Raw genomic sequence first — 108,093 nt, 5'->3', positions numbered from 1 at the left:
CTCTGTACATACCTCTGACTATCCTAGAACTCACTTTGTAGGCCAGGTTGGCCTCAAACACTCAGAGATCTCCCTACCTCTGTCTCCCAAGTACTGGGATTAAAGATGTATACCACAACACCTGGCCCAAACCCATTTTTTAAAGAAATTTCTATATTATTCTGAGTATATGGATATGCAAAATAGGCATACAAAATCAGGTATTAACTGATAATAAGCCACAAATAAATTTATTTTAAAAACTCATTGATATAAATTTAATTTCACCAGCAATTAAAGATGATGATGTATACACATAATTTTTACATAAGGAGTTAAATCTTAGTTGAATATTTAAAACTGCAGGACACAGCACCACAACATTTCTCCAAATTGATGGACTTTTTGATTTTATAGTTTTCAGTGCTGAGAATGTGGCTTTGCCTAAATAGGACAAAATGATAGATGTACATGCAACATGTAGGGCCATTTCAGAAATTGTTGGAAATTTTATCTAATCTCAAGCCAAAACCAAAACCATTCAGTAATTGTTTTACGTGTGTGTGTGTGTGTGTGTGTGTGTGTGTGTGTGTGTGTGTGTGTGTGATGTCTCTTTCCTTGATGGCCTTCGTAGTGCCTAGTCTGTGTTGTTTGTTCAGACTCAAGGCTTCAGTGAAGTCCCTCGATGCAGCACAACTAAGTGCTGCCCCCAAGCCTCAGGCTCATCACACATTACATTTTGCGTTAAGTTTTGGTTGTTGTCTGTTCAGAAACCATTTACCACTGACAAATTATTTTATTCCCACCTTCAATTCTGTGATTCCATATAGAACCATGACTCACAGTCTAAGAAGCAGTAGTCTAGACAGCCATGCTGGCTGGATTGTTAAACTCTGGGAGTGTGTTGATTTATCTAATGAAATGCCAACGACACTGGAAGAGCTGAGGTTGTTCTGAGAGTGCATTGGTGGTGGTGGCAGGGGAGCCCTCTCCATCCCCACCCTGAACTGCTTGGTAACCACAAGAAAGTCAGCGGCTCTCCCAAAGCACTGATTTCTTCATCAGTGAAATGATAATGACAATCATAGACTTATAAAATCATGGGCTGGACAGATGACAGCTCGACAGTTAAGTGACTGCTGCAGAGTCACAAGGACCCGAATTTGGATCCCAGTGTGTATGTAAAATTCACATGTCCCTGAAGATGCCTGTGACACAAGCTCTGAGAAAGATAAAGACAAGAGATCACTGAGAACCACTGCCTTCCATCCTAGTCAAGACTCCAGCCCTAGGCTCAGGAAGAAACCCTGGTTCTGAGGATGGGTAGAGAGTGATGGGAAAGGACATCCATCACCCTCTTTGGCTTCTGTATGCACCTAGGTACATGCATACGTGTGCTCATGTGGACATGCATATACACACATAAAATAAGAATACATTTTCAAAGGTCAAAAATCATATCTACGTGCCTGTCTCCATGAGTTTATATACATCATGTGCATGCAGTGACCACAGAGGCCAGAAGAGGGACTCAGAAACCCCCTGGATCTGGAATTACAAGCAACTGTAAGCCATCTGATTTGGGGCTGAGGAACCTAACCCATGTCCTCGGAAAGGACAGTAATCACTCTTAACTATGTCTTCAGCATAAAGAATTAAAAACAAAAAGAAAAAGCAATAAAACAAATCAAAACCAAAACAATCTTATAAAAATCAATAATGGAATAAAATGTTACTAACACAAGTGGGAGTGCTTCAAAACAGTGATGACAAAGCACCCTGCACATTTAGTATTTGCTAAGCAATTGTCACAAACGATCCCATTCTATCAGTGTAAAGATTCCATGGCATACTGCTACTGTAATTGTCATTACTGCTGTTTCCACTTTAGAAACAATACCCAGGCTCAGAGACAGCAGCAGACTCCCAATCTCCTCCAACCAGAAGGTGGCGGTGCTTTCCCAAGGGTATGGTGCGAACTGATCTCAGTAGCCAGACCTTGGATGTCAGCAATGACTAATCCTAGCAATCATGTTCAGTTGCCATTGTATTTTTTTGATCTTGGGGAAAGTGGGACCCAAATCTTCTGGTGGGACCTTGTTGGGGGAAAGGATTCTGGAAGTAACCAGCATGGGAAACAGAAACTCTACCTGGACCTCCTTGCCTGCCCCAGCTGGCCTTCTATTTTGGAAGACGCTCCTTGCTTTCAGCTTCTAGGCTTCTTTCAAAGGGTCTGGCTATCTTGTGACAGTCACACTTATGTGAAACCATTGTCTTCCATTGGATCATGGTCTGTATCTCTTCATTGCATCTAGAGGTCTGGAACTCTTTTTACTGGCAACTGAAGGGCCTTTGGTAAATTGTGTCATTCCATGAGAGTCATCATTGTTTTTCTTTCTTCCTTACTTTTTGTTTGTTTTTTGAGACAGTGTTTTTCTGTGGCTTTGGAGGCTGTCCTGGAACTAGCTCTGTAGACCAGGCTGGTCTCAGACTCACAGAGATCTGCCTGCCTCTGCCTCTGGAGTGCTGGGATTAAAGGCGTGCACTGCCACCTCCAGCTCAGAGTTCTCATTTTTCACACTAAGGAATTAACAGGCCATAGGCACTGCGCGGGGCAGTCAAGTCCTACTTACCTCCCACCATCTGCCGCTGCAGTGCCTATGGCTTGTCCTGGTAACTCTTTATAGTGGTAGAAAAGTAACTAAGACCTAATGACGATCTAAGCATTTAGGAAACAATTTCATTCAGCAGATTCTTGGGTTTCAATGAGTGACTGCATTTTAATTTTAAATGAAGTTACCCAGAACTGATGCAGGCCATGATGTAGGTGACCCAGAATCTGGCTATTCAGAAATGCTTTGCACAGTAGAGAAAAGACTGAAGATACAGATGCAAGTTCTGTAAGACTAGTGATACAGGCCTGTAAAATAAGCTACTTGGGAAGCTGAGGCAGGAGAATGGAGAAGTCAAGGCCAGCCTGGGCTACAGTGTAAGTTCAAGAGCACAGTAGGCAATTTAGTGAGACCTCGTTTCAAAAAGAAGGCTAAGATGTAGCTCAGTGGTAAGTGCTTTGCCTAGGGTGCTTAGAGACCTAAGTAGGTTTATTACAGTAACTCACACACACACAGAGCGGGGGGGGGGGGGAGTGAGGAGCAGTGGGAGCACTTCTGATTAAACAACATAGCTGGGGTTCTGGTGTAGGTTTCCCACCTCCACCCTATGACGTGCAGAAATCACTAAAAATGAATTCTTGACTTCATCCGTCCTTCTGCTGTTGGATACCTAGGTTAAGTGACAACATAGCTGTTACCATAGTGCTGCAATAGGCATTGATGTGTCAAAATTTTTGTAATATGCTGAGATAGAGTCCTTAGGGTAAAGGCCCAGGGCTGGTACAAATAGGTCATAAGGTAGATCTGTTTTTAAATTTTAAAAAGTATTGTTTATTTATTTGTACGTGTGTATGTTCTATAGTGAGTGTTTGTGCCTGGGGAGGACAGAAGAGGGTGCTGGGTCCCCTGGAGCTACAGTTACAAATGGTTGTAAGCCACTAACATGGGTGTTGGGAACTGAACCCTGGTTCTCTGAAAGAGCATAAGTGCTCTTAACCACTGAGCTACCGCACCAGCTCCCGGGCTTTAGTCTTTGAAGAACCCCATACCAATTCCCACAGTGGAAGGACTGCCCGACCAGCAGGGTGAGGCTCACACACAATGGAATTTTTTTCAGCCACAAAGAATGAAGTTATGTTGTTTGCAGGAAAATGGATGCAACCAGAGTTATGCCAGTCGCAGAAAGACAAATGCTGCATGTTTTCTCTTATGCCATAAAACCATATAGATATGGATAACAAGAAGGTAGGAGTGAAACTATCTGGGAACAAAGGACTAACAGGAAGGGAAGAGGGAGAAGGAGAAGGGGGGCATGTTAAGAAGAAGGTGGGGGGTGGGAACAATGACACAAGGAAGTAATATGTTTGCATGAAAACAGTCTTCTGCAACCAGTAATGATGATGGTGGTAATTTTTTTTATTTTTATTATTTTATGAGAACAAGTTTTCTCTGTATAACTCTAGCTCCTCTGGAACTCACTTTGTAGACCTGGCCTCGAACTCACAGAGATCCACCTGCTTCTGCCTCCCAAGTGCTGGGATCAAAGGCGTGTGCCACCACACCTGGCTCCTGCTACTGATTGCAGGAAGTGAAATCTTTTGCCCCTTCTTGGAGGATAGCAAAGAGAATCACCCAGTGACAAACACTGGTGGCCCTAGAGGTATAGCACACAACTGTGATTCTGTTGCCTGTATGAAAAGTTCCAGAGCAGTTGTGGTTTGTGCTGCATTTAATTATTTGTAATTCAGTGTTTTCACAGCCCCAGTGAAAGCTGGAGGGATGATGGTGTGTAATGATGTAAGAACTCCATCTTCTCCCTGGTGGAGGTGGAGTTCCTGAAGGAAACCATCTCTGTGTCTTTGCCAACCCCCCCCCCCCATAATTAGGTCACATTAAGGATGCAATGTCCGTAAAATTGGATTGTTTAAAAATAATGAAAATTTAAACAGGAAAAAAAAAAGGGAATTTTAACAATTAAAGATTTTCTCAGGGTGATTAGGGGAAGATTTCCTCCCAGTTCAAACTGATTAAAATGTCACCGAGGAAACTGTTCCTTTGCCCCTTCAAGATATGTGGGACTGCAGTGAGCTTTGGCTCCAGAAGTGAGGACCATGTGTCTTGCTGTCTTGGAATCTCCAGCTTGGGGGCACTAAGCATCGCCAAGTTTAGCAGGGCACAGGCTGAATATGGCTCCCCTACTTTGAAATCCACCCAGGACCCCCACCTTTCCCCACAGCTTTCCTTCTGACCATTTCTCACCGTCACTGGAAGTACACTGTGGGTCAGTGAGACAGCTCAGTGGGTAAACTTATGTGCCACTGAGACTGTTGACCTGAATTTGGTCCCTGGGACCCACATGGTAGAGAGAAAGAACCAACCCCTGCTAGTTGTTGTCCTCTGATCTCCACATAGCACTATGGTACACACACACACACACACACACACACACACACACACACACACACACAGAGAGAGAGAGAGAGAGAGAGAGAGAGAGAGAGAGAGAGAGAGAGAGAGAGAGAGAGGAGAACAAATAGAACATAATAAAAAAAATTTGATCTCAGCTTGCCTTACTCCTTGCTACAGGCTTCAGGCCTAAGATCAGTAGGCACCCCCCACTCCTCTGACCTCCCTCAGACCCTCCACAAAGGGTTCAGATCCTTCTAGAGAGTTGTAGAAAGCATCTAACAAATGACAAATCTATAAGGCAGGGCATCTCTGCAGCCTCCACCTCCACCCCCAGGAAAGGCCCTACCTTTCACTTTTCCCACTGCTTCTGATGCTCCATCATCTGGGGGAGGTCCTTCTCTGTCTCAGCTTTTTCTTATTCATCTGCCTGTTCATTCTTTGAGTGGTTTCTCTCAGGCAGACACTGGGCACGGTGGGTCGAGTCAGGAAAAGCATTGAGCAAGGACAGTGTGGCGGCTGGGGGGGGGGGTGATCTGGAAGTGATGCTGAACTGCGAGAGGATCTCAACAGAGAGCACTACGAGGTGGTAGCAGAGGTTACAGCCCCTCTATCTTTTCTGGCTAGAAGTGAGTGACATGAGCAGCTGGCTCCCTTCCCATGTAATGACTTGAAGGCCCCTTTTCTATTGGGTTCCCATCTCCTGGTAAACTCACCAGAGGCACCTTCCCAACTCTCCTATTTCCTTTTTCCTGCCTGGGCTGTCAGTGGACACTTGACTACAGAGGTCAGTATTATCTGAGATTCGACCCCTCCACCAAGGAGGGTTTACAGGCTGGCTGGGGCTCTTGTTGCTGGGGTTCAGGCATTTGAGGGGAATAGGTCTTTTGGATAAAATGCTTTTATCTTTGGCTACGTGTCCCAGTTGTCAGGCTTTCTCAGGTCAGCGTTCCTGGGCCCTCCATATTCATCACCAAATAGAATGCAATGAATGGGAGTGTCTAGGTGAGTTTAGAAATCTGTGCTCCTTAGGCTCTTGGCAACAGGTCAACTCAAGACCATGACCTTTTGCTAACTATGAGACAGATGCTGAATTTCCAGGGTTGCTTAAATGCCGAGAATGCCCACTACCTTAATGTTTAAACTGTACTTATATGCTCCTTACTGAGCTCTGAGGAAAAGTAGCAGTTTGGGCAAGATGGAGAGAGAGAGAGAGAGACAGAGACAGAGAGAAGAGGAAAGAAGGGAGGGGAGAGGAGAAGAGGAGGAAAGGAGAGGCTCTATCTTTACAACCCTCACCCCTATTTGTAGCAAGATCTCTCCCTGACTTGCAGGTGGCCATCTGCTCCCATAACTTTTCCTTTTCATTGTCTGTGTCCATCTTCTTATGGGACTACCATTCAGACTGAACGGAGGCCACCTTAGAGACATGATGTTAAATTTATTACCTCTTTGAAAAGCCTGTTTCCAAGTCAAGAAAGATGCTGTATGCCTGTTTTTCCAGAACTCTGGAAGTGGAGGCAGGAGGATAAGATCTTCAAGGCCATTCTTAGCTATATAGCAAGTTTAGGCTGTCCTCAGCTACACAAAACCCAGTATTGTTAATGGTACAATAGTGGTGCTATTGTCTTGTATGCAACCAATAACTGACTAATTGTACTAAAGGCTCACTCAGTTAGGAAGAAATTAATGACTGGCAGTTATCCTTGCCTGGAGAGGTCATAGACCCTAAAGGATAGCACACTAAGGTCATTTTAAAAAACAACATAATTTCTTACTATATTTTAAATATTAATCCTTACACCCACAGATAAGTGTATCTCTCATCCCATACCAAAGAAGTTTATTTTTGCAGCAGATAGAGGCTAATACAGAGGTATACAAGTCAACAAAATACAAGTAAGAAACCTTTGGTTGCCTATCCCTAATTGGTACATCTATAATGCACCTTCTACCCCCAAGACTCTGAGAAAATCATGAAAGATGGGGTAAAAAGATTATAAGAACCAGAGTACCAGGCCATCTGCTGCTAAGTAGTGTAGCATGAATTCTAATTGGAATTAATAATAAAATATCAGAGACAGCTATCAGGGTGTGAAAGCTGAAAGATCAGAGAAGCAGAGCAGCCAGCCACTAGAGGTCTTACCTCTACTAATGCTCGACCAGCGGGGTGATCCTGTCCTCAGACTACCTCCTCAGACTGCTGCCTCAGACTGCACTGCTCCTCAGACTGCATCTTTCTCCTGTCTCCTCCCGCCTTACATTCCTCTCTTCACCCATCCATATCCTTTCCTGTCTCCACCTCCTTAGTGCTGGGATTAAAGGCATGCCACTCCAAGTGCTGAGATCACCTTTGTGTGAGCTGTTTCTCTTTTAGACTGGATCAATTTCACATAGCCCAGGGTGACCTTGAACTAACAGAGATCTGTCTGCCTCTGTCTCCTGAGTGCTAGGATTAAAGGTGTGTGCCACCACTGCTTGGCAACTATGGCTAACTAGAGTGGCTGCTCAGAATAATGGTGTGTGCCACCACTTCCTAGCCTTTATGGCTAGGTGGTGTGGCTAGCTTTGCACTCTGATCATCAGGCAAGCTTTATTTGTTAGATCATAAACAAAATATCACCACAACATAGTGTCTTCTAGACATGTCAGGAAAACTGCATCCATGAGCTCTCAACAGTATAGTTGTCTACATAAGACCTGCATATTGACAGTATCAGTGGACATATCAACATGGATGGAGAGATTTTACAAGGCCCCATCCCTAGATGAAGTGCTTCCAATGGCTGCTGAGACAGAGAGGATCAGTTTTTTCCAAGGAAAATTTCCTGCTAGGTTATGCAGTTTCAAGGGGTCAGCCCTAAATACGTGTACATAAGAACAACACTACACGGACTCCATAGGTTATATGTGTGTGTCTGTCTGTGCATCTTCATATAACAACAATAATTATTGAAGAGTAAATCATGAACTTGAGAGGACGTTTGGGATATAGGAGGAGTTGGGGTATGAATGGAAGTATAGAAACACAATGCTCTTGTATGAAATTCTCAACAGTTTTTTTTTTTTTTTTTTTTTTTTTTTTTTTTTAAGGCTTGTTTTTCGAGGCAGGGTTTCTCTGAATGTCCTTGCTGTTCTGGGACTCCCTTTGTAGGTAAACTCAGAGATCCGCCTGTGGTGGCACGTACCTTTAATCCCAGCATTCAGGAAGCAGAGACAGGCAGATCTTTCTGAATTTGGAGCCAGCTTGGCCTACAGTACAAATTCCAAGACAGCCAGACTATACAGAGGACCCTATCTCAAAAAAAAAAAAAAGACAGAAACAAAACAAAAACTAAAACCAGAAGCAGATTCTGCTATGTAGTATGATCGGGTCAACAATGTAAGAATTTTGAGGGAGACACAGTTGAGCCCTCTACCTACTCTGTGGTATATTCCCTCTTGTCTTTCAAAGCGTAGCATCATTGGAATATTTCCTCCAGGAGGCACTCCTGAAATTCCTTTTCTCCAGATAGATCTTCATGCAGTAGCATCTATACTATCTATAATGTGGTTTTCATCCTGTGTCTCACAATGAATCCTAGGACAGCCTGTGTCCCCTGCACCTTCTGCCTCCCTTCTGCCCAGTGCTTCTGATCCAAGGGCTAGTGTGGAAGGCAGTTCTCACAAGACCTTTGCTGAATGCCCTGATCTCCCACAGATCCCAGGTTCTTGCCTGTAATTCTTGTTGCGAGGCTTATTATGTTCCTGATGGGTCCACAAGCCCGAAACCCTTCAGATTGAGTTGGGGTCTACAGAGATTTGGGAACACAAGGGGAACAGACCACTCAGGTGAACCTACCAGCCTGACTACTGCCTGCTTCCTTTCTAGACCACTATGACTAATTGATATTCCATTTGAGAACTAATTACCATGGGGGCGCTGGGACAAAGCCTCAACAGGTATGGAGCTTGACACAGGACTTCAGTTCAGTCCCTAGGACTCACATAACAGATCAGGCATGAAGGCACATGTTGAAATCCCAGAGCTAGAGTAGTAGAGACCAGCAGATCCCTGGGGTTCACTGGCCGGCCAGCCTACCCTGTTTAGTGAGCTCCAGGTCAGTGAGAGAACCTGCTTCAAAGACAACAGGGTGGATGACATCAGAGGAATGACAGCTGAGGTTGACTTCTGATCTGTACACACATACATACAAGTGCACCTTCACACAACCCCTCCTCCCCCTACTCCCAGTGAAGCATAACTCCAACTGCTACAAGGCACTGCTTAGGATGAGCCATGTGATTTCGAGAGCAGCACTGGATAGTCTAGACACACATTCTCCGTGGGGCCCTCCTGCCCTCTGAGCCTGGGCACTTGCTTACAGCTTGTATACTTTTTCAGGCATCTGTCCTAAGACAACAAGGACCAGCCAGGCAAACCAGGCACAGCCGTGCACTCACAGGCTTGGGCCAGGCTCCTGGGAAAGTCCATCTGTGTGCAAGCCGGAGGACAGACAAGATATTTACATTTTACCAGCTCTCAGTTAAAGCACTGATATAGAGAAATGGCTGCAATTCTTTTTATCAGCTGGGAACAGATTTTAAATAAGGAAATATTGGCCAGTGCCCAGACGCCTTAAACCTACAAGGCAGGAAGTGGCTACTAAAATCTGAACTTGGGACAGGGGCCTCAGATAGAGAGGGCTGCGCTCCTACTTCTGGGCTGCTCTCTGAGGCCTTCCTTCACTCTTAGTGTTTCAGTCAATCACTTTATTCGCCAGTCTATTCACCAGTGTCAATCTATTTTTTAAAAATTTTTAATTCTTATTTATAGACTGACCTTAATAAACTCTCTTCAAGTACTGCAGGTTTGTCATTGTCACTGATGAAAACATTATTAATGACTGGTTGGCTGACCCGGACCATGGCTGCCCTTTACACCCCCCTGCAGCTGGCTTGACCGCAGAGGCGGCTGTGGAGAGGAGGGCGGTCGATGAGGCCGGGGTCAGCTGCGGGACCCATCATCAATGTCTTTTCCCATCGCAGCAGCCCACCATGCCTGAAGGTGGAGCCTTCTGCTTCCTTCTGGGAGACAGCCCGAGCTTGAAAATGTACCAGAATGCCCATGGCGATCGATGACTAAAAAGAAATAAGCAGGAGGAGGAGGCCCGGGAAGGAGGAAGGACTCCGTGTCCCATCTTGTCCAAGAAGAAGAGTGGCCTGAGGGAGGCTGGGAACCAGTTGGGACCAGGTGAGGACCTGAGACATCCTCACTGAAGTGTCTCAGAGATGTCTTGTGAGACCTTCTGAGCCTTAAAACAAAGAAACTCCTATCAGGGCCCAGTCAGCAGCAGGACACCTGCCTAGCATTGTGAAAGCTCAGAGTTCAATCCTCAGTAAACAAAAACAAAATAAGCAAACAGAAAACTGAATTCCTGGAGAACAATCAGAAGTTTGGGTTAAGCATAGGAGACAATGCCAAAGGGTTCAAAGAAATGCTGTAATTTTTGTTTTGATCCAGGCTCTCTTTATGTAGCCTGCCTGTCCTGGAACTCACTGTGTATACCAAGCTGGCCTCAAACTCAGAGATTCTCCTCTTCTGCTTCTTGAATACTGGGATGAAAGGCATGAACCACCATGTCCAGCTTTTCCCTCCCTTTTTTTTTTAATTAGAAAAAATAACTATAATAAATTATTATAAAATAAATCTATCATAGATCATGTTTGTTTTGGTAACAATTTAGTCATAAAAGATAATTTCACAGCTAGGTATGGTGGCACACACTTTAATCCCAGTACTCAGGAAGCAGAGGCAGGCAAATCTCAAAGCATTTGAAGCTAGCCTGGCCTCCTATAGTAAGTTTTCGGTTAACTACATGTGAAGCTCTCAAAAAAAAAAAAAACAGTATAATGATAATCACTTCAATCATGCAGTGTAGGGGTTGCTGTGTGCACATGCGTGTGCGTATGTATGTATGTGTGTTTGTGTGTGTATGCATAAAACAAGGTCCACAAGTACCAAATCACCCAGGACCAACAAACTCCTAATATGGTTATTGGTCCAGGCTCCCAGAAAGTTTTATTATTTTTCTTGATTAATAAATAAATTAATTAATGGGAGGGGTCATATAAATGCCACAGCACATTCGTGGAGACCAGAGAAAGTCAGTTCTTTCCTTTTAGCACATGAGTCCTAGGGATCAAACTCAGGTCTTAGGCGGAGCAGAAGGTGCCTTTACCCACTAAGCCACCTCACTAGCCCCAGACAGTTTAAAACAGCATCCCATCCTCTACCTAGATGGTAATCTATAACTTCATGAAAGGCACACCCTCCCTGCCTTTGCAGCCTTCTCTCACTACCCGAGATCATAAACTTTCCAAAGATGACAGGTAGAAAAATACTGCATCAAATTGTAAATCAAGGCTAGTCCCATTAGCCTTAAAATTAGACATTGCTACATTAAGTCCCAGGTACATTCTTAACAGACAGTGGCCACCAGCCTGTCTGGGAAATGATTATAAATCCTTGTGTGTTGGTGAAGAGCCGACCCTTTGGTAACAACCCCCCCCCCCCCATAGGGACTTAGCAGTTATTTGCCAGGCTATCTCAAGTAGCACTCATTTCTGATTACATAGTATGGACATTAAGAGTGTGAGGGGGTTGGGGGGGTAGGGAATGGGGGGGGGCTCAGAGCCATCCTGAGCATGTGATCACTTTAACACGGAAATCCTTCCTCACCACCTCATCTAGAGCCTGTGAGGTAAATCACACCACGTCCCTGTTAACGCCTCATGCTGTCGCAGGGTGGTAATTTTGATGGCAAAATAAGCCAGCCCGCTGCATATGCTATGGGGTGACATGTGATTTTAACTTCATTCAGGAGCCAGACTTTTGAGACATTGTTACCTGCTGGAGCAAGCAATAAAGCAAGGATGTACAAGAATGTGTCAAATAAAGGGCCTTCCTAAATTACGCCGTGAGGCCCAGATTAATACATTTAATATATTCTGGTCATGAGTGAGGTGCTCCGGGCAGAGCAACTGCTCCTTTGTGATATCATTCACACGAATGAGCTACGGTCGCACTGACAGCCTGGAAAAGTGCCTTCACTTTTCAAACTGTACAAATGGTGGTTGGACACAGTAACTCAAAACTGGACACTTCATTTCAAGTTTAAAGCTAGTGGCCCAGCCACAAACTATTACTCCATCTCCTTTATTTGTGGTCCATGGTTTTGTTCTCTTTAAGAATCAAATAAATACTGGTGTAATGTTTGCAACTGCCAGTTCAACGAAAAATACTGCCAAATTCACCAATAAGTCTTTTTTCTACACACACAAATTTATGCCCCCAAGAGCGAGCCCATTGCTGCCACAGGGGCTGGGTAGTTTTTTAATGTGGAGGGAGGCTCACTTTAGTGATAAGAGTTTAAAGCTGAACCCTTTTTTCCTCTTTTCTTGCTCATAGATCTGGTGCTGGGAACAGAGGGAGGTAAACGATCGATGTATGTAAGTGCAGAGGCATTAACAGCCTTTTGTGGCTTGGCCAGAAGCAGGCAGGGTTTTTCCCCGCCTCCTCAGCCTACTGAGTCCAGGTGGACCCTGCTTCTGAACTATGTACCCATGTTGGGACACTGCAAAGATGGCGGTAGCTGAGGGCTTCCCGGGGAGAAACACACTGAGCGGTGGCCTATGTCAGTGCACTGTTGATTTGTCTGTTCTAGATTAAAAAAACAAACAAACAAACAAACAAACAAAAAAAAAACAAAAAAGAAAACAAAAAAACAGCTCCGGGGGATGTAGCTCAATGGTGGAGTGTTTGCCTGAGTATGATCTTTGTTGCCTCTGTCTTAGATTTATTTTATTTGTGGGTGTGTTTTGCCTGCATGTTTGTAAGTGCACACTGTGCAGGCTTTGTGCCCAGAGTTCAGAAGAGGGGGTCATATTCCCTTGGAACTGCAGTTAAGAATGATTGTGGGCTCAGGACCTATGCAAAAGCAGGAAATGTTCTTAACCTCTCAGCCATTTTCCAGCCTTTCCCTGACTCCACATATTTTGAGACAGAGTCTCACTATGTAGCCTTGGCTGGCCTGGAACTTACTATGTAGACCAAGCTTACCTTGAACTCACAGACATCTGCCCATCTCTGCCTCCGGAGTGTTGGGTCTAAAGACGTGTGCCACCATACCCTTCTCTTTGGGCCTTAGTGCATTGGCAGATACGTACAACCATCCAACCCCACAGTCAATTTCACAATTATTTTTTACACTTCAGAAAGAAGCCCCAATACTCATTAGAAATCACTTCTCTCATTGTTGCATGCTTTCCAATTGGTCTTTATAACCTGGAGTCAGTTATAGGGGTAAATGCTGAAAGATCAGAGACAAAGGAGCAAGCTACAGCCACACCTTACCTCAGTAACTTCTTAGCAGAAAAGAGAGAGTTCCTGTCTCTTCCTGCCTTATATTCTTCTCTCTGCCCAGCCATATCACTTTCTGTCTCTCTGTATAGTCCTCCAGACCTCTATGGTTAACTAGTGACTAGTTCAGCCCTCTGATCTTCAGGTAAACTTTATTTGTTAGAGTACAAACAAGATATAACCTCTCTGCTTATTGTCTCTCACCCAGTCCTAGACAATTGCCAACACACTTTCTGTGCCTATAGATTTGCAATGGGAAAAATCTGTGTGAATCTTTGGAGTTGACTTCTTTGGCAGAGTTAGCAATCATGTCTTGTTGTAGCAAAAATCTGTGATATATATCTCAGTCACCTATGTATCTTCTCTCTCTCTCACACACACACCACATATACATGCAAATTAATGTACCACTGATTGCATGGGTGTACCACAGTTCATTTACCCCTCAGCCAGCTGATGAGTTGGAATATCTCTATCCCAAGCCTAGTTCTAGCTTTCAGGAGATCTTCATAGCAGGCTTGCTATGTGCCAAACACTCAGAGAACAATAACCTGTGTACCTATCTATGGCTTCAAAGTTCTGTGACATACACTGAACATTTGACCAACTCAAAAAATTCAGAAGGGCTTTTATTTTCCTTTAAGATACTTTGGTTACTTAATAGTGTGTGTGTGTGTGTGTGTGTGTGTGTGTGTGTGTGTGTGTGTGTGTGTGTATGTGCGCGCGCGCGCGCGCGCATACATTGTACAAAGTTTCACACACCTTGGCATGCATGCTTGTGGAGGTTAGGGACATTTTCCAGGAGATGGTTCTTTCTTACCCTGGATAGTTTTATAGCACAAGCTAACCTCAAACTTTTAAAAAATACAATATGTACTGACCATGCTTTTTCTCTCCTCAACTCTCCCAGATCCTCCCCACCTCCACACCCACATAACTCTACACCCTTCCTTTTTCTCTCTTTAGAAAGCAAACAGGTAAACAAACAAAACCCTAAAACAAAGGAGAAGGGCATACGAACCCCCCAACACAAATCAACAAAAACACAAAATCAAAAACCATAATATACAAGGAAAAGACCAAGGAGACAAAAATGTTCAACCAAACCAATGTGATACCATAAATAAATAAATAAAAATAAAACCTCTACAAAAATACCTTTGAATTTGGCCATGTCCTGCTGGGCACAGGGCCTACCAAGAAGCATGGTTACCTACTCAGAGACACTCCACTGGAGAAAACTAATTTCTCCTTTGTAAGCAAGTATCAATTGCAGATAGCATCTTGTCTAGGGGTGGGGGCTCATGTTCACTTCTCTATCTTAGTGCCAGACTTGAATCTGTTTAGGTCATGTGGGTTCTGTCTCAGTCTCCAAAGTTAATATGTGCATTAGCCTTGTGTCTGAAGCACACTGTTTACTTGGAATCATCCACCCCTCAAGCTTTTATAATACTTTTGCATCTTCTTCCCCATAGATCTGTGAGCCCTGAGGGGTTTGATGAAGCATTTCATTAAGGACTGAATGTTCTAAAATCTCTCACTCTTTGCACATTGTCCAGCTGAGGGTCTACAAAACCCTTCTCTGATGATGACTGGGACAGAAACTGAAATATGGGTATAGCAGAATGCTGTTAGGAGCTATCTTATTGCTATCTATGCTCTTTTAGGAGAATAATAGTATTTTATTTTCTCCTAGGCCCATGGCCTATTCAGTCTCAGGTTCTTGGCCACCCTAGCAGTGTCAGGTATAGGTCCCATCTCATGGAATGGGCCTTAAATTCAATCACAGAGTAGTTGGTTATTGCCACAACATTTGTGCCACTATTATATCAGCATATCTTGTAGGCAGGTCACTGTTGTAGTTGGAGGAGTTTTTAGTTGGGCTGATGGTCACCTTTATCCTCTGGTAGTGTATAGAGTACCTACCAATACCATAAACATTAGTTAGTAGGGATTACCTCTAGTTAGGCACCAGATTGACTTGTCTGTGTTCAAAAAGATTTGTAAGTGTTGTCTTCAGCAGTGGGACCTTACTATCTATCAGTTTGTGGAGAACAACCAATGACCGGGACAATAGCTTGAGGTGTTTGGAGATTTCCATGGGGCTCCTTGGGCCAATGTCTCAACTAATATAACCCATTACTGACACTGGATGTTTCACATGGTAGTGAAAGATGTCCAGTTGGGGCTTTGTCTCCCCAGCTACTTAGTGACTCCATTTAGATTTCTTTCACATATGTTTATATTTTAGAAAGCTTCTACAGTAGCAGGTTTCTGTATGCTCCCTCCAATGTCACTTGGTATGAGTTGTCCCCCCTCATATCCTCTCCATTATCCCTCTTTTCCATTCCCTTCCCCCATTTAATCTTCCCAGCCCACTCCCCCCACCCCCATGTCTTTCCAGAACTATATATTCTATTTCTCTTTTCTTGGGAGATCTTCCTTTTTCCCCTAGTCCCTTATTCAATACCTAAACTCTGTTAAGGTATTGTAGCATGCATATCAAATAGTTAAATGATAACATCCCTATTAAAGAGAAAACATACAACATTTTTCTTTTGGGGTTTGGGTTAGTTATTTCATTCGGTATGATTTTATTCTAGCTCCATCCATTTACCTGCAAATTTCACAATCTCATTTTTTTTTAACAGCTGAATAATATCTCATTGTGTAACTGTACCACATTTTCATTATATGTACATCAGTCAGTGGGCATCTAAGCTGTTTCTAATGTCTGGCTGTCATGAATAGCAATGAACATGGATGAGTATGTATTTCTGTAGGAGGTTATAGAATCCTTTGAGTATATGACCAAGAGTGGTATAGCTGGATCTTGAAGCAGATCTATTCCCAGCTTCCTGAGGAACTGCCACACTGCTTTCTAGAGTGGCTGTATGAGTCTGCACTGTCACCAGAAAGGAATAAGTATTCCTTAACCTCGACCTCTTGATCCTCTTGCCTCAGCCACCTGAGTGTGGGAATTATAGGTATGTGCCACCATGCCCAGCTGATACAGCTGCTGTGACTGTCTTCAGCTGCTGGGCATTTAAATTACACTCACTACCCACATTCCTTGGCCTCAAAATTGTAACTCCACACAATGAAGCAGGAAATCCCTTGAATTGGCACATTTTTTCCATCTACTGCAGTTTTGGAGTTTCTGGGAGATCAGGGTAACTACACTCTGATCCAGACATGCAGGTAACTAACAAACTGCTTTTCAGTTTGCATGCATCCAGCAAAGTGGTTGCTTATTGCTGTGACCAAAAGCCTGACAGAAAAAAAAAAAAAAAGCTTATTTTGGCTCACAGTTCGAGGTGATACCATATGTCATGGTGGGAAGACATGAGGGTCAGTAGCTCCCCCTAGTGGATACCTCACCCACTTATACCCAAGCAGACAGGAAGCTAGAAGCAAAACAGTGCTGTCTACAAACCACAAGTGTGCCCCTCCCCTTCAGTGATCCACTTCATTCAGCTAGGTCTTATCTCCCAAAGGTTCCACAGCCTCCCAGAACGTTCCACCATCTTGGGATGAAGTGTTCAGACATGGGCCCATGAAGGACATTTCACATTTAAACATTAGCTACATTTGAGAATTCTGCCCCTCCTGGCTCACCATATGCATCAGCAGTGGGGGTTATTATGATAAGTGTTATATATAACACCCCATAGTCAACTATTTAAGTCACCCTGGCAGTAGATAAATGGGTGCCAACCACATTCCTGCTCCAGATGTAAGCTCCAAACAGCTCAGTGTGAGCCTGCCCCAAACACTACTACCTTGCCTTGGGCTGTCGGGGGCCCATAAAAACGGCTCTGCTTCATCTTGGCATAAGGTCAGAGAATTCAAAACTATCCTTACTCTTCCAAAGTTAAAGTCATAAGACCTAAAGGTCTAAGGCGTGTCTTCTGTAGGATGTTTGGTCTTGGTCATGGATGTCTTATCCAAATAACAAGAGACTTGGTCTGGGGTGTGGTTACTCTTAACCCTCAAGGCCAGATAATGAGAGATTTAGTCTAAGGTATGGTTACCAAATGTTTGGAGAATTAAGGAAGAAGGTCTGTTTCTTCCTTGTATCTTGATAAGGAAGTCTTTTGCCATGTCTCCCTTTTGGTTGGGGTGTTTAAGAATGCTGAAGAATAAACTTGGGGTGTCCGGTATCCACTGGATTGCCCTCCTGACTCTATCCCATGTCTCTGTCTTTTCCTTAGTCTTTACCTGCCATTTCTCAAACCACACTCCTCCTCTCCGGTGAGAACCAGGCAAGTCAGCTGGATCAGACTGAAGCCCCACATAGATGGGATACAACATTGGGCTCCTGAAGTCAACTGATTTTAGAGGCATCCTTTGACAGATAGATGGTAGGGACATCCTGAGGCACCCTGCTTCTTCTCAGTCTGTGTCTTATTTCTTTGTCCTGGGAGTTTTGCCACCCACACCAGCCTGAAACTAAGGACAGCAATAGAACAAGAAGGAAGTCAGAGCCCATTGCTCTTGCAGAGCAGGGGTTGGGGCTGAGCAAGGAGAGTAAGGAGGGAGTAGTGGCTGGTCCTCTCTGCAAAGGAGGCAGAAGATGCTGGGGTTGGTAAAGGTTTCCTAGGAAGACAGACCTGGAGTTGGGGCTCAGAGGACATCCTGAGAGGGTGCTGGGTGATGCCTGATTTGCTAACAAGGCCGGAGAAGGCAGCATCAGGCCTGGGTGATCACAAGTAGCACTCAGAACCCACAGAGTCAAGAACTCAGACTCTCCTGGCTCCCCAACCTCAGGAAACTTCAACTCCCCTTAACCACAGATGGAGCTTGCTGGGCCTTCTCAGGGGCCCCAGAGTGTGCTTCTGTGGCCTCTCACAAGTCTATATCATCTCAGGGACATTTGGGGGCATTGCCCTTCATGGACTCAAAGGTTAGCTGTAGATTCCACCTTGCTACTGGCAATGAGGAGTATAGAAAACAGATGGAGTAGCTCCCACTAGCAGTATGCTAATCCCCTGTGCACCCAGTGGACCAGGAAATGGCTGGCCATTTGTGCTGCCATCAACACTCAGAGATGCTGCCTCCAAGTTCACATGTCTTTAATGCCTTCCCCTAATTAGGACTCCTTAGAGCAATTGGTCCAGGCAATTTCCAGGGTTGCAGGCAGTATGAGCAATGGGACAAGAGATGGATGTGTGGGGCTTTTTAGGGAGGGCTGTAAAGAGCCCTCCTGCATATTCATCCTGCCCTAGCTGCAGATACTGTTTCTATGACCTTGGGCCTGTCCTCACATTTCCAAACTCAGTTGCTCAAAAAGCTGCTGGCCAGTGAGCTGAAGGAAATGGGAACAAACTTGTTAGAGTGCAAACTGTCCTCTTCTGGGGTCCCTGCTGAGTCTCAGCCCCCACATGGCTTCCATCCATTAACTCATAGGGCTGCTGATGACAGGAGCCAAGAACAGTGATTGTAGCAATGGATCTTCTGATTCTGTGATATGAGGGAGGCTTTTCCCAGTCATCTCCCCAGCTTTCTCTCAGCCCATCTTATTACAGACCTTCAGCCCAGTGCTATGGGTATGACCTCAGTATTATAGCCTCTTCTCTTCTGTCCATGGGTCCTGGAGACCCAGGTGTTCAATACTATGAGGCAGTCTTCAAGATGAGTAAGCCTTCCCTATCGGGATAACAGAGATCTGACTGGTCCCACCTGCAACCTGGGAATGGATGTGTGTGTGTGTGTGTATGTGTGTGTGTTCTGTTCACACGCTCCACATTAATGAGGCTTTGTAGCCTCTTATATGAGAACATATGTATTGTATCACCCAGGGTAACCCAGGTAGTTGCCATCTTAGAAAGTTACTGCTGGGAATATTTCACTTTATGCAGATATGCGTAATCAGGGACTGTCTACTAGCAAGTGTGAGAACAGCAGAGGACTGATAAAGAATTTGCCTCAGAACTTATATTTGTCTTAAGTAGGAAAACATGTTTATTTCATTGTCCAGGCAAGGCTACAGTTGCATCTGTTATCATAGACCGAGCTAAGAATGAAGTGAGTGTGGCTTGGGTGTATAGGATTTTCAGCACCAAACTGCACGACAGCTTACTCCGATCTTTATGGCTGATTGTTACAGCATGATCTTAGGAGTGTCATTTTAGTAAAACTTCCCAGGCACCTCATGCGCTGTCACAAAGGCAGAACTTAGTTCACAGCACTCAAATCACTCCCACTTTGAACGAATTCTGTGTTGCACCCTTCCATTTCTTTTTTCCTTTAAACTGAAGAACGGCCATTTTCTCTTAGCCATCTGCTAAGAGCTTGTACACAATTCTTTCACCCTCCCATATCATGTTCATGACCGTATGAAATCCTGCAGGGAGAGCACAATTTGGAGAAGTGACAATTAGGGAGACAGAAAATAATGATGTGATATGAGATGCACTGAGCGAAGGCAACTGGTAAACTGGTAGAGTCTGGCAGGAGGGAAAGTCTGTGTAGATGGGACTTCCATAGGCAGCTATTTAGCTGGCACAGCATTGTGATGACCTTCACTGCCCCAAGGAAATGACACAGGTCCCACATCCCCAAATAACATCCTCAGCGACCTCCAACAGATCCCACATCCCAAATAGTATCCACCACTTGTCAGAGCATCCCAGTTACCGTTCAGTGACTGGATCATCACCTGGGGCAAGCCTTTGATATCAGCCTTCTGAGGAAGACCTTTCTTACCTAAGCCTGAGCAGACACTAACTCTGCTTTTCCTTCTGCTTTTGGGTGACACCAGGAAGCAGTATTGAGCTATTGCCCCATTCTCACAACTGATAAGGGTAGAAAAGAGACAGTCCGCCCCACTGTGTACCAAATGATACCACAAAGTGCAAGTTGAAACCCAGAGTCTCCCAAAACTTTACATATACTTTTAATTTAATCACCGATCTTTTATTTTCCTTCAAACTCTGCTCATGAGTAGAAGAGCTGTCTTCCATCAAAAGCCGACTGGCAAAAGCTGCCCTCGCTCAGTCTCACCAGGCACAGAGTATTTTTGTAAAGATGTTTCATTTCTTAAAACTAATAAAATAATTGGGTTGAATATGTTCCATGCAGACCTTCCCTACCAGTGAGCTCTTTCATGGCCACTGAAAAAGTCACTTTTGGTGGGGGGTGGGGGGGCTCATTATCCCTCAAGAGCTTTGCTGCTCATTTGCATATGAAAGAGGAAGTTCATAAAAGCCCTTTCTTATTTTCTAATGTGGGTTCAAATCTGGGGCCATTATCATCCTATAGAAAGACCCAAATGGCATATGGATCATTCTGGAGAGAGGGGGGTGAGCGCCTTTTAAGAGAATTGTTTTAGTTTTTGCAGGAAATTAATCAGAGGGATGGGCTTTGTGGAGCAGGGAGCAAATCTAATCTGTCCTTTGTTCAAATTCGCCTAGCTCCAATTCCTAGCAATTGTACACAACATGCTCTTTTGTTCAGGAGACACTTGTTACATGCATAATTAGAGACCGTGGTAGCTGTGTTTAAAGAAGAACTGTTTTCCAATGTAATGTGTGATCTTGATAATAGTATTTTCATCAAAGGTAGCAATTACATTCATTAAGCTAGGACTGGCGTGGAGGCGAGGAAATTAAGTGGGAAGTGAAGAAAGAACTCCCCTCCCCCCTTTTTTTATCTCCTTCCCTTTATAAGTTGAAATGCACCATGGTGAGCTGTAACTGGGAAATACATAGTGAATATAAAAAATAAAGTCCCTCCTTAACCTTTCTGAATAATGACCCTGCAGATATCCTAGGGACAGCCACTATGGATGCACTTTTCAAATTAAAGGGCTTTATTCTGCCTTAATTTCCAATGCAAGTTTTAAACGAGCCCAACATATGATTCAGATCTTTAAAGGCTGCTGGGATCCTCAGGATTAATTCAATGTCCTTTTCACACATAAATTAGTAGTTTTGTGTCCTTTTAAAAAAAATCACAACAAGGCATAAATCAACCAGTTTAGGAGAGAACCAAGGCCGGGCACCTATTTCTAATTACGCCTTTAACTATTCATTAGGCTTCCTTGTACATTCATTTTGAAGGTGTTGTAAATGAGGTGAGTGAATCTGAGATGGAGCAACAGTAACAGGAGAAAAAAAAAAAAAACAACAACAAAAAACCCTGAAGGTCTTTGAATATGTATTGCTGTGAGAAAAGACAAAGTGGGGTGTGTGTGTTTATGTGTGTGTGTGTGTGTGTGTGTGTGTGTGTGTGTGTGTGTGGGTGGTATGGGTGTGTGGTGTGTGTGTGTGTGTGTGTGTGTGTGTGTGTGTGTGGGTGGTATGGGTGTGTGGTGTGTGTGTGTGTGTGGTATGGGTGTGTGGTGTGTGTGTGTGTGTGTGGTGTGTGTGTGGTGTATGTGTGTATGGTGTATATGTGTGTGTGTGGTGTGTGTGTTTATGTGTGTGTGATGTGTTTATGTGTGGTGTGTGTGTGTGTGTGTGTGTGGTATGGGTGTGTGGTGTGTGTGTGTGTGTGTGGTGTGTGTGTGTGGTGTATGTGTGTATGGTGTATATGTGTGTGTATGGTGTGTGTGTTTATGTGTGTGTAATGTGTTTGTGTGGTGTGGGTGTGGGTGTGGGTGTGTTGTGTGTGGTGTATGTGTGTGTGAGTGTGGTATATGTGTGGTGTGTGTGTGTATGGTGTGTATGTCTGTGTGGTGTGTGTGTGTGTGTGGTGTATGTGTGTGTGGTGTATGTGTGTGTGGGGGGGTAAGTGTGTGTGTGTGTACACACACGCACATGTGTGACTGCCTATTTGTCTCCTCCATGTAGATGTTCTGTGTCCTCACACCCCTAACGACTTGATTAAAAGTCCTGCTTAAGAAATGACCTCTCAAGGTCTCGTGCTTATGGGGACCAGATTTTACTCAACAGGACAGGAAGATGGTAAGACCCTTCCAGGAAAGTAAATGAAAGCAGTCCACAGAAGTCAGCTGGGGACTCCTCTTCTTTCTGCTGGGTGTGCACAACTCTGTGGCAAGGCTTGTCCTCGATGGGCAGACCGACCCACCTGTCAACACTGTCTATTGGCTGCACAGAGGCCTTAGTGGTCCACCTAGACCCAAGTGGGAGGAGTCTTACTCCCTGAGGGAGTTCTATAGCTTGAGGGAGTGTGGGATTTCTGAAGTAACTCAGACTTACCTCTACCCCACTCACTAGCAGTTGGTTTGACTTTAGGGAACAATCATGCTGAATAAGTGTCAGGACACCCACCTAGTGGTCTGGTCCCAGCTGCTGTTTACTGATGGCTCTGCATGTGCATGGTAACTTCTTACAGTGATCCTCTGAGGTGGGCAGCAACATTGCCATCACCCCCTCCACACACACACACACACACACACACACACACACACACACACACACACACACTTTGCATTTCCGGAAATCAAGCTTTACATAGGTCAAGCAAGTAGCCACTGCTATGGCCAGAATATTTTCATCCTTCCAAATTCATAGGCTAAAAGCCTTGATCCCAAGTCATGATGAGACAAGGTCATTGGGAAGTAGTTAAATCTTGAGGGTTCTACCCTCAAGAACTGGATTATCCTCTTTAGGAAAGGAGCCCAAGGAAACTCTGGTGTAATGAACCCTCAACTTCTTAGCTATTTGGGATGCTGAGATGGGCAGGGACTGGAGAAAAGGAGAATTCTTTCTCTTACACTCCAAGCTCAAGATTCTGACTTTTTTCCCCCCTCCTCTTGTTCCTATTCTTTTTTTTTTTTTTAGGATTACATTGTGTAATCCTAATTTCAAGTCTCATAGTTCACCTGGCTTTTTTTCTCCCAAGTGCATTACATTGCATCTTCCTCCTCCTGAGTAACTCTGCCTTCCCAAAGTTCTCCACCGCTGGTGTGTTCTGCATTATGTAGCTGCCTCTCTAGTGAGGGAGCCTGGGGATCTTCCCTTTGAATGTCTGTCTTGCTTTCTGAAGGTGGTGTTGCTGGGTGTTTCCAAGCTCCAGCTTGTTCTTTAAGATTGTTCCTGTGTTCCTTAAGAGTTTGGGCCCCCTTTTGCCCACATTTGAAGCTCCTGGCCTTTCATCTTTCCTGTTAAGGAAAAAAAAAGTTAGACTATTTTCCTAGGTTCATCTTCATCCTACTCCAGAGGATATCTGATGTCCACATCCTTTCTGGTCTTGAATCTAAACACTAGGCTGGGACACAGGAGTGTACTTCTGCCATACAGTTATATGTCTTGTCCTTACACCAGAACTAATTTGGGTGGGTGGTACACAATTTGGCAGTTTTCTTTATGTCAGTAGCCTCCCACCCCACCCCCTTTCCCCTGAAACTCACCATGTAAATCTGGCTGGCCCAGAGCTTATTCACTAAATAGTCCAAGCTGGCCTCAAACTCAAGGAGATATGCCTGTCTCTGCCTCCCAAGGATGTACTATCTTACCAAACAGAAGCAAATTCATTTTTATTGTTATTAATTTTTTCATTTATTTTACATATCAACCACAATTTTTCTTCCTTCCTCTCTTCCTGTCCCCCCCTTTGTTCTCCCCCATCCAGTCTTTCTCTGTTCAGAAAGGGGCAGGCTTCCCATGGGAATCAACAAAGCATGTCATATCAGCACCAAACTCCTCCCACTGTGTCAAGGCTGGGTGAGGCATTCCTGCATGGGGAATAGGTTCCAAAAAGCCAGCTCATGTGCCAGGGACAGATCATGGTCCCACTTCTAGGGGCCTCACAAACAGACCAACTACACAACTGTCATCCACATGCAGAGGGTCTAGGTTTGTTCCATGCAGGTTCCCTAGCTGTTGGTCCAGAGTCCACTAGCTCCCATTAGCTCAAGGTCAGCATGATCTTGACTGCCCCTTTCTGGTACAATCCTTCCTTCCTCTCATCAACTGGACTCCCAGAGCTTGGCCCAGTGCTTGGCTATGGATCTTTTCATCTGCAGAAGCCAATTTTTAAGTCAGGAAGTAGCAACCTATATGAAGATTTGGCAACAAAGGCATTTAAGAAATATAGCTTTTAAATTAATTAACTAGAAGCTTCACCCATACCAACTAACATTTATAATACTAGAACATTCATGGTAGCATCATATGCTACCAGAGAGAAAGTAATCATCAATTTCACCAAGCTACAACAAATCCTGTAACCTACAGCAGAGACCTGCCTGGATATAATGGGTAATAGTGGCATAAATGTTATGGAAGTAACCAACCACTTTTTGATTGGATTCAAGCCCCACTCTGAGATGGAACCCATACCTCACCAAAACTAAATAGGCCAAGGGCTTAGGGACCTACTACTTTCATTCTGCTAAAGAAACATAGCAATGATCATCTGATATGTCCATATAGATCAGTGCCTTCAGGGCTCAGTCATTGTCAGAAAAATCTCTTCCAGTTCATCGGAGCTAACACAGAAACCCGCAACTGAACAGTGCAGAGAGAGTGAAAGGCTTCAAAACATTCATCTCTAAATGGGATGCTTCTATTAAACCACTTCCCTCAAGGCTCAGGGATCTATGGTGGAGAGGATTCAGAAAGACTATAAGAGTTAGAGATGGTGAACGATGCCAAGTAAACAGCATCTGTCAGACACAGCAGGGCTGATAAACATACGAACCTACAGAGACTATGACAACATGAACAAGACCTGAATGGGTTCAAGCCAGACAAAATCCCAGCACTGAGAAGGCAAAGCCATCCCACTCTTAACCAAGAAGCTGTTTGCAACTGATACCTGGTGAGAAGGGGAAAATCAGTTTCTCTCAATGGAGTGTCATTGGGTATATCAACCACATCTCAAGGCAGGCAGGCCCCATGCTCATGTCCAGGGGGTGGCTGTGTGTGTGTGTGTGTGTGTGTGTGTGTGTATGTGTGTGTGTGTGTGTGAAGTTTTTGCTTTGTTTTTATATTTTTGTCTTATTTTCTATTTTGTTTGCACACTGATTTTTTTCTTTTCTTTCTTTTTGATAGAGAAAGAATGTGCAGTCAGGTAGATAGGGAGGTGGGGAGGACCTGGGAGCAATTGAGTGAGAGGAAGGAATATGATCAAAATATGTCACATAAAAAAATCTTTTTAGGGACTAGAGAAATGGTTTAGTGGTTAAAAGCTCTTGCTGCTCTTCCAGAGGACACAGGTTTGATTCCTAGCACCTACATGGTGGCTCACAACCTTCTCTAACTGCAATCCCAGGGGTGACCTGATGCTCTCTTTGGCTTTTATGGGAACTGCATGCACACATTGCACAGACACACATTCAGGCATACGCTCATACACATAAAATAAAAATACACAAAATCTCAAAAAATGCTATGATCTAAGTATTCTACTACTAAGCATTTACCAAGGAGAAATAGCATACCAGACTCCTACTTGTGCCTAAACAGGCTTAAAAAAAACTTAAATAAATTTCTTTTAAAAAGATGTAGTAACAAAGACATTTAAGAAATATAGATTTTAAATTAACTATTTAATTTTTAGTAGATTTGTTTTATTTTATGAGTGTTTTGCTTGCATACATGGCTATACACTGTGTCCCTGTTGCCTACAGTGGTCAGAAGATGGCATCAGATCCACAGGAACTGGGGTTACAGACAGTTTTAAGCAGCCATGTGGTGCTGGGAACTGAACCTGGGTCCTCTGCAAAAGCAGTAAGTGCTTTTAGCCACTGAGCCATCTCTCCATCCCTTAATTAATAAGTAAGTAAATTAATTAACCTTTTAGAAAAGAAGCAAGTCTATTTGTCTCCAAAAGAGATGGCGTTTTCATTGGTAATGGAAGAACCATCATTCATGTCCTAAAAAAAGACAGAAGTTTTAGATGCCACACACATACACCATATATGCTGAATCTTCTCCAGTACTAGTTCCAAGTCCATCAGACTGATCAGTATCCATGGTAACATCCTTTACTCTGAAGTCCAGAGGTGACATTAGTGTCAACACCTGGTGGTGAATGTCCTGTGGGTTTGGGCAAATGAATTATTCATCATCACAGTATTTCAGAAAACAGTTTACCTTGTGTCTCACTAGTTCATCTTTCTCTCCCTTATCCACTAGTGTCTTCTCCACCATCATAATTCTGTCTTTTCTAGCATGTCATTGAGATGAATTCCAACCCTGTGCTGCCTTTCAATAGCTCCTTCCAGATGGTGCCTCACATGCGTTTTGCTTTATTAGTCTTCTCATGGTTTGATAGTTTGTTCCCTTTTTTTTAATTTTAAGAATTAATTTTTATTCAGCTTATCAAATGAGTATAAAATCCCTGGGCATTTGGGATGGTGGTGTGACAACTGAAGGATGAGCATGAAGGAGAAGGGACATGGGGAAAGTGTAAACATCTCAGTGACTTCACCAGGTCCCTACATGGGAAGGAGACAGTGGGGTAGGTACAACTGAGAGCTCACATCTCATCTAGAGCGGCACCCTGGTAAAGAGGCCTAAGATGTAAGCTGCCATCAATTTCTGTCCTAGGGACACATGCAAGACTTGAGGCAGCTGGCTACCAAGTTTGTCCTGTAGTACCAGTAGTAGGAAGACCTCAGAGACCATTATGGTTAGCTAGAAGAGCAGGAAGGAGCTGGTGGCTAGCTACTGGGGACCACTGTCTGGCTGGGATTGGTCTTGTCCTCACCAGAGTCTCTGGATTAGTCTCAGAATGTCCCTGAAGCTCAAAGGGGTACTCTGGGTCCTGAAGAACAGAGGTGATGTCTTTTTGTCTGACCACTTATCTCTGGACCCCTCCTCAGACAGCTCAGTGTGGAGTTGGTCATGGAAATCATAGTGGCTGGGGATGGGGGCCACATGTCATATCACAAGACTGAGACATCATGTATCTTTCTGCATCAAATAGCGTGTACTTGGCTTGTGCGTTGGAAGCAAAGCACAGTTCCTGTGGGGTTATATAGGGTCAGCAGGTACTGGGGACCACTCCCTTGGTACACCCTGAGTACTAGATCTCAGAAAAGTTTAGCACCAGGACAACAGGTCTTGAGGAAGCAGGCACCCCATAGCCCAAGCAGACTTTGGATTGTAGGACATCAGCAGGCAAAGCTCAGGAGGACAAGAAAGCCTTGGCATCTAGGGTTCATCAGTTTCTTTCAGCCAACTTGTGGCCAGGCTAAGAGCCAGCACCATTATCCTGAGACAATGTCATTAAGTGAGGAATGATTCTCCACCCTGGCTAGGATGTCACTTATTTACCAATAGACTTGCTGATGGGTATCTTGGTTGCTTCCTCTAGATTTTGGCAATTATGAATAGGGCCATTGCAGACATCCACTTGCAGGTGTTTGTGTGGCCAAACTCATGGGCTTTTAGCTCTGTTGGGTAAATACTAGGAAGCATATTGTAATGTGCTTGATAATGGCATGTTTTATTTTTCTGAGAAACAGCCAATCTGTTTGCTAGTGTGGTTGAGCTGCTTTATACCTCCACCATGAAGAACAAGAGCTCTGGTTGCTTCCCACTCATGCCAGGTCCAGGCATGAATAGCATTGGATTTTTGCCACTGTGGCAAGTACATGGTGATGATTTGCTTTCCCTGACAACATCCAGTATAGAGCACACTTCCAGATGCTTACTTGCTGTTTGCAATTCTCTCTCGGTGAGGGTTCTGTTAAGGTTTGGGCCCATATTTTATTTTGTTATTTAAGTGTGTGTGTGTGTGTGTGTGTGTGTGTGTGTGTGTGTGTGTGTGTGGTGTGTAGGTGTCTAGAGGTCAGAGAACATTAGAGCCTCTAGAGCTGCCCAATGATGGGTGCTAGGAACTGAACTCAGGTCCTTCATAAGAACAATCACTCTTAAACATTGAGCAATCTCTTCAATGGTCCCACTTTTTTATGTGATTCTTGTTGTAGTTTAAATATAATTGGCCCCCACAATTTCATAGGGAGTGGCACTATTAGGAGGTGTGGCCTTGTTGGAGGAAGTGTGTCACTGTGGGAGCAGGCTTTGAGTTTTTCTATGCTTAGGATACCACCCAGTGTCTCTGCCAACTTCCTGTTGCTTGTAAGAAGTAGGACTCTCAGCTACCTCAGTTTTTTTTCTTATTCTTTTTTTGTTAAAAATAATTTATTTTTTATTTTATGTGACTGGTGTTTTGCCTGCATGAATAACAGTGTGAGAATGTTGGGCTCCCTAGAACTGGAGTTCCATACAGACAGTTGTGAGCCACCATGTGGGTGCTGGGAATTGAATCCAGGTCCCATGGGAGGAACAGCCAGTGCTCTTAACCACCGAGTCAACTCTCCAGCCCCCAGTTATTTTTCTTTTTGAGATTATAATTTAATTAAACATTTCTCCCTTCCCTTTCCCCCTCCAAACTCTCCCATATACGTTTCCCCACTCTTCTTCAAATTTATGACCTCTTTAAAAAATGTTATTGAATGATAAATGCATGCTTGTATAATGCATATCCCTAAATATCACCCTTTCACAGTTCATCTAATGCTATGTGTTTTCAGGGCTGACTGGTACTGGACAACTAATTGATGTGCTCTTCCCCAGTGCAAGTCACCTTTCCCATTCCCAGCTTTCCTCAGTTGCCCATAGTTTTGTGTAGGGTTGGGGCCTTATGGGATATTCTCTGTCCAGTTTGGCATCTTCACTGATGCCATCCTTTTTATCTTACATTTGGGCTGTCATGTTGATAAGACTTTATGGGTGTAGCTTTTGATATTACTAGGAGACAGCAAACTCCCTGATCCTCTGGCTCTTAGTCTCTCTACTCCCTCTTATGCACTGTTCCTTAAGTCTTATGAATGGAAGTGTTTTGTAGATGTATCCTCTGGTACTGTGCTCCACAACTCTGCATTTTGATAGGTTGTGGTTTTCTTTAGGTGCCTCTGTCGGTTGCAAAGTTTCCTTGATGAAGTGAAGACCACTTATTTGCAAGTATAAGGGCAAATGTTTATAGTTTGTTGTTAGGGATGATGGTTTAATAAATTGGTGGTCATAGATTATCCTCCAACAACCATGACTTCACTAGCACTGAGTAGTTAGGTAGGTTTTCAGTACTAGGAATGGTATCCCTCTTAGTGAGTAGGACCATGGGTATCTGGAATGATTAAATTACAAATAAAAAATGTAGCAGTACAATTCTGAATACAAAAGCTAGCAAGAATAAGCCCACTGATGGGGCTTATAGTCATTTGCTAGCTCTAGGCCAGAGTGCAAACCTTCAGAGGGTAACTGCAGAGAGAGTGGAGGGCCTCCAGCATCCTCTGCTGAAATGGCCAGGTGACCCTAACTGAGGTCCTAAGAAGGTACAGGAATTGGACACCAAAATTTTTGAGAAGTCAAGTGAATAGGACAATGGCTGAGGAGGTAAGAGGTGGATCTAGAAATTACATAAAAGCCTCAAACCAAGGAACCAATTAACCCCACACACAAGTGCACTGCCTGCTTCTGCTGAACCCTGCTGGACATGAATGAGGAAGCATGAGGTCTGCCTTTCAAGAGCTATTCGGAATGCCAGCAGGCTGTTCTGCCCTTTGCCTAGAACGTGCAGCGCTTTCCTGGAAGGGAGCAGCAGGATGCTGCGGGTTTCATTCATTCAGAATCTTCACCCCTGTTCTGCTAGTCAGAGATGCTGGGGCCAGCTTGTTCTGAAACGTATGTTCTTCTGGAGATTGTCCTGACTGCTGAGACCTAGTAGAAATTTCATAGAAAAAAAAAAAAAAAGAAAAGAAAAGAAAGGAAAAGAAAAATCAGCTGGAACAAGGTAAACATCCACTAACTCAGGGTCAGCCGAGTTAGGAAGAGTGCTAGCTAAGACAATACCATGTCCACACTAAAGTGACTTCTGAGAACATAGATGCCAACAATCTAAGTCCTTTTAACACAATGTTCAAAACAAAACAGAAAGCCCGTGTCCTCTTTCAAGCACCTCCCCCTTTCTTCTTTTTTTTTCTTCAAGGTCTCTATGAAATCAGACTGCCTTGGAACTTGCTTTGTAGTCCAGGCTGGCCTGAAACATATAATCCTCCCACCTCTGCAAAATTTCCCAGCAAAATTTCAGGCATGCACCAATACGCCTGGCTATATCTGGCCAGTTTTCATATTAATCCATTTCAACCTGACTAATTCCTGGGACTTCCTGCCCACTGGGCAAGTGAAGGTATTATAAAACACATTTGAAAATGAGCGTTATCCATCAGTAAGCATGTTTTTTTTAGCTTTTGTGCACTTAGGGAAAAGCACTGGTTTGGAAAGATGGAGTATTGCTCTGTAAAGGAGTTGTATATATGTTGCACCAGCGCTGACCACTAGACTGGAAGAACCCTCTGACTCCTAGCAAGAATGCAAAGCCTTACCCTCTGCTGTCACTTTATTGTTAGTTTGCATCTCCAAAGGGGGAAAAAGTCTGTAAGTGAAATGGTTAGATTTTAAAACACGAAGCTTCAGCGATACCTCCTAGCAGCACCTTCCTCACAGACTCTTGATGAGAGGAAAGTCTGGTGAAGCATGCTCCACGGAGCCTTCCATTTAGGGTGGGAGTATGGTGAGTGGCTGACCCCTGACTGGTTGCACAGATCTAGGAAAGAAGCAGGTATTGGCTTCCCAGGAGGCCCTTGAGGCAGAGGTGGGGCATCTGTGATGAACCTTGAGGAGATGGAGAGAAGGTGCTGCCTGCTCCCCTTTCTCTTCCTCAGGCAGGCAGGGTTTCAGGGAGCTCCAGGGTTTACTGAGACAGTCTTGCTGGAAATGGAAAAGGGGTCTTTCCAGACTCTGGGCCAATCAGAGGACTCATGGCTCTAGAGAGGCATTCTTGGTCCTTCTGCTCTTACTAAAGGCTTCATGGGACTCCACACTGTAAGGCTGATTGATAGACTGCCAGGTCGCCCACCTCAATCCTTCTCCTGCACTTAAATTTCCAAACCCTGCTGGGCCTCCTGCAGGGTGATTAGGAGAGACTGCGAGAGCCTTCCACAGCCTGCACGCACTTCTAAGACACTTGTGGCTGCTCTAAAGCACAGTGCAGGCTGTTGTAGAGAAAAATGGGGCACAGGATAAAAGTGGTCATTTAAGGGAGGAGAAGCCAGTCAGGAGGAGAAGGTCTCAGGCACAGAGCGAGGCTTCGGGGAAAGCTACCTGAAACCGCAGTAGTTGGGATAGATAGAACGGACTACAATTGAGGGCAAAGGGAGGAAGTTTGAGTTAAATCCACCTATACTAGTGAATGCAGACAGACAGGAACAGGCTATAAGGATGAGGAGCTACTGGGGATAAGGCAACTATGGTCCACTTCCAGGCCTGCCGAGTGGTGGCTCATAGTTTAGTGAGTAGTGACACAGGGCTGAGGTCAGATTGCGTTCAGATTCACAACACTCCTGTCTCAGACTCCTGAGTGCTGGGACTATGGTCATGTGCCAACATACCTCACAGGGGAATTCAAGTTTAAGGATGGGGAGATAATAACATATTTGTAGGTTAAAGGAGGAAGCCAGTGGGATTACATATAAAACCAATAGTGAACATAGCCTAGCCTCCAAGGGGGAGGGTTTTTTGTTTTGTTTTGGTATTCTACCTAGGCAGTCTGACTTATCTCTTCAGATAAATCCGACATTGGACAACTTTCCCCTAAAGGGCCCAAAAGGTAAATATTTTAGGCTTTGCAGCAAGAGTCAATGTTGAGGATATTGTGTATGTTTACATACTCTTTAAAACACAGAAACCCATTTTTATTTGAGAATATGTCATGCATTTTAATATCCATTCACAACACAGAAGCCTATTAACTTAGAGGTTGTGACAAAATAGGTAGTGTGAATGGGAGATGCATTGGATTTGGTCCAAGTCATATCTCACTCACCCAGTGTACACCAGGTACCTGGGTTCTTGGACTAGAGACTGGGGATTTTCTTTTTCTCTGTCTGCCCCCTTTGCTCTTGTACGTATCTTTGGCTGGCCTCAGGCTCATGGCAATCCTGCCTCAGCCTTTCTAGCCCTGGGATTGGAGGCCTGCATCCCAGCTCTCAGCTTTGACTTGGTGATTTCTAAGTCATGTTTATGATTGCAGCTTTGTCAATTATTCTCATTTATTTGTTTGTTTTGCTCTGTATTGTCCCCAGGTATATTTTTAGGGATAATAAAGTTCATGACTGTTGGATCTTCTTGGGAAATTCTCCTTTAAAATAGTCTTTAAAATTAGTTTTGTTTTTAATTCAGTTTTGCTAGATATTATGTCATTCTTATCTTTTGTTTTTATAGCATTTGTAGTCTTGTTTCAGGTATTTCTAACTTCATGTAGCTAGGTTTTAAATGTTCATTTTACTTCATTTGAATACTGTTAAAGATTTATTTATTATTATGCGTGTGAGTTTTGCTTGCAGATATGTAAGTGCCTGGTGCCTGTGGAAGGTAGATAAGAGGGTGTTGGATCCCCTGTAGCTGGTGTTAAAAATGATTGTCAGCTGTCACATGGATGTTGGAAAACAAACCTGGATCCTCTGCAAGAGTAACAAATGCTCTTAACTGCTAACCCATCTCTTTAGCCTCATCTGAACACCTTTTTTTATTTTTCCCAAGACAGGGTTTCTCTGTGTAGCTCTGACTGTCCTGGAACAAACTCTGTAGACCAGGCTGACCTTGAACTCACAGACATCTGCCTGCCTCCGGCTCCCTGAGTGCTCAGATTAAAGCAGTGCACCACCACTGCCTGGCTGATTTTGTTTTGAAGGAAGCTGTAACAGTGGGTTTTTATTGTGAGCTATCTATACAGATGGCTACAATTCAAACACCCTGTAATTAGCACTCGGCTTTCTATCATGCCCTCTTAGCAGAGCCTAGGCTAGTTCTTGGTGACTGTCTCCCTTAAAAAGGACTTCCAGTTTAAGAGTCAAACATGGCACATAGTCTATTTGTACCAAACCCAGGAGATGACACTTTGACATTTCCTCATGTCCTTTTCGGAACCTTCGCTTTTCTAACTGCCAACTTCCTGTCACCCTGTTTACCCAATATCTCATATGTGCTAAGCAAGTGCTACTGTTCAGCCACACACCCAGGTCTTTCTCATTGTCTTCCACACCCACCCTTTCAACCACACTTACTTAACCTAACTCTGCAGGCTTTGTTCTTAGCTTGAAAAGATTTGAGCCTCTTCTCTGAAGAATGATTAGGCAAGAAAGGACCAGTTAGTAGTAGCATTTTACTGGGAAGTCACTAAAGATGAACAGTCTTAATGACTCAAGGAATGCAAATAGGAGAGTGTTCAGCAGCCAGGCTCCCCACAAATCTTGCTATGGTCATGAACCAACGCACACCCTATTTAAACCCTCTGTGTTAGTCTCCATATCAGTATAAGATAGAAGAGCAGCCACCTCATGGATTGCTGTTAGCAGGTGTCAAAACTAGAATGGAGCTGGGCATGGTGATGTACTCCTTTAATCCCAACACTTGGGAGACAGAGGCAAAGTGGAATCTCTGTGAGTTCTCAAGGCCAGCCTGGCCTACATAGTGAGTTCCAGGACAGCCAGGGCCACGACCCCACCTCAAAAAAAAAAAAAAAAAAAAAAAAGAGGCCGTACAATGACAGTTGGGATACAGTAAAGGGCTTGCTATCATTTCAATGAACTCCTTCTTCATAGGGCTGAAATTGGCAATTTTCTGCTCAATATTTTTGTGAATATACATTAATGAAAACAGAAAAGGGGTACTGAGATGGGCACACCTTTAAATAAGGGACTATTTATCTTTGTGATGGTAGTTTGTAAAGGTACCCCATACCTTGGATGTAGTAACCACAAAAACACATTTCTGAGTGCAGAAATTTCACCAGTGCCTAGATTTTAAAACTGATGCAGAAATAAGGAACACACAAGCTGAAATCTCCTATTGCTCGGCACTGTGGTGTGTCCCCAAGTAAAGAGTGCAGTAGTATAAATTTACACAAGTACTTCTTTAACACACAGGCATACATGTGCATCCACTGTCCAGTATCTATGCCAGGAGGGTGTGCCCAAAAGCAGTGGCCTCTCTATGTGAGAGCTGCTGGGGGAAACTGTTTCTATCGTCATGAATTTAAATTTGTTTTATGTTACAAGACCTCTCCTCTGGAAGGGGACAAAAGTAGCTTACGTGAGAAGAGAGTTATTGGCATGGTGGACACAGGCGTTGTGCCTTCCTTTCAGGAAGACTACACCTGTTCTTCATCTGTGTGTGTGACAATGGCACTTTATTTTAGCAGCAAGAATCTCCACTTAATTTAGTGCTTTATCTTTTCATTGCCCCATAGAACACTGATTTTGTAACAACGAACATAATCTGATACATACCGTTAAAATGGAGCTTTCATTTTATGGTAGATCAGCATAAATACCCTGTAGGGTATTTCTTAAAAACAAAACAAAACAAACAAACAAACAAACAAACAAAAAAACAAAAAACCAGTATCACAGTGATGCCTAACCATCTCACACAGCCATCTTCCGATCTGACATCATCGTTCAGGCCAAGAGACTTTGGCAAGTGACTGATCAATCACAACATCACTGAAATGTTCATCCTTTATCAGTTAACTTGAGATAAATCAACAACAAAATCCAAGGTCTGCTGGACAACGACTGTGTTTGGCAAGGGGAAGAACACTCCATCTGAGTCAGTCTCTCTGAATTCTTGTCTTTGTCCTTGGATGGATGATCTCAGAACGCAACCTCGATTAAGGGTCCTTCACTTTTAAATTGACAGAGCTACCTTTATGGTTGTCTGCGGTCTTTCTAGGTTTAAAGTTCCACCATTATCAAGTCATTGGCATTGATTCCTTAACTGATTCTCAGGTGATTAAGTGAGAGCCCTAACTGTGCAAACCAGTCCCACCTGTATACACAGGTCAGTTCTTCAGCTCCTGTGCCCCATGTGCTCTCATTCTACAAATTAACAAACAGCTTTAGGTTCCAACCAGATACAAATTCAAAGCACATAGTTTTATAACAGATTACAAAGTCACAGAAACCAGAAAAAATAAACATAATGGAAGAAATATGAGTAGACCCCAAAACATCCTCTTTGGTGAAACGATACAAGGGCTCACAGAAGAAGACAAGCTCGATTGGTAATTATGTTAATAATTAATTCATATTAACTACTCTTTGTGAAATACGCAAAGCATATAAACAGAATTAGAACTCTGTGGACACATTTAAAGTCCATGTATGTATAGAGTGAGTGTCTCCGGTGCAGTGAGTTAGAACACGGCATTTATCACACTTGCATGTGTTTCTCATTCTAGAGAAGGTAGGACTCTGTTCCCTCATACTGACTCCGGCTGTATTGTCTGTAAGTCCACACCTCTTTCACACAATCACAGAAATTAAAGTTGTCTGAGCTCCGTTAGGGCACTGGATCCACCCCTTGCTTCTCTTATCAGACCCATCTGTCTTTATGTTCTGAAACACTGGCTGAGGGGTTTTCATCATTTTCCCATTTGAAAGTCAAGTAGACTTTATCTCTTTGGATTCAAGGTCTAAATTTGTCCTGTTTCTTTCTACTGTTTTAATGTAATTCCTATCTCAATTGTATTTACCCAACCTCGCATATTTAACTATAATTTGCATTGTGGAAATTAATTCAGCTCAATGAACATGACTGCAAAGCAAAATTACTTAGAAAACATCAAGTTTTCTTAATAAACATTATCCTTGTGCAAAAGCACTAAAATACTTTCTATTAAGCACTAAAATACTTTCTATTTAGCAGCAATGATACATTTTCAGCAACTGCATGAGCCTTGGGGCATTTTTTCATGTCTAATGTGGTGTTTCCTCAGGAAATGTGAAACTTATTTGTCTACTGTCCACTTCTCTCTCCAGAGGACTCAGGCTCTGCAACTGGAGGTGGTCCTCTCCTGACTAAAAAAAGTCCTAATACTGATCAGTGGTTTCACCAGCTGGATATCTGACTAGATTTTGCCTGTTTGCCATTTGCATTGTAAAACATAGATGTCTTCACAATAAAAATTATTTAATATACTATATAAATGATTACATATATCTATAATAGATATACCTTTTCAGACTAGTCTCCTGTTCTCCATTCCTTATGAAATTGTGATATTATTTCCTTATAGGGATAAAATATTTCTCTTGAGAATTACTAAAACAAAAATCAAATTTCTCAATTAATTACTATTTAGGATAAAGTCCAATAACCAAATTTGAAAATTTGAAAAATAATTAAAGTGCAGTACTAAAAAATAGTGCATGATCTAATGAATATTATAACTGAATATTTTCAGATGATTAAGCCACATTATTTAAACTTTATAGTTGAAAACTAATACAGGGACATGTTTTTAAATGTCCTGCTAAAGCTATCATGTAATGCATCTTTCATACAGGTCAATTATAGCAGCCAAACATTTGGTGGTAAAAATAATATTTTAGGCTTTTGTTGTTACCAATTATATGGCCTATAAGTTACATCTGTATTTTCTACTATTTCTTTGATATTAGGACTAGGAGTCCTCGATTTTCCAAATAAATTTTATCAGTTTCTACCTTGTTTAGCAACTTAACACTGAATCTATAAAGTATTGAATAAAAATTGCCGACTGTAACAAACGTTCCTCTGATTCAAACTGCAGTACAAAGATTTAGTAGGAATATAAAGTGACTATTTCCGTCAGCAGTACCGTTCCTTCAAATGTTTTCATCTTCCGGGATGCTGGCACAGTGAAACTTGTGTATACTCAGAAACTAGGATAAGAAATATAAATGTGTACAGAAGCTTCAAAAGAGTTTTAGAGTAGACTGGACAGAGAAAAGGACAAGGGGCTTCAAACAGAACACTGCAATGCTCTGCAGGCCCCACTTAACAAGGCACTACAGTTGGAAGTGGTATGCCTGTGTCACCAGACAGGGGCCCGACCCCACAGGCATCAGAATTCTGCGTCGATGTGCTTTGCAATGGTGTTCAGCTGGATGTTGGATGTTCCTTCATATATTGTACCTTAAACAAAAGAGAGGGGGGAAAAGGACAATTAGTTCACCCACAGCTAAAAAGGGCCATGTAAGATATCAGTGCTAATGACATCAGCCCTGCATTTGATCTAAGTAACAGGATTCAGTGTCTAAAGTCATTCTGACTAAGATAGCAATTTTCCATTCGATCTGTAGAGTACTAGAATCAGCTTTGAACTGTGGAGGATTTAGGTCTCAGACCTAAATAAGCCCTGCTGGATAAGCCCTGCTGCCTCTGAGAACCTGGCAGCCTTCAGAGTTCCTAGTTAACTCTCCTCACTGTTGGGGGAGCACTGACTAGAGCCCTGGAACACTATTGGAGCACTCAGGCATGATGAGGCAGCTGCCTTCTGAAATTAGAAGCAACCTTCAAAGAGCACACTATTAGACTACAGGAATGGCAAACACTAACAATTTTTGCACCAGAAAAATGAAGATAGTGGCTTTCGTCGCAGATTTCTTAAAAGGTCTATTGGGGCATTTTAAAAGTCAGTTTGGTGGTTTTAGAAATATAATTTCCTTTTTTTCTGATAGGACCAAGAAGGAGGAAATCCAGCCACAGAAAAAGTCAATAAACATACCGTGGAGATTAAAATAGCGTTTACCTAAGTACTAGTAATACAAATTTGACAAATACTAGAGCCCAAACACCCACAGTGGCAAATAAAACAAAACAAAATAAGCCATCAAAAGTCTACTTACCAATCTTTGCGTCTCGGAAGAATTTTTCCACAGGGTAATCTTTGATGTAGCCGGCTCCTCCCATCCACTCAATGCACTTACTCGTCGTCAATCCAGCAACCTACCAAAGGCAACTAGCAAATTACAGACTGGAAGTCTGCAAACTTGTGCATGATGAGCCTGTGAGTGACAGTTTCTGGAGCTCAGATTCACTGTAAGCAACTGGAAGGGCTACAGTTATTTTGAAAGTCTCCACGCCATAGCTCTAAAATGCACTGCTAATTCACAGAACATTTTTTTTTGTTGTTTGTTTATTTGTTTTTGTTTTTGAAAAAGAAATCAGACTTGGGCATATGCACATGCTTAGCACCAGGCATCATTTGCTAGCAAATATACATTGAGAGACAATCCAGTCCTTGTGTTCATTTAAAGACAGACATTAAACCAATTGGCATAGAAATTTGCAAGCTGCAGAGAGAAGTGCTTGTCAGGAAAACTGTTGGGATTTAGATGGTGAGCTGAGGAAACAGCTTGGCTGAGACCTACACCACCAGTTAGGGACATTACAAGTTGAGGAAGAACATATACAAGGGCTCTAGGGAAAGCATTGTGAGAAATTAGCATGAATATTGTTCCATTTATTGTGAGAAGTCACTGAAAAGTTCAAAGTGACATCATGGACATCAAAACCACAGTAAGATTGGACTAGGGACAGCAACATGGACCATAAGAGCAGCTGGGTGACCCAGGAGTTAGGTTAAGAAATGATGGAGCCTGGATAGGTGGCGGAGAGAGAGAGATCCAGAAAGAGGGCTGGGAGAAGGAAGAAGGGAAAGAGAAAGGGAGGGAGAGAGAGATATTGAGAAGGGGGAGTGTGTGTGTGTGTGTGTGTGTGTGTGTGTGTGTGTGTGTGTGTGTGCGTCTGTCTGTCTGTCGGTTAAGCTATCTCTGGATATCCTTGAGACACCATTAAAATAGTCAAACTGATCATCCCCCTCCAAGGCCAGCCTGCCGTTCCAGTTTCTTTTTCCCTCTCATCTTGACTCCAGTTCGTGGCAGTGTCTCATTTTAGGAGTTGCAAGGGTTAAATGAACATCTGTCAGCATATCCAACCTGTTGCCCATGGGCTGTATGAACACAGGAAAGCTATGAAAGCAACCCAATACATCTAGAGATAAGAATGTCCAAAGATTGGATACTCTTAAATCTTGACTCAGTGTTAAGACTGGGAGAGACCTGGCCCATGATGTGGGTTGACTCTCTTGTCATCATTTCATGTGTACACAGAAAATGGATATGTCTGAGTATCACACATGCCAATCATCTTTTCTTGATGCTTTAAATCTCCTATGGTCCTGCCATGAACACATCTTCCACAGCATTTACTTTACACATCTTTACTCCAACTTGAAACCATGGACCTGAGGCCATCACTCAGAGGAGGCCTCTATGTATTTGGGGTGGTGTGTTTCAAACTGAACTGGCCATTCATAAAAACACGGAGACACTACAGAACTAATACATCTTTCCCCAGCAGTTTTATCCTTCCACACTTCTACTGCAGGAAGTGAAAAGTGAACATTTTCTTTCTTGGAAGATTGCAGGATAACCTAAGCTCAATCAATATTCCCAAGCGAAAGACTAATAAGCTCATATATTTAAAAAAAAAAAAAAGAGACTGAATAACTCCTTCTATTTTTACCTCTGATGCATAATATTTGGCCATAGATGCTTCTTTAATAAATGGCCTTCCGGCTTCTACAAGCCTAGCAGCGTTGTACGTTAGTAACCGTGCGGCTTCCAGTTGGGTGGCCACTTGAGCCACTTGGTGTTGGAGCCCCTGTAACATTCAGACCCATGTTAGAAAATGACAGTTCGCAATGCTCAGCTTGCTTCTAACTGCAAGCAAGATACACGATGTTCACAGACTCAAAACACACTCCCAAATAAATCCAAATACATTCCTTTTAAATATCTTAAACCTGCAATCTAAAGTTAAATAATACACGGTAGGTCTTACTGTTGAATCTGTTTTGAAAAATTCCAAAGCTCGTGCAATCCTTCACAGTTTGGCAAGGTTTTAAATAATGTCATCATATAGTTAGGTTTTGAAACCTCGATTCTCATATATTTAATAATTACTTTTAACTGTTCATGGTAAAAATTGAGCTTCTACTAAGTCCTAATAGAGCAAAACTCTCAAGTGTTCTTTGCTTGATTGCATTAAGACAATTTTGATTTCTGAACATGGCCACAACACATTTAGTTGTTAGCTATAGAGCCCTGAAAGAATATTTGACACACCAGTTTTCTTCCTTGGACTAATCATATTGATGTGAGTCTATTCCCATGTCCAAGAATAAACAGTAGTGCCAGCCTGTGTTTGCTTGCACCCTTAGTCCCGACACTGTGAAGACAGAGACTATGACATGTCTTTCCACTCCTGCCATCTCTTTCTGTGCTATAGGCGTTGAACTTCAGGCCTTCTGCTACATGCTAGGCGGGCACACCTCCATCAAGGCACACCTCCAGCTTACCATGACATCTTTGTATTGAGGAAAATTAATTTGGGAATCAAATTCTCTGCTTTGCCTACACGCAGAAATCCATCTGAAAACCTGAAATCCAATATGCTCCAAAATCTCAAACCTTTGGCGTATTAGGATGCGCCACAAGTAGAAGTTCAACCCATGGTATTTTGTTTCATATATAAAATCATTAAAAGCATTGCATAAAATTACCTCAAAGCTACGTATGGGGCATATATGGGATATGAATGAATTTTGTTTAGATTTGCCTCGAATCCCTATGATATCTTACAATGTCCACAAAAATGTCCCAGACTCTGAAGGCACCTGAAGCCTGAAACATTTCTAGAGCCAGGCATTTCAGATAAAGTCATATGAGCCTGTACTTGGAAGGGTCAGGGTGTGATCTCAGGAGACGGTGGACTTCTGAGGTGGTGAGTGGACAGCTCCCCAGTGCTCACCCTGGCAACCCAAACATACAACAGCTGCCTCAAAGATCATGGTTCTGCCCTTGGAAAAGATTAAGGGGGCCACCAGTGTATGCCATGAGACCTATTTCTCCTCCCAACTAAACATCCTTGGGGAACCCCCTCCATGGCTTTCAATAGGAAGAGGGAAAAGTTCAAGACAACAGAAAGAATTTAATTCTATACACCTGAAAATCGAATATTCGTTTGCCAAACTGTATCCTTTCTTTAATGTATGGAATGGTGTAGTCAAAACATCCTTGGGCCAGTCCTAGCATCTGTTAAAAAAAGAGAGGGAGAGAAAAGCCAAAAGATCAAAATGTGTTTTGATACAAGTTTATGCCTTTAGTTTCCCAAGTTGCAATTCCTTTGGAGGGAGACTGAAGCACTGGGGAAGGCAGGAAGGGGAATGAAGAGAGGGGTGTGCTGGGTATTCACTACATATTACCCATTGTACCTGGACATCTGCATCAGTATGGGCTGGTTTCATATATGGAGGAGTGAGTGTATTTAATTCTAGCACAGAGGCAAATCTTGGCTACAGCTATGTTGATATAGACAGAATGTCGCTCTGAAGTCCTCTCTACGATTCTCCAGGTATAAAGTGAGCTCTAGGAGCTAAGACCAGAACTAAACCAAGACTCTAGACTGCAGACTGTTTCTCCTGTCCTGCGAGCCAAATGTGGTTAAGTCACTTCTTTTCTTTGGTTTTGTTTTGCTTTAAGTTCAGAGAGGAAAACCTAGGGTGTGGACTGAGTAGGAGAAAGGGGGATGAGGGAGTGTGCCAAAATATCAGCATTTCTAAAAGCTCTGCGGGTGACTTAACTGGGGTTCAGACAACTGATAAAAGAATCTGGTAAAAGTGTTAATTTACGCCCTTGAAGAACAAGTCAGGATGGTGTAACAATTTTAGCTGAACTGTCTCATTGCTGACCAATTTCCGTATCTATTGAACGATCCAAGCTTAAAAATGGTTTCTAAACTTCAACATTAGGTAGCTAGTAAATCACTATCTAATTATGTCAAACTATGTAGGTTTAAAAAAAAAAAAGAAATCAATACTTAAAGCTTTGGGGGGAAATGCCTACAAACATCAATATTTCATTAGTGTTCATTCACATTTTCTTTTAGTCTTTATTTAGTATTCTCTGGAGAAGAGAAGATCATATCTAAAATTAAGGGGGCAACGCCCCCACAAATCCCAAATTAATATGAGGCAGCAAGCTTTTTGTGGTTATAGATAATGTCATTTTCCAGCATGTCTATCAATGTGAAGATTGATTTCGATTTTTAAATATTTTTTTCATTATCTTTTAATGTGTTTTTTCTGCGCCTTTGTCTGTGCATTGTGTGCATGCAGAACCTTCAGAGGCCAGAAGAGAGCACTGGGTTCCCTGGGGCTGAAATTACAGCTAGCTGTGAGCCATTATGTGGATGTTGGAGATCAAATCTGGGGTCTCTAGAAGAGCAGCCAGTGCTCTTGACTGCTGAGTTATCCCTCCAGCCCTGATTTTGTGTTTTAAAATAGGTTTTGTTATGTACCCAGGCTGGCCTTGAAAATGCCACATCTATCCTCAAGTTCTCAACCCTTCTGCCTCAAACCTTGTGAGAACTAGGATCACAGGCATGGACCAATACCACTGGCTTAAACACCAAAATTACCAACTGTGAACAAAAGCAAGCACTTCTATCTTGGAAAAATGTTTCCTTTTTAAATAGTAAAGAAATAAAGTCTCTGCTACTACAGGGTTTTGAGGGACAGTGACTCTAGGTCACTGTTACACATACCTTTTCCTCCACAAGCACCCACTGAGACACATTATATAGCTGCTCTTAACATTTCACTGAGTTATAGGATATTATAGAGTAATTGGAGTAAAGCCCATGTCATGAACTTCATGACCAGAACATCAATATTATGTATATGTCTAGAAACCATGAGGTCCCACACTGGAGCTTTAATGCTCTTTCTGATAAAGTTACATAACAAGAAAACCTTTAAAAGCACAGGTATGCCAGTGGTCTTCCTAGGTTTGTTAGAAAGCGGAGTTGAATCTTGATCCAAGAATAGTACATCAGGGTGAGGGTATAGTTTAGAGGTACAGCAGATGGTTAGCATGTTTGGGATCCTAAATTCAATCCTCAGCAAACTCTCCCCCAAAATGAACAAGTTTGTTAATGAAGTTAAGAAGAGCATAAAAACATAGAGTAATAATAATTCCATATTCACCTATTTTAACAGTTAGCAGATGTAATTTATATCAAATGCTAAAAGCTGTAAATTGGTAATCTTAGTGATGGATTAAAACTGAATACAAATCTGACTATTGATGAGTTCAGGAAGAGCTTAGGGGGCCCCGACTCTCACTGTTAAACTACCTGCTACTGACAGAGTTTTGGTGGGGGTGAGTCATTGCCTTCAGTTGTGTACACCCTTGTGACTCCACTAGGCTCCAATGCATAGCCCCAACCCAATGCTCACATAGATGGCCCTGGAAATTGATCACTAAACAAAACCAGTAGTTATGAACCCTGAATCTGGTAGGATGAATGTTGCCAGGGATTGGAAGGAGATAAGAGAGTGTGGGGAGAGAGTAACCAGAATAATATATACATATATTAAGAGGTATAATATAATATATATTAAGGGTTGTGATTAGGGTTATATACATATGTATGTATATACATACATATGTAACCTTACATAATAGAATATATATATGTATATATATACACACACTCACATATATATGGATCTTCACATAATATCCTTATACAATAGAACAATTATTCTTAATTTGAAAAGTTTCTAAAAGAATGAACTTCAGGTTGGTTTTGAAAAGTTAACTGAAAAATAATGTCATATTTAATATGCAATATACTAGCAAGTTACTGGTCTAGGCAATAGATAATACTTAAAGCATAAAGCAGCTATCACCAAGCCACTGTGTGATCTTCTGGACACATCATTGCCCAAAGAAGAATTTAAGAGAAATAATCTGAACTCATTCCTTTTCCTCATGCAAGGGCAGGGTGCCACCTTGTGTTCACAAGCTTCCAGATATTGCTTTTAGTGTAATTTTTTTTTTTAATTTTAATTGGCTCAAAATGTGAAAGAGCTAAGATGTGACTTACCTGGGCAGCAATCCCTATTCTGCCTTCATTAAGACTTCCTATGGCATACTTATAACCATGTCCAACTTTCCCCAAAACACTGGTCTCTGGAACCTGAAAATACAAACATATACTTACTTTTAAAGTAGGTTTACATAAACATATAAACTACACAAACATGCGTGAGTGTATGTATGTCCTTGACTTTTGTTATATTACTCCATCACATTATTGAGTAAACTTCAACTAGAGAAGCCACACAGATGGCTCAGCACTTGTTTCTCCAAAGGACATGAGTTCAACTCCAAGCACTCAACATGATGGCTCACAGCCATCCTTATATCCAGTTTAAGGGGATCTGACATCCTCCAGTGACTTCTGAAGGTGCCAGGCACCCATGTGGTAGGTACACACACACAAAGGCAAAACATTCACACACAGAAAATAAATAAATAAATAAATAAATAAATAAATAAATAAATAAATCCAACACAATTAAGAACCACCCCCCAAACTACAGTTTGATTTCCCACTGACATCTGTATCTCCTCACTGTCTTCCCAAGTCTGTGTTACTCTTATTACATACTCCTGAGTCTATCAGTGAATGAATTGATTTAGAAAAAGGGAATCTTATGTAATTTGTCAATAACATAAAAGTATTATAATTTATCTGCAATTCTTGTATGTTAATAGTGTTGAGATAATTTATTAGAAACTTTAAAAAAATGAAGTATTTTCAAAGGCAAGAGTAAGACACTGTTCTTTGGTTGAGACAATTCACTTTTAGAAAAGTCTACCAAGGTGTGTGAGTAGGAAGGAGACAAGAGAGAGCATGGGGAGAGAGTAACTATATATACATATATATGCATGATATAACATAATATATATTAAGGGTTGTGATTTGAGTTATATGTACATGTGTGTGCATATATGTATGGCTCGTGCATGCATTCATGTGTGTGTGTGTTTCTGTGAGTGCACATGTGTGAGTGTGCACACTCTCTTGCCTAGTAGAGGAGGAGGAAGGAATAAACAAACTATAACATTTCTTTAAAATACAAAAAAAATAATACTTGAAGGAGAGAGATGTGTTAGTGGTTCAGAGGATTTGTCTATAATTCTAGTTCCTATAATCTCTTCTGCTCTCCCAGAGCTTTTGGGCATGAGTGCGAACACACAAAATAACATTCATATACATAAAGCAAAATATCCCTAATAATTAATACTAGGAACAATAGAAAATACTTAGCTTTAGTTAGGAGTGAGACCAGGGAGGAATAGAGGATGATAAAGGAAAAGTAGGAAGAAGGAAGGAGTGAGGCTCTGTGACGACCCACCCTGCCCAAGGCAGGCTCTAGCTCAGCTTCAGCATCCTGGAGATCTTGTTCTGTGGAGTGCTGCCTAGATGCTTTCCACTCTCACTGAGCAACATCCCCATCTTGTGGCCACTGGTGTACCAACCTCAGAACTCCTCCCAGCAGAGTTTGGTTCACAAGTACCAAGCTTATAAAGTATAAATGTTTCAGAAGTGACAAGTTGCAAAGACAATAGTAATTGAAGTTAACTTCTGGCATTTATTCTCTAGGCCAGAGGCTGGACAGAAAAGTTTCCGCTTTGGGCCTTAATTGCTGACCAGTTCCGACAAGGACTCTTTTGTGCCTACTTACACCATCTGCTGTTTTGACATTTTCCTCGTATATTTCCTATGGCTCTATGTAAGGCTTATATCTCATCAGTCTTTTATTGAATAGTCTAGAATATTCTTGAATACCTACCTTGACATTCTCAAATGTTAACTGGCAGGTGGAAGAAGCTCTTATGCCCATCTTATTTTCCTTTTTCGCTATATGAAAACCTTCTGTATCTCGGTCTACTAAGAAGCAGGTGATGCCTCGGTATCCCTACAAAGATTTCAAATGTGATTATCATTTGGGCTTTTACAATTCCTGTTTATAGAACTCAGAGTAAGAAAACTAAGGGGTTGCAGAGATAGCTCAGCAGTTAAGAGTACTTGTTGCCATTCCAGAGGACCAGAGTTTGGTTCCCAGAACCCACAATGTGGCTCACAACTGTCTGCAACTCTTCATTCATGGGATCCAGCTCCCTCTTCTGGCTTTCATGAGCATCAGACATGCATGAGGCTCACAAATGTACACACAGGCAAAACAATCATACATAAAAAAAATTAAAATGAATAAATATAAGGAGTTAAAAATAAAATGAAAAGTACAGGGCTGGAGAGATGGCTCAGCTGGTAAATTACTGTTGTGCAAACAGGAGGATGTATGTTGGGTCCTAAAGTACCCATGTTAAAGAGCTGGGCATGTGCTTGTGATACCCGTGTTAGGGAGACAGAGACAGGTAAATCCCTGGGGCTTGCTGGCCAGTCAGCCAAGCTTTATCAGTGAGGCCCAGGTCCTAGTGAGTGACCTTGCCTCAAAAAGAGTTAGGGGGCTGGAGAAAAGATCCAGTAGTTAAAAGGATATATTGCTCTTGCAGAGAACTCAACATGCATTATATAGGGTGGCTGACAAGCACCTATAACTCCACTGCAGTGGATCTGACATCTTCTGGACTCCATGGGCACCTGTGCCCATATGTATATACCCCTACACAAATACTTAGTTAAAAACAATTTTTATTTTTGAGACAGTGTTTTTCTGTAGCTTTGGAGTCTGTCCTGGAACTCACTCAGTAGACCAGGCTGGTCTCAAACTCACAGAGATCCACCTGCCTCTGCCTCCCAACTGCTGGGATTAAAGGCGTGAGCCACCACTGCCCGGTTTAAAAATATCAATCTTTAAAACAAAGGTGGCCAGTTCCTGAAAAACAGTGTTTGAAGTTGACTTCTGGTTCCCTTACAGATGCACATCTACACAAATCTACACAAATACATCATGTACAAAAAAAAAAAAAAAAAAAAAAAAGAAAGCTAACATAGACTTTAGTAATAAATAGTAAAGGACTCTTAATTGTAATATGTGCACTACAAAACCAGAATAATTGGAGACCATTAGTTAATAATCAAGAACCTTATGTCATGCATAGTAGTATACCCTTTGAGTGTACCTCAGCACTTGGGAAGCTGAGGCAGACAGCTCTCTGTGAGTTCAAGGCCAGCCTGGTCCATATATCAAGTTCTAGGACAGCCAGGATTACCCAGAGAGGACAGAATCTTATTACTTCTTGTACTTTTCCAGAAACCACAATGGGTGTTAAAATTATTTTTATAATGAGTACGTGTTCATAAGTATACCATGTTTTAAATTAGAAATTCTTAAACAAATCAGAAAACAAAAATGATACATACTTAGCATTTTGCTGTGTGATTTTCTTCCACCTTGAATAAAATACTCTTAAAGTAATATTCTTCAATAGTCTTCAAAGTAACTGTATTTTACAAGTACTTAAATCCTTAATTATTGCACAGAAAAGTTAAAGTTCTACCCAATTAAAGATTAGGAGAGAAGTAACAAGTGGCCTTATATGTAATTAATAACTTTGCCAACAACAGTCATTTTAAATCAGTAAGAGTGAAAAAATGGTCAATTCAACTCTCACAGAACTAGGAACTTAAGCCCTATCCTAAGAAGGGACTGGAAGAAGGAAAAGAAAAGGTGAGAAGAGGGAGGAAAGGAATTTTTCTTTAAACTTACAGAGGTGGGGTCTACATTTGCAAAAACCAGGAAGATATCTGCATGTTCAGCATTGCTAATCCACATCTTCGACCCATTGATGATGTAATCATTTCCATTTTTATCAGCTCTTGTTTTCAAAGCAAAAGAATCGCTACCAGCTCCAGCTTCAGAAAGGCAGAAGCTCCCTAACTATATACTCAAGGGGAAACAAACAAGCAAACAAACAAAAAAACCAAATTAATTTTTATGTATTCTTTGCATAACAAGTCATAGGATAAAGTGGACATTTGTGACTGTTTTGCTTTGTTTTGTTTTTGAGACAGGGTTCCTCTGTGTAGCCCTGGCTGTCTTAGGAACTTGCTCTGTAGACCAGTCTGGCCTTGAACAAAGAGATCTACCTGCCTTTGCCTCCTGAATAATGGAATTAAAGTTGTGTACTGTCAATGTTCAGCATTAAAAATGGACATTTGGAAGTCAACCTTTAGTTAGCTTTTCAAAAAAAATAAAAATATCTATATTTGGATTGGGCGTGGTGGGGCATGCCTTTAATCCCAGAACTCAGAATGCAAAGGCAGCCAGATCTCTGTGAGTTTGAGGCCAGCCTGGCCTATATACGAAGTTCCAGACCAGCCAAAACTACATAGTAAGACCCTATATTAAAAAAAAAGTCGCTGGACAGTAGTGGCACACAACTTTAATCCTGGCACTCAGGAGGCAGAGACAGGAGGATCTCTGTGAGTCTGAGGCCAGCCTAATCTATGGAGTGACTTTCAGGATAGGTTCCAAAGCTACAGAGAAACTCTGTCTTGAAAAAACAAAGGTCTATATTTATCAAAATAGAATTGTGAGTATTATTTTTTTGAAAGCACCCTTACTATTAATCTAAGGTAAAGTAAGGATTTAGGAATACATGCTTGCTGGGTAGCATTTCTTAGTTTGTCTTCATTAAGACTTCCCAAGGCACGCTTAGAGCCACTAGCCACCTCAGAACTCAGGTAGATAATGCAGGAAGACCACTGTAAGTTTGAGGCCAGAGAAAAACAAAACAACATATGCTTAACCTTATTTAATTTTAGTAGAATGTTGTGCTGACACAATTTGACACAAGCTAGAGTCATCAGAGAGGAAGGAGCCTCAGCTGAGGAAATGCCTTCATGAAATCCAGCTGTAAGGCATTTTCTCAATTAGTGATTGATGGGGGAGGGTCCTTCCCATGGTAGGTCAGTTGCCATCACTGGGCTGGTGGTTCTAGGTTCCATAAGAGCAAGCCATGGGAAGCAAGCCAGTAAGAAGCTTCCCTCCATGGCCTCTGCATCAGCCCCGGCCTCTGCATCAGCCCCTGCCTCTGGGATTCTGCCTTGTCTGAGTTTCTGTCCTGACTTCCCTCAGTGATAACAGCAATGCTAAAGTGTAAGCCAAATAAGCTCTTTACTCCCCAACTTGTTTTTTGGGCATGGTATTTCATCACAGCAATAGAAACCCTAAGACAAAAGTGATCTCGACAAAGGGACTGGGAAAATGAACTGAGGTAGATGTGTTGATTTTTTTTTTTCTTTTTTTCTTTTGAGACAGGCTCTCACTGTACATACCAGGCTGGCCTGGAAATAGCTATGTAGCCTAATGCGGCCTCAAACGAGTAGTCCTCTTGCCTCAGCCTCTGAGTCCTAGGATTACAAGCATGCACTGCCATGCCTGGCTACAAGGAATTGGCTGATGATTGTTTCCTAGATTTCCACATGACAAATGAGAGGTAGAATGTATTTCTCTGGTAGCAGCAATGTATTGAGTATTGCTTGGTTGATCGATGGTGCTAGATTGTGGCCTTGGATGATTGAAGTCAATATTGCAGTTACTTTTCTCCCCCAAATACTGTAAACTTTGATCCCATCCATTTCAACAAGTCATTTCAACTCACTTTTTCTGTAGCCAGCTTAGGCAAATAGGTAGCCTTCTGTTCTTCTGTACCGAGTTTTCCAAACAGGTTGTTAACTACTGTGTTCTGGATGTCACACACGAGAGCCACAGATGCATCCACTTTGGCTAGCTCCTCTATCACTATGATAGAGCAGAAGAAGGAAGCACCTGTTCCTCCATATTTTGCATCAATGCCAATGCCCATCAGCTAAAACAATGACAGAGGGAGGAAAGATGGGACAGGTGAGGAAAGCTGTTTACACTGGGAAACTCCTTGCAAGTAAAAATTCAAAACTAAATTGTAAACACATAAATGACCTAGAGCCCCTGATGCTAGGCAAGCTACAGCCATAGCCCATTATATATGTATATATGTATGTATGTAGTATATAGGTGTGTATGTATATATATATTCTGAACTTTAAAATTTTATGTATTTTTAATTTGATATAGCTATTGTGTATAAACAATACTCTATTAAAAACACTATTTTTTTTGCTTGTTTTTTGTTTTTATGAGAAGGATGAAATTTATGTTAGATGTGCCCCAGCTTTGGGCCTGGGATAACAAAGAAAGACACAAAATGCCTTGAAACATGATCTTATGGCTTCTCTTATGAAGAACTACATGAGATATTTCAGTATTTCTACTCAGGCCCCTGTATACTGATTTGATGTAATAAGTGAAGACATGAAACTAACCATCTCTCAGTGGACATGTCTACAGTTCTAGTCAGCATGATAGTGTCTTCTAAGAAGGCCTTTCTACTTGACCTTTTCCCTAGAGACAACTACTAACATGACCATCCATTTTGGGCCACTTTAGCAAGTCCAAGCCAGTTAGCATACATTTGTTAGTGTTTGAGTAACACACCCAACAAGTCATAGATGCTGATATATAAGACTAAATGTTGGCCAAGGCTTCCCAATAGGTCGAATTGGGTCTCAATGCCTAAGTCTGGGGCATGAAATGTCCTAAGCACTGCTCTACCTTTAATTGTCCTTATTTTAGGAAGGGAACATGACATAAACAAGTGGCTCAAGACCCATATCTGATAGCAGAAGTGGTGGCGCTCTCTTTCTCTCTAGGCTCCCCTAAAACAGCTCTGGTGAGTTAGGGCTTTGGCAATATGTTTCAGGCTGGTGATGTAGCCGGCATGAAGGCAGAACCACAAAAGATAAAAACTGCCCTGGGAGAGAACTGAAAGTGCTTTCCCATTGTGAGCAACTGTTAGCAATACTGCTTCTCTATAAAAGTCACTAGTACTCTTTAATTGGAAATATGTGGCAGATGCCTAGCATTGTACTATAGGGTTAGGAGGCAGGTGAGCTACTGAAAGAGGAGTTTATTGAGGTGGATGGTGAGTGCACAAGGCCCTAAATACAAGAATTGCTACTTCAGGAGAGCAATTCTCAAGCTGTGAGACTGTGAAAGGACTCCCCACAGAAGCCTGAGGGTGGGGACGGAGTCTGTCAATGATGACAGCAGAGCTGAGCTGGAAGATAAACTATGGGGTCTTTGTCTTACTCACCAGGCTTCTGTGTGGGTCAGTATATCTCCACATAGGATCCCATTTTCCTAAGTGTTTCATTGATAACAGAAAGCTAGCCCAGGGGGTGGTGGTGTACACCTTCAATCCCAGCACTTAGGAGGCAGAGGCATGTCTCTGAGCACGAGGCCAGCCTGGTCTACAGAGCTAGTTCCAGGACAGCCAAGGCTACACAAAGAAACGCTGTCTCAAAAACACAAAAACAAACAAACAAAAAACCAAGTTAGAAAAATTATCAAAAACTGATCCCATTAAAACAAGAAGAAATGAAATTATATGGCTTAGTGCCAAAAGTAATTTTTCAATGAGGTAACAGATAAGACAAGAAAGATGGTGCTGAATACTGAATAGCAGTGACTAGTTCTGGCACATCCTTAGTTACCAAAAAAAAAAAAAAAAAAAAAAAAAAAAAGGTATTTTCACCTATAGAAGGAAGACACCAGGAATGAGTATGGTGATTGCTTTGTTTTTTGTTTTTTAAGACAGGATTTCTCTTTGTATCCCAGGCTGTCCTAGAACACGCTCTGTAGACCAGGCTGGCCTTGAACTCAGAGAGATCCACCTGCCTCTGCCTCCTGAGTGCTGGGATTAAAAACATGTTCCACCACCACCTGGCTCAGTATGGTGACTTTTAAGATGTTTTTCCTTGGAGTTTCCACACTGATAACACCCTACTCATAGCCAGATTAATTCTGCTTTAATCTATTTTGTACGTCATATTCTCACCAAAGGGCTATGTGAATTGCAAAGCTGGAAATCTAGTTAGTGTGGAACTCAGATGTCAGCTCTGCTTTAAGACTGCCCCCCCACACAAGAAACCACACACAGTGACTATAATGTGTGTTATTTGATGGAGCTTGCCAGTTCTTTGTTGCAGCTGCCCTGTGCACTACAGGATGCTGAGTTACTAGTGTTCCATGCCTCGGCTCCACCAGAGACTAGTGGACCTCTTTAAAAACATTTATAATTTAAAATATCAGTTCAGTTCAAAATCTTTAACAGTATAAAGTCAACTAAGATCTTAAGTGAAAAGAAACATATATTTTTGACTAGGAGTGAGGAACTCACTTTGCTCATTAGAACCTCTCAATTGAAAAGTCTGCATATATTTTTATATACAAAATGTATTTAAAAGTAGTTGGCCAACACAAAATGGACTCCATGTTATTTGTGTGCTTTTTACTTTATATAGGTATTTTTTGTCGTTTTATTTTTGAGAGGGAAAGAACATGAAGTTTGGTGGGTAGGGAGGTGAGGAAAGAGCTGGAAGAAGTAGGGGAAGGGAAATGAATATGATAAAAATATGGTGTGTGTAAAAAAATTTAAATAATGCAAAGTTTGAAACAAGAATAATGAAACATATACCCCTTGTTGAAATAATCCTTGTATCACTGATTTCTCCATTTTTGAATTTTCATCCATAGTTGCAACCAAGGGAGCAATTTGTTCCTGTGCAAATTTTTTAACTGTGGGGGAGAAAGAATTGCTGGTAAGTCTATGTTTACATAGATAAAATGGACATCTTTAAGAAAGAAATAGTTCATGAACAGTTTGTTGATAAACAACTACTTTTTAACCAATAAATTAAAATACACATGACAGAGCCCAGCCTTTGTCCTCTTCCACCAGCCATTGGCTAGAGGTGAGTCTGGGCCCAATTGGGGCAGTCGCTCCCCTACAGCCTCCCCCCCACCAACTCCATGGGTTGGCCCCTGCTTCTGCTGCTCCTGTGTCCTGTCCCCATCGAGAGCACCCTTGGAGCTCTGATACACTCCCACCCATCCCCACCGCGAGCCTGCCCCCCTACCCTGTGCCCTACCCTGCCCACTGTCCCGCCGCTCTGGTTGAGCACTGGGACAGAGGGGGGAGCCAACAATCCACACTATTTCGGGGATATCTCAGAGCAACTCTGAACACAGGAGACCTGCCTATCCACGCGGGACCACCTGTAATTTCCACCTGCTTGGTCTCTGACCCCGCCTCCAGTCCTCTGTGGGAGTCCCGGGCCCCTCGCAGAGATCTGCCTATCTCTGCAGGACCACTCTGAGTTTCTGCAGGCATCTTCTACTGGATCCTCATCCCTGACCCCATCCCTGGGTCCCTGTCTGAGGAGAGACCTCCTATAGAGCTTGGACCACCCAGAGCTACAGATATCGAACCTCTGACCCACATAAGCCCACTGGGGAAGTACCATAGAGAGAGGGGGAGACCCCACCAACACCTACTGGAAGAAGCTATGGGAAGACGGCAATACAAGAAAACACCTAACAACAGAAAGACAAGCATGACACCACCAGAATCTCGGGAACCTACACCAACTAGAACGGAACACAACAACAAAGCAGAGGAAGCAGAAGGGAACGACTTAAAAATTACCATCATAAAAATGATAGAGGCACTCAAAGAAGATGTGAGAAAATCCCTTAAAGAAATGGAAGAATAAACAAACAAAAAAGTGGAAGAAATGAACAAATTCCTTAAGGAAAGAAAAGAAAGTACAGAAAGCCAAGAAAAAACAATTAAGCAGGTGAAGGAAACGGTTCAAGATTTGAAAACTGAAATAGAGACAATAAAGAAAACAGAAACCGAAGGAATGCTGGAAATAGAAAAACTGGGCAAAAAATCGGGAACTACAGACGCAAGCATAACCAACAGAATTCAAGAGATGGAAGAGAAAATCTCAGGCACAGAAGATAAACTAGAAGAAATAGATTCATTGACCAAAGAAAATTATAAATACAACAAATCCTTAACACAAAACATCCAGGAAATGTGGGACACCATGAAAAGGCCAAACCTAAAAATAATAGGCATAGAGGAAGGTGAGGAAGCCCAGCTCAAAGGTGCCGAAAACATATTCAACAAAATCATCGAGGAAAACTTTCCCAATCTGAAGAAGGGCATGCCCATGAAAGTACAAGAAGCATACTGAACACCAAAAGAGGCTGGACCAAAGAAAAAAGACCCCTCGACATATAATAATCAAAACACCTAGCATACAGAATAAAGAAAGAATATTAAGAGCAGCAAAGGAAAAAGGACAGGTAACATATAAAGGCAGACCTATCAAAATTACACCTGACTTCTCCATGGAAACCCTCAAGGCCAGAAGGTCCTGGATAGATGTTCTACAAGTGTTAAGAGAACATGGATGCCAGCCCAGGCTGCTATACCCAGCAAAACTCTCAATCACTATAGATGGAGAAAACAAGATATTTAATGACAAAACCAGATTTTCCCAAAACGTATCTATAAATCCAGCCCTACAGAAAGTAATGGAAGGAAAACTCCAACCCAAGGAAGGTAACTATGCCCACAAAAATGTAGGCAACAGATAATCTAACTACATCAGAAAACAAAGGTAAAGCAGAACTAATATATTCACAATACCACTGCCAACAACAAACCTAAATCAAACAAGCATCAACAATCAATGGTCCTTACTCACCCTCAACATTAATGGTCTTAATTCACCTATAAAAAGACACAGGCTAACAGAATGGATACGAAGACAGAATCCATCCTCTGCTGCATACAAGAAACACAGATAAGCTTCAAAGATAGACATTACCTCAGGGTAAAGGGTTGGGGAAAGATTTTCCAATCAATTGGAACCAAAAAGCAAGCAGGCATGGCTATCCTAATATCTAACAAGTTAGACTTCAAACCAAAATTAATCAAAAGAGATAAAGACGGTCATTTTGTATTCATCGAAGGAGAAATCCATCAACACAAAGTCTCAGTTCTGAACATCTATGCCCCTAATACAAAGGCACCCACATTTGTAAAAGAAACACTTCTAAAACTCAAAGCTTATATAAAACCTCACACACTTGTAGTGGGAGACTTCAATACACCACTCTCAACACTAGACAGGATCACAAATCAGAAACTCAACAAAGAAACAAAAGAACTAACAGAAGTTATGTCTCAACTGGGTTTAACAGACATCTATAGAACATTCCATCCAAAGACAAAAGAATATACCTTCTTCTCTACTCCACATGGAACCTTCTCTAAAATTGACCACATACTAGGTGGCATAACAAACCTCAACAGATACAAGAGAATAAGAATAGTCTCCTGTACCTTATCAGACCACCATGCTTTAAAACTGGAATTCAACAACAACACAAATAGCAGAAAACCTGCAAACTCATGGAACCTGAACAATGTGCAATTGCACCATACTTGGGTCAAAGAAGAAATAAAGAAAGAAATTAAGGACTTTCTAATATTCAACGAGAATGAGGACACAACATACCCGAACTTATGGGACACCTTGAAAGCAGTGCTACAAGGGAAGTTCATTGCACTAAGTGCCCATATGAAGAAAACAGAGGATAGTCACATAAGAGAATTAACAGCACAACTGAAAGCCTTAGAACAGAGAGAAGCGAACTCACCCCGTAGGAGTAGACACCAGGAAATAATCAACTTGAGGGCTGAAATCAACAAAATAAAAACCAGGAAAATAATACAAAAAATCAATGCAACAAAGATTTGGTTTTTTGAGAAAATCAACAAGATAGACAAACCTTTATCCAAACCAACGAAAAAGCAGAGAGAGAGAGAGAGAGAGAGAGAGAGAGAGAGAGAGAGAAGAGAGAGAGAGCATGCAAATTAACAAAATCAGAAACGAAAAGGGGAACATAACAATGGACACAGAGGAAATCCAGACAATTTTCAGGTCATACTTTGAAAACCTGTATTCCACAAAACTTGAAAATTCAAAGGAAATGGACAAATTTCTGGATAACCATCACTTACCAAAATTAAATCAAGAACAGACAAACAACTTAAATAGACCTATAACCCACAATGAAATAGAAGCAGTCATCGAAAGCCTTCCAACCAAAAAAAGTCCAGGGACAGATGGATTCAGTGCAGAATTCTACCCGACATTCAAGGAAAAACTAATACCAATACTCCTCAAACTGATCCACAAAATAGAAACAGAAGATTCATTGCCAAACTCTTTTTATGAGGCCACAATAACCTTGGTACCCAAGCCTCACAAAGACACAACTAAGAAAGAAAACTACAGACCAATATCCCTGATGAACATCGATGCAAAAATAATAAAATACTGTCAAACCGAATTCAAGAATACATCAGAGAAATCATCCACCATGACCAAGTAGGCTTCATCCCTGGAATGCAGGGATGGTTTAACATACGAAAATCTATCAACGTGATCCACCATATAAACAAACAGAAAAAGAAAAACCATATGATTATCTCCCTAGATGCTGAAAAAAACCTTCGACAAAATTCAACACCATTTCATGATAAAGGTCTTGGAGAGATCAGGGATAACAGGAATATACCTAAATATAATAAGAGCAATATACAGCAAACCAACTGCCAACTTCAAACTGAATAGAGAGATACTTAAGCCAATTCCTCTAAAATCAGGAACAAGACAAGGCTGCTCTCTCTCTCTCCATATCTCTTCAATATTGTACTGGAAGTTCTAGCTAATGCTATAAGACAACAAAAGGTGATCAAGGGGATCCAAATTGGAAAGGAAGAAGTCAAACTGTCTCTATTTGCAGATGATATGATAGTTTACATAAGCGACCCAATAAACTCTACCAGGGAACTCCTACAGCTGATAAACACCTTCAGAAAACTAGCAAGATACAAGATAAACTCAAAAAAATCAGTAGCCCTACTTTTTTTCAGACGACAAAGAGACAGAGAAAGAAATCAGAGAAACATCACCCATTACAATAGCTACAAGCAACATAAAGCATCTTGGTGTAATGCTTACCAAACAAGTAAAAGACCTATATAATAAGAACTTTGTGGATCTAAAGAAAGAAATTAAAGAAGATACCAGAAAATGGAAAGATCTCCCATGCTCTTGGATAGGTAGGATAAACATAGTAAAAATGGCAATCTTGCCAAAAGCAATCTACAGATTCAATGCAATCCCCATTAAAATCCCACCACAATTCTTCACTGACCTTGAAAGGATAATAATCAACTTTATATGGAAAAACAAAAGACCCAGGATAGCCAAAACAACCCTATACAATAAAAGAACTTCAGGAGGCATCACCATTCCTGACTTTAAGCTCTACTACAGAGCTATAGTTCTGAAAACAGCCTGGTATTGGCACAAAAATAGACAGGTAGACCAATGGAATCAAATTGAAAATCCTGTTATTAACCCACCTGATTTTTGACAAAACAGCTAAAATTATACAATGGGGCGAGGACAGCATCTTCAACAAATGGTGCTGGCCCAATTGGATGAGGGTGTGTAGAAGACTGCAGATAGATCCATATCTGTCGCCATGCACAAAACTCAAGTCCAGATGGATCAAAGACCTCAACATCAATCCAGCCACACTGAACCTCAAGGGTAGGAGGTACCCTTGAACAAATTGGTATAGGAGACTGCTTCCTGAACATAACTCCAGGGGCACAGACACTGAGAGAAACAATTAATAAATGGGACCTCTTCAAACTTAGAAGCTTCTGTAAGGCAAAGGACATAGTGGACAAGACCAAACGGCAGTCCACAGACTGGGAAAAGATTTTCACCAATCCTATATCCGACAAAGGGATGATCTCCAAAATATACAAAGAACTCAGGAAACATCAAATAACCCTATTTAAAAATGGGGTACAGAATTGAAGAAAGAATTCTCAATAGAGGAAATCAAAAAGGCTGAAAGACACTTAAGAAAGTGCTCAATATCCTTAGCTATCAGGGAAATGCAAATCAAAACAACTTTGAGATACCATCTTACTCCTGCCAGAATGGCTAAAATTAGAAACACCAATGATGACTCATGCTGGAGAGGATGTGGAGAAAGGGGAACACTCCTCCAATGCTGGTGGGAGTGCAAACTTGTACAGCCATTTTGGAGATCAGTATGGCGGTTCCTCAGGAAAATGGGAATTAGTTTACCAGAGGACCCGGCAATCCCCCTCTTAGGCATATACCCAAATGATCCACACCCATGCAACAATGACATCTGTTCAACTATGTTCATAGCAGCACTATTTGTAATAGCAAGAACCTGGAAGCAATTTAGATGCCCCTCAATTGAAGAATGGATAATGAAGATGTGGCACATCTACACAATGGAATACTACTCTGTAGAAAAAAATAATCTTGAAATTCGCAGGCAAATGGCACTTGAAGAAACCATCCTGAATGAGGTAACCCAGTCACAAAAAGAGAAACATAATATGTACTCACTCATATATGGATTTTAGACCTAGAGCAAAGGATCACCAGCCTATAATTCATACCACCAAAGGAACTAGGATACAAGGTGTATTCTAAGAGATTCATATAAAGTCCCTCACAGAAGCGGGAAGGGACAAGTCCCCCAGAGCACAGGGGAAGTGGGGGGGGCAGTGAATGGAGAGAGAAGTAGGAGAAAACGAGGAGGAGGAAAGGAAAACATGTGTGACCAGGAAGATTGAGTCCTGTTAGGAATAGAAGACAGGAGAGAGAGAGAGAGAGAGAGAGACAGACAGACAGACAGAGAGAGAGAGAGAGAGAGAGAGAACATAAAAGAGGGAGCCAATATTGGTTTGAAGAGAAAATTGAACCCAAAGAAAAGTCTAGAGAACTACAAGACTTCTGCCAACTAACAATTTGAGCATCCATGGAAAGGCTACCATAAATGCCCTTCCCGGATAGTGAAACAGGAGCAAACACCCATACATAAACACTGAGTCGAACTAGAACCCAGATGCAGATGGAGAGGACAAGACCAGGCTGCAGAAACACATAGAGACAGCTGACCTGAACAAGGAGGAGCTTACGGGCCCCCAGCATGGGACTGACTCAGGCCCCCCTGAATATGGGTCTCAGCCAGAAGGACTGAGCAGTCTAAGGGACCTCAGACAGTGGAGCCAGGATGTATATTCCCTGGTGCACAAAAGGACCCTGCAAACACATCCCCCATGGAGGGATAACTGCTTTAACCTAGAGGCAGGAGAGAAGCCCTAGTCCCTACTTCACATGACCTGTCAGATCTACATGACCCCAACTGGATGGCATTCCCCTACATATGGAATTGGGGTGGGGGGATGGGAGGGGAGGGTGGTTAGGGTGCATGTGAGAGGGCAGAGAGGGTAAAAGGGAGGGAGGGAGGGGAACTGGGATCGACATGTAAAATAATAAATTTATAAAAAAGACAAGGTATAAATAAATAAATAAATAAAATACACATGACTATATTTAGTCTTTCAAAATAAAAATTATGACTTCCTTCTTTAAATACAGGGAAAAAAGCAATCTCCTAATTCCCCTTCAGAGCAAAAAATATAAATAATATGGAAGGCATAATAAAATGAAAACTATTCTCCTATCCTGGATTTTTAGTTTATCTCCCCAAAGGTAACTAATTTTAAACTGATATACTCCTTCTGAGAGCTTCCCTTTAGTCTTCTGTATATCTCTGCCTTAGATGTTCTACCTATCAGCTAACTTCTATTACACAAAGCAACCATAAGACATACATTTAACCTTCTTCCTACTTTCCTTCTCCTCCGCTTCTTCTTTTTGTTCTTTTTTGAGACATAATTTCATGGCGTAGCCCTGAAACTCACTATGAGACCAGGCTGGTTTTGAACTCACAAAGATCTGCTTGCTTCTGCCTTTGGAATGCTGAGATTAAAGGCATGCACCATGATACCCCATGTCTATTGTCTCCCTATTTACACCTTGGTTATCTTTCTCCGCCAGCACATCCCATCTAACAAGGACCTTTTAATAGCTGCATGGCCATATATAGGGAGGTTTCTCTCCCTCAGTACTAAGAATGTTCTGGGGCATGGCAGACAAGCCCTTGTTGAGATGTTTGCCCTGTGTGTTGTAGGGTGGTTAGCATCATGTCTTCCCTCCAGGGGCTATATTAGGGACTAGCAATGAAGTGGCTTCGGGGAATATCTGGAGAATCAGGGAACAGAGAAGCCTTAACTTGCAACCTAGCCTTTTATTCTGCTATTGTTTTTGCATCAGCATTACCTTTTTTTTCAAAGTTATTATATGAAAATTCCATTCTCATTACTAAATCCGAGCTACTTTGGAGGCTGAGACAAGAAGGTTATTTGAGTCCAGGGGTTTGAGACCCATATGGGCAACATGGAAAGATTCTGTCTCAAAAAATAAAAAAAGAAAAAAGAAAACTCCCGTAAAGTCTCCCAAACAGAGCAACAACATAGATCAACATATCTTGTAGGCTGTCTCATATAGTTTCACTCTGTAGGCCCAACTCATAACCAGAGGGATTATAGGGTGAGGTTGAGAAATGCACTGACCTGCTTCCTTCATCATCATTTCCTCCTCAGTCAATGTCTGGAGAGGTGCAAGGGCCAGTGCATTATTTGCCATACTGAGTACAGCTTCTGGCTGCGAGGACTTTAGAACACGAGGAGGATCTTTCCAAGAAGACAAGCACATTGGGAAGTTTCTTCGTAGCTTTAGGAACAGCCCCGGTTGAAGAACAGATATACACGTAGAAGGAGGCAATGTGAACATTAGTTTCTTTGGGAATGGTTTTATCATGCATTCTTAAGATTTACTTAATGTGTATGTGTGTTTATGTCTGTGTGAGTTTATTTATACCACATCTGTGCCAGTGCCAGTGGAAGAGGGCATTGGGCCCATGGAACTGGAGATTTAGATGGTTGTGAGCCACATGGCATAGGTGCTGGGAACCAAACCTGGGTCCTCTGCAAGAACAGTAAGCACTGTTAACTGCTGAGGCGTCGCTTCAGTCACTTATGCTTAGATCCCATATCCATAGTCCAAAATAAGAGACCTTAATTTAGCATATTGTAAAATTCACTGTCTTTTAAACACAAAGTATTTGAATATTGTATGATATCTCCTTTATCCAGCAATGAGCTACTTTAAATAAACTCTTTTTTAATTCTGTGCATGTGTGTGGTCTGCGTGTAGGTATGCGTACACGAGGGCCAGTGCTCACAAAGGCCAGAGGTGTCGATTCTCGGAGTTACACTTATAAGCAGTTGTGAACCAGCTGATGTGAGTGCTGGGAATTGAATTTGAGTCCTCTGAAAAAGCAAAGGAGCTCTCTCCCTCCCCTCCCTCCCTCCCTCCCTCTCCCCAAGGCCCCTATGTATAGCCCCAGCTGTCCTGAAACACTCTATGCAGATCAGACTGGTATCAAAACTCACAGAGATTCCCCCTGCCTCTGCCTCCTGTGATTAGGTGTGTCACTACACCTGGCTTCCAGTACTGGTTCTTAACACTGAGACATCTCTCTGGATTTAGATAAACTTTTAACCATCACGGAAACAAGTTTCTAGACATTTCTCATTTCCCTAACTTCTTGGATAGTACAATACTGTTGTCTATGACTAAGCACAGTCAAGATGGGGAGACAATGCAGTACAAGGGATAAGGAAACAGGCGGAGTCCAAAGGAACTAGGTTAAATCCTAACACTGGACATGTAATAGATCATGTAATCGATTTTGGGGGGTATGGTGGTTTGAATAAGACTCATGTATTTGAATGCTTAGTCACCAGAGAGTGGAACTGATTGGAAGGATTAGGAGGTGTGGCTTTGTTGGAGTAAGTGTGGCCTTGAGAGAGGAAGTGTGCCACTGGGGGTGGGCACTGAGGTTTCAAAAACCCATGTCAGACCCAGGTTCACTCTCTCTGCTTGTGAATCAGGATGTAATCAGGTACATCTCCGGCATCATGCCTGCCTGCCTGCCTGCCTGCCCATGTGCGTGCCTGCCTATCTGCCTGCTACCATGTTCCCTGCAATGACAACAATGGACTAAGCCTCTGAAACTATAAGCAACCCCTCCCTCCATTAAGTGCTTTCTTTTATAAAACTTGTCCTGGTCTTCACAACAATGGAACAGTGACTAAGACAGAAGTCCAAGTGATTTTTATTTTTAATGTCATAGTTTAAACTCTTACAAACTTAGTTCCTATACCTGTAAAATGCAGATAAATTCATGGAGTCTTGTGAGGATTAATAAAACAATCCATGTAAAACGTTTATCACAGTATTTAGTAGTGTGGTGGCAGTGCTATTAGAAATAGTAGTAAGAATGCAAACTGTTAACTGCCATGCTTGCTGTAGTAGTTTGTATGTAATTGGCCTCCATAATCTCATAGGGAGTGGCATTATTAGGAGGTGTGGCTTTGTAGGGGGGGTATGGCCTTGTTAGAGGAAGTATGTCACTGTGGGGGTGGGCTTTAAGGATTCCTATGCTCAGATATTGCCCAGTGTCTCAGACAACTTCCTGTTGCTGGCAAGATACAGGACTCTCAGCTATGTTTCCAATTATGCATCTGCCTACATGTCACCATGCTCCCCGCCATGATGATAATGGACTGGACCTCTGAAACTATGAGCAAGCCACCCCAATTAAATGTTTTTTTAAGAGTTGCCATGGTCATGGTATCTATTCCCAGCAATAAAAACCCTAACTAAGACACTTGCCATCTTTGGGCTTCTCCGTTGGATTGGTTCAACCCCTTAACAAATGTAGTGACACATGTTCCCTCAGTGTTTTGTTCATACATTGACTACCTCAGGAAGAAAAGACAAAGAACCACTGTGTTTGAAACCACCATCAGTTTTTGCTACAAGTCACTGAATCTTTGCAATTGTATGCTGAAGTACAAACATATTCTGCTTTGGATTCTCCTGAGCAACAGAACCATTGGCTGGAGAAGAAAAATATATGCTGCCTTTTTTTTTCTAGTTTATTTATTTATTTATTCATTTGTTTGTTCTGTTTTGTTTTCAGAATCAGATGATAGAGTTAAGGGGAAAGTTGCCCAAATAATCCCCTTTGTCATTAAAATCATAACTGAGACAAGAGCTTTAGACTAGGAAGAAGGAAGTGGGGGACACATTATTTTCCTCTTGATGACATAGACAAGAAAAAGTACAGGAAATGAGAAGGGCGAATGGGCTCCAGGTGGGATGGAATGCTGCTAATAGCCGAAGGGAGGCAACTGGTAGCAGCTGGCTCAAGGAATGAAGAAAGGATGGGGAGAAGTGGAAATATGGAAGTGGAAGAGAAATAAATACAGGGGCAATTTTGCTCAGTGCTGGTGATGGAGTCTCAGATTGTGCCCGCGATATATAGTACAAAGAATGAAAGAATAAGCCAACTCCCTCCATAAACTGCCCGTGCAGCTTGCCTATCCATTTCAGAACCTGCAATACATTCCTCATTGCTAGGAGAGGTTATTTACTTCACTAAGCCCGCTACAGAATTCTTTCTGTCTCTTAGTCAATATATCACCTTTGTACCTAAGTTGATCTTTAAAAGAAAGCCCACTGCTGAGAAACTTAAGAAGCCAGTGGGTCTTACGATAATACCTATTTTTTCCTGCTGACACAATTGTGAGCCTCTTAGTCTCAGTATTGCCACTGACCAAGCACATGCCAGTTTGACCCATAACATTTACTGCAGATTCAGAGGAGATAACAGAGGCAAATGAACTTTTAAAAAGTTCAAAATGGTATACATCATAGGGTAGGTCATTGAAGATGCGTATCATAAAATACAAAGACTAAATACTGTGAGTGGAATCCATTTCTAGCCAAAGCACCAAGAGAGATCATGTAAGCCTCTTGGTAGTAGATAATAAAGGAAAGGAAATTTGTCCTCCTCTTGCCTTTAATTGTTCAACCAGGACTTCATTGTTGATTTCTCTAAGGCCTTTGCATTGACCACAGTCATTGCAATTTTGGTATCCACTCCATCAAAATGATTTTCCACAGCTATGACCCATTGTACCACATCACATTTTCTTTCTTTCTTTCTTTCTTTCTTTTTCTTTTTTTTGGACAGAGCAGCTATTGTTTCTTGAATGGAATAATGGTTATTTATGCCTTGCCAAATCTTTTTTCTTAGCTCCAGTCTAATCTGTTTGTACTCAGCTGATCAGAGAGTTTTGATGTTCAATGGCTAGAACAATCAAGTCCATGAACTTCAGTAGGGTTGGAGAATAACATCTCTATTTCATTAACCTCTATCAAAAATACAGCATTTAAAACTTATGAGTGTGGGCAACGTATTTTGGTAGTGCTAGTAATAAATGTGACTCTGCCAAAAGAAATCATAGCCATTTTCACATCACACCAATTTAGTGACAATATCTTGAAATATATTTTTGTTCATCACTATGGCAAAATTACAGTGGCTATTAGAAGGATTGCCAGGCTGTATTTAAGAAGCACACACTGCTCAATCACATTAAGACATTTTATAACTGTATCATTATAATTGATTTCCTTTATAATACTGTATCTTTTATTTTATGCATGTTAAACATTTTGAGGAAAGGTCTATAAACTTTTACTACAGTGCCACATATGCTGCACTCAAGGTGCTGAAAAGCTAAAAATGCTTGACTGTAGAATGTTCTGGCAAATCTGTTATTATTCTTGTTAAATTTATCCATTGTGTTACTTAGGGGCCCCTTTCCACTATGCTTTAGCATAATGAAGTGTTGTATTAAATATTCCTAAAGTGCTTCCTAGCCAGCTGCATTTACAGCCCAGGAAAGGCAAAGAACACATTGCAGAAGTCATGTTGACCTGCAAAGACTTAGTCAGACTTGCAAAAGAAGAAATTTCAATACACACAGTTGCGTTTTGCTTTAAATCCCTACAGCCATGATTTTTGTTTTTGTTTTTCTGTTTTGTTTGGTTTTGTTTTCCCTGCAAGCCTGGCTCCTATTTCTCTGAGACAGATTCAGAAGTGCTTCTGAGAAGCACTTGCTACCGAGAGTATCTGCCTTTCCTGGATGCAAGGTGGCCTTGTTATCTTCCTGAAACTGTTCTTCAGTCTCCCTTCCTAGGTAAGGGTCATGAGATCAGGAGAGACTGGAGGAAGAACTAGATTTGCCAATAGGTTTAAACATCTGGTTTAGCACCATATTTTATCAGAAAAGCTGGGGACAGATTCTGAGGCTGTGGACAGATAGAGAGACCTTAAGAGACGGCAGCACTGAGTGGCATCTCAGAGCAGATGCACAATAACATTCTGTGGAAATGGGATTCACTGGATATAAGAAGAGGTCATGACCAGAATGTCACTTGAGTTGGCCTCTAGGCGGAAATCTCCTAAGTTCCTGGTAGACATTGGGTAAAAAGAATATTTTGTGAGATAGACCCAATATATAAGGACAGTTGTCCAGTAGTGCAGAACAAGGGTCAAGGGTGAAAAGGGAAATAGCTTTCCTGGGTCTGAGGAGAAAGGGCTTCCCTTCTTTGTCCTTCCCTCAGGAAGATGGTGCTATAACAGTCTCAAGTTTAGTGTGAAGTTCTTCCTCCAGTCTCTCCTGATCTCATGACCCTCATTATCTAGCTGAGATCCCACATGGACCTTTGCAAACACTTATTTCACAACACTGGAAACATTGTTCTGCTGTTTTTGAAACAATCTTTTTATGTTGCTGAAAATGTATCTGTCCCTTTCCTAGATCAAGGGCAACTTTCCCTTCTCTACAAAGCTTTGTCTGGAATGCCTCACTACCCCTCACCCAGTTTCCTTAGGTGAGCACATTCCAAATGCAAGTATTAAAACTTATTAAAATGTGCATGTATTGAAACCTAATGGCCACATGCTGATATTAAGATGTGGGGTCCCTTAGAGGTGATGAGGCCAAAAGGCTTCCCTCTTGTGAATGGAATCAAATCCATTTGCATTTGTTACTTTCCTCATCATTGTTACCTAATAACTGTAAGAAGCAATAGGAAAGATTTGTTTTGTGTTGGCCCACTGTTTGAAGATACCCTCCATGACAGCTGCAAAGAGGTGCTAGTGGGAGCGGCTGGTGGCTATGGTGACAGAAGCACAAAACTTTGCTTACATTTTGATGGATCAGGAAGCAGAGATGAGATAGTAAGCAGGCAAGGCTCCGCGTTTCAAGGCCACTCCCAGAGATCTACTTCTTCCAACTGGTCTCCAGCCTCTAAAGGATCTACTTCTCAAAACAGCAGCAGCAGCTGGAGACCACGTTACTCAAACACATAAGCCTGGGGTGCATTTTATATCTAAGCCATACTACTCTCCTCCTCCACTTCTTCTTCTTTTTTTATTAAAGAGAACCTGCTTTTTTTATTATTATTTTCTTATTTTACTTATCGATCCCAGTTCCCTCTCCCTCCCTCCCATGCCCCCTGACCCCTTTCCCATCCCATCCCCCCCTCTCCCCACTGCACAGGGAGGATGATGCCTTCCAGGAGGGATCATCAAAATCTGTCAAGTCATTTGGTAGGGACTAGGCCCTCCCTCCTGCCTCTAGGTTAAGGGAGTATTCTTCCATGGAGAATGTGCTCCCAAAGTCCTTTTGTGCGCCAGGGATACATCCTGGTTCCACTGTCAGAAGTCCCTTAGACTGCCCAGGCCTTCTAATTGAGACCCATGTTCAGGGGGTCTAAGTCAGTCCAATGCTGGATTCCCAGCTATCAGTCTGGGGGTCCATGAGCTCCCCCTTGTTCAGGTCAGCTGTCTCTGTGGGTTTCTGTAACCTGGTCTTGCCCCCATTTTCTTATCACTTCTCCCTCTCTGCATCCAGATTCCAGGAGTTTGCTAAGCCATACTACCCTTAATAAAGGCTTTAAACAGTATTCCACTCACTTCCCTTCTGTGTCAGCCAGTCATGAGAGGACACTCAGCAAGGAAGCCTACATGAGGAAATCTAATATGTTGGTGTGCTGCTTTTGGACTAACTAATCTCTATAAATTGCCCAACTCTCTGGTTCTCTGTTACACCATTGTAAACAGACTAAGATGCCATATTTATAGTAAGACATAACAATTCTACTTTAGCCATAGTTATAAATACACACATATAAAGGATACAGTGAAATTGGCAAAAGTAAAAAATTAAAAAGCTAATTAAATCTTAATTTAAGGAATGGCTACATTTTTGTGGTACATTGATTCAATACAATATTTCATAGCCATGAAGGCAAACCAGGGGAACCTATATAAATCAACATAGATCAAACTTAAAAATACTGAGGAAAAATACTGTTTGCAAAACTATGAGTTCAGCAAGACAGCATTTATGTACACTTTAAAGCACAGCTGTGCTACATGTTTACAGACATGGACTGGAAGTATACATATCAGCTCTTGAGTTACTACTATCTATGAGGATAGGATGGAAATATGGGTGGTTGTTTTTCTTTAAATTCAGTAGCTGACCTATAAGCAACTTCTGTCTATTTTTTTCAACAATTTTTTTTAATACAATCCCAGGTCCCTCTCCCTCCCCTCTTCTTCCCCCCTTCCCCACTCATCCACTCCTCAGAGAGAGTGAGGCCTCCCAGCTGGCAGTCAACAAAGTCTGTCACATCACATTGAGGCAGGACCAAGACCCTCCCTCCTGTATCCAGGCTGAGCAAGGTATCCCTCCATAGTGTATGGGCTCCAAAAAGCCAGCAGTTGCTACTCTGCAGCTACCAACAGCTGCTCTGCTGCACTGGCCATAGCCAGGCAGGAATTCTGTTCCCTCAGCTCCATGATGCCTATAAAGGGAACTTTATCTAGATCTCTATCCCTCTATAGAAGTCAGGATTCAAAGGTTAAGGTGAAATCCTGCTCTCTCAGAGAAGTTGAATAGCAAGTAGTTAATTTACTGTCTTAGCTCGAGGGTGTCCCTCTTCTCCGTCTCCACTTACAAACCCTGGCTACACATGGTTCCTCCCGACCACTTTCTGCTAGCTAGTTGCTGACTCAGTCTCCTGACCTCAGGTTCATTTTATTTAATCAAACAAATGTAACACATCTTTGCATCATTAAATAAATACTCCACAGCATAAACAAATGTAGTACATCTTAAATTAATATTCCACAACAGTGTTTTATTAAACGTTGTTTCTTTGAAAATAAATCTTAGCAAAAGTGGGTTTTCTGACAGTTATATTAGGTTCTATTCTTTTATTAAGAATATTCAACTTATTCTCTAGAATTGCATTTATTTTTATTTATGTGTAGATGTGCAAGCCTATATTAGTATATTTGCACCATGTGCTTGCAGCATCCGATGTCAGCCAGAAGAGGGAATCAGAGCCCTTGAAATTACAGGGGGCTGGGTCAAGGGACCTGAACCCTGGTCTTCTGCAAGGGCAATGATTGCTCTTTACTACTGAGCCATCTCTCCAGAACCTGTTGAAAGTTCTTAAAGTACATATAAAATGCTAGATATAAGTTTTAGATAACATGTTCAACATAACATTGAAGGACCATCATTTCTTGGATTTTATAAAGTTATAAATTAAACTAAATATACTGGCTTACTCTGAAAACATATACCAAGAACTGACTTCCTTGCTCTATCTGGCTCCTTTCCTGTGAAGGTCAAGAGCAATGACTTTCCCGAAGGATGCCTTATCTGATTAAGATAAGTTCCTCTAGAAAGAAGGTGATGCCCTCAACACCCCCAAGTGTGGTGATAGTATGTTTATGATCTAATAAAGCTTGCCTGAAGATCAATCAGGCAAAGCTAGCCACAGACATACAGGCCAGGCAGCAGTAGTACATACCTTTAATCCTAGCACTCAGGAGACAGAGGCAGGTGGATCTCTGTGAGTTCAAGGCCACTCTGGGCTATGTAAGAGTGAGTCAGTCTACAAGAGAAACAGATCACACCTCTGATTCCAGCACTAGGGAGGTGGAGACAGTAGTGATATGGCTGGGCAGACAGAGAAATATAAGGCCAGAGGAGACTCAATGCAGTCTAGGCAATCTGAGGAGATGCAATCAGAGGACACAGTTGCCCCTTTGACCTGAGCATTGGTAGAGGTGAGAACTCTCTAGTGCCTGGCAGCTTTGCTTCTCTGGTCTTCAGCTTGAACCCCAATATCTGTCTCTGGACTTTTATTATTTGTGCTACAGCTGTCAGCCTCCTCCTGATGTCAGGCAAACTTGTCACTTTTAATAGGTGAACCATTTGGTTCTGTTCAGCCCCAGCTCTCCTTCTGTGCCCTTGGACAACAAGCTTCCTGTCATGAGAGTATTTCTACGGAATGGGGCTGACAGCTGCCATTGGTTAACCATGAGAACTGGCCTTTAAAGAGCCAATCAGAGCACCCAGCGCATGATGCCCACCAAATGCAACAGTCAGAGACATCCAAGGTAGATGACATCATCCAAAATAACCAAAGGTCAGCACGAGGGTCCCCAAAGAATCATAGGATTTACTTGGAAACAGCAGAAAATGGCTGAGGGAGCCCGTAGGCCATAGTAAAATACAGGAGTCTTAAAAAAGGTTGAAGCAAGTTTACAGAAACAAAAGTTAAGAGGTTTGCATCAGGACTTCTGAGACAGTCACAATGATAAATACCAAGGAGTCCACTGGTTTGAGGATAAGCAGGCAGTGGCCCTCGGATATCTTGGCACAGGAACTTGGTGCATGAGTTTTCGGTGGCCTCCATGTAGGCATGTCACTCCAGCAGTCTTTTGTGATATTAGATAACTGTGTGTAAAAACTAGTTTTTATAGGAAAGACACAAGGAATTCCAGACTTAAGCTTTTTGATTTTTATGTGTATGTTCAGCAGTATTGTCATACAGCCCCAAGACCAATCTGTTTTTCCATGTTTTATGCCTTAGTTCCTCCTTCATACTTGTGCTTTAGAGCACAAGTAAAATATGGGTTGATCCAAACACGGGCCTTACAATACAAAAGTCAGATCTAATGAATGGGTAGCATATACTTCATATATATAGTAGCTGGACAAAGGAGTAACTTATATTCTTGATTGGACGAATATTATGTTACTCAGAATAACATGTAATTAAAATTGAGTTGTTCATTTCTGAAATTTTTCATTTAATATTTTCAGACCATAGTTAACTAAAATTATGAAAAGTAAAACCATGAAATCCTGGTTGGGAAAGCTATTATATAAGCCTTTAAATTTATCAACTAAACCAGTCACTTATTTGCTATTAATACAAAAAAAATCTCACTACTATCAATATGTCCTTTTAATTTTGATCCTTAGGGTTAGCCCCTGAATCTAAAGGGTAGAAGAAAAATATTTTACATATCTTTTACAATAGAATACTATTCAGCACCAAACTTACCCTGTTACTACATGACTCCATTTCTCCAACACTGTTGAAATAAAATTATACAGCTAGAAAAGAGATTAGTTATTGACAGGAATTAAGGACGGGGTGTGGGGGTGTGGGGTGTGGAGAAACTGTACAGTGAAATTATAATAGGGCAACAAAGACCTTTGTGTTGCTTGGAATTATCTTCAGCTTGACTGTTTGTAAACACAAATAAGATATGATGAAACTACACAGAGCTACACATATATACTCAAGCAAACCGATTATCTGAAACATATTAGTGGATTATATTAATGTCAATTTCCTGAATGTGATATTGTACTGTAGTTAGTGAAGTAATGTGGAGACAAACTGGATAAAAAGTATGTGGAACTCTCTATTTCTTTTTAAAATTGTGTGTGCGCGCGCACGTGTGTGCACGCGCATGGGCAGGCGCCTGCTGAGGCCAGAAGAGGGCATAGAATCCCTTGGAGTTGGAGTTGCAGACGGTTGTAAACTGCTGGGAACCAAACCCAGAAGAGTAGTGCATACTCTTAACCACTGAGCCATCTCTCTGGACCCATCACTATTTTTCCTTCTGCTTTCCCTTCCTCTTCTATCTCTTCTTCGTCATTGTCAGTGTCTCTATGTTGGCTGTCTTGGAATTCGCTATGTAGACCAGGCTGGCCTCAAACTCAGAGATCTGCCTGCCTCTCAAGTTCTATCATTAAAGACATGTAAAGCCATGCCTGGCTATATTTCTTCTTAAAATGGCAGGGAGAGCTACATTTCACTAAAAACAAAATTTAGAAGTTGTCATACTTTCAAAGGAAATTTAAAAAAAAATTATGGCTTTAACAATTCCAGGAAATCAATGGCAAAAATTTAAGATTGTATCCATGTCAAATAATTTGTGCCTGTTACATGAACACATTTAAGAAGTATTCTAGTATGAAGTAGAAGTAGAGGGTGCTATAGTTTATATGTTAAAGGCTTTATCACCAGCATAGTGTTATTGGAAGATGGTATAACCTTTAGAAGGTAGGAGCTGTGGGTCCCCAGCCTCTTCCTGTCTTTCTTCCTCTTTCTAGTATGACATTAATCCATCATGCACTCTTTTCTATTGCCACCTGGCACTCCCTTAAGGCACCTAAAAGAAACAAGTCTGTCTGCTTATAGTCCTCTAAAACTGTGAGCCTAACTAAAACTCCCTTTAAAAAATAAGTTGATTATCCCATCATTTGCTACAGTGACAAGAATATTAATCCTTCAGGCTAATATTTTCATGTAACAAATATAAGTTTAAAGGCCAAATATAATGCAGTTACGCTCAATGCTGACTATTTCCAAATGAGAACAATTGATTTTCATGGATTTTTATGCTACTTGAGAGATAAGGATCAACACAGCACATAAATATAGATAAGACATAAAGGATGGCTCTGTCAGGTCATTAGAACAGAGATGGAAGTCAGGCTGTGGTGGCGCACACCTTTAATCCCAGCCATCAGAAGACAGAGGCAGGTGGATTTCTATGAGTTTGAGGCCAGCCTGGTCTACAAAGTGAGTTCCAGGACAGCCAGGTGGCACAGCCATATCTGAGGGGAATGACAAAAGTCATAAAGCAAGCACAGCTGCTTGACAAAGATTCAGCAAAGCTGAGCTTCATGATGGCCACGGTGTCACCTTTGGATTTTCATCTCTACCTGCTGCATACTTGGGGGACTTTCACCATTTGTACAATTTGGGGATGTTGGATTGATGGAAAATTTCTCATGCATCATTCATGCCTTCTCCCAGGAGTACTGCTTTCATGCCTCCCCAGGAAAGTCCTGAACATACTACCCCTCCCATTTTTAGGGAGATATCCTTATCTACATGCAGGTCTTTCTTATGCCCTGGAGGTTGTGACATACATAAAGAACCAGAGGTCTCTTTATGAGGCTATGAGACACTCTTGGGACACCTGTCCCTATACTTACTTAGGAACAAGATAATCTAAACAAAGTAAACTTAAAAAGGTCAACAAGAATTGGTGGGCTAGAGGAGTTGGTCACAGATCAGGCTGCAAGCCTCTTCCCACTAGACACTCAGGAAATTACATGGCATATCCAGCAACAACAAAGTTAGATTAGCTGAAGTTACCTCTGTCTTACACAGACAATTATATTGATGAGCAAAGAACGATGTAAATAGATGATAACAGAATGATATGTCAAGGTCTCCTTTTCTTAGAAAAGTTAGCATACGTAGAGCCATTGTGATGTCTAATGACCAAAGAATAACAGAATGCCAGGATTAGACATATAAACAATTTTATTATGCCAGAATTTGAATAATAACTGCAGCAGCTTTGGCCTGAGGATATTTCTTGGGCACTCTGACCATTAAAAGTTAATAATACACTGCTTGGGACTTGGCAATCTACCCTGGCTGGCTTGGAAGTTTTGTTTTTGTCTAATATCCTTGAAGCAACAAGAGCTACCCAGCCTGAGAACAGGCTGTCATATGCCTCTAGAGTCTTAAAAACTGGGTTATGGGGTTAATGAGTAAAAATGGTTATAAAAGACAACTGTTTACCAATGATGATTAAACCTGAGGGAAGATGATTGTAAAAGATAACTCTGTTCTGTCATAGTTCATCAATAATGACTAAAGGTTATGCAAGAGAAAATAAAACATATGTCCAAAACAAAAACAATATGATCTATGTTTTAGAACAATATGAACCTATCCCTGCTTACTGCCTTCTGTATAAATAAAGAAGCACTCTGGCTGCTAGTCAGGCTGCAAGATTCTCCTGACCATCATGCCTGATCACCCCTTTCCTCCCTGATTCCTTAGATCCTCTCTGGACCTATCAACTGCTGGGTCTGGCTCCCAAAAAACCCTAAACCAAAAAACCCAGAGATGGATAACCTTCCTTGGGCTTCCGGTGGTGGGCAGGGGCAGTGAGAGTTTCCCTTAAGCTGAAACACAAGCACTAAGGTGAGAGGGGAGCAAAGAGGGTTGAGTGCTCTTCAGAACATCTCTTGTTTTATTCAACAATGCAGCAGTAAAGTGCAACAGAAAAATGTAAAAGTTGGCAATTTGTGTATGCTAAGGAGAAGCTATAAAACGTCTTAGTCGGTGTTCTAGTGCTGTGAAGGGACACCACAGCAATGCATAAAAGACAGCATTTAACTGGGGCGGGCTTATAGTTTCATAAGTTTAGGCTATTTTTATCATGGTGAGAAGTGTGGCAGCAGGAAGACAGATACTACTGGAGAAGGAGCTGAGAGCTCTATATCAGAATATGCAGCCATCAGGAGAGAGAGCCACATGTCCCATTTCAATTATTTTACCTCTTTCTTTACCTGCTTTGCATATTGCCATGCCCCAAATTAGAACCCAGTCTCTCCATTCCACTTGCTTTACCCACAAGTCCTGGCTTCTGCTCCTGCTGTTCTTCAAAGCTACTGGAACTGAACCTTTCTCTTCCTCCGGTCTCTAGCTCTATGTTCTAGCCTCTAGAAGTTCCTATCAAGGCCTTAATTTTCTAGAAAAAGGACAGTGGCTGGTCCAAACAAACCAAACTTTTGGAGTGTATTGTTAAACTGACTAGATCACTAGCTTCCACCAACACTAAAGGAGAGAATGTTGTAAGGCACTATTTGAAACCTGTATCAGAGATTTTGCAAGTCTGCTGCAACCAACTTACCTGATTGTCTCCACCAACACATTTGCTAATTGCACTTATTTAAGACTAATCTTTTTTTTTTTTTTTTTTTACTACAAAAGTGTGTTACCTCTTCCACAATGGAACATACCATTTAAACAACTTTGAATCCATCTTTGAAAGCTATAGTTACTTGTTTGGGTCAGAATAAACTATCATCTTATTTTCTTTGGAGTAAGAGCCTGGTCTTATCTTAATACCTACAAGGTTATAAGGAAAAAATCACCTTTACCCACCCTTACAGCATTACACAGTTCTATACCAGTGGTTCTCCAAAGGATGAATTTGCCTCCAGGGGAACACTGGCAATCTCTGGAGATAATTTTTAGTAGTCAAAACCCATAATCTTTTTATCTCATGATGCCAGAGGTGACACTAAATGTTTTACAACACAGATGACAATTCTCTACAATAAACAATGAGCTGGCTATAAATGCCATTACTGCCAAAGTAGAGAAACACTGGTCTAGCCCTTATGAAAGAAATCCAGACAGCATAGGCCCAAGACAGCTAGTGTGCAAGGTTCCTGACAGAAGGTTATAGTTTCCAGAGAGGATTTTTATGATTAGTGGTCTTGGCATCAGAGAGAGAGAGAGAAAAAGAGTAGGGAAAAGATGTAATTGTATCTTAAAAAAAAAACTGTCATTTCTATACTGATGAAGATAAATGTTTTCTACAAGCCCATGTTTTAGTAAACAAAAGGGAATGTTAGTTGGGACTATGGGTAGTCCTTTGGGCAACAGACACATGGAAAAGGGCAGAATAAATCTGTGACTAATTTCTGTAGTGGAGAAGTTTCTAGGATTTGAGAAGCCAAAGATCTGTAACATGATACAGATACTCCATTGGAAAACATTCTGTCTCTCTGTAAAATTATCATACAAGCTATTCTTATATTATTTTTAATCAAGCAGAGTATTTCTCTGTCTCTATACTTTTATCTACACATCTCCCTGGCCTTACTCTTTGCCCTTCTGTTGCTTTACCTAAATCTAAGCCACTCCTTCTTTGGATAGTCAGCTCAAGATCCATCTCCTATAAGCCTATCTGCCCATACTACTTCCTCGACAGTAGCAATACTCTGTTTCCTAATGTCCTAATATTCACTGTTTAAAAATACACATGACCCATCTACCTAATTAAAAACAGAATTTCACTAGTGTCAGGGACCCTATTGTTTCCAAGACTTGCCCACACACTTTACATAAAGACCCCTTTATTCCCTTTCTCTCAGTGTTACTGGTAATGGATTTTGCCTGTTTCAATTGCTAGTGTTTACTAAGTCTTTACCAGATGCAAGAATCTGTTCTAAGTATATAATATCTAATTTAAAGCACTGTTTTCCCTCTTTGCAGAAAAGGAAATGGAAGGAGAGGGGGAAGTCACTTTCTAAAGTTATCAGGCTAAGAGGTGATTGAATTCAAATTCAACCATCCAGACTCCAGAACTTACACTATGCAAAGCAGTCCTAACCCATCTGTGAGAATGTAAAAGACCAAAGGCAAAGGCAGACAGAGCATCCTCCTGGAACCTGAATGTTGTAGAACTGGAAGCATTGGGTTTTGCTTCTGAATTCTTCATTTGCAACTATACTGAAGCCAGTAATACCATTTATTCATTCATAGAAAGAATGAAAACCACAAATATAAAATATTGTTCCAGTCTATAGAAAGAGCTTAGCAAGTTCCAGGCTTTCTGTTTATCTTTGAATATGGATTCAATTTAGCTTAGGCTTACACTTCCCTACTTTGTTTTGAGATAAGGTCTTACCATGTATGCCAGGCTGGCCTAGAACTCTTAACCTTCCTGCCTCAGTCTCCAGAGTGGGGGATTACAGGTATATGTCACTGTTCTGGCTTATTTCTCTACTCTGTCACTTTCTATCACAGCAATCTATATATTTTGCTGTGATGAAATGTCTCTTAGGTAATTCTAAAGGCTAAGCTCCCAAATTCTTTAAAATAGTATCATTCCCTGTTTGTTATAGTGCCCTTCTTTTCCTCCTAGATTCTAGAGAGCCTCTCTGCCCTGTAATAATCCCCACCATTAATCTCTTCTCTGAATTCAGGGGTACGCTGTGAATTTATTAGGATTTGTTCCACAGATAAAAGACATGTAGTTAGGCAGAGTTAGTTCTCAAACCTTGAGGCTAAATTTCTTGACCATGTTGCATCTGCTACAGCACACAGTGCCTCATGCCTCACAGTAAGGACATTTACTGAAAGCTGAGTAGATGTTGGGCTCTTCTAAGGGTCTTACATGAACATATGAACTCATTTAGTCTTCACAATGACCTCGTTATTAGTACTCTCAGTTTCTTTCCATGTTACAGATCAGAAAACTGAGCCCCAAAGAGCTTAAGTAACTGGCCAAGGTTATGCCAGGGAGCCTGGGCGCTATATCCAAGCAGCTTGGCATCAGAATCTCCTTTATTAACCACCATGCTAGTCAAAATTCAGTAAAATATGTTAATTTGTGTAAAAGAGATCCCAAACCTATTCAGAACAATAAATGCACAGATCCAAACAAAATACCTCTGTGACATCTCCAATGGAGGAGAGGCAACAGTAGCTGTTGTAGTCACCTAATCCTTTGTATGAAATCTCTACATCTCAAGATTAAAGTGCTATTGGTTAAGATGTTTATGAAAATTAAATGAGATTAGAAGATGGAAGAGTCCCAAGGACATGCAGGTTACATAAATCATGGATCAAATTGAAAAACTAGACAGTTTTCTTTGCCACATTACTACTAAGCAACAATTATAAAACAAGTAATAATCATAAAATCCTCTGGGACAATACACTAATTTTACTAATTTTTTGAACACCCAAAACTCGTAAAACATTCAAATAACATTAATTATCTATAATGTGGGACAAAGAGGCTCAGAGTGCTGCCGCCTCCAGGCACCAATCTAACGAAACAGAAGAGCCTTTGATTCATTGCAGTAAACGCAAATATAAAAAGCAAATAATAAAGTCCAGTGAACTACTTATATTGACAATCACAAGTGTATCCAAATGTATGAAAGGTCTGGAAAGCATGCCGTGGGAGGCCAAGGGACTGAACAGAGCAGAAAAGTTAAGTGTGGCAATGCTGATCCTGCAAAAACTTTGAATGAGTCAACAGTTTGTGTGGATATGGAGACTGTATATAAACACAAACATTAGATGATCAGATTTTTGGCAAGTTTTAAGGTCACTGAAGATGAGCCCTTCCCCTCAATAGTAGCTTGAGAAAAACCAGGAATGAATACTGCAGGATTTTGATTTCTAGTCCCCAGATAATGGGATCTGAGTCTTTCTTGTCTGTCTGTTATTCTGTAATACAGTCTGTCTTCTGCACTGTGCTGTATGTCTGTCCAGTCACAAGATCAGAAAGTCAAAGGCAGCTACGGGAGGCCAGAGATACAGGTGGGAAAAGAGCCTGGCCTCAGGTCAAGTTTGAGGAAGGGCACTAGAATGGATTCTTATGTTCCCCACACTCCCTCCAAGTGAGCCGCTGAGATAAAGCCTAAGAAATTCTTTTCCCGAACGGCAAGTTCCAGGAATATGAGTTCCCTTCAGTTTTTCCAGCTGGGTTGCAGAAAGGAAGAGGGTGACTCGATTCTAAGGCTAGATTTTAATCATTTTTTTAAAAATGTGATAATCATCGAGGAAATGTGACATGAGGAGGTGACATTTCTGCAAAATGCTTCCAAGGACCCTTGATTGAGAAGTAATGGTCTTAGCAAAGTGCATCTTGCAGAGGCGGTCCTCCGATTTCAGCCGTGTTTGTTCCACCGAAGCTTCTAGACCAGCCCCTTCCTTCTTCCCACTAGCTGCCGCACCAGCCCTACCCAAAGAAGCTGAAGCAAGCTGGGACCTATTCTGAAGGAAACCTAGATGGCGGTGTCCCGCCAGTGAAAGGTCTGAGGAGACCGTCTCCAGGCCTAGAGCTTCTCCAGACCATTAGCAGAAGGTGATGTCGCCAGAGATCTGTGCTGCCCCGAACCTCCCGAGGCGGTCGTTTCGAACCCACTTACCAGCCCTCCGGCACGCCGCAGCTGGAGCGCAGAGACAGCCATCCTTGACTCAGGCAGAGCCACCCGCTGAACCTCAGTGCCAGACACCCTCGGGGGGTGGGGGGGGAGGAGGAGGACTGGCCCCGCCCACTCCTGCTCACCCGCCCCTCACACACCCCCTAGAGTCCCCGCCCACCCCCGCCTACGGAACCCCAGTAGAGACATAAGCTCTCTCCAATTGCTCCCTACAGCTCGCTCACGCGAGACTTGGGCAAGGCGGGTGGCGGGGAGGGAAAGGAGACACAACAAACATGGCGGTCGCAGCTGCGACGCTGGCGAACGCTGAAGCAGTGGCGGCGGCGGAAAAGGTCGTGCTGATTCCACGGTGCAGTTGTCAGGAGGTGAGTAACGGGATGTCAGCTTGTACAGCGGCGCCACGGTTAAGCAGGGCACATTGACTGGATGGCGGAAGGTAAAGTGCCGGGTTCATCGCGGGCCGGCTACCACCACCACCGTAGCCTTGTCCATAGCGGAGGGGTCGTGCGCGCCCCGGGGGCTAGCGGCGTGGTGGCCCAGGGCATTCTTGGGTCGAGCATGTAGGTCGGTGACTGGGTCCGCCGCCCGGAGGGATCGGCTCGCGAGTCGGCGCCGTCGGGCGGGAGCTCGGAGGCTCAGGGTGGGGAGCTGCCTCCTGCTTTGATGGGTGGCGATCGGTGTGTGTGTGCGTGTGTGAGGGAGGGGGTGCCCCTGTGTGTCTTGTTCTCGGGTGCTAAAGTCAGGAGTCGACCCCAGCAATCCCAGGTATTGGGAACCTTGGAGAGGGTGTCCGTCCGACGCCTGTCCCGGGCTGTTGAGAAGGAGTTTCTAAACCCTCGAGTTTTCTCTTCCAGGACTGGTTTCTACTGCGTGTACCTTCCAGTATTGGGAACAGATGAGGTTGGGAAGGATGTTACAGCAAAGAGCTCTTCGGATTCATTCAGGGTTCACGTCCCTAATAGACTGTCCCGAATGATCGTGGGTGCTCAGCGTAGCTCCTCAGCGGAGCATCAACGTGCTCTATGTCTAACTGGATCCAAAGTGTAGTCGGTTGTGTCTGCCAGTAACCGCATGGCTCATTTAATGACCCCTTTATGTGCTGGTCGGAACCGGACAGAGGAGTGACAAGTGAGAGAAGACATGGAGACTTCTTAATATTGTGAGATCCAGGGAAATTACATTTAGAAGACACAAAATGAAAACAATTGTTTAAAATATCTGTACTACTTTAAAATTTTGTCTTGAGTTTATGTTGTCTTCAGCAGGGCTGAGGATGAATGTTTTCTTGGAAGGTCCTTGTAGTGAACTGACATATTTGATGTTCTTTTTCTGTAATGGTCTGGTGTTTCCTGGGAAACCGTAACTGTTGTACTTTAAAAGAGATAATGAAGATGGGGATCAGATCTGCCTCTGTTGAGCTCTGGTGGTTGTTACAAGTATTTCCCTAGTATAGGGGTAATGTACTTTTTAATGCAACTATACTTATTCAGCAATACTAAGCCTAACATCTCTGGATGTATACTGTGAATAATGGAAATCAATATATTAAATGTGGAATTTCATTTAAATTTTTGTTAAAAGTAAAATCACCAGTGGCAAAATGATAGCAACACAAGTGACTACATTTTAATTGTGGATCACCATGCTTTGCTATTGTTTTTTTGGGGGGGAGTTAATTTTTTTTTCTTGTTAGTGATAATGGCAAACAAGTTGTTGTCTTATTGGTTTATTAAAGCTGTAGTTACTAGTAAAGTTTTGACTTGTGTGCCTTTGCAGACTTCTTGAGGTTTTTGAATTTTAGTTGATATTCCCTCCGTGACATTTTGGAATCCTTTGGTGTGTCTCCAGAGTAAATTTCAGTTACTGGACGGTTTGTCAGTGCTGCAGTGGAAAGAAAGGGTGAAAGTATTTTGGGGTGAAAAGGTTAGATTGTATAATTTCTTCTTTTGGATTTCTTCTGATGTGGTTCTGTTTCTGTTTTACTTTTTTATATTATGTTTTCTATTTCTCAGACGAGCCTCATCACAGTGTTTGTGCCTTCAGTCTGAGCAGTAAGTTAGGAACTCACGAATTGTAGTCTGATGGTTTTTGAAGGCCTGCATTACTCTGGATGAACCAACTTCTCCTTTGTCAGCCTTTTTCACTAATGTACATTCTCTTGGAGATGAAGTCTTTCTGTGACCATATCAATATGTTATAGAAGTAGACATAGCTGTTGAACTACAAACAACTATATAGGTCTGCTTAACATCTGTTTTTAAGATATCAAAAAAGTTAGGGCTAAGTATTCTTCCTTATGGATAGTAATCTTTCAGTTTAAACAATTCCGTTTTTAAAATGCCAGGTAAATGAGATATACCGTATACTCCCTAATGAAGCTCTTCCAGTTCTTCCGCAGTCAGTGAGGAGGGCATATTAAAGGGGTTTTTTTTATTTAAATTTGTTTTTATTTTATTTCATGTGTATGGTTCTTTTGTCTACACTTATGTCTGCATCATGTGTGTGCATGGTGCACACAAAGGTCTGAAGAGGGCATCATATCCCCTGGAACTCAAGTTAGAGATGTTTATAAGCCTCCATGTGTGTGTTGGGAATTGAACTCATGTCCTTTGCAAGAGCTGCCAGTGCTCTTAACTATGAGTCATCTCTCTTGTCTCTTTGATTTTTTTGAAAGGTTCTATATATTTTATTGCTGAACAGACCAGTTGGCTCATGTGGAACAGATAAAAGCAAATCAAACCCCAATTTAAACATGACCAAATCTTCAGAGGTTAAAAAAATGTCCATTCAGTTCCATCTGGTAGGATTGATAGATGGCTGTGATTCAGCAAACCCTCAGTCATGACATTGTGTGCAAATCCTTGTAGATCCTGCCTCATTCTCCTCCAGTGTCTTGGTGTTGTACGGGGTTTGTTGTCAGTTTTCATCTGAATTCATTGGGGAATAGAACGATTTTATTTTTGTTTCTTGGCCAGGAATTGCTTGATTCTGGAAGTTCTGTGAGAAAACAGAGTGAGAAACCACATTGGACCTGTGTCTCATGGTGGCATAGGAAAGAAGACCATTTGATTTTTATATTACCCGTTTCACAGTTGGGGGTATTTTCCTCTTTTTATCTTAACACCTCTTAAATAATTAGCTCCTGATTAAAAGGTGTTTGTATATATGTATACATACACATATGGGATATATGGAATATTAATTCTTAGTTATTTTTTCCTTTATTAGCTTGAGCAATCTCTGTCTTATAAATTGGAAGTTATTCTCTTTACTTGATGAAATAGGCCTATCTTAGATCACTCTGTTATAACAAATTGCATAAACTATGTCTTAAAACATGATGACTAGCTGGGTATGGTGGTGCACATTTTTAATCCCAGCACTGGGGAGGTAGAGGCAGGTGGATCTCTGAATTTGAGGCCAGCATGGTGTACATAGCAAGTTCTAGGACAGCCAGGATGGTGTAGAAAGACCCTGCCTCAAACTAACAAACCATCACGACTAAAGTAATTCAGGGAAGATAGGGTTTACTTTATCCTGTCCTTCCCTGTAACAGTCCATCACTGAAGAATGTCATGGCAGGAACTGAAGTAGGGCAGGAATTGTGCAGAAGTCATGGCTTTTCCTTCATGCTTACTAGATTGCTTCTCTTTGCTTGTTCAGACTGCTTTTTGTATAATCCAGGACCACCTGCCTGGGGATGGACCTCCCACAGTGAACTGGGCCCTGCCACATCAATCATTAATCAAGTCAATAGCCTGCTCACAGGTTTGCCTACAGGCAATTTTACAGAAGCATTTTCTCAAGTAAGATTCCTCTTTTAGGCATTGTGGTGGCACAAGCTTTTAATTCCAGCATTCAGGAGAGGCAGGGACAAGGGGATCTCTGTAAGTTGAAGGCCAGCCTGGTGTACATAGTTAGTTCCAGGCCAGCCAAAACTACTCTATTGAGATCCCGTTCAGAGGGGAAAAAAAAGTCTCTGTTTGGATATGCCTGGATTTGTGTCAGGTTGACAAAAACCACCCAGCACAGGTTAGGTGGTTTAAACAAGCTTTTGTTCAGGTTGGGGGCTGGTAAGTTTGAGTTGGAGGTGCTAGCAGATACAGGATCTGATTTCTGGTTATATACTCATAGTGCAGAAACAGAGAAGGAATTAACTACAGTTCTCATAATCCTATTCTGACAACTCTGCCCTTACAACAGTTGTCATATTGGAGGTTAGGATTTCATTTGGAGCAATATCAGTTAGCAGAGAGTAGATCTGGCTTAGAATACAGCATCAGAATCTATAATAATATTAAGATATGCTTAAATATGTTTTTCTGATGACATTTTACATTGAAAATCTGAGTAATTTCTTAATTAAAAAGTCCAAGGTGTCAAGTTCACAGCCAGTTAGAATGATAGCAGTTTGAGAGATTGTAGGACCCCTTGTAGATACTAAAATCTGAGGGTGTTCAACCTTTTACATAAAATGCAATAAGATTTGTATGTAACCTATTACACATTCTTCCATAAACATTTTTTTTTTCTTTTTTTACATGGGATTTTTATGTGTTGCTCAGACTGGTCTTGAACTTACATTGGCCACTGAGTGCTGGAATTATAGGCACAGGCTAGCATTCTCTTTATGTAGTCCCCAGATTGTCTATACTATATACAATGTAAGTTGTTCTGATTGTGCATTGTTTGGGGGACACCAAGGAAAATGAGTCTAAATTGTTCAGGATGCACTTTTTAAAATTTTAAATGGTTTTCATTCACAGTTGGTTGACTCCATGTATATATCATTTACATTATGTTTGTAGAGGTTTTAAAATTTGTCAGTACTGAACAGAATCCTCAGGAGTTGTTCTTGTTTTTGTCTGGATGGTTTGGATAGCAAACCCATATTTTCTCTTTATAGCAGGGAGTATTTTTTAGCTTTTGAATTATTGTTTTCATATATATTGCGTAGAGGTATTGACCTGAGATGAAAGAAGCTGGAGTTTGAGCCAGACTCCACTTAGATTTAGGCACCTAGCATTTACATGAGTCTGTTTCATTGCTCTGTAAGTAGCTAGCTTGTCATTCCTACTGCTCACAGATATATGTGATATAGATGATACAGGTCTGATGGATACAAAGGTGCCCAGGAATGCAAAGACACTTAGGGTTTTTTTGTCTGGTTTGGTTCTGATTTGGGTTTTTGGAATCAGGGTTTCTCTGTGTAGCCCTGGCTGTGCTGTCCTGAAACTCACTCTGTAGACCAAACTGGTCTCAATCTCAGAGATCTGCCTGCCTCTACCTCCTGGGTTCTGGGATTAAAGCTGTGTGTCACCGCTGCCCGGCATACACTTAGTTTTTAAATCTTGGACAGTTGTGTAGATTAAACCATATAAGAATGTTTGAATCTCTAATTCAAAAGCTGGTCTTCATGTTTGGAACATTTTCAGTTATCTCATTGCATTTTTTTTTCTTTAACCCATCATGCATAATTGATAGCAGCATATAATTTGTGACAGAGAACACAGTGAAATTTGTAATGTGACAATGTGAATAATTGAATAACTAAGACTGTCAAAATATGTCAGCCATGCTCTATAATTGGGCTCATTGCTGTCCTTAAACTAAAGTTGGGTGTATAAAAATACAATTTTCTTCTGCTTGCTATGGCAAATCTTGTTTTTGTTGCATTGTTACATGTTGAACCGCAGCATTGCTAAGCTTTCTAATCAAGATTCTGTAAAATTTGTCTTGCTTATTGAAGCCTACTAAAGTACATTTATTTTTTGGTTAAAACGTATCACTTTGCATATGAATTGATGGGCAAGAAGAAATTCTGAATTGTGATATAAAAACAGATTTTTTTCTTATAGCTTTTTGTATAGTTTTTGTATGTGTGTGTATATATATATGCATATATGTATATATGCATGTATTATGCGCAGATGCACATGTGCATGTATGTGGAGACTACAAGCTGACATCAGGTATTCTTCTATCTCTCCCTATCTCCCCAGTGCTGAGTGTTACAGGTGCCTTCTGACATGCTGGCCCTTTTCTGAGGATGCTAGAGATTTGAACAGATCCTAATACTTACATGCCATATTACTGTCTGGGCCATCTCTTCAGCCCTATTTATAGCTTTTATAAATAGAACACAGACAATTATAAGAGGCCCATAGGCTTTATAATTTAAAAATCTATCTTGGACATGATTCATTTAATATTAGTATATCTTAATTGTAAAAGGGGTCTTACTTGGGATTGGAGAGATAGCTCAGTGGTTAGGACTGGCTGCTCTTCCAGAGGTTCTGAGTTCAATTCTCAGCAACCACATGGTGGCTCACAGCCATCTGTAATGATATCTGGTGTCTTCTTCTGGCCCACAGGCATACATGCAGACAGAACACTGTATCCATAATATATAAATCTTTAAAAAAAAGTTATTGTTTAAAAAGGGGGAGTCTTAATGATGACATTCCTATACATGCATATGATATGCTTTGATCATTTTTCACCCTTCTGTTACTCCCCCCCTTTTGTTTGCTTTGCCTCTCTTTTCTACTTCTGTATTCCTAATGGTCCCCCTTTACTCTCATGTCTTATTTTACTTTTTAAAATAAATTCAGTTTTTTTTAAAGTTTTTGAGACAGGGTCCTCAAATTCATTATGTAGTGGAGACTGGCCTTGCAATGATCCTCCTGCCTCAACCTCCTCTGAGTGCTGAATTACAGGTAAGCAAGGCCTGGATCTTATTCATAAACCACAACAATGGCCAACATGGCATGATTTCCCTATAGATGCAATAGTGGCAGTTATTTTTTGGCAGTAACCAGCAGCCATCTAATTGGACTTAAGGCCCACTCAACAGGAAGGAAATCATGCCTGGTATTGGAAACCTACCCAACTACATGGGGGTAGTGGTGTCATGGGTCTTAGAAGAGAAGCTACCATCACCACTTTAATAAAGCAGCATAATTCCCTAATGGCATTCTAAATACTCATTCTTATACCCAGAGGTAAGTGTTCCTCTTCTCATCAGAGAAGTTTCTCTTGCAACTGATTGAGACTATTACAGAATACCAGAGTGCTCAAAATGCAGAAAACAAGTGATCATGGGGTGCCTAGCCCTACAAGATACATCTGCAACACAATTCCTGCAACCAAAACTCAGGGAACATTATAGAAGAAGGGCCAGAAAGATCATAAGAGTCAATGAATCAGGAAATGTACTGTGAAATTATATCTCCTAGAAATGAAAGGGAAGCTACACCCATGATATCTCAACAACATGGCTGTCTAAACAAGACCCGAACAGTGACAGTACCAACACCAATCCACATGTTAATGTGAAGGGGTGAGTCTCATGGGACCTCTCCCTAGACAAAAAACTGCAGATAACTAATTACTACCAAGAAAGGGAGAATTAGTCTTCCTTAGGGATGGGCCCCCTAATTGGTTATCCAATACCAAATTGTGAGCTCTGAAATTATATACATATAAGCAACACTAAATGGACTTGAGGAAATGAGAGGAGTTGGAGAGAGAGAAGGGAATGGGGAAAATGATGTAGTTATATTTTAATTAGAAAAAAATATAAAATAAAATAGACTTGAGTGCACGGATCAAAGCCAGATGGGGTCCTAGCACTGAGAGAAGAACTGGACACAAGACCCTAACCCAAAAGCTATCTCCAGTTGATAACACAAAAGAAAATCTTTCTCCAACAGAGTCTCAGTGGGTATACAAGCCACTTATAAGGGCAGACCCTGTGCCCAGGAGATTGCCAATACAAAATGAACTCAAAGTTTTTGGAGGTTCCTTGTCTCATGTTTTGTCTAGGCTTTATTTTTATTTATTAATTAGTTAATTTATTTTTTCCTTACAGGTCTTTTGAGTATATATTATGGCTTCTGGTGTTGTATCTTTAAGGGATTTCTGTATGTATGAACATGTGTGTCTCTACATCTATATGTGCTTTTTCTTTGGCCCTTCTGTTTTTATTTTATCTTATTTTACTATTTTTTAGATGCCTGTTTGTATTCTAAAGAGAGAGAGAAAGATAGGGTGTGATTTGTATGGGTGGGGAGTTGAATTGAGAGAGAGAAAACTGTAATAGAATATATTTGTATAAAAATACCTATTTTCAATTAAAAATGTCTTAAAATGTTCAGCACAAGACTTAGAGACAAAGACTAATACACTTCTGGTATTCAAATATCCCAATGACTATATTTTGTAAGTTAATCTTTAATTTAAAATGTGGGTGGGTGAAAATGTTATCCAAATGAGCTCTGTTTGGTGCAGTCTCATTTTCTTTTGATTATTATTTAGTGTTGGTACTGTTGTAATTTATATGAGTTATACTGCCACTTGCTTTCAGAAGAAGTCTTGAAGTCAGGCCTTGATGGCACATGCCTTTAATCCTAGCATTTGGGGAGACAGCGGCAGGTGGATATCTCTGTGAGTTTGAGGCCAGCCTGATCTACAGAGTGAGTTCCAGAACAGCCAGGATTACACAGAGACACTGTCTTGAAAAAACGTGTGTGTGTGTGTGTGTGTGTGTGTGTGTGTGTGTGTGTGTGTGTGTGTGAATTCTTGTTTTGAAATGATATATCATCTGTGGGAAAATTAACAGATAATACTCAAAAGAATATGAGTAGCCACTTGTACAATTTCATCAATGACTATAAAACAGAACTAGTGTGATAGTGCCACATACCTTCCAGAATGGTCATAATGAAAAGGCCAACTGCTGGTGAGAGTGTATATCAACTGCTCTTACTCACTGCTTGTAGGACTGGTAGAAGAATAAATCAGTATAATGGCTGAAAAATTATTTGACATTGTTAAAGCGGAACCTACATACACTTTCAATTCCTCTATAACTAACCCAAATTTGTAGACAGGTTTCTGGGATTTTTTTTTTTTTAAACTAAAATGATTTGATGAGTACTTTTTCATCTCTAATGGTATGAAAAGATTACTCAGTTCTCTATTGCTTTTTCTTGAAAGTTAACATGTATATAGAAAAGCTTGTAATTCTTCAAGCTTGTCCTATTGGATTGCATGAGTGCATAGGTCATGAATTCAGCATCCATATGAAGAAATGGAAGGCAGCCAGCAACACAGAAAATCCTCTTATGACACTTCCAGTACTAGGCTCTGTCTGTCCTAGCCAGCAAGGGCTACAGTCTCCTTATTTCCGTCTCTGGACACTCGTTTTATTCTGTAGGTCATGTACTAATGGTTACACCTGTGATGCTGCATGTAACTGAAGTTTGCTTATTTTCACAGCTGTAGCCTATTGTGTGAACATGCTGCAACTAGTTTACATGTGGTGCTATTGGGGGTCATTTGGGTAATTGTCAATATTTGACTGGTGTGTGTGTGTGTGTTTTCTGTCTTGATAATTTGTTTCTTACTGTTTTGTATGTCTTCAGGTATCTAGATAGATTATAAAGTATTGAAAAACAGCTTTTATTTTTGTGTTGCTTTGTGCAACAGTGTCTTATACAAAATATTTTTTGCCAATATTGTTTTATTTTGTGCTGTATTCTTCTTAAGTAGTGTAAATTTATTTCTGGGTTCTCTGTTTCCTTGTTCCCTAGATATAACAAATTTTCAACTTAAAAGAAAGAAAGAAAAAGTGTCAAGATGGGTGAAAAGAAACCAGAGCCTTTGGACTTTGTGAAAGATTTCCAGGAGTACCTGACACAGCAGACGCATCATGTGAACATGATTTCAGGATCAGTTAGTGGAGACAAGGAAGCAGAGACTCTTCAGGGAGGTAGACTTATTTTAATACTATCAAAGCTCACATTTGTTAATGTGTCATTGTTTGTGCATAGCTCTTCATTCATGGGCATCTATCCACTAATGGGGAGCATTCTTTTCTTTCTCTAGAAAAACACAAAGAGGCGTTTTCTCCCTTATTTTAACATGCAGATTTTTGCTATGGGACAATGATTTAATGTAGTCTAGAGAACTGTTATAATCTTGTTGAAGGTTAGGGCTTCTAAATCCCTTGTCTGTCCATCATGTTCTGTTAGTTGACAATAGTTTCAAAGAACCCAGAGAATTTGTTCACAGAAAATTTGCCCATCAAGTAATGTGGGTTAGAACCTGAGTGAGCCCCAACTAGGGTTTTTTTTTTTTTTTTTTTTTTTCTCTTTAAGTGAAAGAAGGCTGTCCACATTTACCCATTCAAGAAGAGAAACTAAACTAGAGGACGCAAACATTTGGTGAGCCTGCTAGAGGTAAAGTTTATCTAGTTTGTGGATCACATGCACTGCTCTTAACCTAGTTCAGGGTCAGCAGAGTACCACCCATGGCCCTCATATAACTGCTTTCCTATGGCTTACAGTCTGAAAATTGTTTTGTATGATCTGCAATGATTGAAAAAAGAATAACACATGAGAATTATATGAAATTCAATTTTCATTGTTCATAAAATTTTATTGGGACACATATATGCTCACTTCTTTTCATATTTCTAACTTGTTTGTACTGCTGGGGATTAACATCTATTGCATACATTAGGCAAGTTCTATACAATGAGCTGTATTCATCCCAGCTTGCTTACTTTCTATAGCTGCTTTCATGGCACAGCAGCAGAGTTGGGTGTTGTGAGAGACAAAGGCCATCTGGCTTTAAGTATTTACTATCTCAGTCCTATAGAAAACATTTGCTGGCCTCTGACCTAGATCTTGTAAGTCATGAAGATGCAGGGACTGGCAGCAGTGATCAGGTATCGACCCCCTTTTCTCCCCTTCCCCTGCAGTAATTGATGCACACATCAAAATGTGAGCATCAGCGTCTCAGGAAAGCAGTGGGGAGAAAGGAAGACCACAAGCCTGAACTCTCCAGTTGGTTACTTTTGAACCAATTTGCTGGACTTTCCCATCCCAGAAAAATTATTTCTGGTGGAAGGTAGAAGAAAAGGAATTGGGTTTGAACTGAGCATGTGAGGACTATGCCTCCTGGCATCGAGCCAAAGTCTTGTTCCCATGAAGAAGGGGACTTAATACTAATTTGAACAGATTCCAGGATGGGGATTCAAGAAGCCAGGTGTAGCATCCAACATGTGTTGTTCCTATTCTGTTCAGATGAAAAGCAAACACTCAAACATTTTAGTTCTGAAATTCTTAGTATAGTCCTTACATTCAGAGCTGTCCCGGACCTTGTTTTCCTTTATGTACCTAGTTAGAATTTTAAGATCCTAAATGTAACCCAGAATCTAGACCACAGATGACTAGAACATGGTATCCAGTCATCGTTTTTAGACCAAAAGAAATTGAGTTAGTGTTTTGGAACTGTAACAACTGCTGATCAAAATGGTTATAGCCAGTACCATAGACACCTGAGACTTTCAGGTCTGGTCAGAGACACCTGACTTTCAGGTCAGGGGTCACCTCATTCTTCTCTGTCTTACCTGCTCTCTTCAAAAGTATGTTGAGAACTGGTAAAATTTATTTGTAAGTAATTGGAGATCCTCTTTAAAGGTTCTTAGAATATAATTCTACGTTTGTATAAAATCTGTCCCAGTTCAAGAAGTCTGAATTGTTTTCCTTCTTTGGGAAGGAAGCTATCATTTTGTGGAAGATGGGCAACCACCTGAGTCGAAATGGTGAATTGAGTTGATTCTGAGGTGCATGATTTCTTTTGTTTTTGTTTATAGCTGGAACAGATGGTGATCAAAATGGACTGGATCACCCATCTGTTGAAGTTTCCTTGGATGAAAACTCAGGAATGTTAGTAGACGGGTTTGAAAGGACCTTTGATGGGAAGCTCAAGTGTCGGTACTGCAACTATGCCAGCAAAGGAACGGCCCGGCTCATTGAGCATATCAGGATCCACACAGGTAATGGAGAAACACCTGGAGAAGGACAATGGCATACAAGTCCACAGGGTTCTGATTGTTCAAAACAAGGCTGATGAAAGTTTATTGGGTACTAACTTTTTTTTTTTTTTTTTTTTTTTTTTTTTTTTACAAAAAAAGTGGCCAGAAGGAAACAAATACTGCCAATAGGCTCCTTGGAGAGCTTGATCCTCTTACCCATCATCCTGCTTAATTTACATAATCTTTTATTGTCTTCTTGCTCTCAGGTTGGGGAGGTTATTACTATAAGGTCAAGTTTTGTCTTTTTCTTCACAATGTTTAACTTTTAGAAAAAGAGAAAGGTTTCTATACATTTGCAGAGTGTACTTGCTAAACTCATGTCTCTCTAGCTGCCCCTTTAAGAAATCTTCCTATGTCTTGCCCTCACCCAAGCCCAGGTGTTTCTCCTGTGTGCTTGCTAGCAGTCTGTGCTTCTTTATCACATCATGGTAGCCTGGAAAGCTTCCTGAGGACATCCAAAGGCCATCTTTGTACCCCCATAGCTAGCAGGGACCAATTTTATTTGAGGCCCAAACTCTCCAAATACGTAAAACTGTCATTTAGAATGTGAGACTGAGTCATCTGACAAGGACAGGGCACCTACCACATTCCACTTCAGCATTGCTGTTCATCACTGAAGGAACTCAGGACAGGATCTCAGAGCAGGATCCTAGAGGCAGGAGCTGATGCAGAGGCCATGGAGGGGTGCTTGCTTCCCCTGGCTTGCTCACCCTGCTTTCTTATAGAAACCAAGGACCACCAGCCCAGGGATGGCACTACTCACCATGGGCTGGGCCTTCTCCCATTGACCACTAATTGAGAAAATGCCTTACATACCTGGATCTTCTGGAGACATTTCCTCTACTAAGGCTCCTTCCTCTCTGATGACTCTAGTTTGTGTAACATTGACACAAAACCAGCCAATACATCACTTCTGTCTTAGGGTTTCAATTGCTGTGAAAAGACACCATGACCACAGCAACTCTTAACAAGGAAAACATTTAAATTGAGGTGGCTCGCTTACAGTTTTCATGGCAGGGAGCATGGTGGCATGCAGATAGACGCAATGCTGGCTATGGCTTGATCAGAAGGCAACAAGAACTGGGCTATGACACTGGTTGGTATCTTGAGCCCACAGAGACCCCAGAGCCTACCCACACAGTGACACACTTCTTCCAGCAAGGCCACACCTACACACCTACTCCAACAAAGTCACACCTCCTAATGGTGCCACTCCCTATAAGATTATGGAGGCCAGTTACATTCAAACCACCACAGTCCTTCTGAACTAGAAGAGTAGGAGACTGGAGGAGGAGCCTTGGCAGTTCTAAAGGGTATGTCCCATAACTCATATAAGTTAATATGAAGACTTCTTTTAAGAGCTGAGTTGCTTGTGTGTTTTTTTTTTTTTCCCCCCTCTTTGAGGTAAAAAAGTATTTATGCACAGATCTGTGAACCTGTACTTGGAAACATACTGTTGATAAAATCTTTATTATGTGAGGAATATTTTTTTTCCAAGTGCCAGCTGAAACTGTAATAGTTTTCATACTAAATAGAATCTATATGCCACAAGTTGTTGCTAATGAATTCTTAAGCTTTATTTCAGTTCTTAGGTTTCTTTACAGGTTTTACTAACCTATTATACAATTATGAATTTCCGAAAAGCATTTTATTTTTAATATCAATTCCACATCCAGTGGAGAAACATAAAAAGTCCTATAAATGAGCTACTCTTGCAGTTTCTCCTATTTTTCTCTTAAACAGGTGAGAAACCTCACAGGTGTCATTTATGTCCATTTGCATCTGCTTATGAGCGCCATCTGGAAGCCCATATGCGTTCTCATACTGGGGAAAAACCATACAAATGTGAATTGTGTTCCTTCCGCTGCAGTGACCGAAGTAACCTGTCCCACCATCGAAGGCGCAAACATAAAATGGTACCAATTAAAGGTACCAGGTCTTCCTTAAGCAGTAAGAAAATGTGGGGGGTTTTACAAAAGAAAACAAGCAATCTGGGGTATAGCAGAAGAGCACTAATCAACTTAAGTCCACCTTCGATGGTGGTCCAGAAACCAGACTACCTTAATGATTTTACCCACGAAATCCCAAATATTCAGACTGACTCCTATGAAACTATGGCAAAAACTACACCAACTGGTGGCCTGCCACGGGACCCACAAGAACTCATGGTTGACAACCCTTTGAATCAGCTCTCTACTTTAGCAGGACAGCTGTCCAGCTTGCCACCAGAAAACCAAAACCCTGCCTCGCCTGATGTAGTTCCCTGCCCTGATGAAAAGCCTTTCATGATTCAGCAGCCCTCTGCCCAAGCAGTAGTCTCTGCTGTGTCAGCAAGTATTCCTCAGAGCTCCTCTCCCACAAGCCCAGAACCTCGGCCATCGCATAGTCAGAGGAACTATAGTCCAGTGGCAGGGCCGAGCAGCGAACCAAGTGCCCACACCAGTACCCCCAGCATAGGAAACAGCCAGCCAAGCACTCCAGCTCCAACCCTGCCGGTTCAGGATCCTCAGCTTCTACACCACTGCCAGCACTGTGATATGTACTTTGCAGACAATATCCTTTACACTATTCACATGGGATGTCATGGGTATGAAAATCCTTTTCAGTGTAATATATGTGGATGCAAATGTAAAAACAAGTATGATTTTGCCTGTCATTTTGCAAGAGGGCAACATAACCAGCACTAAACACAATCAACATTGTCCTCACTTGGTTTGGCCTTTTGGGGGGGGTGTCTTATAGTTTGGTCTTTAGTTTTGATCATCCCTAATAAGGTATCTGCTAATTTAAAATTTATACATTCTATTCATAAAATAGTAATTTGGTAGTGAAAAGGGGTTTGTTAACTTTTCATAAAAGTCTGGTCAGGGTTATTTATGCATTAGATAGTTATTAGATGCATTGATATCTTTTTCATTTAGACATGTAAGAGTTGAAGTACAGTAGGAATCTTACCAGGTCTTCTGTTTCCTACACTTGTCCATAAGGACTCCCAGGGTTATCTGTATTCTTGATGCTTCAGTATATATACATTACAGCTAAATATTCTTTCTGCCATATTTCCAGATGGCACAATAAACTTCTCATAAAGCCTTTTACAACATTTCAGTGTTTGTAGAGAAACTGCCTTTAGATTTGCTCTTAATTAAAATGCTATTTTCATTCACGTAAGTTGAATTAGTTTCATTTCAACCAAAAACAGTACAGTTATTTCAGTGTAATAAACCTTTTTCTTCAAAAGGAAATATAAAATAATTCTTTTCAAATTTAAATTGTAAAAATTGAAGTCCTGGAAATTAAAATTTGGGGCTAACTTGAAAATTGTGTTTGATATTGGAGATATCCCTTTATTTAAAGTCTAGTTTAAATGTGTTCGTTTTTGTTTTTTATATATATTTCTAAGTATTATCTTCAAGTCACAGGTAAATATACCAGAGTGCTAGATGACTTTTTCATTCTGACTCTTTGATTTAAATTCTGCATTCAGCAATTAGTGGTGTCAGGTAAGACTGACAGCCACACTGATAATCTTATTCTTCCTAGTCTGAGATGACCAAAGAGGAAGTGGAGTTAATCTGTCTTAAGATGCTTCAAAACAATCTCCAGAGTTTCCTTTTCTGCCCTCTGCCCATAATTTCCAAGAAAGGTGGGTATAGAAACCCAGAAAAATGTGATAATGAGGAAATAGCTATGAAAATGAGAACATGCCCACATAGACCCTACTTTCCTCTGCAGAGTAGGCCGTGTAAGGTATTTCCTGTGCATCTTCACGGACAGTGATAGTGAGAAAGGGTAAAGAGTGAAAGTTAATACAAAGCACATTTAAATGTGACATTTGTTTATAATTAGAGTGGTTCATTTTACATAGGAAGCTGTTATTTTTGTATTGTGTAATAGGTAGCTTACTCTGAAGAGAGCCTGGCAAAACAATAAAACATTATCACTCACTCTTGGTTTCTGTGTAATTTGCAAAATTTTCATTTTTAATTTTGTTAATATCTTGAAAATATTCCTAATTGGCTTCTTAAAGAAATATACTATCAAGCATTTATTAACCAAAAATGGCCTCTTACAGTGAATAAGAGGGAAATATTAATGGTGTCTATCCATTAAGCCCCAAGTGCCCTGTTAATGGATCTGTGCCCTCCCTCCCAGAGCTCGAAAGCCATTCAGAGGATGCCTGTGCTTGCATAATCAGTCTTGGCTCATCCCAACTGCACTGTTAAAGCACAGCACCAAAGACATTTCTCTTGTGACCATAACTTTCTAGAGATTTTGGTCTGTTGCTTAAATCACTCACTGGTTAGTTTTAGAGCAACACTTTCCAAATACATAACTGACTGTAGTGCTTATCAGCTGCCATAAGGAAGCAAGTTGTCCTTTGATTCAACTAAAAGCAATATCCCCAAACAGACAATGAAAACTCCCTGAAAGAGGAAGAAGCCCAGTGTGGTGCTGCACACCTGTGGTCCCAGGTGCTTGGGAAGCATAGGCAGGGAGATTGCTAGAGCCCAGGAATTCCCTGCCAGGCTGGGCATCACTGCAAGACTCAAGAGTCTCACAAGCCAAACAACCTGTAAGAGCTCACCGAAAAGCCACCTTTATCATCTTTACTGGGCCAAACAGTGACATGTGCATTTTGTTTTTCCTAACAACTAAAGATGAATGTTTTGAAAGTACATTTCACTTTACATATGGAAGAGACTTTTCATAATTACAAACCAGAAAGAAAAATCCTAATTTTCTAATACCATAAAGAGCACAGTTGGTCTTCCAAAGGTGTTGATGCATAAAGCTACAAATAAATGCACTAAAATTTTGGAGCAAATCTACCTTAGAAACTTTTTTGAAATTGTACTTTTAAAGATTTAGGATTTTGCTTAAATATTCTGAGTTAAATTCTGTATTAGGAAAGATGTTAGATTCTTTCCTTAAATACTAAATATGTTCCTCATTTTATTTTTAACCAGATGTTTTATAGAAATGAGTTGAGAAAAGTTTAACATGCACTATTTATAGTACTTTGCCATTAACAGGCAATGTTCTAAAACTAAATTTATTTTTGTTCAGTGAACATAAGTTTAGATTTTTAAAGTTGATAATTTATCTCCACTAATATTTTTTTAAGAAACTGTGAAGAGATTAACGGAATAATTTCCAGATTTTACTAATGTATGTGTAGCTACAACTTCTTGACATTCAAGTGAAGACTAGACTTTTATTTTGAAATTTTTCCATTGGGTAGCTCCAGTGCTGTTTCATTTTAGAAATGAGTTTGCTGTTCATCTGCAGAATTGTTTGACAAAGGGAATATTACTTAAAAGAAAAACAAAAAACAGAGGTAACTCTTTTAAATTCTGTAAAAATATTTATCAAATGAAGAATTATTAGAAAACTTTAAATTCCCTGCTAAAGATGTTTTCGTTAGCCTTAGGGGGTAGGTATATGCTTTCTAGAACTTGTTTTTGTTGATGCCTGGATGTATGGGACATGTTGTCTACACAAGGTGTAAATCTTGCATTACAGTTGTAAGGTACATTATATTGTTTAGGAATCAAGAAAGCAGTTTAATGCTGAAGTAACTATATCTAGTATGTAGTTTCTATTGTGAATAATGCTTTGCTTTTGTAATATATGAATAAAAACATAACACTTTTTATGCCTTTGGGTTTTTTTTAATTAGAATCAAATTGATTTTTTAAAAAGTAATTTGTGACACATAAAATACAAAGAATTTTATGGGTGGCTAGTTTGAATTTCTAGAATCCGTTATGGAAAGAGTTACGAGTTTACAACAAAAGAGCGCTATGCATCTAAACTCATTTCTAATTGTCATAGTTTGAATGAGAAATGTGCCCTTCTGTTTGAACACTTGGCCCCCATTTGGTGCCATTGTTTCAGGAGGTTTTGTAGAACCTTGAGGGTGTGGTGCCTATTTGGTGGAAATGGTCACTACAGTAGGCCTTGAAGGTTTTATCTGCCTCTGATTCAGGTCTACAATCTGCTTCCTTGTCCATGGTGTAAGAAACAACAGCCACAGACTTCTGCCACTGTGCACAAAGTCATTTGAGCAGTCGAGTGGCCACGCCCTCTGTCCCAGATGTATACCTCCTGCAGCTGTGAGCCCAAATAAATCACTCCTACTTCAAGTGGTTTTCTGTCAGCTATTTTGTCATAGTTATGTGCCAGTAACTAATATGTTCCTCTTAAAAATCCGTTTGACCTGCTGTTCCCTGCAGTATGTGGGACATCAGTGAGGAAAGTTGCCTCTACAGCACTTACCTATGTCACATCTGACAAGGCGCTCTCTCGCGTAATTTCTAGCACGTAAAACAGAACTTTGAAAATAGACAGTTTGGGTTGTTTTTTATGTTCAGAATGGTTTTTGACAGTTCACAGTATTGGTCTAGAAAACACCCAGTCATACAAAGTTGTTTGCAAAAGTTTACCCAAGTCAGACATTTGATTAGAAATTCAGAAAGTTTAATGTTGCTTTGAAAAATACTTCTGCACAACAGTATCTCTCTCATTACAAAAAGAAGAAATAACATCTGATAAGTCAGTGGTTTGTTGAAAGCATAGATATTTTTTGTTTCCTTGTCTTAGATCTTCCAAAAAATCTGCTTTGAGCTTGTTAAGTTCTTCTGCTAGAAGCTTCAAGTTATTTAGAGGCATTTGCTCATCTAAAACAAAAGATTTTCTCAGATTATTCCTGTAAGTCAGTCTGGGCTGCCTACTGCCATTTGATTACATCAGACAGGTCAGATTCTCCAATAAACAATTAGGATGCATTGTAATAACTTATGGACAAGACATAAAATTAATGTGACCTAGAAAAGTCATCTAAAACAAGAGCCACGACAGTTTAAGTAGTTACTCTGGTACATGCACAGAAAAAGACAAACCTGAAAGGATATGTATTTTTAAGATTTTATTTTTATATAATTTGAGTTTTTCCTACATGTATATATGTGCACCACCACTACAATGCCTATTGCTTACAAAGGCCAGAAAAGGGCATAAGATTTCTCATTACTGGAGTCACAGATGGTTGTGAGCCACCACTGTCAGTGCTGGGAACTGAACACAGATCTTCTTAAAGATTAGCAAGTGCTCTTAACTACTGATCCATCTCTCCAGCCCCCTAAAAGGGTGTTTTGGGTTTTTTGTTTGTTTGTTTGGTTGGTTGGTTGATTGCCTATTTTTTTGAGACAGGCTCTCACTGTGTAGCACTGGCTGGACTGCAGTGCACTATGTAGACCAAGCTGACCCTAAACTAACAGAGCTGGCATGCATCTGCCTCTCAAGTGCCAGGATTAAAGGCTTGCAGTACCACACTGTACTGTTTTTGAGCCAAGAAACCTATTCTACTATCTTTTTCTTTGAAAAATAAATGACAGTTTGGTTTTTTTTGAAGCTGATAAATAATACATTTGAACAGTTGTCCCAAGTAACTTTTCTATGATGATGGAAATGTGCTACCAGGCACTGCCATATGGGCAGTGTTACTGAGCATCTGAAATTAGCTTTATTGAGGTACAACTCACCATAAATATCAATTTAAAATGTAATGTTTTAGCTTGCACAGTGGCATACTCTTAATCCCAGCACTGAGGAGGCAGATGCAGGTATATCTGTGAGTTTAGGCCAGCCTGGTCTACAGAGAGTTTTTGATACCCTGTATCAAAAAAAAAAAAAAAAAAAAAAAAAGAGTAATGGATTTTAGAATACTCACATATGTGCAATCATCAATACAGTTAATTTAAAAACATTTTTCACAAATTAAAAGCAAAACAACCTGTATCCTCTGACAGTTTCCCTTCTTAACCCCCACTTCCTTATTCAGTTCTAACCCTTCTGTTGTGATTTCTGGTTCTGGATGTTCATTATGACCTCTTTGGATGTTCACAAGGTTCCCTTGTTCTATCCTGGTCAGTGTTATAGTCCTGTTATAGCTACACAACATTCCATTGTATGGGTAACCTCATTGTAGTTATCCATTTATCAGGTGGTGGGCAGTTGGGTTGTTTCTCTTTTGACTGTTATGAATAGTTCTGCTATAAACAGGCTTTGTATCAAATTTATGTTTTCATTTCTCTCAAGCCTATACCATGGAACAGAACAGCTTGGTCACGTGGTAAGGGCATTAGAAGAACTGCCTGGCAGTTTCCAAAGCAGCTGCATCATTTGTATTTTCACCATAGGATGTGAGGGTTTTGATTTGTCCACATCCTCAACAAGTCTTGGACCTTCTCATTGTAGCCATTCTAATGGCTGTGAAATGTGCTTTTGATCTGTATTTTGCTGTCCACTAAATTTTAAATATATCTTCATTTGAATATTGGTCATCTCTGCATCTCCCTTTGAAAAAAAGATGTCTATTTAGATATTTGTTCATTTTAAAATTGGGTTACCTGTGTGTTACTGAGTGGTAAAGAGTTATCTATATATTTATATTCATAAATTCAAGTTTCTCATGAAATAGTTGCAAGTGTTTTAACCCATATGTGTTCTTGATGGCAGAGAAATGGAATTTTTAGTTTTATTCAAGCACACATTTAGAAACTAATACCGACTCCTCTCCCCTCCAGAAAAGTCTCTATTTTCTCAGGGGCTGAGAATGGTGAGTGATTTGGGCATAAAACAGAACTAGAGGCAAGTGGCTGAGAAAAAACTAAAATGGTTTCTAATTTGTTCTAATTATGCGGCCATTTCTGTTCCAAACCTCTGTTAGAAGTTTTGGGTTGTAATTCACTAGTGAGTGGCAACAGGTATTCTAAAATGAGAAAATAAAACATTCCATTAAATATGAGGTTGTGTTTGTGAAGCTTGTTTCCACATGTGCCTGAGTTTATACACTCTTTCACACAGTTTGTGATGTAAACTCTGTGTATGCTCATGAACAAAGAGAATCTGAAAAATATGGACGGTTACACACTGCCCTTTATAGGGTCTCGAAGGGTTACGAAGGTAACAATACGGGCAGGGGGACATAACATCAGACTGGAATCAGAATTAACTTCATCCCAGGTCACCCCCAAATTTTAGCAGCTGTTCAGCCTTGGGAAACTTAGTGAATCTCCATTGTTTTCTCATTTATAAGATTATACCAACCTTACATGATTGTAAAGAGTCATCAAAGGAGTTCAATAAATTTTAACTATTTTCTTTTTAAAACAAATTTTAAAGATTGCAAGAGTTAATTATTCAAGACCTATTGAAAAAGCTATAATTACCACATATCTGAAACATTATTATTTTAAAATTCAAACTCATAATACAGTGACCTTGTTCTAACTCACACTTGTCTGACCCCTGACCCCAGAGTACCCTTAACCTCTAAGCCTCCTCTCCAGCACCCTAATTACTCTTAAAAGTAAATCTACCACTCTACTTCAGGGGACTGACATATATTCATATAATTAATTACCCTTTTGTCTGCCTTCTTTTTCCTATTGATTCCCTGGTATTTAAGAAAAAGTCTAGTGAAAAAAAAAATAGAGGCCACTCAATAAAAATGAACAAAATGGATAAATACCCAATTCTGGGGCACAGTAACTATGTAATCAAATAGCAGATGTTAAGCTGAAATGCTGATATAAACTCTGGTATCAAGGAAATGGCAGCAGGAGAGAGCACCCCGGTAGCTAAACAGCACAGAGCCAGTTGGCGTACCTTTGGCTTCCTTCATTGTCTGAGAGATGGTTCTTCGGAGTGTCTCATCAGCTTTATGGAGGATGTTAGTAGAACAAATAATTCTGTCTGTTTCCTGGTAATATAGACATTGTTACTGGGAACAGTTTATAAAATAAATGATCAAGATATAGACAGGCTCATTGTAAGGGACCAAAAGAAAAGCCACAATGGTTTTTCTGTTCATTTTCTCTCACAGAAGATCCAAATGAATCATGTCTGGTTGTAAAGTGGATATGCTGGTAACTGCAATAACTGGCTTTCTAGAATGAAAAACTTCCTCCAAGCATGTACTGTTTCTGTGCTTTGATGCTGTAAACATTTCCACGTTAAGTCACCAACATAAGTTTCCAGCATTTCTGAACATTTACCATAGCTTTGAGCAGCCAGCACAGGCCCTCAGCAGCTCACTGACTGGATGTCAGAAGCCAAAGGCCTGTTGTGGTGCCACTCTGCTAACAGACCGTCTTTCTCTTTTCTCTTGTTATCAGCTCAAAATGTCTCCCTGCAAAAAAGTTACTCCTCATTTGCACCAAGTCTAAGTGGAGTATTTACCTTTTGTTCCATATTGTCCTCAACACATTTTATGGGATTTTCCAAAGCAGTATACAATAAGTCAGTCACCTCCAGGCTACAGAGAAAGTGAGATGAAGTATAATCAATCTTTCTATAAAGCTTTTGCTTTTTAAAGAAAGAACCTGCATTAAGAATACTAGTATGAATGCAGAACAAAACTGTCATCCAAGGTCCTTACTGGAAGGGAATAAACTTAAGTGATTTGGAAGCCATCTTCCATCTGTAAAATACTAAGTGAAGCTCAAAACAAATTACAAGCCATTCCTACCTCATAAAAGGTTGATTTCCTAAGACTCTTTCACCAATAAGCAATCTCCTCTGTTATTACACACTGGCTATAAGCTTTTAAAACTCGATTTTAGTCCCTAAAGAAAGATGGTGTTTACTTCAGGCTTCTACTTATTTACTAGATAAGGATTAATAAATTTCCTCACCAGCTAACAGTCCCTAGAGAACTCAGGTAGACTTTACTCATCTAATAAATATATATTGAGCATTTCATATATAAACACTGTAAAGCTACATATGTGAAACTGCTAATCTGGGGGTATAACAAAGTGCCCAACCACTTTAATCTTGAAAATGGAATGGAATGAGACAGGTAAACCATTGAGAGCAAACATAATACTGGACAGTGGTAAATGGCTAAGTGAAGACAATAAAACGATTGTGCTGAGACTGGGTAACCAGATATCTATTATTCACTCCAATTAGATGGGTGAGCCAGGTAGTTGCCCTGTGGCTACTGCATATGTGTAAGTGACCTGACCAAGTTCATAAGACCTGGGGCAAAACTGCAGATTACAGTAAGGGCTGAAAGTGACTACAGACACATATCTTATGGCCCATATCTTATGGTGTCAAGGCTGCCAAGATCAACAGATACCATTCTTACAGTACCTCAGCTATTTATGCCAAAGATACGTAAGAGCTCCAAAAAGGATAGCAATCCATTGATGACATACACACATCTATCTATAATCCCAGGACTTGGGAGTCTGAAGCAGGATCATAAGTTCAGGCCCAGCCCTGGTTACATACTGAGACCCTATTTTGAAAAACTAAAAACCTCCTCAGTGGCTTATTTCATGAATTGTATAAACAATATAATCTGAGTGCTAGTTCTATTTTGTTTGGGGTATGTGAAATTTATAAACTATATAGAAACTACTGAGAAATCAATTTAAAGACATTTAAAGAATGAATTTAGCTTAAAAGCAGCATAACATAATATGGTGGCAATCATTTCTTGGCAGTAACCAACAGGTGTCTAATTGGACAGGAAGGAAATCATGCCTTGAAACCTGGGGCTAGTGAGACCAAGGACCTTAGAAGAGAACCTACTTCCACCACTTTAGTAAATTAGCATAATATTCCAACAGCATTGAAATACTTATCCTTATACCCACATGTAGGTGCAGCTTTCACCCCTCAAAGAAATTTCTCTTTGTAGCCAATTGAGACCATTACAAGTGGTCAAAATGCAGACACCAAGCAACCACAGGAAGCATGGCCTCAGTGGATACATCTGTAACACAATTCCTGTACTCAGGGTTTAAGTAACATCAAAGAAGAGGAAAGAGCTACTGGGCAGTGGTGGTGCACACCTTTAATCCCACCACTGGGGAGGCAGAGGCAGGCACTCTGTGAGTTGGAGGCCAGCCTGGTCTACAGAATGACTTACAGGACTGCCAAGAAACCCACTCTGGAAAAACAAAGACAAAAACAAACAAAAACACAAACATGCACAACTCTCTTTCCTTGCTGCTGCTCTGAAGGGACAGACAGAACTTTTCCTGTGACTTTCTCTCTCTCTCTCTCTCTCCCCCTCTTTCTTTTTTCCTTCCCCTTGCCTCCCCTTTCTAATAAAACTCACTTAAAAAAAAAAAAAAGAAACATGCACAATGTATCTTGAGATTTACACTGTTGAACAATACAGTTTGTAGCCATCTGAGGCTATATTAAATTAACTAGCAACTCAGGTATTCAGTTGAATTAGATACATTTAAGTGTTCAACAACACTCAAGGCTAGCCACTCCAATACTAGATAGAGCAGAGAACATTTCCATTATTCATGAAATTTCTAAGAGAAATCTGCTCCAGAATTCTCCAGACATATTGCCAATGGAAAAAAAAGACACCAGAGTCCTCGAGCTTCACGTACATGGGCAGGGTAACTACAGAGAGCTCTAGGACAAATCAAAACCCATCATTGGTTTTATTACAACTTAAAACTTTTGGGGAGTGCTAGGTTTCAAACTACGGCTTTGCACAAGCTACTTAGGTAATTGACCACTGAGCTGCACCTCTAGCTCGTAGATCTATACAAAGAGACACTTCACAGCCTGTTTAGGCAACTTTATCAAGAGTACCAAAAGACAGGGTCTCTTATAGACTGTCTGGTCAGCAAGTATCACCCCAACCCAGTGCTGGGATCATAGACTAAGCAGCTATGCCCAACTTTATGTGATTGCTGGGGATCTGAACTTATCTGCCCAGTTACCGCCCCAGTTTGAGATCATACAATTTGAATGGTTAAAAGCAGACGTTTTATAAAGAAATGTGGGTTCATATCTTAGCTGTTACAAGTTTGGTGACCCTCAATTTAGTTTGTTCCTCCCCACAGCTCCCCAAGGCCTGTGGGAGAATGGCCAGTCCCATTCAGTCAAGCCATGTTTTAGAGAGTGCCCACAGGAAAACACTAAGATGGCACGCAGAGTAGGATACCTGGCCTCCACAGGACATTCGGAACTCGGAATCACAAGGCTGTTGTGTTCCCAGGAGTTTTTCTCAGGGTTGGGCTTTTCTATCTTTCTCTCCATGAGGTGGATGGTCTCATTAGGCAGTGGCTGGGGTCTCTGGCCATTCCTCAGCAAACATGTTTCCAGGGGGCAATCTAAAAAGAGCTGGCAAAAGCCCAGGGAATCTGAAAACAGGTGTAAAATTTACCAAATTACCAGGTCTGTCTCTCCAGAAATGTGGAATAGATAAATACTAGCTCCAGATGAAGCAGGAAAACTCCATCTGCAATACAGAACACCCACTTTACAAATTCAATCCATATAAACCTAACCCAATTAAATGCTCACTAAAGGCACTGTGGTTTGATACATGTGAGTCAATGTTTCTATGTGTAAGAAAAAATGTTTTAATTACATTTCCGAGCCAGTTGGTAGACTTCATATCTCATACTTTGGTAATAAAAGTTGTCATCTAACACCAAAAACAAAGGTCTAGAAACAGCAGTTTTTGCCAAGAGGTGGCAAGGCTGGGCCTCAAGCACTGCAGAAAAGATCAGTTCCTGTTTTTTTAAGCAAGTTATAAAATCTTCCCACACGGTTTCAGTGCTGTTGGGTGGGGCAGACATCTGACCCCCACAAGTGATCGCCATGAGAAAACATTCCAGGTGCTTTAACAGTTCTTGTCGAAACATTTTCCATTGGGATGGCTACAAAACAAACAAACAAACAAAAAAAATAAAACAAGAATTGAAATTTATTTTAGCTTTGGCCAGCAGGCAGGTCATCTTGTTCTATTGCCATCCTATCCCCATTTAAAATCTCACAATACTGAACCATTTGAAGATCTCATACCATCCTGTCTTCATAGCTCCTGCACCCTCTGCCTAGAATATCCCCAATGCAGCCAGAGCTGTGTGAGGCCTTCTCAGACTCAATCATGTAGAAGGCGATCTAACTCCATTCTCTACACTGTCTCTGCTCTAGCAATGCTTACATCAGTTAGATATCCATGCCCACCTGCATATCTCTCCCTGCTAGACCACCCAGCCTCCAGCCGAGAGATTGACAGGTGTTCCAGGAATGCATTTTAAGTGAATGAATGAATGAATGAGTGAATACATGAGAATGAAAACCCTTTATCATATAGGAGAACAAAGGAGCCAAAAATCAATATCCTGCGGAAGTAAAATAACCTAAGCTATAACAATGTTGGTTTGTCCTTGGAGGGTCCTTTAGTCAAGATGCAAAGACCCCAGGCTAAGAACAACTGGACTATGAGATTGGGAAAGATGGCAGAAGCAGATAGGAGGAAGAAAATAAGGAACTTGCGAATAAAAGTAATCTTGTTTTGTGAGGGGTAGTGGGGAGCACTGTAGTGCTGGTCAAGGCAGGAGGAAGTACAAAAGGATAGACGATTAATCCTTCTCCTGCCTTGTCCACTGAGAAGAAACCAGTGCTACACCCTAAGCACAGTGACCAAGTGAGACCTGGAGGGGGAGAGTACTATTCACAGTAATAAGATGAAGGAAAAATAATCTGTATCAGTAATGTTTATCTTTATCCAAAGTGGTGAGTGTGCCACCATACAAGTAACTGCTAATTATAATAATACTGTTTCCTCCTCTCATTACCAAAACTGAAGCAGCAGACAAACGCTGATAGAGAAATCCAGATTATTTCACATACCAAATACATGTATTTTTGTATATATTTTATCTTTGTATATACTTACAGAATGGAGTCATCCTATTTGCTTTTAATTCGTGGCTGTCAACCAAGAAAGCATCACCTTTTCCAATACTAATTGCAGGCCAGACCCTTCATTTGTTAAGTTTTCCGTGAAGGGAACTAACAATCTTGTTGCGTATAATTTGTATTCTTTATGCTCTTGGGGAGTTCCAAAATGGTTCCACAAAAGCAGATTCTTTTTTTTTTTTTTTTTTTTTTTTTTTTTTAAATCTCTTCCTTTGTCTAGGGAGAAACTACCCAAGGGGCTGTTATCAGGAGGTATCTGACGTTCACCTTGTAAACTAAACTCAGTATTTCACTCTGCCATAGGACTTGGAGATGGCAATTGTAGTACCAGACACAATAAGACACAGGGTCAGAATGATCCTTGAGCCCTGGAGTTTGGGACCAACCCAGGCAACATTGCTAGGCTTTTTCTTAAAGCTCCATTGCATAGAAAATGTAATATATGTACTACCAAACTTGCATAAAAACCTCTACAAAGCATGGTTTTAAGTCCTGTATCTTACTATTCGGAGGCACAGGTCTATGTCTCCTTGAGCAGAGCTAACCAGCTCCCTTAGTCTCCAGCTCTGGACAGTCTTCCCCTCTCACAGAGGCACTGGTTAGTCAGGATCCAGGGCGGCTTGCCGCAACAACCTACAGCCACACTGCCTGTGCCGGGTCTGCACACCCGCCCGATCCCACCCTGTGCTGACCCGAGGCTGTGCGCCAGCGCCGTCAGGGAGCGCGGGGGGCAGCACATCGTCGTAGGAGAGGACGCCCACGGCCCAGCCCCGCTCCTGCCGCAGCCGGAGGGCCAACGCACGCGCGAAGGTAGTCTTTCCGGCCGCCGGCAAGCCGCAGAGGACGCACAGTCCCAGCTTCGGCCGCCCGTCAACGGCGACCTCCCCAGAGGCCGCCGCGGTCTTCATGCCTCTGTCTGCCGCGGCCTGCAGAAAGAAACCTTTGGCCCCGCTGCGCATGTGCAGCGCACCAGCACCATGCAGTGCCCCCTGGCGACACTGCCGAGGAACAAGCCAGGATATCGGTCCATATCGGTCCAGAGAAGATGCTTTGATCCAGGCTGCTAAGCGGGGTGCCTTCTGGACCGTGTATGTGAACGACTAGTGTCAGCTATCCCTGATGCCAGTAACCTAGGCCGGGAACGCATCGGCACTTCTTTCCATACATTCTGGACACTTTGTTGGGATTACTCCTGATAGAATCATCCTCCCTGCCCCACCTTCAAGCCATTAGGGCTTTGCATTTTGGTTTGGTTACGATGAGATTTCTCTGCCCAGGAAAATCTCAGAAGAGACTTGAAACTTCATAAGGAAGGCTTTGAAGGTAAAGAGAGTGACATCAAACAGCAGGAGGCGAAGGCAGGACAGCTCATTTTATGCTGTCCCTGGACTTGATGGGTGCAAGGATTGAGTGTTCGTTATTGAGTCCTGGTGCCGCCAGGAGGCAGCAAGTGAGAAGAAATGAGGACAGGACCCGCACATCCTTATCTCCCAACACAAGCAGGCAGAGAACATAGAGGAAATCAATAGATTATAAATAAATAAATAAACAAATAAATAAATAAATAAATAAATAAATAGGTAAGGAGCTGGGACACAAGCCTATATAATTCCAGCACTTGAAAGGAAGATGCAGGAGGAGCAAGAGTTCGAGGCCAGCCTGTGTTACATGAGACCTTGTCTCAAGCTCTTTATCTCTCCAAAAACAAAACAAAACAAAACAAAACCCAACCAACCAATAAAACAAACAAAAAACCCCACCAAGAACTACCAAACAAGGAAAATATTGTGTGTGTGGTATAAGAAATATTGAATTCAGAAATTATTTGAGCTGCTTCCCCATCTTTGCAGATTTTTATAGGGTACCAACAAAACATCATCTTGAGTCCTCCTTTCCACTCCATTTACATCCCATCATGCACAACTCCTATAGGTAATCAAGTGAGTTTGTGATCTGTGAGGGAAGGGGGGGAAAGAAGGGTTCTATGTGGTTCTAGCCAAGAGGGAAATTAATTTCCTGGGTAAAAGACAGGTATATTTATTTATTAAGATCTTAAGATCTCACTATGTAAAAATTAAGATGTTCTAAATGGTTGCATTGCCAAATAAAGAGGATCAAGAAAATTAAAAATTCCTCTTCTAAAATGTGCCTTTCAAATAAGTATTGAATTCTGAAGGCAGTTTTTTTTTTTTTTTTTTTTTTTTTTTTTTTGAGACAAAGTCTTGCTGTTGTCGTTTAGTCTCTAACTTGTGGGCTTAAGGGATCCTTCCACCTGTCTCCCAAGTAGCTAGGGGCAACAGGCATGCACCATCATGCCCCACTGAACAGATTTGAAATATTTTCCTGGAGGGCATAATGAGTTCTTATGTATCAATAAATTATAGCTATTTAAAAGTAGGTAATCAAAATCCTGATTTGTTTAACTTAATATTGGTTATTGGTACAAGGCTTCTAACTTTTTTTTTTTTTAAACAGGGTCTCATTATGCAGTTCTGGCTATAGTGGAACTCACTATGTAGACCAGGCTGACCTTGAACTCAGAGATCTGTCTGCCTCTGCCTCCTGAGAGGTGGGACTAAAGGCATGTGCCACTACTTCCAGCAACTAAAAATATTCTTAATTATTTCAAAAAAACAAAAAACAAAAAACAAAAAAGGAAATCTTTAGTAATTCCTTACATAGTAAGATTGAGGTCAGCTTTGAACCACAGCCACACACAGGCTTCAAAAAGGACCCCAATTGTTCAGCATTTTTTGCTTTGTTATGCTTCTGCGATAAAGCTGCTACCTCTCACCAACTTACCAATTCCACACACTAAAACTGTTCTTAACTTTACAAATACAAAACGATTCCTAATGACAGCAAGCATGCAGCTGGTAGGGGGAACAATATGGAAATTGTTAAGCCTGGGACTGCAAGGGAGTTATATAGTACTTCAAAGAGTGCAATGTAGCAGAGGAATCAATTCCATTCTATAACAGAGATTTAAGCTTGGTTATGAATGATAAAGCTTTTGTTTTGTTTTCAAAACTATTGGAAAGAAATAGTAATTCTAGGGCGAGGTAGGACCAAAGTTCACCAACCAGGCTTTCCATTGCTAAGGAGTAAAGGTGATGCCGGTTCAGTCAGCAGCATCAGTCGTTAGAAGGGATAGAGGGCAGAGCAGAGCATATGTTGTTGATGAGAATAGGCTCATGACCTTGGAAAAGGAACTCTCAGAATGGTCCAGATAAAGCTAGTGCCTCAACACAGGACAAGCAGATATGAAGAACATAAGAGTTTTAGAGGAAATGAAGAAATGGTGATTTATTGGCAGTGGGTCTTTATGACAGCTGTCTTTAGTTTTCTAATTCATCAGCGTTGTTTAAGGAAGTAAAAATCCACATGG

At 41.2% G+C, this 108,093-nt stretch overlaps 3 protein-coding genes and 1 pseudogene across 5 annotated transcripts; 1 reads left to right on the top strand and 3 right to left on the bottom strand.

Moving 5' to 3' along the window:
• Nucleotides 1–26,801: 26,801 nt before the first annotated feature.
• Nucleotides 26,802–27,912, bottom strand: LOC127227795 (motile sperm domain-containing protein 3-like; annotated as a pseudogene).
• Nucleotides 27,913–34,545: 6,633 nt separating this feature from the next.
• Nucleotides 34,546–78,126, bottom strand: Acadsb (acyl-CoA dehydrogenase short/branched chain). The gene is made up of 11 exons (XM_051193178.1): nt 78,038–78,126; nt 60,536–60,695; nt 52,607–52,707; nt 49,694–49,900; nt 47,797–47,967; nt 45,916–46,041; nt 44,160–44,252; nt 41,213–41,302; nt 39,732–39,869; nt 38,051–38,150; nt 34,546–37,337 (listed from the first exon to the last, which is right to left on the bottom strand). Exons 1-11 carry the CDS (start codon nt 78,077–78,079, stop codon nt 37,267–37,269), a joined length of 1,299 nt encoding a protein of 432 aa, XP_051049135.1. The 5' UTR covers nt 78,080–78,126; the 3' UTR covers nt 34,546–37,266.
• Nucleotides 78,127–78,316: 190 nt separating this feature from the next.
• Ikzf5 (IKAROS family zinc finger 5) lies at nt 78,317–95,598 on the top strand. Of its 3 annotated transcripts, none has more exons than XM_051193173.1 (4): nt 78,317–78,417; nt 87,649–87,827; nt 89,718–89,900; nt 91,683–95,598. In XM_051193173.1, exons 2-4 carry the CDS (start codon nt 87,695–87,697, stop codon nt 92,624–92,626), a joined length of 1,260 nt encoding a protein of 419 aa, XP_051049130.1. In that variant the 5' UTR covers nt 78,317–78,417; nt 87,649–87,694; the 3' UTR covers nt 92,627–95,598. The 3 variants fall into 3 exon arrangements, with proteins under 3 accessions (XP_051049130.1, XP_051049133.1, XP_051049131.1); XM_051193176.1 differs by lacking the exon at nt 78,317–78,417 and adding an exon at nt 88,216–88,281 and having other exon boundaries at nt 87,690–87,827; XM_051193174.1 differs by lacking the exon at nt 78,317–78,417 and adding an exon at nt 88,216–88,296 and having other exon boundaries at nt 87,690–87,827.
• An 802-nt stretch (nt 95,599–96,400) lies between these two features.
• Pstk (phosphoseryl-tRNA kinase) lies at nt 96,401–105,613 on the bottom strand. Its single transcript, XM_051193177.1, has 6 exons — nt 105,398–105,613; nt 103,366–103,657; nt 102,937–103,135; nt 100,188–100,263; nt 99,615–99,708; nt 96,401–96,622 (listed from the first exon to the last, which is right to left on the bottom strand). The coding sequence occupies exons 1-6, from the start codon at nt 105,611–105,613 to the stop codon at nt 96,423–96,425; spliced, it is 1,077 nt and encodes a 358-aa protein (XP_051049134.1). The 3' UTR covers nt 96,401–96,422.
• Between the last annotated feature and the right edge of the window lie 2,480 nt (nt 105,614–108,093).

Source organism: Phodopus roborovskii, unplaced genomic scaffold, assembly GCF_943737965.1.
Source record: "Phodopus roborovskii unplaced genomic scaffold, PHOROB, whole genome shotgun sequence".
NCBI lineage: Eukaryota > Metazoa > Chordata > Mammalia > Rodentia > Cricetidae > Phodopus > Phodopus roborovskii.
Note: the sequence above shows the minus strand (reverse complement) of the source record. Positions and strands in the feature narration are given on the sequence as shown.

Excerpts from the sequence above, each read along its gene's own strand:
- Acadsb (XM_051193178.1), bottom strand. The coding sequence starts at position 78,079 with ATGGCTGTCTCTGCGCTCCAGCTGCGGCGTGCCGGAGGGCTG. Across the intron at positions 46,042-47,796 it reads CAAATGTAGACCCCACCTCT|GGATACCGAGGCATCACCTG; the intron begins GTAAGTTTAAAG and ends AAATCTTTGTAG. Across the intron at positions 41,303-44,159 it reads GAATAGGGATTGCTGCCCAG|ATGCTAGGACTGGCCCAAGG; the intron begins GTAAGTCACATC and ends TTTTTTTAACAG.
- Ikzf5 (XM_051193173.1), top strand. The coding sequence starts at position 87,695 with ATGGGTGAAAAGAAACCAGAGCCTTTGGACTTTGTGAAAGATTTCCAG. Across the intron at positions 87,828-89,717 it reads AGCAGAGACTCTTCAGGGAG|CTGGAACAGATGGTGATCAA; the intron begins GTAGACTTATTT and ends TTTTGTTTATAG. Across the intron at positions 89,901-91,682 it reads GCATATCAGGATCCACACAG|GTGAGAAACCTCACAGGTGT; the intron begins GTAATGGAGAAA and ends TCTCTTAAACAG.
- Pstk (XM_051193177.1), bottom strand. The coding sequence starts at position 105,613 with ATGAAGACCGCGGCGGCCTCTGGGGAGGTCGCCGTTGACGGGCGGCCG. Across the intron at positions 103,658-105,397 it reads GCGCTGGCGCACAGCCTCGG|CCATCCCAATGGAAAATGTT; the intron begins GTCAGCACAGGG and ends TTTGTTTTGTAG. Across the intron at positions 103,136-103,365 it reads CTACCAACTGGCTCGGAAAT|ATTCCCTGGGCTTTTGCCAG; the intron begins GTAATTAAAACA and ends ACCTGTTTTCAG.